The sequence below is a fragment of the Lichenostomus cassidix genome, chromosome 1 (genome assembly GCF_008360975.1).
Source record: "Lichenostomus cassidix isolate B80296 chromosome 1, HeHo_3.0, whole genome shotgun sequence".
NCBI lineage: Eukaryota > Metazoa > Chordata > Aves > Passeriformes > Meliphagidae > Lichenostomus > Lichenostomus cassidix.
The window spans coordinates 80,797,944-80,942,122 of record NC_139479.1 but is presented as its reverse complement, the minus strand read 5'-3'; the positions used below and the strand labels follow the sequence as shown (position 1 = coordinate 80,942,122).

The 144,179-nt window shown below is 43.1% G+C and overlaps 2 protein-coding genes across 4 annotated transcripts; one reads left to right on the top strand and one right to left on the bottom strand.

The window, feature by feature from the left end:
- The first annotated feature begins 12,312 nt into the window (after nucleotides 1-12,312).
- Nucleotides 12,313-14,331, top strand: FAM181B (family with sequence similarity 181 member B). Its single transcript, XM_085065450.1, has one exon. It carries the CDS (start codon nucleotides 12,444-12,446, stop codon nucleotides 13,488-13,490), a length of 1,047 nt encoding a protein of 348 aa, XP_084921576.1. The 5' UTR covers nucleotides 12,313-12,443; the 3' UTR covers nucleotides 13,491-14,331.
- A 10,248-nt stretch (nucleotides 14,332-24,579) lies between these two features.
- Nucleotides 24,580-142,504, bottom strand: ME3 (malic enzyme 3). Of its 3 annotated transcripts, none has more exons than XM_085065633.1 (14): nucleotides 142,130-142,504; nucleotides 78,114-78,247; nucleotides 76,359-76,508; nucleotides 58,389-58,464; nucleotides 54,502-54,663; nucleotides 51,433-51,536; nucleotides 40,076-40,185; nucleotides 29,820-29,917; nucleotides 28,711-28,824; nucleotides 27,964-28,069; nucleotides 27,259-27,401; nucleotides 26,201-26,374; nucleotides 25,665-25,763; nucleotides 24,580-24,863 (listed from the first exon to the last, which is right to left on the bottom strand). In XM_085065633.1, exons 1-14 carry the CDS (start codon nucleotides 142,313-142,315, stop codon nucleotides 24,702-24,704), a joined length of 1,818 nt encoding a protein of 605 aa, XP_084921759.1. In that variant the 5' UTR covers nucleotides 142,316-142,504; the 3' UTR covers nucleotides 24,580-24,701. The 3 variants fall into 3 exon arrangements, with proteins under 3 accessions (XP_084921759.1, XP_084921762.1, XP_084921766.1); XM_085065636.1 differs by lacking the exon at nucleotides 142,130-142,504 and adding an exon at nucleotides 141,456-141,575; XM_085065640.1 differs by lacking the exons at nucleotides 51,433-51,536; nucleotides 54,502-54,663; nucleotides 58,389-58,464.
- Nucleotides 142,505-144,179: the final 1,675 nt, after the last annotated feature.

The following is a 144,179-nucleotide window of genomic DNA, read 5'->3' as shown; positions in this document are numbered from 1 at the left end:
TCCCTGCTCACTGCAGGGCAGTTGGACCACATGGCCTTTTTAATGGTCTCTTCCAACCCAAACTATTTGATGATTCTGTGATTTTGTGATGCCATGTCCTTGCTGGAGATGTCAGTCTTTGCTGATGGATAGGAGATGGAAAGGATGGAAGTAAAAGTGGGCAGCAGTTTCATCTGTCATGTTAAATACCAAAGCAGCACTGGGAGCAGATACCTGAACCCAGGGCTTCACCCATGCAGGTGCCTTTGGCACGAAGTTACTGGACCTCTTCGGCTCTCTGTCCCAATGGATCCTCAATTTTTGGACACCACTGTGAGGGGTGCAAGTCAACTTCTTCTGTACTGTGTTCTTAAATTAGCATTTTTCTGTGGTTTAACCTCAGCCAGCAGCTCAGCCCCACACAGCCATGCACTCATTCCCCCCACCCCTTCAGCAGCACGGGGAAGAGAACAGGAAGGGTGGAAGTGAGAAAAGCCACGGGCTGAGATAAAGACAATTTAATAGGTGAAGAAAAAGCTGCACATGCAAGCAGAGCAAAAGAAGGAATTCATTCCCCACTTCCTATTGGCCGGCAAGTGTGCAGCCATTCCCAGAGGAAAGCAAATAGTGATGACTTGGAAACTTCCTTAAACAGAGCCATCACTCTGAACATCCCAGGCAGCCCCTGTGGCCCCAGGTGCCCAACTTTGACTAATGTTACAGAGACATAACCATCCCCTCCTTGGCAAGCAACTGTGGACCAAGGCCAGCAGGATCAATGGGGGCAAAGATAAGGGCAAGCCAGATATCAGATACCAGTCAGTATGGCTGGAAACCATTTCCCAGGGCTACCAACACAGATGTATCTTCCATGTGCTCAGAAAGGGATCTGTGTAGCCCAGACACTTTAAAAAAGGCTACATTTTTTTCTTGGTGATAGGAAGAGTGCCTCGACAGACAGCTCTCGATGATGGTGCCTGACCCAGAGCATCCTCCCAAAGCTGCTTCTGGTCTCAGTGCCCTAAAGCATGACACCTTGTTGGGTTATTGCTGGACCTTCCTACACAGCCCTTCATGTCATGGAGCAAATCATGGATGCTGGGCATCAGACTGTGAGGCTCATCTCTCATCTCCATCACAGCTGATTACTGGCGTGTATTCTGCAGCTGGGAAACACAGAAAGGAATTAAACCCATCATTTAGTGAAAAGTTAAGGGGGTGGTTTAGGTATTGACAATGAAGTCTTCTTTTCATGGCCCTTGTTTGTTGCTGTTGAGCAGCTAGCAGAGTAATGAATGCATCAGTTCTCAGTGGCAAGAATGTTTTGATTTCATCACATATATAGAGTTCTCAAAAGTCACCCAGATTGGTCAGTCAGAAGCCTTCCTCCAGGCTTGATTGGCCAGGCCTGCACTGCCCAAGTTCTGGGACACTGTTCCAACAACATCCAAACTTTATCTTTATTTATAAAACACAAGAAAATTTCTCATGGGAAAAACCTGTGCTAACCACACTTGTTAACCACAGCAGTGCTTGATCTAGTTCCTTCCTAAAGTATCAGGTGGGAAGAGACGTCTATGTGGAAGATCAAAAAATGCTGTCACAGAAACACAAAAAACAGAATTGTGAGGAAGAAAGCTCAAACCCCTTCCATCTCTATCTGCAGCAAGCAAGGTGGTGAGTTCAACTGGGTACCAGTTTGGTGGCTGCTGTTCTGGTGCTGGACCATTTGACACAGCAATAATCTATTGTTTGCAAAGATGACATAAATTAAATTCCATGGAAAAAAATTTAAACAGGATTTCTGGTGCCAGCAGCTCCTCTTATCGCTCTGTAGCCTGTTCACATTCCCTGGTAGATAATCACCATGACTAACATTTATCTGACACAGCCAATTTTGCCACCAAAATCTGTTTTCTGACCTTAGCTGACTATTCACACACATGACAGCTCCCCCCACCATAGCATAAATGATAACAAAGCTCTCCTAGGAAATAGATGGGTTTTGTGGGCATGGCAAAATCAAAATAAGATGTAATGAGTGCTCCAGAGAGCTGGAAGGAGGGGCTGGGCTCCTTTTATTTCTTTAACCTAGTGGTAGTTTCCTTCATCTGACTTGTTTATTTTCCTGTTGTAAGTTCAGATACAGAAGACTTGTGCAGTTAGATGGCCATGCTGGAGAATGAGCTGCCTGCCATACTCTTCATGCCAACTTGACTTCTGGGCTTCCTTCCTATGTGCTTTTCTGTATTTCCAAGAGGTCTGTAAGGTAGGAAAAGCTGATACAAGAAGCTGGCAATGCAGTGAAGGGCCCTGGAGATTTTATCAGAGTTCAAGTGAACCTGTCAAGACTGAAAAAGGACAGGTTTATCTTTTAGGTCTCTTAGGCCATGTCTTAGCTCTGCAGTGGTCCAGACCTACTGGTCCCCACCTGAAGATCAGAGATGAAGGCTCCAGGCTGCAGAGATAGCTCAAAGATGGTATCTTGCACAAAAAATATCACCAGATGTACTCCAAACAGGTCTAAAAATAACTTCCTCTGGGCAAAATTGAGTAGACAGGGTTTATATTTCCATACCTTCATGTCTGGCTCTTTGTGAGTGTGTCAGGCTCAGAACTGGCTTGAGTCATTGGCAAAAATGCCCACCTTGTCTGTGTCTGAGGATGTAGTCTGAATCCTCTCATCCCTCAAGGTTTTCCAGTGGATTCTCTTCTTCCTCTTTGTGATGCCACCAGAAGACTGAATTTTGGCAGTATTGGTGAGTCTCCCCACCCAAGCTGAATGGCTGCTCCTTATTCCCATTCAGATCATTCTTAAAAGTCCCTTTCATAGGCCCACAAGAAATAATCAAAAGTTTTTTGGAAGATAATGCCTTTCCACACTTTCATTTTCCTGGGCCTCCAGCCATATGAACAAGGTTTATCACATCTGGCAACTATTTGTTGTAGCAGCTGTACATTCTTGTCATGAGGCTAATTATGGATATTAGATATATTAGTAGACTTGCTAAGCCCAGGAACAGGAATAAGAGGGATTAGATGACTTGGAGATTTTGGAGAAAGAGATGCTCTGTGTTTTTTGCCTTTCCAGCTTTGGTCCCAATCTAGTTTAAACCTTCAATGAACAAAAGCAGTTACTGGATGGGAGCTTCCCTTCTCAAAAAGGAGCATGGTGACCTCTGAGTTTCTAAAACACATTTTCAGGGTATTTTGGGCAACTGCCTGCACTGGTTTGACACTTGTAGCTCCAATGGATGTTGGTACAAGTTGGCAGGTGCCCTGAGTTCTTCAGATCTGGTTGAGATTAATTTGATTAGGTTGATTATGGGGCCCTTTCCAAGGTCAGCAAGAAAACAAGGTCAGTAGCATCACTGCAATAGGGCAGAGAAGTTAATCTGGAGCTGCCTGTTTCTCCCCATGAATAAGAGATTAGGAGTGAGACCATGTAGGGTCCTCTCTGACAACCACAATCAATGGCTTTTGGGTATTTCTTGTTTGGTTGTCAGTGTCTGTTTTTGGCAATCTGCTGGGCAGTGTGGTGTGGTCCTTATGAGGTCCTTGCTGATCACATCACGGCTGTGGGGATGGCTGTGGAGGGTGGGCAGCAAACAAACCCTCCATCCAACCAACCCTCTCCCAGCTGGAGAGCTGGGAAAGGAGAGCCTTAACACAGGAAAAGGGCAAAGCTGGAACCTGGGGATGGAGGCCCAAGCCATGGAGCATGGTGCTGCCAGAGCCCATCCCAGATGGACTCCACAGCCCCCAGCACGCCTGGCGGTCTGGACACGCCAAGCAGGAGCAGCACGTTCCCACCGCCGGGCGCGCCGCGATATGACGGCGTGCCAAAGGATCTTTAGGAGCTGAGGGGGGAATATCCTGGCATAGAATTTAAAATGTGCTCTAACCTTTTCTGCAAACTGAAAGCAAGAAAAATGCTCATAAAACTAGTCTTTGTGCACAGAAAGAAGTCCGTTTTTATACTGTTGCTAAGTTCCTTATTGTTTTCTGGCTGTTTTTTGTGTTTCTGTGGCAGCCTTTTCTGTGGGCCTCTTTCAGTGACTTAGCTATATTGGCCTGCAGATAATTAGATCAGTGCTATCATTTTCACTGTCCTTTTTCCTCTGGAGCTATTTGCATGATAATGGCAGTTTGTGCGACTCTCTCCCTCCGTCTCCCTCTCTCTTTTAACCAGACACCATTTCTAAACATGAAATAATTCAGGGAACAATCTGTGAGTGGCTCTGTTAAGAAAAGACTGAAAACATCTGGTTAAAAAAACATTTCTGGTAACCAAGAATCCGACGTTTATGTTAGCTATAGCTTTAAAAAAAAAGTCTTTTCTTAAAAGCATTTTTAGTCTATACTTTAGTCTATATACAGTATTGGCTGCATGCAAAGCTGCTAGCCATGGTATACTCTGGGTATATATGTGTACACATTGGTTTATTACACATTTATCGAGGCAATTTATAGACAAATAAAATATTAGGATCAAAACTCTTAACTGATCCTATGACAGGTACCATTTAAAAGGCAGCTGTGCCCCACAAACTGATTTTGAACCCCTCCTGCTGCGAACAAAATCTTTCATTCCACAAGATATGCCAAATCTAGGCATGAGGGCAAACCCATTGAAACACAGAGCTTGGCCTGTGTGACTGTCACTGGTGGTGTGTGATTTAGGGTCTGGGGCTTCCCATGGGGGAACATATCATGGCCAGGGTTGGGCCAAGGAAGCTCTTTGTGCAGGAGCAGAGTCTCCTGCCATGCCCAGGTCCTGCAGACCAGAGGCCATCTCAGCCTCCAGGCTGTGCCACTGAGAAGATTATTTTTGCTGTAAGAAAAGGGTCTTGGGACCAATTCCTGCTCCTGATGAGATTAAACTCCCTGCAGACATACCTCAGCAAGGGAGAAAACAAATAGTGAAAAAAAGGAAAGAGTTAGTAAAATTGGTATCTGAAATTCAGATGAAATTAATTTAGGATTTTGATTTCCCTACAGCAGCTCAGGCAAGGAACATCACCTGTCCTACACTTGATAATTTTGCACATGGATCATGATGTCACCCTGGCAAAAGCATATTCCTGGTCTGACTCTGGATCTTGGAGGGCTCCTCAGAGCAACCCAGTGCTGCAGTGGATGGGTGGCAAATCTGGGAATAGAAAATTGTATTTGCCTGTTCAGTTAAGCTTATTAAAAATGGCTTGAAATTTCCTTATAGGCAATTAAAATTTCCACAATTTTATTTCTTTTTATGAGAAAAAGATTCTTTTAAAAAACCCAGGGTTTAACCAGTTTAACTTTATTTTAATTAATTAATTAATTTTATTTAAATACTGCTACATGTTGCTGAACAATATTTTTACGGATGAACCTGTGCTACAAATATCTCATAACAACTGTAACACACCAGAAGAAAATTCTCTTTAGGTAAATAACTGTGAGGACTGGGCTCTGTTGTTGTCTGCCTTGGGGCCATACATAGAAACATAGAATGGTTTCAGTTGGAAGAGACCTTAAAGATAATTTAATTCCAAACCTCTGCCACGTGCAGGGACACCTTCCATTAGACCAGACTGCTCAGGGCCTCATACAACCTGGCTTTGAACACTTCCAGGGTTGGGACATCCACAGCTTCTCTGGGCAATTTGTTCCAGAGCCTCACCACCCTCACAGTAAAGATTTTTTTTCTTATGTCTAATCCAAACCTACCCTCTTTCAGTTTAAAGCCATTCCCTCTTCTCCTGTCACTCCATGCCCTTGTGGAAAGTCCCTCTCCAGCTCCCTTGTAGCTACTTTAGGTACTGGAATGTGCAGTAAAGTCTCCCCAGAGCCTTCTCCTCTCCAGGCTGATCCATCAGCTGAGCTGCGCCAGGTTCATTTGAGAGATATAAAGGAATAAGAAGAGTTGTGACAGCACTGCTGTGGTCACAGGTACCTGAAAGTCACCTCCAAGTCAGCATGGCTAAAGCATCATTTGAGAGCTGCCCAGAGTGGGAGAGAGTGCTGATCCCAGGCCCTGGGAGAGCTGGAAAGACAAGCAGAGTTCAGCTCATGCCTACATGGAGAAAAGATGCCACAAATCATATGAAGATTTTGGCATGGGGTTTCCTGGCTCAGGAATATTGATTATTCACAAGCAGAGGGCAGAGATAGGGAATGGCTTACCAGAGCCATGGGAATTGCAGATGCTCAGCAATTCTGAAAATTAGATCCATTGACTGGAGTTATTTATCGCTTAATGAAATTCAGTGGAAATGGCTTCAATGGAAATTGGACCAGGTCCTTACTTCAGAGCATAAACAGTGAAAGAAAAGACTTCTTTCTGAAACACTGTTGCCCAGCTGTGTATGACCATGATCACACACCAGACAGCACCTGGCCCTGCTGTGCTCTCCCCTGTGATATGGATGGTGCATGGCCACACCTCTGAGGAACACCCAACACCTTTGGTCTCAGTGGCCATTCTGAGATACATGAAGGCTATTTTGCAGTATTTGCTAAATCCTCACTATTTGCATCAGGTAAGGTTTGAGGAGCTCTTGCTCCCCTCAAAGCTGTGCAGCTCCTTCTCAAAGCCATGCAGCACCTCCTCAAAGCCTGTCAGGAACCAGGAGATCAAACAAACTGGTTCCTGACAAGCAAAAAAACATTAGAGGGAATGTAGTTTGCAGCAAACAAGACAGTGCTTGACATGACTTGCTGTTTGATTGCATTTTGGGTTTTATTTCCACCCAGCAAATCTCCTCCAAGCAGCACCCTCCACTACTAGAGAAAATAAAGGAAGGGGTTTGATCCCAACTCCCGCACATTTACTTTCAGAAATGTCTCTGAGTGAAGATGAAACACTGAAAATTTCAAGGAATACACAAGAACTGAGGGGACAATAAAAAAGAAAAAAATATTCTCAATATTTTGAAAAGTGGTTTATTTTCTTATCATTTTTATGTATCTGTAAATGTTTTCTCAATGTATATGACTAGCAGTAGCCAAGTGCCGGATTATGAGCAGGACTTAATGAAACAAAATTACGATTTCAACCCCCAAAACTCTTCCCAGAAGATGCAAGGGGTATTTTTTGCATAGCTCTTGCAATGGTGACAGAGAGTCACCAGCACGAGAGGTGGCTTATCAACTTATCAAATGCACTATTTTTTTGGCAGACAAGTTCATGTTTTTGCAAATTTTGTGGGATTTTGATCTACTCCAGGTAATTTATAACCAAACTTTAAATAATTATGGACAATTTATGTGGAAGACTGATATATTTCAGCTAATTTCAGTATTCTTCTGAATGCTCCATGTTTTCAGAGAGTATGAAAAAATCTTTAAGTCACTGAAGGCAACTTCCGTGAAGAACTGAAAGCCTGCTGCCATCACCTTATACATTATATATAAGATATGAACAAAAATCGCAGTAGTATGAAGAAGATGATCGTTTCTCCAGTCAGGAAGTTTATGTAAAGAAAAAATAGCTACAATGTGAAATGTGAAAGCAACACGAAGTTTTTTAAGCTGGTGCTGAGGTTGCTTTTCAGATGACCTGCCCTAGGAATTAGATTTGGACATGGTCCCTTCCCCATTGCATGTTCTGATCTTCTTGTCCTTAAGCTTCCAGTCTACTTTCACACAGATAGATTCTCTTCACAATATTTAATGTATGAAGTACATAAAAGAGCTGTGGAACAGTATTTACAACTGTCCACATGAAGGAGAGTGAGATGACTCTAATGGAAGAGCTGATTCACTGCTCCAGGTTTACACTGAAATTTCCTCATTGAAATCAGAAATTACACTCTTCTTAAACCAAGAGTTGAGTCAGGCTCAGCTGAAAGATGGACTCTCATATTCATTTGGGAGATTAAATGTAGTCCCCCATGTGTGCCTATTTTTCAGCTGAGTCCTGCATACCTCACATGGGTAAAACAACCACTGCCTTATGAGCAACATGATCCCAGAACTCGGCACTGAAGGACGGGACTGCATAGCCCCCCCACAATTTTAGAAAATATTGGCAAACTGGAAATCAAGTATCTCCCTAATGACTTTAAAATGAACTCAGCCCCAGTGGAAACTTTGCCTAAATAAATTTGATGGGATGAGGGATCTACATACAAACTTTAAATCTACCTTAAGGGGACTAAATTTGGCTTAAGTGGAATATGCCTTTCATATTTTCTGATTTTATTGAGTATTTTATTGCAATTCTTCTTTCTTTGTAAGTGGGAAAGCAAATCAGTATGTTTTAAAATTGTTCACACTGTTGTGAGCATAAACTTCCTGAAGATTTTAGCCTGTTTGCAAGAGATTGAGTAAAATAAAGATTTTTTTTTTTTTAGGTCAACATTTTCTTCTGGCAGACTGAGCCTGAAGTGCACTTTATTTCCCTTTAATTTAACAGCTCCAGCAGCTTTTCCAGTTAAATCGACTGTTCATTATTGAGCCCATTTATGAAGGGCTGTGCAGTGCAGTTTAATGAATCCCTGGCACAAAGCTCCCTTTCAGTGTAGGGAAAGAATAGCAGCCTATTTAGGTCCTGTAGGGCTGTATGTCAAAGGCTGCCTATAATACTTGTCAGGGAAGGGCAGAAATTCCCACTGATATAAGAATGTGCAAGAAATCAACTTTCACAACCAACTCGCCGATTAAGACGCGATCAGGAAATGAGTCTGTAGGTTGGGAGCAGTGACACCTGTTTGGGCAGCCAGATTTTCCCATAACTTGATAACCATATGGGCCATACAACCAGGAAGGAAAAAAAAGTCCTCCCTCCCCTGTTGTAGAGATTTTCTTACTTTCACGCTGCCTTCCTGATGCCATGATGAAAGGAAAATGGGTGCTGGGAATTGTGAGGGCTGGGCTCCGTGCTTGATTTGGATTGCCTTCCCTAGGGGAAGGTTTTGCTAGTGATCATGGAATCATGGACCAGTTTGGGTTGGAAGGGACTGTAAAGATCATCTGGTTCCAACCTCCCTGCAGTGTGCAGGGCATCTTCAAGTAGACCAGGTTGCTCAAAGCCCCATCCAGCCTGGCCTTGAACACTTCCAGGGATGGGGAATCAGCCACCTCTCTGGGCAACCTGTGCCAGTGTTTCACCACTCTCATCATAAAACATTTCTTCCTTACATCAGCCTGAATCTACTTCCTTTTAGTGATGAGGCACAATGTGAAATGGTTCCTTCAGGCTGAATCCCAGTGGGATCCTGCCCCTGCATGGCAGAGGGTTTACCCTGGGGCTGGACACTGAGATGGGTGGCCCCATGAGCATCAGGAGGACAGAGAGAGTTTCTGCAACTAGCTCCAGTGAGGAGCTGCTTCACCTCAGTGCCGGCACTGTAATGTGGCCCTCGACCATGCAAGGCTTCCTTGCTTGTGGAAACTGCTCTCTCCTTTCTGTACTGCTTGATCTGCAAGGATAAAGAACTGTTCTTCTTGTAAAGGGCTTGATCATGTGGGCATGAGCTCAATCTATGGCCAGTGCAAAGCATTAGCGATCACAGCATATCCCTACTCCTTTTGATTCTCACGGTGACTGTGCTGTGGTTCCCTAAAAAAGCCAAGCTTGAAGCCAAGGGCATTGCTCTCAGAAGTCCTGGCTTAATCCACAGAGGTGGTTGAGATGCTGCTGTCTATAATGAGCAAGAAAATTAACAAAACCAGATAAATTTCCTACACAAAAGTTGGCAAGAAAACAGCAGTAGAACCCCTGGAGCCCCTTAGTGAGCACTGAGTGCTCTCCTGTGGGACGAAGGTTTGGTGTGGTGGAAGCAATTCTGCAGCCACTTCATTCACCTCAGTCTGATGTGGGGGAAGTGGAGAGAAAAGGACATCTGGTCCAAAATTTTGCCTGGAGTTGGGGCTATTTTGTGGGTCTAATCCCAGGGCTTCCTGCACATTAGACCCTGCTAGTGAGCTGAGGTGGACAGCTGGTCCTGAGAGTCACCCTGATAGGGCTGAGCATCAGCACCCTGCAAGAGCACAGGCAGAACACAAGCAGGCTCATATAGCTGCTGGAAAGAGAGATGTTTTGCAGGAATAACCAAACTGCTATTTCCTTGGAAAAAAATTAAGTTTCTTTACAAGTTGTTGACATCATGTGGCTTAGCAAATTTCCCTCCAGGCATTGCCCAACTTGGGGTAATCAGCTCTGCCTGAGAGAACACGGAGAATAAGCATGTTTAATGCAATTATGAAGGCTTTCTAAATCTCTAGATCTGGTTGAGAATATGTAAATTCGGCTGCTTAGCACAACTGAATGCAAACTTTCTTTTGCATGCCTGACAATTGTTTTAATACTCTCCAAGTTTTAGGAGGTAATAAAGTCTCCCGCTAAACCGTAGCTGAGCTCTCAAAGCTGTTTAATTGAATGAATTCAGCCTTACAGAAGAGAAGCTGGGGCTTTCAGCTCTTTTTTATCTGAGCCACCGGATATTTAGCCACTCTGCATATAATACCACCCAGACTCATTAACAAACCCTTTAGATAGGCTATGGAATATTGCTGCTACAATGCTGAAGTGGTACTAATGTGAGGACAACTTTGTTGCCACTCTATTTGAATAATTTCGTGTTGCTCAGGGAAGAAAGTCCCAGACTGTCCATACGTCCAGTGGATGGTAGTGACCCCTGTTTTCTAGACCCCTGTGCAGTTTGAAGTGGCCTCACAGTGGACGCAAAATTATCTAGTGGAGCAGACAGGGGATATATATATGTTGTTCTTTACATTACCCCATCAATAAGGGAGCTTGGAGCAGGCTGCAAAGCTTGACAGGACTTGACACGGCCTGAGGGCAACAGCTTGGGTCGCTAATCCCTGTCAGTTGTATTTGAGTTAAGTAGTTTAAATCACCTTCCATGTAGACATACTCATTCTGACATGGAGACATACATAAACTTACCGCAGCCCTCTGCCTACTAGGTTTTTTTTTTGCTTCAGTTACACAGTTGCACTCGGAGCAAGTCTCCAAATAAGGGACTCTGGGAGACTCCAGCTGAGCAAGTTTTGCAAAGGAGACCCGGGCCAGATGTGCCAGCACCAGAGCCAAGGCTGTGCCTGGGACCACGAGGCTGTGCCTGCTGCTGGGACCCTGCTGAGACTGGCTGACATGCTGGTGAGAGATCAAGAAAAACAGCATATTTGTTTTGTAGAGCATATTGAGCCTTCTTTTCCTCTCGTGAAATATGTGTGTTTTTCTCTTTTCTCCTTGCAATACTTGCTTTGCATTCAACAAGTGTTTCAAACCACAGTGAGGTGAATTTGGCTGGTTTTTCCATTTCACCCCTAATTACAGTCCTAGGAGTCTGCTTCACCTTACCTCTAGAGAGTTGTGCTTTCTGGTTTTTTTTTTCTTCCTATACAAAACTCCTGCATTTCTAATGAATTGATGCAGACGACGAATACCCACTTTATTTCATTCAAAATTGATCTTCACTCAAATTTGGGCATATAGAATCACTGAACATAAATATGGTGTTGGGTTGAGCGTTGTTCTGCATCAGTGTAAGAGTTTTCTGAAGGAAAATTAAAATACCTTTTCCCCACAGAAAAGACAAGATAGTTCCTTCAGGGGCTGTTACCAGTACTTTAAGTAGCCACTTCACTAATTTTTCTTCCTTCTGTAGGGAAGATTTATACCGCTGCTTCACTAAATCCATGCAAGACCATAAGCAAAGTGGTCTAGTGGAAGGTGTCCCTGCCCACTGTAGGGGAATTGGAATAGATGATCTTCAAAGTTCCTTCCAATTCAAACTATTCCATGATTCTGTGACTTAACACACCCCAGTAATTTGAAATCTCTCCTGGATCACATCTCTGGATTTCCTTAGGACTTGACTAGGAAGAGCGAATGTGCTATGCAATGTGAATAGCAATGAGCTTGGAAAAAAGCATCCTTTACAAATCAATTTAAGTGTGTGTATCCTGGCGGCTGTCAGAGCAGGAGCATCTCCCCGTGCCCCTGCACCCAGAGCCGTGCAAACGCCGGGCCTGACCCCACACACAGGAACATGTTTTCTGCCAGCAGAGCAGCCGCAGGAGGGAGGACAAGACTGATGGGGTCTGCAGGATGCTGTGCACGTGCTCCGAGGTGACTGTGCGTGTTTGGTCGGAGGATGCCTGTGTTACCTGGTCCCGAGGTACTGTCCCGGAGTGCGTGCGTACACCTGTCCCAAGGGGTGTGTATCTGTCCCAGGGGGTGTGTGTCCAAGTCCCGGGGGTGATGCTCGTCCCGCCCCGCCGCTGCCGATGTTCCCGCCGGGTCGGTGGGTGGGTGGGTGCAGCCAGCCCGGCCCCCGGGCTCCCGGCAGGGAGGCGGGGAGGGCCGGGGCCAGCCCCGCTCTGATCCCTCCTCCTCCTCCTTCCCCGCCCGCCGCCTTTTCCCTGCTGCCGCCGCCGTCACCGCCGCCCGCCCGGCGCATCCCACCGGAGCCCGTCGGAACTCGGGGCGGCGGCGTTCACCGCCGGCCATGGCCGTGCCCGCCGCGCTGCTCAGCCCCCACCACCTCCTGTCCTTCTGCTTCCCCGCCGCCGGCGGGCTCCTGGGCTATGCCGACCTGGAGAAGGGCTACGAGGGCGGCGGTGGCGGCGATGCGGGGGACTTTCGAGAAGCCACCCGGGACCTGCTGAGCTTCATCGACTCGGCTTCCAGCAACATCAAGCTGGCGCTGGACCGGCCGGTGAAGTCTCGGCGGAAGGTGAACCATCGGAAGTACCTGCAGAAGCAGATCAAGCGCTGCACCGGCATCATCGCCGCCGCCCCGCCGCCGCCGCCTCCCGCCGCCTGCCCGCCCGCCGCCTGCCCCGCCCGGCCCCCTCCTCGCCGGGAGCCCGCGCAGGCGGCCGGCAGCAGCCTCCAGAGCAAGAGCCTGGCCGCCCTCTTCGGCTCCCTGCAGCGGGGCCGGGGCGCGGCGAGCGGCGCCGAGGCGAAGGCGGGCGGCGGCGGCGCGGGCGGCGGGGAGAGGGCGGCGGGCGGCCCGCGGAAGGTGCCGCTGCGAGACCGCAACCTGCCGCCCTCCTTCTTCACGGAGCCGGCCTTGCCCGGCCCCGCCGCCCGCGGGCCGCCCGCCAAGGAGCCGGAGAAGGGCGGCGGGGGCGCGGAGGCGACCGAGTTCTTCGAGCTGCTGTGCCCCGACTACGGCGCGCTGCTGCCCGAGCACTCCGCCCCGACCGACGCTTTCGGCGGCCGCCTGCCCGCCGAGCTGGGGCTGGAGCACGGGCTGTACGAGCTGCCGCTGCCCGCCGGGCCGCACCCGCTGCTGGGCGGGCTGCTGTACCCCGAGGCGCCCTGGAGCCCGGCCGCGCCCTGCAGCCCGCCCCGGAAGGCGCCGCCCGAGCCGCTGCGCCCGCTGTACCCCGGCGGCGCCGAGCCCGTGCCCGGCGGCGGCAGCGAGGAGCCCGGCGGGCACCTGCCCGCGGGCTTCGCCCCCTTCTTCCCCGAGTGCCCGCTGCCCCCGCCGCAGCCGCCCTACGACTACGGCGGCGGGTACCACCGCGGGGGCTACCCCGGGCTGTAGGGCGGCCGGGGCTCGGGGCCGCCGGCACGGCGAGGCGGGGAGCGGAGCCCGGAGCCCGGAGCCCGGAGCGCTCCGCGGGGGCGGGCGGACGCTGGGGCGGCGCGGGGGCCGCACGGGGCTCCGCGCACCCCGCTGCGTGTGAGAGCCCCGCAGCCGAGCCCGCGGGCCCCGCAGGATTCACCCGTGTGCACTGCCAGCCTCCTCCTCCTGCGGTTTGGGCGACGCTGCAAATAAAATGTGAAACTTTGGGTTTCTTCAGGTGTTTCTGTAGCGGCCGGTGCCCCCCCTTCATCCTCCTTCCTTAGGGGCCAGGGCTTGGCTGGCTGTAGGCAGACGCCTTGCTGTACCTGTAGGCGACGTGGGGAACAGGCGCTGCGCTCCTTCGAGGCCGCGGGGACCACTCGTCAATGATTTCAGTCTAAACCTAAAGCTCATGTCAGCACTTGACAGTTAAACATTTTTCCCAGGCTCACGTTTGTCACAAGTGCTGGCAGGTGTTCAGCTGAGGACACAAAGGCAAGAAAGTGAAGCAAAGTTAAAAATGCTGCTACCAAACTGGAGAGTCCTGACATTTTAACAGCATCTTGCAGGATCTTGCAAACGGCAATTTACAGCAATTCCTAAGTTAATTGAAGGTGTAAGTTCGGGACAAAAATGTACTGTAGCCACTGTGGCCATCTGATTCCTACAGACTGTTGGATTTCTTCCAGGAATGTGTCAAAGCTCAGAAAGCAATGCGGCTCAGTCTCATTGTGTACAGGAGATTATTTGATAATCATTTAAGTTATGTAAAAGAGTCTATGATAGGTCCTATAAAAATAAAGCAACACAATAGATCCGAGATCTGTGGTTGTTACTGCTGTTGAGACGCGGCGTTCAGGGGGCTTTCACTGTGCCTCCATCCTCTGTAATGGTTTCTTGGCAGGAGTTAAGACAGGCAGTGGGTTTTGTCTGTTCTAAATCTTTTGAAATGCTGTATTTTATCCACAGCGAGCCGTGCTTGTTTTGCCTTCATTTGTACCGGCTGTTTCTGTAACTTAGTAGAAAGAAAGGAGCAATAATACGCTACAAAATCAAGGGATGAAAATTGTTACAGTTATGAAAACAGATCAAAATACTCGGAGGTTTCCTATTGAGATGCAAGTTTTCAAAGGCAATCCCGCAGTCTGGCTCCCTGCCAGCCCCAAGTGGATTGTTTGTTTTTGAAACAGGATCCACATATGGATCAGCGTGGGGCTTTACCCTTGGTGGTGACCAATCCTTGTGCCTTCTGTCTTTTAGAAGATAATGTGAGAGGTAAAGCAATTTTCTTCATTCTTCAACCCAGATTTAACTTTTAAGAGGTTTGGGGTCAACGTGTTGGGAAGTGTGGAGAGGTGAAGCAAAATCTTTTGGAAATAAACTGAGATGATTTGTTTTGGCAAATGTTTTAATTTTACTTTTAAAAGCAAGAGCTGTAACTGCTGCCGCCTTTTTCCTCCCCAAAAGCTGCCCAACATCTCCACAAGCTACATGGAAAGGAACCACCATGGATGAACGTCCACAACACTCCAGCGTCTGATAGGTGAGTGCTGTTGAGGAAATGCACTTTTCAAGAACAATTTTGCAGCAGTTTATTTCACTCAGCTTCTCAAGAGCGTGTATGAGGATCAATGGGCAGCCTGTCCAGCCAAGGTAGCTACAAATTGGGTTAATCCTGCTCTGCTGCTGGTTTTGATGATGGGACAATGTCCTGCTCTGTCCTGCCTTCTTCACTTTGGCAAACCTCCCAGTCTGCATTCGTGAGCTGCACACTGCCAGCTCCCAGCAGAGCTTGCATCTAACTGCATCTGGGACTACCTAGGCAAGGCCAGCTGGGGGATTATTTCAGGTGGAGATGCACTGTATTATTTGTTTGTTTGTTTAGCTCCTTCTTGAAGCATGTGAATTTGCAGCACATTTTGGCAAATTCTCAGAATATTTCAGCTTGATGGTGCTGTGCTAATAATCTCGGTGCCCAGTTTTCTCACCTGAGCTGTGCACCCGAGATTTGTGCTTTCAGGCCAGGCAAATGATGGGAGAGCTGATAATGCAGTGGTCTCTGCTAAGGAGCAAACCCACTTTTTTTAGCATTTTTTTATCTCATGAGCTCAGTAGACAAATATGTGTTAAATGGGCATCTAATCCTGAAGACCTTATAGCCTATCCTGTCATCTGTCTCACAGGTGTCAGTGAGATTTTGCTCAGAAAAAGTAAAAAAGAGGTTTTTCAGGAATTGATTCTGGCATAGACATTGCAAACCTGAATGGTCTGATTGCCTACACACCTCACCCTCTTATTCCAGGTAGCCATGAAGGGCCACAAATCTGATCTGCCAGGGGTATTCATTCATTCGGTGCTCTGCTGCCTTGTAGATGCTGACCTGTGGTGCTCAGAAGCTGAGCATCACTAGCCTTCTTGGGTTAGATCTTGTCTGAAACTGGTGGGAGAAGCAGCTCTGTGGTGCCAGCAGAGCTGGGCTGGCCCAAGGCTGGGGTGGCAGCCCATTCCCAATGCTGCCAGGTTGGGAGGGTTCTTCATGGGCTTGCAAGTTTGGGGCAGGCTCCAGGAATCAGCAGCTGCAGATACCTCTTCAGCTTAGCCTCTGTCCTACAATAGTCCCTTAAATGGGATGTTCAGTTTATAGGAGCTTGCACTGAAAGAAATAAAAGAAATCTAGCATCAGTGTTCTTTTAAAGTATGGCTACATTGCTGCCCGAGGATGTATTTTTGTTTGAGCAGTACCTGGCATGAGAAGTCTGATAAGCCTGGAGAGGAGCTAACAACAGCTTTTCCCACAATGCAGACCAAACAAAGGACTTCTGTGTAACTCCTGAGGAGTGCTGGAGCCCCTCTCCATGCTGTGGAGGCGGTGAGGGCACCCGAGCAGCCCAGGGCTTGCCATCTAGTGAGGCTGCATCTTTGATCTCCTTTGTGCATGTGTGGGCTCTTTTTGTTGGGTTGTTTCCCCCAGCTTGAATAGTGCAGGCACTGAAAACATCACCTAACAGTCTCACTCTGAAACACCCTTGGGAAATTGTTTTCTCCTCTGAAACACTGAAGATCATCATCTTAAGCATCTGCAAGAATAAAGGCTTTTGTAATTGAGAAAGATATTTTGGGGTTTTTTTATGCACTTTTATAAGAAGTCTGTCCCTAAGAACTAAAGCTGATTCTTTTTAGCTTTTCTGTCTTAAAGAAGTGTGCCCCTTTGAAAGGAAATGGGTTCTGTTTGGTTGGATCGAGGTCAGACTACCAAATTATTTCATTTTACAAAGCCTGCACTGAGTTCCTCAGATACATTAAACTCCGTTTTGTAGCTGGTGTATTTTACACATATTGCCTGATGTTACTGGAGATTTTGATGAGGAAGCATACATGTGTTAATAATTTTTCATATATAGTTAAAGATTATAAGGGGGGTTGACAAGAACCCTTGCTTCTTTATTTGAGGGAATCTTACCTTTCCTTAATGGTGATTTACTGACAAATAAGTAACAGTTTACCATGAATAATTACTACTCAGTATTTTGTGAATTAAATGGTCTATTGAAGTCACAAAATTCTATTCCAAAACAGAAAGCAGGAAGATTCCTTTTTTTAAAGTGTTTTGAAACAAGCTCATTAACTATTTCATGACCTGAGCTTGGGAATGCTCTAATACAGCCTGGCCATTGATGATGAGTTATCTTCACTGAGCTTCCCTAGTTGATCAAACAGTGTTAGTAAAAAAGGTACAAAAGTTTATTGTAAACATTTTTTTTTCTGACTTTTAAAATAAACTGCTTTTGGCAACGGAGCAAAAACTGAAGGTCGTTCTGCACTTATTGGCAACAGGAGGAAAAAGGTGGTGGAGCAATTTTGTAGAGATGTGCAAGAAATTCAGATGAGAATGTGAGGATTCAAGCCTACAAACCTGACTATATGAAGTGAGAGCTGGCAATGCTTTTAGGATAGCTTTATGTCAGCCAAAGAGGCTGGTGAACACTTGCTTAAAATCCAATAGTGTTTGTAACACATCTACATAAACAACTAAAAATAGAGTGTATTATAATGAGCACCCTCTCCCCAGTTCCATGTGGGTAAAGATTGGCAGGAGATTGCTGAAAGGTGATGTTATGAAAGATGAAGGTGTTTTATAATATTTTTCAATACCTCACTGTAACCCTGATTATCATCTCCCTTGCTGGTAGAGAACCACTTCACCAGCCTGCAGGTTTTTAGCCTGTTATGATTTTTGCCCCCCTCCATATGAAATGTAAATTTACTGTCAAAGCCTTATTTTTTAGGGTTGTTATGGTTGTAGTCCACTAACTCACAGCTGTCCAGAGATCACAGAGTCAACATGACTGCACTGCTGTCACTGGAAAGTATTTTTAATTGCTTGAATTGACCAGTGTGGGATTTGAAGGACTTGAGGGATAGGCAGCATTTCCCAAATGATTCTTCATCTCTCCTCTGAAATGGGGGAATCATATCTCATTAATACAATGTGTCACGCCCCAGGGGCACCTAAAACTGCACAATTTACCCTGTGCTCCCTCCAGGTATTTCCCAACATCCACAGTGCACATTTCATGTGTTAGGATGTCTCCTGGTGGGCATTTTAGACTACTTCAGCCTCAGCAGCTGATTGTAATTCAGTCTGTGGACTCTGCTGAACAACTTCTGGCAAATCCTGCCACGCCAGAGGCAGAGGTGACTGTCTCCATTTCCTACCCTGTCTCTTTGCAGCAGATGCCATCCCTTAGCTATGTCCTGCAGGGAATTGTACCTGTGCCTCTGTTACTACAACCTGTGATCTGTGCCCAAGGGCAGCTTCTGGAGTGAAGTGGGCTAAGCCTGTTTGGCTTAGCCTGGGAATGGCTGGAGCTCAGCTCAGCTGTTTCAGCCACAGATAAGTGAAGAAAATCTGTCAGACTGGGAAAGGGTTAAACCTGAGACACTGGCTGATACCAGGATCCCTTTACTGGTAGCTGTAAATGGGGAATACAGACCATTCTCTGTTGGAGAAGCTGGGCATAATTGTTACTAATTTTATTTTTGTTCAGCTTCATAAAATGTAGAGGTCGACTGTTTCAACCCTCTGTACCTCCACAGTGGTGAAAGCTCAGTGAATGACTTTTAATTTGATGTTGCCACAATACTCTTCAAACAGAAGAATCCTGCCCGAGAACCTGCTGGACCAAGGATGGTGGCACAGGAGAGGTGGCTGCCTGGATTTTATCTCTTTTTTCTTAATTGCAGAATGTGATACAGGCTCTTCTGTACCACAAGGTAAAGGAGAAATAAGTCTCTTATAGGGACAGGTCCCCATGACTCATTTCAATGCTGTAGCAGACATGACCCTTTCTGTCTCCCAAACCTCATAGGGAAGAGCTTGAGCTTGTGCTGAGTGTGCTCAGGACTCTGGGTTCAGGTGGACACAACACTCCCAGGTGGCATTGAGAGCTATCCTGGACCCTCCCCTAGTATGACATCCTTGTTTCCTTCCCTTCCCATTTCTCTTTGATGTGTTCAGCTCCTAAGCTAGCCAGAATGTTTCTTTGGGTATTAAGGCTGAGCACCCTGAAAGGTGATCGAGGTTCATAGCCAGTGAGATCTCTGTAATCTCAGTGATTTTGCAGACCAGTCTGAAGGAGTTACAGATTAAAATAACATTTATTCCTCTGACTGCTGACTGTGTGAATACAGCCTGGGCTACTATGAGTTGAGCTGGACACTGGCAGATCTCATTTCAGTAATACCAGCCAGTGTTACAGTTGTGTGATCAAATCTCCTCCCATTCCAGCAGTCTCTTCCCTGTCAGTGGTTCATCAGCTAGATTTGTTAGGTCTGGAGTAAACAGCTCAGTTATTCTCAAGATACAGAAAGCAGAGCTCAGAGGGGTAAAATTGGGTATGAAGTTTAAATGAAGAGAAATTCCATCCTTCTACCACCATTTTTCATCAGTAGGTAACTAATAAGGAATTTTTTGCATAGAAACGCCTCACTGTAGAACTGGGCTTCAAAGAACAGCTATAATTGCTTCTGTGCACTCCAATAATTGAATATAAATCAATTACTGCCATTTTAGGTATTTGAACAGCTCGTTCTATGAAGAAAAAAACCTTTCTTTCCTGTTTAATAGCCAGACCTTTAGCTTCTTTGTTTATTCACATATCTGGGACAAATGATTCAAACTCAGTCATTAATTAGGGATTTTATCAAGATTTTCCTTTCAGGACGGAAAGGTCAGCACACCCTTGAAGCACCAGTTAAACAAATGTCTCCCATTTGCACATGAAGTCAGGGCTTGTGAGGAAGAAGCCTCAGAACATGACTTAAAGGGTAGAGGCTTAATTTGGGTGGCTACTTGTAAGAACATGCCTGGTGTTCCTAATACAAATGTGATGGCCAGACATCCTGACTTTTTTCCAACAGTCTGTGATCAATACTTTTTATGGCTTAGATGACCCTTCATGCCTAGAGCCAGCTGACAGAACACCAGGCACAGGGGCTGAAGTAAAAAGTCAGGCCAGAGGAGGATGGCCCTGACTTCAATATAATTTATTTTTATTGTATTGTTCAGAACCGCTGGGGTTGTCAGAGCCACACTCTGGTTCCTGGATGCTGCTGGAGTTGAGCCAGTGCTACAGCCTGTGGCAACTCCGAGCAATGTGCTGCCTTGGCCAAGAGATGGGCCTTGCCAGGGGAGGAAGAACATGTTTTACTACAGGACAAATGCTACCTGGCTAATCCAGACCAACTGGAATTATAAATAAGATGAAATTTTGTTAAATGAGAGACATGAGTAATGAGGCAAAGAGAAGTGAAAGGTTTTTCCCCGGCAGAGGTAAATCAGATATCAGGCAATTACCAGTCTTAGCATCATGTTTGGATGACACAACAATGCTTTCTGAGGTTGAAATGGTTATTAATATTGCCACGTTATTACCTGTATCGATATATTTTTCTTGTGTTTATGCTATTTTTATCACTGGTTTCAAATCGCCTCATTTTTTAAAGGAAGAAAAAAAGAACAATTTAAGAATAGAGCCTTTTCCTGCTGCTGAGAGAAGAACTGGAAGCAGAGAAATCCAAAACGAGCTGCTAGAAATATCCTTGCTTTAAATTAGAAAACAAAACACAGACAGCAGCTAAAAGTCCCACAATATTCAACTTGAGTTTTTCCAACACCAATTTAGTCTTTTCTAGTAGTTCATGTTCCTTGTAGGGCAGGCGCCCAGCAACTCCAATTCCAGTAAGTATTCCCTCCGCGGGAGATTTTTCTTGTACAAGACTGGACAAGAAAAGAATATTCACCGCCACGGCTGAAGTCGCCGGTAAAATGTGAGGTATCACCGACAGGACCTTCTCCGCTGGGGGAAAGCTGCGGATAGAAGTCCTCTGCAGCCCTCAAGTGGTTCCCTTTGGATCCTACACGGTGGGAACACTCGGGTTTTGGCACGGCACTCGGGCATAGCCGTCGCCCCCAGAAAGGCTCCCATCCAGCTTGCTGTGCTCCCCCGAGCCTTCCCTTCCCTTTACCCCATCTGCTCGGGGAGCGTGTGCTGTCTTCGGCAGCTTTTCACCTTCGGGGCGAGCGAAAGCACAGCCCGCGTTTTAGATGGAGGAGCAAGGGAGATCCTCACCCTTGGAGAAGCCAGAGGCGGCTGCTGGGACAAGTGGCTGTCCCCGGCAGCGTGTGCTCCCTCGCAGGTCCGTACGAGTGGCAGGGCGGCAGGGCACCCGAGGGCAGGAGCGTGCAGGCTGTCACACCGCGGGCTTGGCTCTCCGTGGCGGGCTGCTTCTGGAAGGCAATGATGGGCAAGAGCCCCTGGCTCCAGCTGTCCCCGACAGCCCAGGGGCCGTGGGTAAAGCTGCCCCAGAGCCGCTGGCCATGGGTGCCAGCTGGAAGGGGCTGTGCTGCCTGCCGGGGGCCGAGGGCAGGAAGGGGGACAGCTCAAATGACAATGCTGCCTTGCCTCCCCGTGTGAGGAGGCAGCTGGGAAGGAGACAGGAAGCCCTGTAGGAACTCAGACACGAGAGCAGAGCTGTGGAAATCTCGATGGAGGCAGAGAGGAACTGTTCTGGGAGTCTCTTCCCAGTACTAAAAGCCCCTTCTCACCAGTCCCAAGGACTCGGCACTGCCCTCTTGCAGCCATCCGGCTGTGAGCAGAGGAGGGCACCCTGAGTGTTTCTGGGGTGAAATCACATGGCTTAGGAAACAACACAGCTGCTTCCAGCTGGAGAGTTTTGCAATGTATTTGTTTTCAGGAGCTGGAAAAGGAAGATGTATTACCAACCCTGACCCTCTCCCACAGGTTTTTCTATAGAATGAAGCCAATGTGTGGAGTATCACAGTTAAATAATTCCCTGAATGGCCTCTCCTGTTTGCAAAGAAGCCCAGGTGGAGCCTCTATCCTGCTCCAAGCAGCTTTTTATCTTAGCTCAGCAGGCTCTCTTCTTCCTGAGCTGCTCACTGCCCTGCCTCTGTAGCCTGACATCACTCCCTGCGTGTTCTCTTGGCCAAGGACAGAGAGGTCTTGGGGCTTTAGGGAAAGACAAGCCTCTTGTTTTGGAGGTAAACCCATCTTTGTGGCAGGCAGAAGAGGAGCACCAATGGTGGGACCACTTCTTCTCACACCAGATCACTTTCTTTCTTGCACTGTCACCCAACAAGAATTCCCCTAAGGAGCCTACCCCAGGGAGACTTTTTTCACGGACTAGATCCTGTTGTCTTCTTGTTTCCAGGACTGGGCTCTACATAGCACCTAGAAGAGCTGCTGGGAAATGGCCTTTTCAGACTCCCAAAGGTCAGGTGGAAAGAAAAGAAGGGAGAAGCAATATGGAGGAAGAGCTTGAGAACAAGTAATGTGAGCGCCGGCTCCTGGGAATGCCATTGTGTGCAGGTTTTGCTTTACCTATTAATCTGCCTTTCATTTCAGCCCAGGGAATTTCTTACTTTTACCCACTGATCCTCTTTCCCTGCCACTGCCAGGCAGCGAGCAAGCTGTTTTACAGTCTTTAACCAAACAGAGATGGGAAAAGTGGTCTGAGCTGAGGTCATGGCATGGGGAGAGGCCACAGGCTCTGGGGATCACTCCATGTGTGTCTGAGCTTGCTCAGCATCCTGGGCTGTTCCTGGATTCCAATGAGAAATGGCTCAGACACTTACAGGAAAAAGGGTCAAGGTATGGAAGGCACCTTCAGAGATCTCCCCAAAAGCCATTTGCTTCTCCAGGGAATCTGAGGGGTGAAGGTAACCAGGTCCCTGGAGTATCATTGCTTCCAAAGAGCATGCAGGGGCTGCTGGCTCTCTGTCCTTGTCTCAACAAGGCATGATAGATACCAGGCAAATCCAGAGGATAAAAAGAGGCTCTTGCTGTGGCAAGGGCATAGCTTGGTCCTTCTGTTGGAGTCACCATGTGCCGGGTCAAGATGAGGTGGACCAGAACCAGTATTCGGAAGGAAAAACTGCTTCTGCAAGTCTGATTTCTGGAACAGTGGTAGAATTATGACTTTCAAGCTATCTGTCATGAAGTGTTTTGTCTTTGACTTCATAGGTGGAGGCATAAAGCCTTTCTTGCCGGCAGAGTTTGAAGAGCAAGACTGTCAGGTGACTGTCATGAGAACCCACTGTGCACTCCCTGATGCTCCCAGGCTGTTCAGGAAAATGTTCTCACTTCTGAGTTTCACCCAGAAAAGACAGTCTCTTTTTTTATTTTTCCTTCTTTTTTTCATTCTTGCCAAATACTTGAGATGTCAAGTCCAGAAGCTTAACACACAGAAAGGTGAAGCCTTTAGCTAAGCAATGGGGAAGTATACGGGAAGGAGAAGGAAGAAATGAAAAGAAGTTTTATAGACACCTTTCTGAAACAAAAAAAATGGAATTGCCACCCTGCTACCTTCATTCTCAAAAGCAGAATTCTTTCCAGAAACCATGAAAAAGGCAAGGGAGCCTCAGTTTCAAACTCTCTTGCCCAGGAAATGTGAGTATTTGTCAGTGTCTCTCTCTGAACCTGAAATTTGAAAGCCTTCTCTTTCCTTCCTTAGTGTAGGTGAGAAGCCCTATCTACGCAGGGAGAATGAAAAGTAGTGGTATTACAAGCACATGGACACTGGAGAGACTGTGGCACATCATCCAAGGGATGAGGTGCATTTCCTGGTGCTAAAAGCCACTAAAAGGTACTAAATAGAAACTGGTAACCAGCCTCGGCCCTGCTCCGTGTGAGCAGAAAAAACTGGGAAGGAAGAGCTGCCAGCAATCCCTCTGTTCTTTCCCAGTTCTGATCAGGAACACCCATCCTGCTGGGATAATATTCAGTGAGGCATGACAATGTCACAAGGCTGGGGGAGGCCTCTGTGGAACTCTGTGACACAGACAGACTCCCAGGGGGACCCTTGGCTGGTGGCAGTGCTTCCTTAGCAGTGCCCATCAGGAGTTGCACCGACTTGATGGCTGTATGTGGTTTTGGGGGTATCCTGGTCTACAGCTCCACTATCCCCTGTGTGTCCCTTCACTCTTGTTCCCTTGAAGGGCCACCTGAATTGAGGAGGGTAGGGGGTCTGTTGTCCCCATGGGGTTGAGGAAGGTTTCAGTGTTTGTTTCCATGGGGTGTGGCAGATGGCAGTGCCAGGCTGTGTGACCCATGGACCAGTTTGGGTTGGTTCAGACTCCCCAAACATCAGGGACTTTGGAAGCAGAAAAGGGTAGTGCTTTTTCTGCTTTGGAAGCAGAAAGAGGAGTGTGCAGTTCTCCCAGAGCAATGCCCACACTTCCTGTAGCATCCACAGAGCCACAGGCAACATGGGGCTGTCGTGTGAGGCATGGTAATGTGGATTTGAGCTTCCTGTGGGCACTCCCAGCAGGAATGGGATTCTGTGCTTCTGAGGTGGCCCAGGTAGCTCACCCCAAGGCAGCTGAGCTGAGAACAGGCAGTATGTTAAGCAGTCAGCAATGGGCAGTGCTGACGGACTGGGATGGGCTGCAGCCAGTCTGTCTCTCTCCTTGGAGTGTTGCCTGCCCACCCTGGGCTTCATTTTATTCCCTACTAACATGCTTCCCCAGACAAAAGTCAGTGGCAAGTTATAAACACCTTGGATTCGTTTACTTTTATCATTCTGCAAGCCTGGAGGTGCATTTATATCAGCAATGACATGAGCCACAGGAACTGGTGACAAAAATGAGAGAACAGTTCTCACAAAACATTATACATTTTGTGTTTGCATGGCTGCAGGGGGCCACCTGTAATCGTCAAGAACAAATGAATCATAGTCAGCACTATACATGAGCTGTTTCACAAAGGTTTCCTTGTCTGCTGGCTCAGGGTACCAAGAAGCGAGGTCGTGCTTGTAGGCCCAGTCAACAATCTGCAAAAAGATAAGCAAAATGAGCTGCTGAAACAATGCTGGCACGTTATGAAGTTGGAACCAACTACAGTTTGGCCCTGGCTGTATTTTCCCTCTTTCCTCCTCTCAGAATTGTGCCATTTTTAAATTTCTTCTCTTCATGAGTCAGCTGCACTTCACCCTCACTTGGATGAGGGAATGCAAGCTGCCTGCAACCAGTGGCTGGTAAGAAATGCACTACCCTGGCAGAATGGTTGGGGTCTGCAGCTGAAGAAGGAGAGCAGCCCTTTGGCCACCTCTGCTCACACCCTCAGCTATGCTCTGCATCTCTCAGTAACTCTGAGCTGGCCAAGGAGACTCTCAGGGGGTGTCTCTAAATTACAGATCTGATGTATACAGGGCACCAAACCCATAATTAGACAAGCCCACATCTGGAATAGTATTTATGTACTTAGGTTCCTACTAAATACAGGAGGAGAAGTTCCAAAATAGCAATTTGGAACCTAAAATCTTTTGGCAACTTGAGTCATGTTTGAATTTGACTCTAAACCTCACTTTTTGAAGTGCTGAAGACTCACAGCTTCAAGCAATAAAGCAGAGCTTTGTGAGCTGTGAGGCACCCAGAATCAGAATGTATTTTTCACATTTGGATTTTAATGATGGAAGAAATCAAAGCAGCAATTCTGGCCAGAAAAATTCCTGAGAATCATTGTTTTAGACTTTGGAATAAATTGAACTAAAAAAATACAAAGCAAAAATGATGCCAGAGCAATTCCTGCTCTCCCTACAATGAAAAGTGGAAATACAAGTGGAAATACTCACTTTCACAGCAATTTTGAGAGACACATCTCTGATGGTATCCAAGGGGGGATAGAGTCTTCCTTCTGCAAGATTCTGTTCCGTCACCTCGGCAGCAATAGCCTAGAAAGAAGAGAATGGTAGCTTTTAGGGATGGTCTCAAGCACATACCACATTCTCTAGAATTTCATGGCATGTGGCTGAAACCTCAGGAGCATCGGGGCTGGGATTAGTCCTGAGTGGGAACCCATGACATGTCCAAACACATGTGTGTACACATTTCATTACAGACTTCAGGTTGGAGCCAGAGCGGGGGAGGTGCTGAGCTAGGGCAGCAGTTGTAGAGAAGAAGGAGAACCCTGTCATGGCTCCTGCACCACTGTAGATGTAATGGAAGTGTGAGCTTTCCCTGAGCCAGGAGAAGGCTGCAGCTTTTTGCTGAGGATGAGCCATTTCCCCTCCACACATTGTCTGGGCCAGGTTCTTTAAAACACCTTAAGTAGATACATGTACCTCTTATCAGCTTTTTTACAATATTAGTTAAATTATCAGTTGGAAACCTCTGCTGTGATGAGGAAGATTTCATCAGAGATGTGCCGGACCCCGCAGGCAATGACCCCCAGTGCCACTCCTGGGAAGACGTAGGCATTGTTTCCTTGGCCAGGGAAGAAGGTCTGTCCATTGGGCAGCGTTACCTTTGGGAATGGACTCCCACTTGCAAATATTCCCCGGCCCTGATCAAAGAGAGAGAAAGAAGCACTCAGATTTGGAAGACAAGTCTTAGATTTCTGCTGCTCACCATGATCTGTGCTCAGGGAGCACTGGTGACCAAGTGGACAAATCTCAGTCAGCAGAGGCACTTCCACCAGAGCCACCTCCAGCTGACACACTGGGACAACCCAGCCCCCAGTGCCATGGTCAGGGCTATGGAAAGGGCCACCAAGCACTGAGTGTGTTTGTACTGCAAGTGCTCTGATCTTGCTGAGGAGTCTTTCTACCTCTCTATCAGCCATCTATGGGGTGTGAAGAGAGACTCGTGGGATAAAGGTCTGGGGCTGTGTGATTGCTCTGGCCACACAGGTGGTGGAGAGGGCAAAGGAAAGAGTGAGACAAAGGCTCCTCTCTCATGCCAAGTCAATCCACATGACTGTAGTTCTTCAGTGACATTGGGTCTAAGCTGGGTGATGAAAGAGTTACATAAACAACTAGGCTGGCAAAACACAGGGGACAGAAACCAGGGGGACAGAAAACAGGGATCTCAGACAGCTGTGGGTGAAGGAGGCAAGCACTTTCTTTAGAAGATCACAAAATAATTCAGGCTGGTAGGGACCCAAATTCTTGCTCACAGCAAGGTCAGCTATAAAATCAGAACAGGCTGCTCAGGGCTTTGCCCAGTCTGGTCTTGAAAACTTGCGGGGACAGAGACTGCAGGAGCAATCCTGGCCCTGCCCCCCGCTCCACCTCCTGACCCTCCTCACAGTGTGACAGTTTTTCTTTATGACCAGCTTGAATGTCTCTTATTTCAGCCTCTGCAGGCTGCCCCTTGTCTGCCCAGCATGCTGCACTGAGGTGCCCTGGGTGCAGCCCGGCCCAGGGTTCCCGCTGTGAGCCGCGGTACCTGGGTGAGGCGGTAGCACTGCTCCGCCGTGCACTCCGCTTTGCTCGTGGGGTTGCTCAGGGCAAACACGATGGGCCTCTCGTTGAAGGCTGCCATGTCCTTCAGCAGCTTCTCAGTGAAAGCTCCTGCGACAGCCGCCACACCTGGAACAACAACGGCGCAGTGAGGCTGCTTTCCCACTGTCTGACTGCAGCGCACTGGGCTGGTCCCTCTGGGATTGGTAAATAACTGTGGGAGGGAACAGGCTTCCTCTGGGGAGCTGCAGCTGGCAATGTTACATTCTGATATGAGGGTGAGGTTAAAAGCCTGTCTCAAAATAAAGCCCTCTGCTTTTCGGGCAGAGTGAGCACCAGCGTTTTGTCCTGACTCCCAAAGACCTGCCTGAGGCGCCTGTTGTCATCCTCATCCTACCCAGCCTGACAGGGCCACGTTTGTTGCTTGAGAGCCCCAGATCCTGCCTCTCCCAGCACCTCCCTTTACAGCCTTGTCTGGAAGAGCTCCAAGAGGTCCAAAAGTGAGGAAGCCTGTGCCCCACAGTTGAAGAAAAAAGGATATGGAGAATTCAAACAATAAAATGGGGGGGAAAAAAAGCTCATTTTGTTTTGACTAGGAAAACAAAAGGAGATTCTAGAAGAAAGACAGAAAGAAATTCAATTCCCCTAAGAACTGAATTGACATGAACAGGTCATATTAAGTGAACTCCACCTATAACTGCTGTAGGCTTCACTTTCTCCACAACCTCTTCCAGTGTGTCCACACTGGGGTGGTCCTGGGCAAACACTTCCTTTTCATGGTTCAGGTGGCTCCTGCCCTGTGAGGAAAAAGGAGGAGTCAAACTTCGGTCTGTTGGCAAAAGCTGGACACATAACATAGTAACTCATCTTCTTCAGTTCATTTAATCTCTGGCCCTCTACCCTCTACCCTCCTGATGCAGGACCTTAGCATCAGCCAGTCAGGCATCGAGCTGTTGGTGTAATGTCCCACTGGGCTAGTCTCTGCTCCTCTCACCCACCAAAATACCTTCACTGTGTGGAGGAAGGGCCTGGCTGCCATTCACTTGTACACAAAGCACAGCTCTGAGGAGGGACAAGGGCAGAGGCCCTGGGGACACAGGGAGTGCAGAATGGAGCTGGGCCAGGCTGGGTCACCAAGCAGGGCACGATGTTGCCATATGACATGCAAGACTTCCAGCACTGCTTGAGGCCATGGCCAGCAGTTATCCTTCCACTTTAGAAGCCCAAAGCATTGCCTCTAGGGTAGCCAGTGCTGCTGGCACACTGTTGTCACCATGAGATCTAGTCCTCTGAAAGCAGGAGCAATAACGCTGACACCAATAAAACTGCAGCCTTTACTTCAGGGCTGAGCAGGGGTCCAAGGTATCTGCCTGCTCTGGCCTCTCTATGGGGCAGTGGATGGCAGGGGAGTGGAGCTCAGCTCTGGAGACAAATTCACCTTCACAATCAGTCCCTTGGAGTCCACCATCCAAATTTTTTTGATGGCATCCTCTCGTGAAACTCCTTCCTTTTCCATGGCCATGAGGATGAGATGAGCTATGCCCATTGCAGCCTGGAACAGAGTAAATAAACACTTCATTGGGATATCATTATCTTTTGGGGGAAGATTTGAAATGAGAGATGGGTTGGGTCATCTCCCAACACTGCACAAAGGAGGAAGACTTTCTGCTCCAGGGTTGTACACTACCAAGACATGGGACTGAGTTTAGCTCTGTAGGTGCTGCCATAAATGAAAACCCTCACAATCATTCAGCAGAGCAGATTGCAGGTGAGGCTGAAGAAGCAGAGGTGATACCTTGACAAGCAGAGGCTCTCTCCATAATTTAAACCAACTGCTGCAGGGCAGGAAAAGAGGGAGACACTTAAAAAATGCTCGTGGCAATGCCAGGACAGAGGAACTCAAAGCTGAGTGGGACTGCTGGATAGGAAATACAGCCATGAGGAATGTCTTCTCCCATTCCTGCCTGGGAAAGCAGCCCTGGACATGCTGTGTGTCTGTGGTGCTACAGCTGTGCCTGGCCCTCCTGCCCAGATGGGGACTAACAAGGCAGGAAGGGCTCTGTGCCACAGAGATGGGGACCAGCATAGACATGTCTGCCAGCAGGGGTGGAGAGAGAGCAATCTTTGTCTCAGTGAGGGACAGACAAATAGACCTTCCCAAAGTCTCACAGGTGGGAGAGAGCTGAGACAGGTCCTGGACCAACACCTTTAGTCCATGGACCAGGCTTTGGAGGTGTTTTCTTCCTGCTCTCTCTTTGAGCAAGGTGCCATACAGGTGACCTGACTTCTGCCATGGGGCACTATGACTGACTCCAGAAAGCAAAGTTGTGTTCTTAAAGTTCTTTAAGTCTGAAGTCCTTTGGACTCTGCTGCTAAAGAAGTTCTGGTTTACCCTAGGCACCAACCCTGAGTACTCAAACCAGCCTCCTTTATAGTCCTGCAGCATCCTCATGAAGCCAAGCCTTGCAGGAAGTTTTATGGTTGACTTTTCTCTCTCTTAATTTGAAGATGGAGCATATTAAAGTACAAGCTCAGGAATATTCCTACCTCTCCGGCTCCCTGGAAAACAAACTTCTGGTCAGAGAGCTTGTTCTTTGTGATCCTTAAGGCTGCAAAGATGCCAGCGACTGCAACAGATGCTGTGCCTGAAAGAGAGAAACACCATGAGATGAACATGCTGGCAAATGGATTGTCTACCCTGCAGATACACTGTCAGAAACTTTCTGGTAGGAACTGTTCTCTTAGATTCTGTCGCTAAAGGATCAGAGTGCCTTCCCTGTGCTGAAATGTTAACATTCAAATTTGCTGGCAAGGCTGGAGAACACAATTTTTCCTCCATGTAGAGTCAAAGGGACGCCAAATTCTAGAATGTCAGAAGAAGTTTATACCTAACTCCCAAGAGTTTAAGATGCAGGTGACTCTAAGGTCCCATAAGACCTCTGTAGCAGAGCAGTGGTCTGAACTTGGGTCCCCTTGTCACAAAATCCTCTGTGATCATGGAATTACCATCCCCTTCTCCTATTTACCTTCACAGCCCAACATCACCATTTTTTTACTCCAATAACACCATGATACCCTGACTCACAGCCATCACTTTGCTGCTGAACATTAAGGAGTCACAGAGAACAGGAGCTGGTCCCAGATTAGCGAGGAATAATGCAGCAAAATGGAGCAGAGTTCTGCTGTTACAGCCACCGTGATATCTACAGCTTTCCATCTGTTAAGGGGGGCAAATTTCCGACTGAATAACCTGCCTTTACTCCACATAACTCACACATAAATCACAGGCAGCATTCATCAGATGTCCTGTCCCAGGGGAAGGAATATGGTGGAAAGAAATCAAATAAGGCACAAGCTAATAAGGATTCAGGCACTGGCAGAATCTCTGCTCACCTGGGCAAGCTGGATGCAAGCATTAAAGGGGACCTGGGAGACAAGGAGGAAGTTTGGTCACAGAATATGTAAAGTTGGAGGGGACCCATAAGGATCATAAAGTCCATTTATTTTATTCCTTAGCATTTGAAAGAATATCAGTTTGGTTATGCCTCTGTTTTGATCTGTTCCCAGCTCTAGTGCTGGTCTCTCCATTCTCATCTTTACAAGCTTTGGGAGAAATCAGGAATTCCACAAGTAACAAGTCTTGTAGGGGTGGTCATGGTTGAGGCAGGCAATGACCAGTTTTAAGCTAATACACCCTATTTCACCAAATTTCCAGCATTTCCTATTTTCCTGCCCCTGTAATCAGCCAGCGCTTCAGGGTTACAGGTAGCCAGTGCTTCACTGAGGTCCCCTGCAGGTTCCTTAGGGCCTGCGTGCTGCAAGGCATCAGGAACAGCCTGGCTGAGAAACAGCAGCTCCTGAACAGAGATGACCATGAGCAGTGTCACCAGCAGATGGAGCTGCCTCATCTCCCAATGACCCAGAAAACAAAATTGGCTTTACCTGCTTCTTTACTTTGGTGCAAAAGCCACAGGCAAGCTAGCAATCTGCTGGTGTATCACTGGGGAATGATTCACTCTCTTATCATTTTCTAGCAAGCAGAAAACCTACTGGGAGCACAAATACTCTGCCAAAGAAGTAATTTTATTGACAGGACTTGTTTAGGAAACCTGTATAAACTACTCTGACAAAGAAAATCGTCATTGGCCAGACCAGAAGTATTTGTCAGTACAATCTGCTCACCAACATTTTGTCATTATAACTCAGATGACTTTAGTTCTCAAAAAACTAATAATTAGCTTCTCTTCAGAGTGATTCTGGTTTAGCAGCAGTTACAGTGGCGACACTCCTGCAGCAAACATGATGTCCACACTGGCACACCAGTACAGAATGGCAGCATCACTTCACAGAACCACAGAATGGTCTGGGTTGGAAGAGATTTGAAAGACCATCTAGTTACAACTCCCCTGACATGAGCAGGGACACCTTCCACTAGATCAGGTTGTTCCAAGTCCCATCCAACCTGGCTTTGCACACTTCTAGGGATGAGGCATCCACAACTTCATGAGAGCACTGCAAGCATTCATGCCTTAAACACAAAATAGACTAGACTGATGGTTGATTGCTTTGTAAGCTTCTTTCTTGCAATGAAGCACTTGAGACACTTGCTTCAGCATCGAGGATGCTGAAGAATTCCCTTCATTAGCTCACAAGAGTTTGTAGCATTACATTTCCAGATCATTTGAATTCAGTCAGTTTAAAAGGGTTCAGTCAGTTTAAAAGTCTGAGCTGCAAAGAAATAGGAACAGACCAGAGTCCCCCAGCTGTCAGCAATGCCAAGTTTGTGACATGCAGTAGAGAATGAACATCTATGTGTACACTCACATATGTTCACACTCTACTCCAAGGCTTACTTTGCACAGAAATCCCCAAATCTCTGTGTGGTTTGCAGTGGGGAACTGATCAGAGTTAAAAAACCAAAAGTGAAGCCATTACAGTGTGATGGTCACAGTCAGTGCTGTGTCAGATCACAGCATTAGCAGTGATAGATGCCTGGAAAGTACTGAAGAGAAATGTAACTGGAGAAGTATCTTGTTTCTCTTGGTCCTGACCCAGGCAAAACTGCTTTATTGTGATTGTCAAGAAGTCTGATGGGACAAATGCTGGTATCTGCAAACCCATTTAAAAGTGGGAAATGCTCTTAAGAGATTCAACAGAGGGACTCAAGGTACTTTATAAGGATGTCCCTAGCAGGAATTTGACTCGTGGGGTGTATGGAAAGAAAGGGGACATGGATTCAGTCTGCAGAGCAGAGACCTGAGGGACTGGGTGTGCCATTACTCATCCCCTGCACTTGTACTGCAGCTCTGACTAACAGCAGGGCTCTGTTCAGCTCTGCCACTCCTAATCCTCCTCTCTCTTTCCAATGTGTTTCTAATCCCTCCACGTCTCCCAAACTGCATCTCACCCCCATTACTCAAGTAATAAAGTTACTGTACCTTGGCCTTAGCTCAATATTTTTCTTTGGTAATTACAATTTCTGAGCATGAAACAACAGAGCATCTCTGTGAAGAGTTCACAGCTGGTTCATGTAATGAACTGGCTAATCATTGTGCTTCAGTTCTAAAAGAATCACAAAGTCAGACTCGGGCAGGGAACTCCTTGCCATGGCAAGAAAACACCAGCCATCCTTCAACACCTTGGTCTATCTGTTTTTCAAAGAGACTGAGTGCTGCTGTTGTGGATAACTGCTTCCCCAAGTAATTAGCAAGAGCCGGTTTGGCTGGTCTGTATCTGAGGTGAGATATGCAGGGGTACAGAGAGAAGAAAGGAAAGTGCTTGCAAATCATCCTCTCTATCCAAGACTCAAAGTGAGTGCTAAACATGATATCACAAAATAGCAAGCAGACCTCGGGACCTCTCTGGGAAGTCCACAGCAACAGAACCAGTCCAAAAAAGAGGCATTTAAACCTAAGGTACACGTACACTCAGGAACATGGCCATTCCACAGGAATTAATCTCTGACACCTGGGAACATTCAGAGCATTGTAAAACATTAAGGAAAACTCCGTGGGGTTGATGTTCCACTTGTACTATTGCAAGTGAGAACAAGCCCCGGTAGATGTCAGTGGAGGTACACTGCAACATAACCCGAGGAAAGGATCTGCTTCACAGCATGGGATGGGAAAAGCTGCAGCAGAGAGGCTCCCATTCCCAGGGATCTGACCCTTCCTCTGAGAGTGAGAGCGGGCAGAGGGTGAGCAGCTTTGCATATGGAGTTATGGGCAGCATTGCTGAGTCACCAGGGAAATGCTGCCCAGTGCCAAGGCCAAGGCTGTGCTGTGGGTGACAGCAGCAGAGGCTAAGTAGGGGACATAGGGGAAAGTGTGCACCATGTGGCTGCTTTGGGGCAGGAGTCCTGTCATGCTGATGGCTGGCACTGCACTGTCACCTGTCCCAGAGAGCTGACTGAGCTGAGCCAAGCATCACCACCATGCTGAATCCTTCCAACAGCAGCAGCAATGGGAATGTGCAGCCACACCATTGCCTGTTTCTTCACACAACACCTGTGTGGGTGATTCCCCCTTCTCCACAGTACAGTGGTGGAAAAGATGACCAAATTCAGCCTGATCTTTTATTTTTTACTTTTGACCTGCCTGCTTACACTTCACCCTGTCAAAGCCATGCCAATATGAGGGCCCAGGGAACAGCAAACTCTAGTTTAACAGCTCCAGCAAAGGGCAGCCAAGGAAATATATCTCAATTTATGGATGAGGAGGAAGCCTAGGGCTTTTCCAAATTCTGGTTTGCATTAACTCCCTGCAGCAGTTCCGCCCATTACTGGAAAGCAGAGTGGAGCTTGTCTAGATCCACTCCAAATGCATAATCAAAAATCAAACACAACAAAGCTGGAGCAAAAAACTGCCAAAGTGTTTGCAGCTCAAGGTCTTCCCCTCCATGGCTACAAGTGAGGGTTACCCTTCCAGACAGCTTAACACAGAGGTGACCTGTGCTGCTCTTCACTGCAAGGAAGGAGCTGGCAGTGGCATCCAGCGAATGAGAAAAACCGCAAACAAGAAAAGCAGGAGAGGAAAGGGAAACAAATGTCACAATTCCCAAAAATGACAGAAGATATGGGCCTGATCTTTAGAGTGCTGCCCTGATAAGCCCAAGAAACTGAGGCCCATTTACAGCCTGGAGTCCACACTGTTCTGACCTGTCTTGTGAAGCAGTCAGTGTGTGAATTCAACACAAACCCAGGAGGTGGCCCTTACACAGTTAATGCAGCAGCACCCTTTTCTGCGGTGGGGCACAGCAGGTCCAGAGGGACTGATAATGGTGAACCTCTACAGGACTAAGAACACCTCCACAACTATCTCCAGGCTGGGTAAATCCCTAGGCAAAGCACACTGCTCAGGAGCTGCTTGGCAGGACATTGCCTGCTTTGTTACACAGCACAGCATCATCCCGCACTCCCTTCCTATGGTGCTTCCCCCTCCTTAGCTTCCTGTGGTAATTACCGATGCATTTTCCATGCCAGCTGAAACAACAAAGTAAGATACTGTACCATTTTAATCTGCTGAAATTAGTTACTGCTGAGCCAAGAACTCACTTCGCCTGCTTCTCACAGCACATGGAAACGTGCCTGTGAAACAGGCCTCGTTTGCACATGATTGATTTCTAACTTGCCCAAGTGTTTGAAGCTGCTTGGAGCTGTGGCACTGGAGTTAGCCTGTTCCCAGCCTCAGCTGAGATCTGGGGCACTGTTGCTTCAGGCCAGGCACTGCTTCCTGAAGTGTCTTGGGAAGGTTATGGAAAGGTTATCTGCTAGGATAACGAGAAAAGGTGGTTGGTGGGTCAAGGGATATTTTGAGGCTCATCAGTAGTCACACATCCTACAACCAAGGGGAATCATTGCTCCAATGGCTGGGAAAAGACTCAGAAGGGTTCTGTTAAAAGGGAGATCCTGAGCATTGCCTGCCGACTACTTTAGATAACAGACTTCATGCTTTTGTGCACTGTTCTCTTTGCCCTGCCTGTATGTGTGAAAAACTTCTGAATTACATGATCTGACACAATTAATTAAACAATATATCAAAGATTTCTTAATTTTTCTGCAATTCTGACCAAACTTGCAGAACAACTTCTGCTGTTCAGTACTAAGTAAGCATCACAGGAGGCAGCTAAGTTGGTCAAGTATGATTTGCTTTGGGAGATCCATACTGTTCTCATTCACCTTCTTGTTTCTAGGTGAACTTCCAGAAGAATTGCTTTGTAATTCCCAGATACTGAGGTTAGGCCAGCTGGGCTAAAATTCCCTGTATTTTTCTTTTTGCCTTTCTTGAAGATAGGTGTGACATTTGTCTTCTTTTTTTCATGAATTAGTAATCTCCTCAGTTACCATAACCTTTCAAAAAGTGACTTTGTAATGAGGTTGGCCACATACCTCAGATGAATTCTTAGATGCATCTCATCAGGTCTCTTGGACTTTGTCTGTTGAATAATCCCTGATAAATAAGCAGAAGTCTATAGATATCCTGTAATTTTGCATGCCTAAAGTTCTCATCATGGAGCTAGAACTCTGTGTGCTTTCCTTGATCTGCATGAGCCCTTTGAAGTAATCTCCCAAAACATCCTTGTAGCCAAACTGGAGAGGTACAGACGGAACAAGTGGACAATCAAATGAGTGAAAAACTCAAAGGTTTGCAATCAGTGGTACAAAGAGGCCAGTACTATTTAAGTTTTCATAAAGATCTGGACTATAAAACAGAGTGCACTCCCATAAAATTCATGGATGATTACAAATTTGGGATAGTGATTGATACAGTGGTGGTAAGACAGTCATTCAGAGGGATCTCAGCAGGCTGGAGAAATGAGCTCAGGGAAACCTCATGAGGGTCAGCAAAGGCTAATGCAGAGTCCTGCAGCTTTGCAGATGAAAATTTTGGTGTTGCGGTGGGCAGCAAGTGGAAGGCGAGCCAGCAATAAGCCTTTGTGCCACATAAGGCCAACAGCCTGCTAGACTGTGTCAACAGAAGTCTAGGCAGTAGATCAAATAAAGTGAAAATTTTTTTCTATTTCAGCACTTTCGAGGTCATCCCTAAACTAGCATGTCCCATTTGGGGCTTTCAGCACAATGACAAACTGGAGCAAGTCCAGAGGAGGGGCACAAATATCACCAGGGTATACAAAGAGGGCTGAGGAGCCTGGGTTTGAAAGGGCTGGAAAAGACTAAGAGGGCATCTAATTTCTGTTTACAAGCACTGGTTGGAGTGCTTGTAAAGAGGCCAGATTCTTCTCAGAGGTGAACAACAAAAAGATGAGGCACAGTGAACAAAAGCTGCATCTAGCAAAATTCCAATTAGATATTAAGGAAAAAGGTGCATAAGGAAGATGAGAAAAACTTTGCAACAGGTAGCACAAAGAAATTGTGGAGACCCATCCTTGTAGATATTGCAAAGTATTTGGCTGGACAAGGCTCTGAGCAACCTGAACTAATATAAAACTTGGATCTAAGTTTGAAATCACCCTTTATTTGAGTGAGGGCTGGATGACATCCAGGGGTCCCTTCCAAACTAATGTCTTCAATGGCTTTCTGTAATATCTTGAATGAAGGAATCCAGAGATTCCTGCTTCAAGGATTCACCAGACTTGACAACTTTGTAAGACTTTTAAGTTGTCTACATTCTCTTTATCACCATGAAAAATTAAGTGGAGCAAAGTTACAGCAGGAAGAGCAGGAGCTACAGCATTCTCACATCCCTCCAATTTCTTAAGTGCTTCAGAGCCTGCCCTGGTACTTTACAGGGTAAAAAGAAGAAGTGACAATCAATTTTCTCCCTCAGAGCTGTAATTGAAGCTGTTGCCCCTTGCATGAACCCAGACAGAGCTGGGAAAGGACTGATGTCACCACTCCCTTAGAGGAAGGAGAAGCACTCCCTCAATGGGAGCTCCCACGCGCGGGCACTGTGAGCCAGCTCCTGCCTGGATCCCAGGCTAATGGCTTTCAGAACGAGCAGTGGGCACTGAGAGCCAGCTCCTGTGAGCTCCCAGCATAATGGCTTTCAGAATAAGCAACCACCTCGTCCCAGTTTGTGGTACCTGGCAGGCATCCCGCTCAGCATCAGCAGGCTGGCTCCAACTGGAAGGGGTCTGAGTCACTTTCATCCTCTGGGGTTAGGATGGATTTGGAAATACATTAATTTGTGGGACAAAAAAGACAAAAACAAACAAACTCAAAACCCCCGGGATTAATACTTTAATCTGGTTTTTGTTTTGTGTAGGCCCTGGGGCAGCACGAGGGAGGCCTAAAGGAGCTTAAGGGAAGCAATTGATACCTTTTTCCCTCATCTCCTCTGTGTGTGTGTGTGTGTGTGTGTGTTTAGGCACACTGCATCCAGAGTCCCATATAACCAATGGGTTAAAATTAGTATAGCTCAGGCCTGATCTAACTTGCACTGCTTGTGCCTAAGATATGTTTTTAATGCAACATACTTAAAACATTGCCAGCTCAGAAGCTGGAATAATTCAGGCTTCAGGAGGTCTGTTCCTGCCTCACTTGAGTAAAATTAATCATGCCTGCTTAAACAAGGCTTTGTATAATTTTCATCAGTCATTTAAACACCACTTGCATTGAACTTTAACATGTTTTTAAGTAGGTGAGTCATGAAACACCAGCATACTAGAAAAGAGAGACTCTAAGGTAAACCCAAAGAACAGGAGAGTGTAAAGTGAGAAAATGCCACTTCCTACATTTTTCATATCATCTGAGGATACAGAGGGATATATTAGGGTGAGTAAATCAGACCACTCATTCCAAATTCGACTCCATTATCTCTGACATGACTCCAAGACAGAGTTAACTGAGTAGATCCACGTTACTTCAGCAGTCCAAAGGTCCTCAAAACTAATTTCTGACTACAAGCCTAGCTTGGATTTCCCTTTTGTTTCTGACAGCTTCATAAAAAAGCCTAAAACAGTGGCTTGCTTCCTTCGATTCATTGCTTGTTGTGCAAAAGATCAGCAGGATTTCTTTACTCATCTACTACTGAGAAACTACTGCCAACAAAATACTTTATTTGAGAATGCAAAAATGTTTTATTACAAAGAGGTAAAATCCTACTGTTTCAATAGGCAGGACTCAAAAGAATTTTCTGGGGACTTGACATCTCCCATGCACTGTGACATGCATCTAACTGGGGATAAGGTCCATTTTATGACAATACTGTTTTACAGCATCCTCCTGGATGTGGTTTGCTCCTCTAGCAGTCATTACCAGGAACTGTCTGAGGCATTCAGCTGTGACCTATGGCCAAAAGAAAACTATAAAAAATAATCTCCTGCTTCCCACTCAGAATCTTCAATCTAGCTTTAATAGTCTCCTTTTCTTCTCTCTATTATGAAAGAAACCTTTCCAATTCACCAAGAAACCTTTGCCATTCACTCTAGTTCTGTCATGAAAACCTACATCTAGGCCCCTGATGTGTGATTTGCCACATCACCTGGCCTCTTTTTGACTGCTGAGTCCCCTTCCACTCTCAGAGAGAGCATCTAATCCAAAAGAAATCTTTACAACATTGGCTTCTTATTATGGGCTTCATCTGTCCATCTTCAGAAAAGTCTGAGTGCTTGGTTCCTCCATTCAATACTTCAATTCAAAAATGTATCTCCTGGGTTTTCTTTTTCCACGCTTCTCTCTCCACTGAAAGTTTTTTGGGGTGGCAAGAACACCTGATGAGTTATCTTGTACAGGAGTATCCATCTGCCCTTCCCTGAAATGCCTTTAGCTTCTCTGCTTCTAAACCCTCTCCAAAAAATGTCTTTGAGCAGGTCCATGCATCCCATGACACCAATCATACTTCCCCAAACCAGGATGTTACTCCTTGTGTCAGATAGGAAGAAGCTGCTACACACATTGCCAAATATTGTTAGATAAGCAGCAGATGCAGAAATAGCACTGGAAAGTCTGCTCACAAAAGAACCATCATTGTGTGAAAAATAACACTGATGTTTCTTTCAGTCTCTTTCAAGTACAAGTGAGGATAAGCCCAACTGGCTGCAAATAATTAAATCAAACATTGGAAATTTCTGCATGTTTCAAGCAGGACTAGACAAAAGAAGAGATGAAGGAACTCAGAGGAGAACTGGTTGATTGTAGACGCTTGGGAAGATCCTGTGCCTGTCAAATGGGCAAACAGCCCTTCCAATTGTTTAAAGTAAAGTCAGCATCAGACTGGGATGCAGATTGCTTCCCTCTGGGCATTGAGCAATCCTGCTGACTGCTGACCCTCTCAGGGCCTGGAACACATGCAGGTTTTAAGCCCAGCTTTGCTGCTGTCACTTCTCTTTGACACTGGAAGAGTTATGTTAACCATGCTAGGGGAGAACAGATCTGTTCTCAGATTACTGCAGAGCTAGCATCCACGGAGAGAAAAGAAGTTCGTTTACCTTTATTTTTGTGCGTTTAGTAAAGAGTGTAACAATAGAGGGAAAATGCCTGGATCAGCTAATGACCACCTGGCTCATGGAAATGGAAAGCCTTGCATAACTGTTAAAACGTCATCATTGTTTTAGCTAAATTATAGAAAATTATTGGAACTCTCTAAGTTACCTGGATAATCTAAAGCACATGATCTGTTTTCTCCCTTGAACATTTCTACTATGAACATCTAAATTCCTAAAAACAATGGACACTCACTTTTCAATTCAGATGGCTGTCTTTTTTTTGTATATTTTAATGCTTATGTGTAAACTCTAAAATTTTTCAGACATCTGGCTACTGTATAATAAATAGTCGTGTGATATTAACCACCTCTTCTAATGACAAGGTGAAAGTTAAATTTTATTTTTCTAGCAGTACTTACCTTGAATATCATCATTGAATGTACAGTATCTATTGCGGTATTTATCGAGGAGCCGAAAAGCATTAGCATTGGCAAAATCTTCAAACTGGATCAGACAATTCATGCCATACCTGCAAGTTAAAGGGCAATTTAAAATGGATACATATATTTACATCACACAGGACAAGATTTGCACCTTTTACCAAGACAATGTAGCTAGGGACTCTAGTGCAGAAATAAAATACCATCAGAGAAATGCAGCACAGTAACAGCAAATAGGATCACATCCATCCCAAGGTCCACATATACAGAAATGTGGAGTCACCAGGAATAAATTGTATTTATAATTCAAATGGGTTCTTCATAGTATACTTATATACCTATATATATATATATATCTTTGGACTTTTGATATGAGGAATTTTCAGTGGTATATTTGCAGAGGAGCTTCTCAAAGAAAAGGAGATTCTCTTTCTATTGCAACTGCCCCAAAGTAATAAAGCAAATCTGACTGCAAAGGGGACACCACCAAGGGCCCACTTCAAATGTAGGTGGCCAAGAGATGAGAAAAAATCTGCTTGTAGGAACCCATGGTGTGAATGTTTCACAGTGGGACGGAGCGGTTCATGGTGTGATTTCACAGCCACACTTCTGTGCTTTGGGAACGTTTCTCTCCACTGAGTTGTGTAGCAGGAAACCAACAAGCAATGACAGCTAGTGACCTGTAGAGTGAAAAGGCAGGAGATAATTGCAAACTTTCCATAATTGTCCAGTAATTTCAAGCAATTTCAAGGGCAAATATGACCAGAGTATAAACTGGGTAATATTCAGACTGCTCCATATCTATACATATTCAGCAGTTTGTATGACTCTAGGCTGCATTAAAGCTTCGTAAATAAGATCTAAAAGGGCCATAAGTACTCATTTCTCACACATCAATGTGATAGGGCAGTGAGAGAAGCTTAGGGAATGAGCAATGCAACTACCAGCAACCTCTGGGCTGCAGGCAGGTGAAGGGGCTATAAATAGCAGCACTTTGTTAGAGGTAGCATCACCTTACATGTCTCCTATTCAGACTTTCCTCCCTTGCACTGAAATCTGAGGCAGAACACCCCTGCTTTAGCCTAGAAATTGATACTGGATAAAACATGCTTCATTTGAGAACTGTGGCTCCTGTTGTGAAAAGGTCTTTTCATGGCACTCACAGTGTGGGTAGTCAGGCTCTCCTAGAAGGGCCTTGAATTTTTTATTATTATTATTTTCCACTTCAAGTATATCTGTCAGTAAGAAGACAATGATAAGCACATGCATTGTGCTCCTTTGTTTTTCCGTCATGAGAAATTCTTGTTTGATAAATCCCCTGGTCTCAAAAAGGGACAAGGGCTGGCTCTAACACTTGTATCCCATTTTCTGTGTTTCGTTTTAGAAAAGGACCACAATGGGGACAGAGGGGTAATGGTTTTAAACTAAGATGGTAAATTCAAACTACATATAAAGAAAAAGTTTTTATAACGAGAGTGGTTAAAGACTGATGCAGGTTGCCCACAGAGGTGATGGATACCCCATCCCTGGTAACATTCAGTGTAGGGGTAGATGGGGCTTTGACCAACCTGCTCTGGTTAAAGACTGGTTTACTAATGGATGTTCCTCTTATTCATCATTTGAATGTGTAAGGAAAACATGGCTAAGAGGGAGATGACACAGCATCCAGAACATCTGCTAATATCGCACAGCAAATAATTAGCCAATCTTTATGCAACTTCTGTTGCTATAGGAACTATTTCTCTAACACTATTCTTATTTATTGGTGTCACCAAGGAGGTAACATTACTGACTTGCTTAACAAAATCAATGATCTCAGCCAGTGTTAATGTACGTGTGAGCAGCTCTGTGAATTCTTTCCTCACTTCACATTTGTGGTCTGTAGCATGGGACAGTGCACAAGTTACTTCTATTTTTGTCTTTGATCCCTGTTTATTAAGCAGAGCACAAGAGAAGTATGGTGGCCCATAAACACTTCCTTTCTCTTTCTGCACCTCAGTATGACAGGACAGTGCTGCAATGCAAGCTCTTCTCAATAAGGTATTTTTTTAAGTCTGTTTTCTTTCCCCTGCAATATGTCCACCGAGCTTTTTAAAGTGTGAACTCAATTTTTGAGCTTATGTGAGCCTTTGCATAATGTGAGAAGTAAAGTTTTCAATAGTAAAGACCACAAATTGGTCATGGTAAGACCTGATGACTGGGTGCTTTGAATGAAAGAACCAAGTATTTCAGACTCACAGTTAAAGATGGGAATCTCAGATGATGATCTTAGTCCTCCAGGGCTACTCACCTTACTGAGGTTTTGAGAGAAATTTGAAGAACTTGTGCTACTCTAAATCACTGAAATTAAACAGTTAGGCAGCTGATTTACTGAGTTGTCATAGAAATCCTCCAGTTAATCTCACTGCTTTTTCCTGCGATACTTTGGCCACTGTGTGCAATACTCTATCAATCATAGGGTGATCAGAGCAGGCTAAGGATAAACCTAGCAAGGAGTTTGAGCAAAGCATGTGCAGTAAGATCCTTGTAAGCATCAACATGATGCATCAGTTGCACTCTGCCTCCCCCACTGCACAGAACAGCATAGCTTCTTGATATCTGTGTAATTCCTTTCATCCCAAAGGAATTCAGAGCACTGTACAAAGAATGTTTGGGTAGCATCCAAAAGTAAAATATAGTCATCTTGGGACTGGAGCACAGAAGTCTTTTAACGTGCAACAATGCTAAGAAAAAGAACAGGTCAGGTAAGAAGGTGGAGAATACTACTTCTCCACCAAGGGAAAGGGAAAGAGTGTCCTGAGAAGGGGAAAGGGTGTCCTGAGAGCTGCTCTGTGTACTGGAATTCAGCCAATAAAATGTAGTGCAGAATGGATTTCTTCCACTAATTTTACACATCTAAAAGTTGATTGTGTATCTCAGACCACAGACAGAAAGGGCACATCCAACAGCAACTTCTTTGAACTAGTCTAAGTGGAAAATGGAAGTAGCTATCTCTGGAGATGCTTCTTTCTTCACTCTCTGTGAAGACATACTTTAGGACGATCAACTTTAATTTAGATATTTAACTTTAGACACCTAAATTAGGAGAGATAATCTAGTATTATATAATAATCACAATCAGGAAGATCTGGTTGGGAAGATCTTAAATAAATGTCATGCACTGGCTTATCACCCTTCCACTGCAATGCTATGCTTCCCTTCAACGTTTGCAATTTCTTTGCTGACCTCTGCAGAAGTTGCCCTGCTCCATCCCTTGTGTACAGTATCCAAGTGGTCCCCTGTCAGCAAAACTAGAAATACTTGAGGATGAAGTAAATTATACTGGCCAGTCTTCACCCATCATGATGTTTTTAAAATGAAAACTGGATTTTGACAAAACTGATTTTGCAAAATTGTGATTCATTGGAAACATTGTATTTCCCACTAAGAACCCAAAATTAATTAATTCCTTCAGAAGAAACATTTTTAATGAGGTCTGCTTTTGTTGAACCAGGTAAGAAATTTTGCTGTTTAACCTGTGACATCTGATATGAATGCAGTCCCAGTAGGTACTCATATATGTGCTGTCTATAGGTGCAGGATGCCTTTTAGCAGAAAACCTGATTGTAAAGTGAGGATTTGAACAAAGATCTCTGAAGACCCCCTCAGAGACATTTAAATATTCTTAAATTTGCAGCTAGAATTGGTGCTGGTCCTGCAGAGAGATCTTGCAAACTGTTGTGATAGGAGGAGACTCCTGAGGTCAGTCTGCTTGGCTTGTTGTCAGTTCTCATAGATTCCTCCACCGATCCATGTGACTCATCTCCTAACTTTCAGCTGAGAGCCTGAAGGAGATTTGGAAGCCAAGATCAGCAGGTCACATCAGGACTGAATGTTTTCCAGTTCAGGAAAGGCATAGCCAGCTAAGGTTGGCTCTCTCCAGCAATCTCATCCTGACTGTCAATGACTCATCTTCTCTAGGGCATTCTATCATCTCCTCGGCATCTGGGAAATGAGTAGTTAAACAGCCAGGATCTGACTGCCTTCATCTAAAAGAAAAGCTCAAATGTAGACTATCAGGGTTTCACTCTGACAAGGTACATTGAAACATAGCAAGTGCCACTATCCAGTGTAGTTTCTTCCATTCCCCAGTTCTTTCTCTCCTTTTCAAAACAGGAGGATTGTACTTTTTGAATGATTTTGTGTTCAAAGTGTTCCCATTCCTTTTGGGCACACTGCAGTGTGCATTTCATGGGATCTCTGCAGTTCCATGTGTCCTTGTGGAACTGGAGCTTTCCCCTCAGCATGAGTCATTCTTACATTTGTAGGCTGTCAAAAAGGATGCTTGGACAGAGGTGTTTTTGAAACAATTCAGACATGCTGAAACTTGTAACTGGTTACACTAAAAGAGTCATTATTTAATACTGTCACCATGTCTCCTGTTGGCTGCCAGACCACCATCTGGGGATTCTGTTCTCTGCCACCTCTGGAATTAATTTACCCATTTTGTAGAATTGGAAACAAAAAGATATACTTTGTTGGTTCTTTCTTGTCCAAAAAAATTCACTGGTCTTCTGTGGCAAAGATTACATTGCTGTCTCATGAGTTTGCTTATTTTGTGGTTTTGTGCCATAAATAATTATGACCCAAATTCTGGCTCTGATACCTTGTACAAATCTTCTTATGAAAATAGCCTTACTGGGAAATGCTTTAAGAATGGTCCCATGCACTCATTTTAGTCCAATCTCCAGCCTTTGCAGAGCAAATCTTGTACAAACAGTACTTTCAATGAAACAATATACTATTGATTAAAATAATAGTACAGTCACCCTAATGAAGGATGACTCTAGGAGGTAAACACATATAATATTACAAGTATACAAGTCTATTGTAAAAATTATCACCTGAAAATCTTTATTAAGAAGTGATCCAATTTCCTGGGAAACACACAAACATAGGATTCATGCTTTGTTTATTGCTGTGCTGTTGTTCTAGTACTGTTACTATTGACCTGGACCTACACAGAACCCCTGGGATGTGCTAAGAGGAAGGATGCTGTTAGCAAATTCTGGATCCCCTGCAGAGGATGATACACATTTCTCTTGGATGACCACTTGGCACAAGTGGTGGAAGAGAGCATAAATCCCAGAAAAGAAGGCAGATGCTTTCCTGATGACATTGCTTTTAGCTCCTTTCTTCAAGAGACTTCTCAGTTGCCTAAATAATCTCATAATGCAACCTTTTTCTTTCATCCTCATTTGTATGTACCTCTTTGAGTTCATCCAGACTCATTATAAGCCATGAGGTCAGAGAGGAAAAAATTCATGAGGCAGCAGTTATCATTTAAGAAGCATCTGACCAAAACTTCCCAAGTCAGTACTTTAAGGGTGGCCTGAGGACCTGTGCAATGCCTTTGATGACCAGGATCAAAAAGGCATGTTTTTTTGACAATGAGGAGGGAGTAGAATACTTTCCTACATGTATGAAAAAAATGTATTTGCAAGATCCAGTTCCTTTACGGAAAGAATCACAAGAAGGAAGTTCCAGTCTTTGTCTGAATTTAAGATTTTATAGCACTGCTTTGAGCTATTCATGACGCAAGGAATTTGCTTTGAGGAGCTCCAATTCCTTTTCATAGTCTTAGATAAAGCCAGGCAGAGAAGAAACAAATTGTCCTTGCCTGTGTCATCATCTTATTGATGCTTGAAACATCAGCAACCAAAATTCTGATTTCCAATAAAACTAAATTTTCTGTAAAGAAGCCCATCATCAGAAAAATATCATGCTTGGCAAGTGATAGGCATCTAGGACTGGAAAAACAAAGTCCACTCAAGCAAGTAAAACAACACTAGAACCTGAGTCTGTCTGGTGTCCTGAGGCCAATCTTACCATTAAATTGTTAGTATGATACTTGGCAGACTTCTGGTCAGACCAGCAGTACTCTGCCATACAATTCCTGGCCACAGGCTAGTGGAGAAGGACTTGCAGGTATTGCTGGATGGAGAACTGAACATGAGCCAACAGTGTGCTCTCCCAGCCCAGAACGCAACTGTGTGGGCAGCAGGGAGAGGGAGGGGATTCTGTCCCTCATGAGACCCATCTTGGATCCAGCATCCATCTCTGGGGCCTCCAACACAAGAAGGATGTGGATGTGTTGGAGCAGGTCCAGAGGAGGCCATGAAGATGATCAGAGGGCTGGAGAACCTCTCCTGTTGAAGACAGGCTGAGGGAGCTGGGGTTGTTCAGCCTGGAGAAGAGAAGGCTCCAGGGAGACCTTAGAGCCAATACAAAATTAGGAACTCTGGGTCCTGGGTTTAGAAATCCCATGCTAGGGAGCTGCATCACAAACCCAACAGGACCTGCTGCCTGCCTCACCATCATCCTAGGCTACAGACAATTCTTAACATTGGTTAGGAGTCTCACTGGGTTTCTGTCAACATAAGCATAGCTACCACACTCTGAGGCACAGAGCCTGCTGTGGATTCAATGACTGCTGCATCAATAAAAGTGACCTTTGAAGCACACAGATATCAGGAGATCCCAGAATTGTACATTTTTGGAAACTGGGGGATATGCTAAGGATTGCTATTCTCAGTCATATGCCTGGGCATCTGCTATGAGCTACGGTTAGAAACAGGATAAGGGGCAAGATGAAATTAAGACTGATTACAAAGTTCTTGGGAAAAAACTCCCTTGAAAGTTCATAGTCAACTTTCATTATATTCTTTACAGAAGGAAAAAACTCCAAACAACCATTTTGCACATCCTATCTTATGACTTCCAAGCAGTAAGACCAGCACTAATGGCTGCTATGGCCATTCTAGTGCTAGTGTTTTTATGCAAAATGACATCATTCTGCTAGCAGTTGGTTTGATGAAGGGCTGCAGCTGGAGCTACAAGGCTTCTCAGGAGCAGAGCATAAGCAGCAGATGGAACCATATTAGTGCTGACCCTCAGGTGTAGCCTTGAGCTGCCCTCTGGCACACAACCAGGAACAGAGCCTCACCCTGTGCCTTCTGCACAAAAAGAGCTTCTCCAGCTGCATCTTTCTGAATCTGCTGTGGTAAATCTGGCACAGGTGGAAAAGCTCAGACAGAAAGCCTAGAGCAGAGGGCTTTGTGACATCTGTAACTGTGTTACACCAAAGAATTTGAACTCAAGGTAATAAAAGCTAAAGTGATCCTTAGCAGCACATCTGGAGCTCAATCATTCCTCAGCAGCAGAAAATCAAGCTAATGAAACCTAAATATTGTTCCTTGACTTAAAATATCATCCAGTGTCTTAACGCAGATTACAAATGCTGGCTGATGATCTTATCCCACATCAAGCTGGGATATTGCACAGCTGGGGTGGCTCTTCCCATTGCCTTCACTTCTCCCTCATGAATGGTGTCAGAGTCCCTCTGGCCATGGTAACTGGGGCAGATGGGCAAGGAGAATATCCACCTTGTATTCCCATGAGGGCTGGAGCTGTTCTACATGACCAGCCCTGCCAGGGCACTAGTGATGGTGTGCAGGACTCCTAACACACACAGGTGCTGGGGAGTGACTTTGGGTGTTAGCAGTGTATGCAAGGGCTTTTTGAAGCCTATCAATGCCTAGAAACCTAAGTCTTATCTTTCAGGATCAATTAGTCAAGTTAACTAGAGCATGTGAAGAAATAACATGCAGGGACCTGTACTGGTGATTTTGTTTCTGAAAGGTGCTGGTGGATTTGTGATCCATGACCCTGCTGAAACACAGGTGGTTTCTTTTCAAAAAGGTTCTGATTGTTGGAGAGCCTGACTCGGTAATTTTGTGGGTAAAAGCACTGGGAAGGCATTAGGCAAAGAGAAATCAGGTATGGAACAAACACAAGGAAAAATAAACTCAGCAGAGGTACTGTCTTTCTTTTCCCACTTGAGAAATGGAACACTCGATTTCCTGATGCCTTCTGTGCTCTGCCTTATGGCCCAGGCTGACAGAAAGCTCATTCCCCTGGTCACTCTGTTAATAAGCACTGATGGGAAAGGAAAGGGGAGTGAAGTTGTGACAGGTTAATGAGGCTTCTGCGACACGGTTTGCTGGCGTGGGGAACTGCACCTTGTAGAGTCTCAGGCTGCAAGTTCCACATCTGCCAGCCAGTGACTGAGGCTAGAGCTCAAAATGGAGGCTGGAGTTCTGGACAGGCCATCCATTGGTATGTCTGGCCCATTGGAGCCACCAAGCTGTGTTGTAGCTTCATGATGAAAGTTACAGAAGGAGTAATTTGATCAGATAGTCAAGCCCCAGAAATTCAGAGGTTAATTAATATTAATATCAATATAAGTATTAATAATAATAATAAATTATTATTATTATTATTGCAATCATTCTTGGATGCTTTAGGTGAATGCTTATTTCACACTTAAGAAGTGTACCAGGTTAAGACTGACTTGTCCTTTGCCACAGTAACTGAGCAGAGGGAAAACGGAAGCAGTGCATTTTCCCATGTGAAGCATATTGCTGCTCACTGTGAGAAAACAGCAATTTCTCAGGCTGCTTCATTGAGACACAGGTAGGCTCAATGTGCCAAGTTTTGCATGTACTTGCTGGCCAAGAGGAGCAAAAGGCATAGCTTAGAGCTGTTGTTAAAGAGCTTAGTCATTTCACATGTTTTAGGTGGAAGAGTAATGAACGGCGGTTTAGGCAGCAGGAAAACACAGGAATTTATCCAGCTGTTTCAAAAACAGGTTTGCTTTCTAAAGTTGCCCAGGGTGCCCACACTTTATTTCAGAATATTGCAACTGCTAACTCTGAAGCCTCTAGTGCACTCCTCGTTTCATTACTAGGTGGATATTATGAGACCAGAAGCACTTTCTACTGACTGAATGAGTCTCCACCAACAGAAATTTGACATCTGTTTGATATTATTATTCCATTAGAAGATTAAATCTTCACTCCCCTGGCTTTTTTGTGGGCTCTGACACATTCCACTTTAGTGATAAATGTCTCTTGAGCCAGCAGTGATTTGACAGGGTGGGAGGTACTCCTGCAGAGGAACTGGCAAATGGTTTCCATGACAAGCTAAAGGACCCTCAGAAAGTAGACAGAATTTCTGCATGAATATCAAGATTAAAAGGAAACCCTCAAATTGCAAGGAATTTGTGGCAACCCTAAGGTTCCTCCCCAGACTGAATTTGCACATGACATTACAGACTTGCATAAGACATTGCAGCAGCTCATACTCACAGGTTGCCTCATAAGTGGAAGCAGGCTACAATAAAGCAGCATGTTCTTGACCTTCTGAACAATTTCTGCTTCCTTTTGTAATGGAAGTGAGAGCTCCTACTGGGTTGAATCCAATCATTTCAGTGGAAATTTGAGACCGAATGAACCTGTTTTGTATGAGTTTGCCAAACCCAGGCTGATAGCAGGATTATTCACCAGCCCAGAGAGCACAAGGATCACACCCCAACAATGCTTTAGAGTATACTGGTGGTCAGGATGATAATACAGGGTAATGGATCTCCAAGTATTTTACAGATGTGAATGGAGAAGTGAAAAGCAGAATTTCCCAGCCCCACTTTGCTAAGAACTTTCGGGGGGCTTACTGTGTTCAAGGAATTCATCCTGGTTAAGGGAAATAGAAAAGCTGGGACAGGGGCCCCAGGAACTTGATTACCAGTACTTGGATGAAAGCATTAGACATGACTTCATTGCCTCTCAAGATAAGAGTTCATTGTTTCAATGGTCTTCCTTCAACATGGAGATTAGCTAATGCAAGCTAAACACAGGAAAATAACAGCCAATCCTTCCTCTCCAACAGCAAGCACAGAAAAGGCATATTGTCTTTAGTGGGTGCAATGAGCTTTGCATTTAACACCACAAGTGTAAATCAGAGCCAAATTTATGATGGCTGAGACCATCATCTGCATTCTCATTCTATTGTTCCCATTCTATCAACGCCAACACTGCAACACGCCCCCGGTCTTCTGGCCAGAAGAAAGCAGGATAAGGTTTCCCTGAAGGATTAATTAGTGACTACAATCAAAATAAACAAAACCCCCACAAACCACCCTGATGACTGTTAAATCTTTTCTGCTAGTCTCTTGTGATTTCCTAGTTGTATTTTACCAGTTTTCTAGCCTCTAAGAATTTCTTCCCACAGATAATGCACGAAGCATCTAACATAATACTACAATGTAATCAAGTGACATTTCAGTCAAGCTTCTTTATCAAATATAATGAAGGTTGAGCTGTGACTGAATGGTCCTCTGCATTTCTGCCCCTATTTCCTCCACCCACAGCCAGCTGGGCAGTCACACTGTGCAAACACATCCTTCTCAGTGGATGGGTAAGTGCTGTCATCAGACACTGGTCATGGTGCCTCCTACCTCCCGGGAGACAGAGGGAAGTGCGAGTTAATGACACATGTACCACCCACTCCCTCCCATTTGTGCAGGAACACACACACACAGCTGGCTGGAGACACGGACAGAGGGAGGATCAAACATAGCTCCTTCACTGGGAAGAAAAGACAGGCAGCAGCTTGGCAATCAGGCAGAGAGTGCAGCTCTCTGCTGCTCCTTATCAGTATCATCTGTGCCTTTAGGAAAGGCAAAAAAAAAAGCTGCTTAGGAGCTGGGAGTTTTCCAAATATGAGTCTTTTTTTCCTTAACAATTGTCCTCACTTTCCTTCTTATGATAATTTCTCCAGATAGTCATGGAGACTTTAAAATGTTTTCTTTTATTTTTCAGACAGAGGTGCACAGGGCTGAGGTTCTGCTCTTCCCATATTAAACTCCCTGGTACATCAGAGACCCTCTATCCCAGTTAGTGAGTAAGAGATATGCAGTCTGTTCCACTGTTAAAAGGACAATGCTTATAATCCTGGCCTTCTCACTCCACAGAGTTAAATGCCAGCAGGGAAGTTCCTGCTTTTGACAAAGCCATAGAGAGGCAGTCTGCAGACTCTACACCGTGTGAAGTAACATGCCATTTCCATTTAGATGATTTCCTTCACAATGGTGAGAGCTAGAAACTTCCTTTATAAAGTGTAAACAAACCGAAGTTTAGGTTCTGATTATGCTGAATGAGGCTCATAAATGCATGACAGAGGCCAGACACAGCCCACAGGACATATATTTGCCACCTCTGGCCTATGCGGATAGGAAATGCTTATAAATAGTCAGTCCCACTTCAGTTCTTGGGAGACAAATATTTTTGACACGGAGTGCTCAAGCACAAAGAGTCATTTGCAGACCACCCAGGAGACTTGCATTGAAATGACCTTCCTTTGCTTGGATGATCAATTATACTGATGTTTATTTCAGGAGTTGCAACATTTGTTCTTAAATGGAAGCAGCCCAGAGGAGCCACGTATATAACCCCACTTACTTGTTGGTAACTGCCTGCATAAACTCATCAATCAGTTCGTCGTACTGTTTCCCACGAACCCTCTTGTGTTTCAGTCCAATATACAGTGGATCACTCAGGAGAGCCTAGGACACAAAGCAATTCTGTTGACAACTTCTCTTCCGTGGATGGACGGAGATTTACATCCCAGCCTACCAAAAAAGTTTGTCTGATGTGGTCATATTAATTTAACTTACTATGCAGTGAAGGCCAGCTCACACGTCTTTTCCCAAGCAGAAAGGGTTTCCATAGGCTATCTTTCAGCACAAATAAAATCAGAGGGATGTAACAGTTCTTGGCTGCCATAGGAAATGGAGCTCTGCATCCCCAGAACATCTCTACCAAAGGCTCTCTGCCAAGGTGCCTCACTCCTGGTGAATAAAACTAATCTTGTGTGGGGAGTGTTCACTGTGCATTCAGTTCTTAATTTTGCACTGAGGGAAGGACAGCTGTTGACCATAAACAGTGCTTTGTGCAATGAAGATTGCCTGATGTAACTTGAAATGATGTGGCATTTAGGCCTTTTAGATGACAGCACAGAGTTGACCAGCATCAGTGATCAAATGCCAAAAAGCTCTCAAGATCTGCACCTGCCTAGCACTCACTTCAGTTATCTGGCGTGTGTAAAGTCAAGGTATTTTCATCCAACAGATTAATTAATATTTTGATTCCCAACAGGAACATAAAACCAGGCCATTCCTCCAACCAATCCAGCAGGTGTTGAGTCAGGATCCATAAGCCACCTAAAAAGGACTGGGTCAGCATGAAAATAGCATATATTTTGGGGAAAAGTACAGGACAAACACTGGCAGGTGAGAGGTGGACTAACACCTCTGTGAGTCACTGTAAAGGAAGTTTACTTCCCTTCCAATTTCAGGAACTGAACCATCCACATGAGGGGGGGATGAGCCATCTCAAAGCCTATTGTCCTGCAGCCATATGGCCCTAAATATTGGCAGGTATGCTAATATCAGATCTGTTTTTACAGCCACAGCTGTTTTCTCTTAGAAGGAAAGATGAAAGAGGTTTTCCTCTGAGTTTGATTCATTTGGGCTCTTCAGGACTGCAAAACAGAAAGGAGACCCATTTGAATTACTTCACTGATTGCTCCTACAGCACTGTGTGCTCTGCAGCCTGTTCATGGAGTACAAAATTCTGCCACAGACAAGCTGAGAAATGCCAAGCTCTGAGAAAAGATTGATTTGCTGAAAGTGTACATGAAGTATTATGGCCTGTCAGAAAGACAAGCTGGCAACTGATGCTAAAAATATAACATGACTGCTGTATTTACTGCATTTTATATGAGGTTCATGTGTTAGCAACACAGTCACCCTTAGCTCACCAGCTTTTATTAGGCAGAGATGATAATAAACCTCATCTCAATGGGCAGAGATGAACTGGATGAATGCCTATAAGAGGTACCTTATTTATGCACTGATTAATGAGTTTACTTGTGGGGAGGGATGCTCCTAGGTTGTGCTTAGGGTTCATTTAATCTGGGTTTATGCACATGAGAAAGCTATTAAATAAATAAGCAAACAAATTGTTTATATTGTGAGGAAATACACTGTTCATATTGCTGGAAAACAGCAGCTTCTCTTTCTCAATCCTTGATGTGGAAATGGCCTTCACAGAGAGGTTCCTGGACACATAAATTACATCTAATCTTGGGCAGAAAACAAGGGTCAAAGACTGATTCTGTAAGTCCCTTTTTCTGATGCCATCTAACCCTTGGAGAGGCCTAAAAATCATTGGTGCCACTTTGGATTTTAGTGTCCCCTGTCTGCTGAGACAGAAACAGATGGAGATGCATGATCAGAAGCTTGCCATGGGAAGGGAAGCACTTTCACCCGGGTCCCTCTGGGGGAAACTCCAGCTTGGAGGCTCAAAGCACTGGTGGTGTGCAGATCAGCATGGAGAAGGAAGAGGTGAAGGACACAAAGTCAAGTACAATGCTCTGTTGACTGGAAACTGCAAGAAGTGAGAGACTGAGAAGTGAGGCTCCTGCTTTAGCCTCAGTGGGTGCAAACTCAAAGCTCTCCCTTTTCAGGCAAGACCATGAATCAGGCTGAGATGAGCACACCCTATATTCCACAAGTCCATGACAGGCTGCTGTGCAAAAGGGGTAACATAATCCTGGGACCAGAGACCAAAGAGGTAATTGAGACTCTCAGATGTCATCTATGGGCACTGATTTTGCATTCTTTCATTCTTTTCAAGTGCCCAGGGTGGGAGACTTGGGGCAGGACTCAAAAAGGTGCAGAAAATCTAGCTGTCCAATGAGCATCAGCATGTCCTGAAAATGTCAGCATTAATTTATCTTTATACACTGCTCTAATACCCCAGATTTGTTATTTCCCTCAAGAAATGTGTGTTTGCTTTACTTGGGGTCATGTGAAGCACAAGTACATTTTACAAAAATGGACAAACCCAGGCCATCACAAACAGCTATAGGATATTAATTTTAAAAAGACATCCTCACAGATGTCCATTCTGGCATTGCTAAAATATTTCACTTTGGCCTTTCTGAGCCAGAGTCATAAGGCAAAAATCTGCAAACAGATGGAGTCCTCTTGCCTGGTTATCATGTGCAGTAACATGTGCAATCTAACAAAACAGTGATATTAATCATTCCCAAACCACTCACCAGGGATTCTCCATTTCTGGAATACAGTCATCTCTACATAGACACGAATATCTGCCTATTTACTCACAATTACCAGAGGAAGAATAATTCTGGGACTTCCTGTATGAAACCTGTCAACTTACCTTGCCATGCTGAAAGGTGGAGCTGAGCAGTCAGCTCCAACTCTGAGTCTCCTCACCAGGGGACTGTGAGTCTATTTAACATTTGTTTCAGTCCCCTGTAAGAACAAAACATTCTCATGCATCAAACAGGAATTAAACCTTCCCGCTTTCCTGCAGTGCTGGTCTAGCCATCATCTCATCTTGGATGTCTCCAGCTTTGTCTCCACATTTAGGGAACTGGCCTCAGTTAAGCATAAATCTTGATTTCTCTCCCCATGTCAGATTTATGAAAAATTGTCTTACCTCATTGTCTGTGCCAACATCCAGCAGGACAGGGAGACATTGTTGTGGGTGAACTCCACCACAGGCTGTGTACAAAGCAAGCTTTCCAACTGGGATACCCATGCCGTAACTTCCTAGATCTCCTAAACCAAGAATCCTCTCTCCATCTGTCACCACGATAGCCTAGGAGGATCAAAAGAGATTGTTATATGGGGTTGCCAAGGCTCTAGAAGCAAAACCAGCTCCACTGTTTCCACACTGATGCCACTTTCCAGCTGCATTGTGCAACAGATATTTGCTCCTTCTCCATGACACCATGTTAGCTAGCTGTTAAAAACAGAGGGCTGCTCATTTTTGGGGGCAGAGAAAGTGTGGTTGACAGACAGCAGCTCACAGTGTGGGACAATAGCAGCTCTGCCAGAAAATACTTCAGTTCACTGTAGCAGAGCCCAACCAGCATGGCTTTTTGTGCATCCCTAACTGTACTACAAGAAGCAACCCAAATGAGATCCGGCCTTGATTTTTTCATTTCTTTCTCTAGAAGAAAAAAGTGTGTTTAGGAACTTCATCTGTGGAAGAAACAAATTTCAGTGTCCTTTCTTATTCAACATAAACTATGCACATATTTGAACATTTTCCTATTTGCTTTTCCTTCTGAGTCAATGTGAAGTGTTAGCAATGAGAATGTCTCCTTTTGGGTGGGCTCCATCTGGTTTTGGGTGTGCGCTCACTTTGTTACCACACCCAGAGGATGCAATTGGGATTAAAAGGCAGTAAAGGGAATAGGGAAAGCAGTGAGCATATGCACTGCTACAGGTTTATCCTGAAATTATATATATATACATAATTAACTCCTGACAAGGAGTTAATGTTCAAAATATGCAGAGAATATTAAAAAAAAAGTTCTAATGAATCAAGATATTTCTCTGGAGCACTGATCACCTTTCATCCAAACAAATAAGTGTTCTCAGGCAAACCTAAATACCTCTCAACAGCTCTCAGATATTCATCAGAAAGAAAAGTTCTTCAGCCTGAGATTTGCTGCAGCACTCTATAGTTACCAAAGCTCCTCAAGACAACACTGAAAAATGAATCAGAACAGAAAATACAGCATGGGATATTGCTTTTTATAACAGACAGGGGAAACCGGATTAATGTTTGTTTGTGACTCTTTGGATTTGAAAAACACCCCAAAAAAGAGCACAGTTTCTGTGAGCACCTGATACACAAGCACATTAAAGTAATGTTTTTATTCACTCATGTTCATATGATCAGAACTCAAAAAACAGGACACTAATCTCTGGCTGAGCAGGACAGACCCTTCTACCTGAAGGTAGAAAGTTACTGGTTTAACAATTAGGAACCTGTTTTCTACTTCCATCTGTGATAAAAATTTTCTTGATGGCTCTAGTGAAATCAGTGTATAAAGGCTGGGTGTGCAGTTTACGCCAGCCAACTAGATGGTTTCTAAACTTATTTGACACCTGATGGGGAGAGACAGAAACCTCCAGAGTGCATCTGCTCTCTGCAGCAGCTGTTTTGGGAACAGATGAATGGGTTATTTCTCTTTGAAAAGCTCAGTTCCCTCTTCATTGGCACTGCAGAAGTACTCACAATATGAGACTAGGCACCAAGTCCCCTGGCAGCTGGTATTAACTGAGATGACACTGGACCGTAGGCTGTATCCAGTTAACCCGTCCAGGTTTGCAGCAGGGCCTTAGTAGGAGGCATGTGGCCCAGCAGAGCAATTCAGAGCACTATGCTGATCTCCAAGCTGCCAAGGCAATGCAGAGAGGCAAGTTCTGCTTCTGGCATTTCCAGTTCTCTGCACTGACTGCACAAGCTCAGCATCTACAGGATGAACTTATACTCTGCCTTGAGTGCACCAACAAAAAACCCTCCATGGGAAGGATCTTGAACAGCCCTGTACAGCAGTAATCCTGATGGGAATTTAAGATCCTGAGTACACTTCTAGGGCAAGCATCCTACAGAAGGAGGGCGGGAATGCAGGGCGGGGAGGCAGGATGGAAAGCCAGGGCAGTAGCTTGCACAGCAGCACACTTGTCTCAGAATAAAATACATGTTCCTACACCATCCTCACTTTGAGGTGGCTTGAATTCATAGCTGCCAGGATGACACTCATCTTGTATGATTCTTTGCATTCCTTTTGCTTTAGCTGGGCCATCGTGAAGAAAGGAGTACAAGACTAAGGAACCAGAGAGAAAATTGGCAAGGGAAGGTGCTGCTGAGGACAGCAAGCATTTAATCCAATATTTCTTCATGTCAGGATTCATTAGCCATCCTGGAAGAGACACAAAAGCCCCACATTCCCACATAAGTATGCTGAGAAATGTTTTCTTCTCACTTATTCTGCTTCTGGTACTATGATTCTTTCGGGGCAGCCCAACTTTGACAGGAGGGTTGAAGGTGCGGCTCATTAGAGCTTGGCTGAGGATTTGCTAATCTAAGCAGAGCACCAGCACCCTTCCAGGCAGAGGATCCAGGGTTTGGCCCAGATTTCCCATTTCTACAGTAAACACTGTTGCCACAAGGCTCTAATGAGCCAAATCTAATGAGCAAAATGTGGGCAGCATCTCAAGGTATTTCTCCACTGTCTTTAGTGGTTGGTGTTCAAAGGTGGGGATGTTCAGCCTTTAAAAAAACAAATGTGTCCCTCCAGGGACTTAGGTGCAGTCCAGGTGCCTCCCTACTTATCTCAAAATCTTGAGTGTTCCAGTGCCTACTAGTTCAGGCATGGAGAATTGTGTGCACAAAGACACAGAGAACCCTGTGGTCCATGACAGCGATACTGCTAAAATGAGCTGCCTTTGTAGTCTGGCAAACCTGGAAAGTAGATAGTCTGAATCTCTTTCATGGACCATTGCCCTTCCTATGGTCTGTTTTGGGTACCAGAGGGGCTGTTTCAACAACAGTCTCTAATCTTTCTGTGCCAGTTTCCCCATCTGCAAAAACATATCTATTAGCCATAATGAGTTCTGCTCACAGTCCTGAGTCAGAAACAAATGGAAATACTGAGTTTTTTGGACAGAGCAGGGACAAAATACCTAGCCTGCCTCTCTTCTCCATGGTTCCAAACATAAGTTTATATGAATGTGATCACTTTTTCTGAAAACATGTTCAATTTCCTATTTTTTTTTCCCTTAGAATGGAAAACGCTTGTAAGATTTTCTCAGCTGCCAAACCTTTGTTCCTGGAAGAAGCAGATGACTGATAGGGGACCAAAACTCTGTCTATAGCCGTGGAAATTCCCAGGAACATGTACTTTTAGACTGACAGAAGAAGGTGAGGTGACTGACAAGACCTGTCTTAAGTGTTGACTTTATTTCATGCCAGGGACTTGCCCAGCCCCAAGCTCTAGTGAAAAACACTTCACAAGAACACTTTTTGGGTGGGGCATCAGTAATTTCAGCTGCTGGATATCAAACATGATTTGCAGCATTGCCAGTGTTCTTGATGCTGCATGACTCATTGGATTTGGGAAGGAGTCCTACAAGCATGTTGGTTACATAGATATTAAAGAGCTTTTGTACAAGTTAGCCACACAATTCTTCAAAAGATATTTCCTACTTTTCCACTAGAGCCCCTATTCTGTACAAATTTATTATCATGCACTTTTTTTTAGTGACCAAGATCCTGCTACGTCTGAAAAAGTTGCTCTTGATGTATACATACATGACAGAGTCCCAGAAGTCCCACTTTGACTGGAAATTGAAGCTGAAAAATAAGCTGAAATTTTCAGTCCAGCCTGCAAATTCTCTGAGGAAGTTTCCGGAAACATTCTTTGCTTGTCCTTTTAAATAGCCAATTCTGTAAATGATGCCACTAAATATCCAGTTTTGCACCAAACTCCCTGTGATTTCCTAGTCCACAGAAGACATGCCACATACCTTAATATTTTCTTCAGGCCAAGAGTTTAGCATTGTTGCAATATGGCCTTTGTCATGGATGGTGATAAACAATCCCCTAAGAGAGGAAAAGAAAAGGAAAGAAAGAAAGCAGAAAAATAAGCCTTGTAATAAAACTAGTAAGTCCAAGATAAAAGGAAACAGGTGAACTTGAAAATGCAGGGAAATGAACTGCTGAGAACAAAAGCAAGCAACTCACTGATACAAAAATAAGACCTCAAGGGACTGCTAATAGCAACGTAAATTCTCATTTTCAAACCAAAAGGCTCAAGATCCTTAATGGTAACTTCACTTAGCAGCCGTTGGGGTTGCACATTTAGCACCTGTGAAACATCTTTGCTTTGGGGAGCAAACTCTGCCTTAGAGCAAAAGAGTTTTCTACTTAAAGCAATTTTGATAAACTCAGTGGAGGCTGATGGTTTTACCGTAAGCCTTGTCACACATCTTTTCTTGAGGAGCTTATAGCTCCTGGCTATCCAAATACTGAAAGCATGATCCTTCTCACACAGCTACCAGTGTTAATGATGGGGATGGCTACTCCAGAGCTAGATATTTTGGGTCCCCTCTCTAGTCCACAGAACTCCAGTTGGATCCAACTGGATCAATATTTGCCATGGCATTTGCTTTGATCAAACCAAACCTGCCCTTGTAACAGTGGGGTTTTTTTCCCAGGAATATGTGATTGCAGTTTTTGACATTCACCAAATGAAAATAAAGGAAAATTATGAGAAGATTAGAAAGAAACAGAAGATTAAATGCTTGGATGTAACTTCAGTATGAAGTGATTATGTGGACAATAACATAGCTGATTGCACTGAGGTTAATCACTTCTCAATGCAAAGGTCTTCAGGGTTTAAACAAAAGTGCCTTCTTTTTAAATAACATTAGGAGCTGAAAGACATCCTTTTTGAAACATGTTTTAGATTTGTGGCTTATTTTTTTTGCCTCTCTGCTGTTGTTACCAAAATTAGTATTCTTAGCAGGGATTCTTTCAATACTCAGGACAGTATTATTTACATTGACTGATCTCTGCTCTGATACTTTGGGATTTTGTTGAAGTTCCTTTTAGGCTGCACTAACCCCACAAGAAGCAACCTCCTCTATACCTGTCTCAGGGAAAATGGCTTACGTTACTCAGAGTGCTGTCTAATCAGCACAATTCAAGGGCTCTAACTCGAGGACTCCCCTTGGCAGGAGGAGGCACCCATTCTTCTTGCCTTGTTATCTGCTCACAAAAGCAGGAGTCATGCCAGTGATTAGTAACAGTTGGAAAAACGGAGAGATGCGTTTTTGTTGCTCACATCTCCAAACTATTGCTCAGCCCCAGAAAGTCCAGATCCGGTCATGGTTTGGGCTTCTAATGTGAAATATTAGGGAGAAGAAACTTGAAAATAACCTCCATTGTAAGGCTGCCTGAGTGATGGATAATCAAACGTAATTGGGCTACTCACTCTGGCAAGGGCTTATCTCACATGACTCTTCTAGGGGACAGATATCTTCCCACAGTCAACTGTGGGATTCCTAATGAAAATGCCCTTTACTTCGAAAAGAAGAAAAATAAAAGTGCTGACTTAAACACTGATCAAGTCACAATCACACAGACAGATCAGAAAGGCAAAAAAGGAAAATAACGGTTCATTTATTCAGTGTAATTCTTTAACACTGTGCCAATAACCAATGAACTAATCACATACACATGGCTTGCCTCAAAGACAGTATTCACAGATGTCAATCTTCATAAAAAAGGAGTACTGTGCTGCAGCCATCTATATTTACAAAGTAGTTATTAACTGGGAATTGAAAGCACAAATCAGTAATATCACTGCAGATATTTCAGGTTGTGACATGCTTTTAGGAAGAATGCTATTGTTTTAAGGTAACATTTTCCATACATAATAAAGACACCTCTTAAGTGTCTAGCCATGTGCCTCATACATTCACATCTCTTCAGCACTGAAGGGAGTCCACCAGCTATTTAACCCTCAAAAGACATCCTGTGCTCTCAGCAGAAGCTGAAACCCAACTGTCTACCCACTGCTGGTCCTGTGGCTTGATGGAACCGAGAGTTGTTTCCTATAAAAGTGGAGAGAGAGGTCAGCTACCCACTGCCCCCTGACTCTGGCTCTTGTATCAGGAGGGCACCAGGCTGGTTTTCAATCCCAGCTTGGAATTTGACAGTAGAGAGAGTTCAGCTTGGGTCTTCCAAAATCTGATGCCTGCTCTCACTGTGCTCCTTGGGAGTAGGACTTCCACAGCTGTCATTGGGTTGGCTTGGCTTAGATAGCAAAATTGGTGGCTAAGAACCAAGCATGGAGAGACAGCCCTCCCAGAAATTGTGTTTCCTTCCTTTATATTATGTATTTGATGCTAATTACTCCTTTATTCCTGGCAAAATCAGATGGTTTATTTTAGACTAACAAATAACACCCTATTGAAAACACCAGGTTTGCAAGAGAAACCATCAGGAGGAGCAGAAATGGTGATCCATGTGGGGTAAGTGACCTCTCTCAGTGACAACAACCACATCAGGAAGTGGGCATGGATCTAAGCAAGCCTCATATTTCACTAATGCTGAATCTGAGAGCCAAGGGCCCAGTTTCAATAAAACACCTAAATTTCCAATGCCTTTAGGCACCCAGCTGAAGCAAGTTTCTGAACCTGGTTGAGGCTCTGTGGTCTCCCACTGGGATGTTCAAGCATTCAGAAGGGGATCCTGGTAGTAGTGAGCTGCAAGTCCCTTTGCAGATGGAGTACACAATGACCAACTCTGACAAGCAGTTGAGTGAATTCATGGTGTTTTTAAGATGCAAAGGGAAACAGACACATCAGACTTTTGAGTCAGGGGTCACAGATATGTCCTCATTTTGTATGACCCCCAGGAGAGTGGTGCTCTCCCTCCTGACAACAACTTACCCACAGAGATGAGCTGGCCAATAACAGCCAAAATACATGCCCAAAATTGGCAGAGGGTTTATCTGTCCAAAAATCCCTTCTGCAAGACAGGCAGAAGGAACAGACAAGCTCCACAAACTGAACTCAGCAAAAGCTTTCTTGCTGAGTGAACAGGGCAAAGTACCCAGCAGGTTTCTCCAAAGGACACAAAAACTCTTTACGGTGAGGGTGGTGAGGCACTTGAACATGTTGCCCAGAGAAGCTGTGGATGCACCTTCCCTGGAGGTATTCAAGGCCAAGTTGGATGGCCTTGAGCAAGGTGGTCCAGTGGAAGGTGTCCCTGCCCATGGCAAGGGGGTGGACTACATAATCTCTCATTCTTTCCAACCCAAACCATTCTATGATTCCATGATTACAGGAGAGGCAACAGGAGCAAAAGCTTATTTGTGCCTTTGGGAACAGCAAGGTAGAGCTCTGAATACTAAGAGGAACAGGCTGGTCTAGATGCACCAGTAGTACATAAGAAATTTCCAAGTGGCAACAAAATGAATTAACTTGATTTTTCTGTGCAAAAGACGCAGCCCAAGCATTCTGAAGGAGAAATGAAACCTCAGCAACCTTTATCATCTTTATTCTGCCTTTATCATCGTGTCTGCTCCAACTCCCTTGGGATTACAGTTGATAAATTGCTTCAGAGAAACAAAAAGAAATGAGGCAGTTTCCATTTAATCTCCTTGGGACTTGATAACAAGGATTTAATTAAAATGTAAAGCTAAAAATGCAAGTAATTTCGATCAAGTCACGTAACACGGGCATTGTGTGGGGCAGAGACACAATGTTTTTCCAGACCAGAAAACTCACCTGTGCCCGGGAACCTGCCATTCTACATGGGTTCACTCATGCATGGGGACAAAAATACAAGAATTAGAGTTTAGTAAAAATTAACTGCCTCAGCAATTTCAATCCAGAATTTAGATGCTGTACCATTATTTCTGGTTAAATAGTAACCTTCAGAGAGCTGTTAGCTTTGCAGGGGTAATTAAAAGCAGGGAGTGCTTCAACCTGCATTCATTAGGGATTTCAGAGCTGCAGTTTCATATTCAGTCCATTAACGTCACAGGTTTCACTGCAGCTGCCTTTAGTTAAAGTGGAAATCAGACTAGTTTTTACTGTGCCATTGAGCACATCTGTAAGAGTCCAGGAGAGTTACAGCTTCTTAATTTGTCACTGAAGCAGTATTTCTGTCTGGATGTCACCAAGTCCAGTCGAGCTGCCTGAACTGGACTGCAGGACCCAGCAAATTGCAGGTCACTGCAGAATCCATCAAAGGGCTTTAGTATGTTCACCCACACTAAACAAGATCTTTCTCATCCCTAAATCAGGGACATTATTTTTCTTTTCCGGTTTTGTCCTAACTGAGTTCATGGAAGTACTCCAGGAATTATTAAGCTACACAGTGCAACCTGTGAGACCCAGAAAGAATCCTCCTCTGGTCCCCAGTACTGGTTAGGTCTTGGCCATCCTGATGGCATTTTGAAAGTCCCAAAATGAAGACAATCCCTTAACTGCAAGACACATTTTAGAAAAAGTTCAGAGACAAGGAAAACATGGCACACTTGATGCCCAGAGGAAGTGGTACCAGATACTGGTGATGGCTTTTTGGAATAACATTTATATTTTTTACAAGGACATGTAGTGATAGGACAAGGAATAATGGCCGTTTCAAACTGAAAGAGGGCAGGTTGAGATTAGATATTAGGAAGAAATTCTTTCCTGTGAGGGTGGTGAAGCACAGGTTGCCCAGAGATCTGGGGACTTGCCATCCCTAGAAGTGTTCAAGGCCAGGTTGGATGGGGCTTTGAGCAATCTGATGTAGTAGAAGGTGTCCCTGCCCATGGCAGGGGGGGTGGAACTAAATCATCTTTAAGGTCCCTTCTAACCCAAACCATTCTGTGATTTTATGAATCTTTTAGACATTTGGGAAGGAATTAGATTTAACCTGTCTCAGCTATTAGAAAACAGAAATATCCATTAATCCTTTAATTCAATAAATGGTTGCTTCTTTAAAAAGGCTTTCTGACAGTCCTGGTTAGCAATGCTGACTTGTGAGCTATTTCCCATTAGAAAAAACAGTGGAGCCAGCAGTGCTATCTCTAAAGCACTATTGTTTATTTACAGAGAATGTTCATTCCCCAAAGCACAGAGGGGAGGGAAAAACATTATGCAATCTTTCCTCACAGCTCTAAATCTCTCCTCACTTCCCTCCTACCCAAAAGTCTCTCTCCCTCTCCTAATGGCTTTTCCTTGGCAATTACCAATGCTCCTGGGGCTATGTTTGCAACTCCCCTGGTGTCTGCTTCCACTCTTGTCCTGTGCTGTGGGTTTGAGCAGCACTCCTGTGACTTCAGTTACCTGTTTGCATCTGTAAAATTAATGGCCTTTTTACATTTTTCATATATGAGCCAAAGTCAGCAACTATACCCACCAGCATTCACATCACACTGGTCAAAAGCCACAAAAGAGCAGAATAAATGATGGCACTGGATCACTGATATGTACCCTAGCATGAAGAAAAAGGACACCACTCCCTGTTTCACATGAATTTCCCCTGCTAGCTACGACAGGAAATGATTGTATACTTATGATCTGTGAAGGAAAAGAGACACTGTCAGAAGGACCTCAAAAGCTCCTAAGCTGACAGGAGCTGAAAAACACAAACCCTCCTACTCAACTATTACAGCTTCATCCTTCTTCTCCTTGCTCATTCCTCTAAAAGGATTTCTCTCTGAAGAATAAGATACTTTCTCAGTAAGGGAGGAATGTATTTGCACAATGTTATCCAATATTTACTGACACTGCAGTGGTCAGGCTAGCTCAGAGTTTGGTATATAGCAGGAAGAACACAAAAACCCTCAACTGCAAGTTCCACATGCTTTCTGCACAGAGAATCAGTCCATTAACCCCGTTTATTAGATCTCAGAAAAGAGCCCATTCTTTAATGGGCTACCAGGCTTTGCCTTATAAAATTACTTGTTCCTGAGAACACGAACTGATGGAGGGAAGCAGATTAAATGGTAGCTAAGGTCCCTAATTCTCCAGCTACTTCTCATTCAGCCAAGGGTCCTTCCAAGGAGTCCTTACAAGTCTCCTTGTACTTGTGGTGTCATACCAGTGTTCAGTGAATTGCAAGACTAAAGGTAACAAAACTCAGGCTTTGTTTAATTTTCTTTGCACTTCTTAACTTCTAGTCTGGGTGCTATGAGGAGAACTTGCTCCACAAGTGAGGAGATTATAAAAACTGTGTAAGTTAACATTAAGAAAATGCACATGTTCCCAATACAATATCAGACAAGAAGGCATCATGGGTAAGTAATTTTTATCTGGGTAGGAATGGCTCATTCCCGGAATACTAATAAAGGTTAAGTGTCTCCACTTACAACCTGAAGGTGATAGAATTCTACACACACAAAAGTCCTTGAGTGTGTTTACTTAATTTGGCCTGGACTTCCCTTAGAATACATAGGAAGTCCATGGGAAATCATTGCTTAAAAAAGTAACAAACAAAAGAGATGAGTTAGATCTCTGCCAGCATCCCAGTCTGCACCAGGCTGCCGTTGAATAGCCATGAAAAAGTTGTGAGACAGCAGCCAAAAACCTACAGTGAGTTATAAGGTTGGACAGAAAACGGCTCTGACAGGCATGGCACAAGCTGACTTCTGCAGTGATCACAGCCATTGCCTTACACAAAGGCATGACGCTCTCAGAAAACCTGGAGCAAGACTGTCTCAGAGTAACACTGAAATCCACATGTCAGAATTATTTTCACACTCGGGAAACGAAAAACCAAGCTGGCTTGTCACGGTGGAAGGATGCTGACGGCTGCTGCACGCTGCTCTGTGCTCTTGGCAGTCTGGCTGAATTATGCCCCAAGCCCAGATGACTGGTAGGTATTTTGGCTGCCCAAGGCTGCAAAAGGGATACACGCGAGGGAGGGATCAGCTGATGGACTTGGCTTTTGTCGCCTACTAACCACAGAAAACTCTCACTGCTGTGCCAGAGGAACAGGCTGGAGGACTCACTCTGGATTTAAGGCCTAGTCTGTGCTAGAGATGAAATAAAATGTGTTACAGTAAAGGCCTACATTTGGTTTTATTTATTTTCACTTTCAAAACTCATATACAAAATTGACAGGTTGAGCAATATGAGCCTTTAGGGACACTTCCACCAGCTGCACCCCCACTGTTGACTTTTTTTGGTTCTCGTCTCTGCCAGAACAGGACAAAAGGCTTCAGAATAACAAAATAAACTTTGAAATTGCTTGGCTGTTTTAGGGAGCTTGAGATTACAAATGTCTGGGGGCTACAGACTTTGGAGAGAAAGTATGTGCCAGCATGCACTGATTTGTCTAAATACAGTACAATTAATCATCAGATTGGACAAAATCTCTGTGATGATTCATCAGCTATTTTTTTTCAGATTTGTTTATAATAAAAGACAAGAAATTTTCATTGTTTTAGATAATTTTCTTAGTAAATTGTAGGATGCTGAACAGTACCCTGAGGTAATAATGAAAAAATAATAGAAACCAAGCACAATCAACTATTAATGAAATCTACATAAATATTTATAAGGCAATATATCTATAATTTAAGTACAATAAGAGATTTACTTTCAAATGATCTGCAACATAAATAGTTTCATTACTACTATAAATGTCCTTAATACTGTCACTATATTTTAGGTAGGAAAACCAAAATTCAGTGTGAAAGCTATAAGATGCAGGTTCCAATGTACAATAATGAAAGATTCACTGTCCACACAATGCCCCTAAACCCACGTTGGGAAATCTCCATGATCCCAAGGGATGGAAGGCTGCTAAGCTGTAGGAAACTGCCAAAGATCAGGAACAGTGAGATTTGAATGAGTACATATGAGTGCAAGCTGTAGCCCTCCCTGTGCTTTGGCATAGTCCAACCCCTGCCACAGGAAGGAAGGTTCGGATTAGAGCCTAAAGGAAAGCTGTTGGATCCATCTCCTAGGCTGCCAAACTATTAACACCCACCACTATTTTTAGCACAATTTTTTTTCCAGGAAAAGGGCAATTACACTGTGTCCTCTCTTACCTGCTAGCTCATTTAAGCAAATTTATTTGAAAGGCAAAGGTCTCAAAGACATTTGTTCCCACACCCTTTTATGAAAATAACTGTTGAGATTAAAAAAAAAAAAGATAAAGGGGTTCATGTCCTCATCACTCTGGGGAAGGGAACATAGACCTTACTCTGACAATTATTCTGACAGCTGCCCAAAGCCACCGTTTGCAGCTGCACACAACATGCACTGCTTCCCACCTAGAACCTACTAAGCCCTCACTAGCCCAGCCCTAGCAAAGCCTTAGAGCTTTCCTGGGCTGCAGGACTAAGCAGAAGGCAGGGAAAAGGAGGAAAAAAGGTGACGGTAGAGGAAACCAAATGAAAAAACAGAATGGTTAGGGGGCAGGATCAAAAAGGCACAGATAGGAAACCAGAGGGGACAGCAAGCAGAGCACTGAAAGCTGTGCTCACTGCTCCCTGAGGAAGAGGTGAGGGAAGGGGAGTAGCACAAGCTGGTATGGGTGGCTATGGTGAAGCACAGGTGGATTTGGAAAATGGATGAAGGGGATGCGGAAAGGAACATAAGGTTTCACAAATATGAAATATTAGGGGACGGTGGACAGAAACCAGGAGGAATCCTGGATTTATTGGTTCTGCTAGTCAGGAATAAGCTTAAAGAATAAATATCTTTTCTTCCTCTCCAGGGGGAAGGTGATGGAGAAAGACCAGTTCAGTACCTATTATTATTGGTCATTATGCAGCACCGTGAAAATGCAGAGGGTTGGAATCAGGTCCCCAGTGGATCTCTGCTATCCACATTCTAGGATTAAGGGAGGACGCAAGCAGACCCTTGTTGCTCTTGGCTTGTCATGAGCTGCTTTTCCCTGTTGTATTCTCAGGACTGGATTCTCTGGTTGAACCAGAAAACTGCCAAGTCATAGCATAATTCAGGGATTAAATTGTCCTTGTATTTTACAACTTGACAACCCAAAATTCCCCAGTGTCCTTTTCAGCAGTGGAGTTCCAATGTAGTTTAGAAGGACCTCTGAGAAGGTCTGTCTGTATAAAGACTGAGCTGCTGGAGCCAAGGACTGGGTAAGAGCCAAGCAGGTCAGAAATATGGGGCTTGACTCTGGCTTTATCCTAGCACCCCGAGCTCCCTTGTTGCTAATGTGCACGAGGGAGGGGGAAAAACCAGACTGCCTTCTGTCACCCACAAGTAAATTTACAGATGCAGATGGGTAAACACCAGGCATTGAGGTGAGACATAAGTTACCACCATCCAGAGATTCCACCAACCAGCAAGTGGGGGCATTCCCGAAATTCAGTAACCTTTGCTATGTTTAAGCTCATCACGCTTAAGGCCCTTGACATCCTTGGTTCAAAAACAATTTTAAGTGTAGGAAAATCTGACTCAGCCCTGATTTTCCTCTGTGTTTTGGAGGTTCAGCCCTACACCTGACTGTGTGCTGGATCCTGGAAGTCTGTCAATGATTGGAAGATTACAGGATTACAAAGATAAACATGCTGAGATGGTTGATCAGTGCTGTTGCACGCTTGATTTTGACCAAGGAGCCCTTATCTGCTTTCACTGCTAAGCACACAATGCATTCTGTTTTAATTGATAGTGCAAAGGTTAAGGTGGGATCAAAAACCCCTGGGAAGTTAAAGTAAGTCCTACCCTGATTATATTTCCTTCCTGCACTGTGCAAATTCTACCAGGACCCACACCTTCCCTTTTAAAATGCACTGTGTGGAGCCCCAAAAATGAACACAGAATTAGGACAAAGTTTGAAAAAGAAAAGAAAGATTATTTTGACAATATCAGAGAAATCAGCTTCCAGATAAATTAAATATAACTTGGTATACTTTTAGTGAATCCACCTAATAAAAAACCCCACTAACTTTTGCCATAAATTGCAGCAAATACAGAAAATAGCAGCAGCTTTTACATAAATTCTTCCATAATCAGGTCACAGAATCATAGGCTCACAGAACTGTTTGGTCTGAAGGGGACCTTGAAGATAATCTGTCATGTCCCTGCCATGGGCCGGGGACACCTTCCCCTAAACCAGGTTGCTCAGGACCCCATCCAATCTAGCCTTGAACACTTCCAGGGATGGGGTATCCACAGCTTCTCTGGGCAACCTGTGCCAGTGCCTCATCACCCTCACAGTCAAAAACTTCTTATATCTAATCTAAACCTCCCCCCTTTCAGTTTAAATCCACTGCTCCTTATCCTATCACTATGTGCCCTTGTGCAAGCCCCTCTCCAGCTTTAGGTACTGGAAGGTGCTGGAAGGTGTCTCTGGAGCCTTCTGTTCTCCAGGCTGAAAATCCCCAGCTGTCTCAGCCTCTCTTCACAGGACAGGTGCTCCAGCCCTCTGAGCATCTTTGTGGCCATTTCTGAACTCTCTTCAAGAGGTCCATGTCCTTCTTGTATTGGGTACTCCAGAGCTGGACACAGCACTGCTGGTGGGGTCTCACCATAGCAGACAGAGGGAGAATACCTCTCTTGCCCTGCTGGCCACACTGCTTTGAATGCAACCCAGGACATGGCTGGCTTTCTGGGCACAATTCATGGCTGCTCCACAGCCCAATGGATACTGCTGTCCAAGGTTTTCATGACAGTCAGCACCATTTCCCCTCAAATTTACATCCTGGTATTCATTATTCTAAATAATTCATCTCCCTCCTCCCTGTCTTTGGCATTTTTTGTTTGAGGTGGGGTTGTTTCTTGTGGCAGCAGCACAGATTTATGGCAGATCAAAGGCGAACACATTCTCTTGTATTTCCTTCACCAGGTCAACCTCTTTCTTTTGGACAACTCCACCTCTTCCTTCAAGCTTCTCCTGCTAAATCAGGGAATTTCAACAGACTTAAATCTAAATCACCTTTGACAGCAGCGGAAAGCCTGACCTTCATAAATTAACATGAGATTTGCTGTTAAGTTCTGTGGGCCTGACATTTTACCTCATGCCCACAGAAGTTCCTCATGGCTGTTAGAGCCACTGCACACATAGTTTTCTTAGGAAATGTGAGGAAAAGAGAGAGAGAGAGAAGACTGGAGATATGGAATAAGGAGCATTGACTGTTTTTCTAATGAAAAAACTGGAGCTAAGTCCTTTTTCCCTTCCTTTTTCACTCACTGCAAGGTAGTAAGTGTGGTACAGCCTCATAACACCAACAGTGTCCATCCCATTCCCCAGCCTCCATGGAACCTCAGATTAGGACCGACACATGAGCTCTTCCCTCTGTATGCCCACAAGCCAGCCTGTGCTTGTCTCCCCATTCTGAAAAACTCTTCACTGAAGGGGAAACAGAGAAGGGACAAGGACAGGGGTAGAGCATGCTGAAAAGAGTCACCTGAAGCAAGTGGGGAGAGAAGGAGCAGTGGGAACCCCTGAACTACTCTGCCAGCTCTTGGAAGTTCCAAACAGGCTGAGCCATTTTCAGCAGCCTTGGGCTCCCTCTGCATAAACACTTTCTCCTCACCTACTCCAGCCATGGTCTTCTCCTCCTCATTCAATAATGCTGTCCCATAGCAAGGACTGTCTCCCACCTATGCCTCCTGCCAACCTCTTCAGGGCTTCCTGACCACACACAGTCTCTGTGAGGCTTTCCACAGACATTCCCTCCCCTTCAGTCTGCTACAGGACCAGTCTTTGGTCACTTGTGGTGATGTAACCTAAGCACGTTGATAAACACATTCCTCTTCTCATACACTGACTTCAGCTGCCTCCGGAAGAAGGCTGAATCAGACTGGTAGCATCTACAGAAGTTATGACAAACCAACGTTTTTACAAGAAGTTGAGATTGTCTAAAGGGGTTTCAAAACAAATTTTCAGGACAATCATACAAACCCTAGTCTTCTCACTCACTTCCAGTCTCCAATGTTTTATAAAAGAGAGAGTGCAGAGAATTCTGTGGTTAGGGACAAGTCTATGGGATTTACACTTTTGTTCTAATTCTGTTCAATTTGGTCTTAAAGTGTCTAGAAATGGCAGGTAACTTTCCCTCCTTCTGCTCAGATGGCACAACACCACAAAAAAAAGCCATTCAGCAGAGACAGACTTGCTGACAAGACAATTCTGTTGATTGACTGATGTTTCATTTACTCATTTTTCATCAGAGACACAGACCATTATTCTGTCAGACTTAATTTTCACACCATCTGCATCCTGTTAGCTTTCTCCAGGTTCAGCTTAATCCCAACATGTTTTGCATTGTTCTGCAAGCAGTCCTCAAGCATATTTATGTTTGTAGGGGAAAAAAAGTGAACTTAGGCAAGTTTTTTCTGTCCTCATAACGTTTCTCCAGTGGTGATACACCAACCTTTTCCAGTCCTGCTCTCAAGGGATATCAAAAGCTTTGGTGGAGCAGCTGACAACTTTATACTTTCAAATAACAGTATGATTATGAATTAACCAGTGACTTGAGAGACTGTGGTCTTATGCCACTGTAATAAACTATCCTTCATCATCACAGAAAAAATAAAACCCTGACTCCATGCCCTAAGTTTCCTCCTTGCTTTCTCTTTATGAAAAAAATACAGTATCTTTCAAAGATACTGTCACAATTAAAAGAGATCCTCAAAACATACCTTTTAAATAGCATTGCACATGTTCAGTCCTGTGCTGTATAAGGACCCCCAAGATATTCATTAAGTACATTTTGCATTGAAAAGAGCAGAAAAAGGGAAAAAATATTAAAATATTACTATTCACTTTTTTGGTAGGAGATCTGTATCCTTACTCTAAAGCAAAAACTCTCAGCCACAATCTGAAAGCTTACAGGGGTGATAGAAGCATTTCTTGATGAAATGGTGACTCTATCAACAGATAGAGCGGGATCAAAGAACAAAGATTCCTCCTTCCTTCCCTATTTAGTGTCTCAAAGTTGAAAGCCCTGCTCTGTTGCATATCATTCTTTCCTTCTACCAAATTTCTGATGAGGATAAGGGATCCCTGGGCTTTGAAAAGCAAACACTTCCGAGGTCCATGTTCCTTGGTAGCTAGGATAGCCTGTCCTTTGCTTGAAGCTAGCTGTGCTCTCACTGCTGCTGAACATAAGCAAACCTGCCCTCCCCATGCCTTGAGCAGCTTGCTCCTGCTTCAGCATATCAGCACAACTCCTGTCCAGGTGGCAGTGAACTGGCCATTTGGATTACTGCCAGCCTGTCCCAAAATGGACTTTGATCTGCCCAGATTTATCCTTGAACCATCATTACATGGCAGCATGGACAGCTGTGCAGGCACAGGGCCGGTGGGAGGGAAGGGTGAAGGGATGCCAGGGGTGGATTGCAGCAGACAGACTGCAAAGCTGTGCACATGCAGACAGAGGATCTAAAGCTGTACAACTCTGCATGAAATCTCCTTTAAGTCTGGGCCACCCTTGATCATCATAGATATGTTCCTGCAAAAGATATATTCTTTATATGAAACAAGTCTTGTCACCTTGGGACTCTATTTCCAGTCACATCCTTTGGCTTTGACAATGTGCATACATCTGGGTCCTCTCACAACCATTACAGACCTTGTGAGTCAAAGAGAGCAACAGATTTTCACAACAAAACTACAACAAGACACAAAACAAGAAGGAGCACAACCTGAGAAGTCCCCAAGAAGTGAGCTTGTTTGCCTGTCCTAGTCCTGTACTCCTCCTGTTACTGGCCACAGCTGCAGACAGGACCTGTGCTTAGGAAGATTTCTCTTTGGACATGTTACTCTTCTTTTGTGCTTATTTAATGTGGTTTGATCACTGAAGAGAGATTTTGACAGGCTCTTTAATCATTACTGTGAATGAGGTGCTGTTGCTTAGTACTTCAACCTGTACTTACAAATGACATAATTATTTGTATTTTTTATTTAAAAAATTCAAAATACAAAATGAAACTGTACTTTAGCCTGAAGGTTGTAATGCTCATTACATGGCTTTAAATAAACAAATATTAACTCACCAGGGAGCTGGCTGGATAATAAGATAGGAAAAATGTATTCAACACAGACACCTTCCAGCAAAAGCTTGAGAGCTCTCAGGCAACAGTGCCTGGATGTAATTTTTATTAATTTTATGGTTCCACCTCTATTTCAGTCATTCGAAACCTCTGAGGCTTAATCACATAGGAAGAAGTCTGAGGTCAGTGGAAAAAAAATATCCTGCCTGAAGAATTTAAAGCAACTAGTGACAAGAAAGGCAGTAGGAGTTTGGGGAAGGCAGAGAACCTGCTGGGGCATCAGGAGCTATGCCTGGCCCACCAGAAGAAGTGGAGAGACTGTGGGCATCATAGATAAGCATGAGAAGAGCTGAATGCTTGCAAGCGTTTTTGTTCCTAGTAGCTCTTTTATACTGTTAAATATAGAGAGCCTGTGCTTTTAGGTTGCTGGCTTTTAGGTTGCTTCTTCCCTTTTTGAAAGAAAAGAACACAAGGTGTCTGATTCCATTTGAAGCAGACAAACCTGCTAGCAGGGAGTATGCTGGAGCCCTGACCTGGAAGAGGAACTCTGGCCACTGGCCCCATAAAAGTGCGAGTTAGAGGTTTACCCTTTAAGGGTTCATATATAAAGACTAAGAAAAGGAAAAGAGTCACTGAGTCCTGCAATTGCAACAGCATCTGACAAACAAAATCTGCAGCATGAAAACACCGATAAATGTATTCTGGTAAATGATTCTGAGAGAAGCCCTGCTGGACATCATAGGACTGTTTTCAGATGCTGTTGTATGAAAGCTGCTTTGTAAACAAGTTACCTGCACTTTAATCTTTCCAGGCTCAACCTTCAAATATAAAGCCAAGCACTAATGGGGATGAGGAAGACCTCAAGATGGGGAAGAAACTAATTGTGCTCAAAGGTTGCTGCTGCTGTGGCCACAGATAGACTGCATCATATTGTTTAGCCTTCCCTCTGCACCATAAGCTATGCTATATGGGCACATCTATCCATGCTGGAGCACTGTGTGGGGTTTTAAAACTGAGATATGTCATGTCTCCTGCCTGGTTAACAACATTAAATGTGACAGTTTGGATGAAAAGGTAATTACTACAGCAAACATTCAGATCAGCTCTCTGTTGCCCAAAGAGCAGCCTGGGAGGTGCAGCACTCTGGAGGAGAAGTTTAGAAACACTGATTCTCTGGAGTGAATGACCCTTAGCCAAGAGGACACAGCTCACAGCAGGACACAGAGCAAAGAGAAATGCTAAGCACAGCTCTAGAGTGGCATGTACCATATCTGGTGTGGTAGTTGTCTCAAAGAAAAGATTCACAGGCAGAAAGACAAAATGAATTACAGTGACCAGACCCCTCAGGTAATGCCAATAAAGGTGAGGGCCAGCTCGGATGTATTAGCAGAATTAACTGACTGCTCTGACCTCTTGAACGCTGCTAGTTCTCTGTGGCAAAGCAGTGGTCACTCTTCTGTGGTCTTCTTGAAGCCAGACACTCCAGATAGGACACTCCAGGCAGGACACTCCAGAGAAGGAACACCAGGGCAGAGTAGCACAAACTACAGACAAGAAAACCACCAGACTGAACACAATCCCAAGTCTTCTACCATGAAAAGGCTACTGTAGAGAGGGTGATGTTGGCAAAAAACTGGTTATAGACTAGGTGAAAAACTTCATATGAGAGTAAGGTACTGGAATGGGCTATGTAGGGTAACTACATTGCAGATTTAAAATAAAATATGATTAGTTAGTGAACAGGATTAAATGTTGAGGCTTCCTGTGATGGCAGAGCAAAACTGAAGGGCTTGGACATCCTCTCCAGTTACAGGTGCTTGTTTTTCCTAAAGCACCAGAGAAATATATGAGTGCTATTTTGTTTTAAAAACCTTCCAATGCAAAAAAAAAAATAGGTTAGAAGAATCAGCTTTTTGGACTGCCAGTTCAGCTTAGGATAACAGGATGCGAAGAGCTAAAAATTCAGTTTTAGATCTTAATTACTGAGATCCCCAAATCTGCTGGTCCCAATGATTTTAGCAGAAGTATTGACATCCTGACTTGAAGTATGTATCTTTGCAGGCCAGCTCCTAATGTACATAATATACTCCAGGAAAAATTACATACTCCAAGACAGTAAGGGTCAGATTGAGAAAAAAAGCACATATGAACGCTTCCCATTTTAATCTCATCCTTTTACATGATATAACAGCTCTCTTCTTTCCCAATGAAAACATTCTTCTGCTATAACAAACTTGATTACAACCAAATCTGAAGCTAGGCTGAAATTCATTCTGCATCTTCAGGGAAACAAACTCTCCACCAAAGGAAATCCAGTGTACCAAGGACATGGTCATTTGCTCTTTCCTGAAGGAGCCATAGGCTGGAATCCAGATCAGACCCAGCCCAAATTCAGCAGCAAAACTGTCAGACTGTGAGAACAGACATTCCTATCACATGGGTAAAATAATGGGGATTTAAAACATGAGAAAGACATGAGTTACAGGAAGGGGAATTCTCCAACAGCAACAAATGCAGAAAGAGTTCATTATGTGGAAAGATATTCCTGCTTTCCTGAAGATAACAATGGATGGAAAATAAAAGAAGCAAAGCTCCCAAATATTGTTTTAACTTATTGCAAGGTAAAGGCAGCCAGGAGGCAAAGACACAGTGGCTGTACAGCAGGAATTGCTGCATGAATATTGATTAGCTGAGAGCCAGCACTTGCTGCATTAATATTGATTAGCTGAGAACCAGCAGCATGCCTAACAGTGCTCACAGCTCAACACCTGGAGACACAGTCTGGGCTCTCTTATCTCTGCTACCTTTCATTCATGCCCAGAAGAAGTAAGTGTCCTCTCCCTGTACAAAGTGCAGATCCTTCTATGCTTTCCTCATACACACTGAGGAGGAGGAGGAGGAGGGGATGTGATCAAGGCTTGACTAGATGAATGACTTCACCACAGCCCAGCAGATCCACAAGATGCACATCAGGGCACAGAACACAATTACCTGGGATAGAAACATGCCAAAAAGCAATCCTGGGGAGCAGCTCATGTGAAGAAATACAGTGGCTTTATTAGGAATTTTCATGACAAGCAGGAAGCAAGCATGTTTGCCAAGATAATCTTCTACCTAATATGTTATTAATTATCTGTCTACACAGCCCTTACATCTTCGAGGTGTGCCTCAGGGACCCCCGGTGACCTAGACTCAGTTTGTACAACTTGCCTCAGTTGCCCCACCCGTAACACCACTCTCAGCTGAAACTACAGTCAAACCCATGCTTGTGAAATGCTTTGAAAATGGTATTATTACACTCCTTTACTTTGCATATTTATATAGCAGAAGCTAAAATGTTCATCTGACTACTGGTCCATTTGAAGGACAAAAAAAAAAGCCCTAAAAGCTTGCAAAGAAAACTGAACCTTACAATTGAATTTTCAGGCTAGGACTAAAATGTACTTCAGAAAGCTAACAAGGGATTTATCTAAGCATTAATCATTAAAAAGAATTATGCAGAATAGGGCTTTCCTATTCTGGTACAGAGTGTTTAATGTTGCATGAATTTACACAGTGACTGTTCTGAGTAGAGAGGGAGTCACTGATGCAGAGCATCATCTATGAAAATGATTCTATTGGGGTAGTTTGTGGAAGTGCATACAAAAGTTCAAAATCAGCACAGTGTATCCAAACCCCAACAATTACTCAAACAACATTGTACAGGGCACTCAGTGCTCCTGAGACAGCAGATGGGAAGGGGTGCAGCTGTAAGTTCAGAGAGCTGTTTGGGGACTGTACAGTACTGTTTGAGAACAAAACCACTCTGTTCCCTGTTTATAGGAAGAAGTCAGAACTAGTCTCGACTCCCCAACTCATCATCAAATGTACACACATGAAGCTGCTTGCTGGTCCATGTTTTGATGAGGGATTGAGTTTTAGATGTTTTGGGCCACCCACATAAAGATGGTGTTGATACAAAAGAAACATTCACATGAAATTGAAAAAAGGGGCAAACACAATCTCTTCACTCACCGTGGTCTCCTGAAAGCCAAACCATACTGCTGACAAGCCAGGCCAACTGTTGGAGTATAAACTATGGGCATGAATTTCTCGATATCAGAGGTCAGCACTCGGTAAAAAAGCTTCTCATTCCTGTCTTGCAAAGTCATAAGAACAATATACCTTTAAAACAAAATAAAATAATTATGTATCAGTATTTACAGTTGTCCACAGTCTCACAAAAAGCCGTTGTTGGCTCACTCAGCATGCACTCAGTTCTCCCAAGCCCTGACACTCTTTTGTGCTACATCATGAACAGATACTTGGAGCAAAATTTCCCAGAGGGCCTGGCCAGCTCCACCATCCTCAGTGACAGCTCACAAAGACTCAATAGGGTTGGCCATGACACCCATGCACAAACTTTGAATTTTGGAATTTGCTTCAAAAGGCATCATATTTGGCTATCAATGTATAATTTTCAAGATCAACATGGGTATTTCTGACACAGAAAAGGCAATGCAATTGGTCTACAGGGTAAGAGTCTTGTTGCCTCAGTCCCCAGAACAATGGCAGCTGAGAAACATGGAGATGCAAACCCTACTGTCCATCACAGTGGAAATCAAAGACCATCTTCCATCAATAACCCTGAGGAGCAAAACTGGATGCAATGAAAGCTCAGGAACACAAAGATTAGTCAATATACACTATTGCTTCTGTTTTCTTTTTATTTTTTCCTACACACTGGTGTCGCTGTTGAGCCGCTAGCAGAGAAGAAGACCCGGATTCTCAGCATGGCATAGAAAAGAGAGCTTTATTATTTTGATCCCAACTTATATAGACTTTTCAGAGGTCACCCAGATTGGTCAGTCAGAAACCTCCCCCTAGGCCTGATTGGCCAGGCCTGAACTGTCCAAATCTCGAGACATTGTTTTAATAACATCCAAACTTTATCTTTGTTTATAAAACACAGGAGAAAGTTCTCATGGGAAAGACCTGTGCTAGCCACACACTGGCAGTTTTTTCTGCTCTTCCATCCAGTATTTTAGTGAGGGCATTGATGAGCACACAGACAAGGCACATGCAGTGCATGTGTTCACTCAACCTTCAATGCTCTGCGTTTTTTCCTGTACCCAAAGTATACCAGAACTTTCCAGTAATGTAGTGGCAGAAAAAAGTAACATCAGTGGATCTGTTGGAGCAGGTCTAGAGGAGGGTCATGAAGATGCTCAGAGGGCTGGAGAACCTCTCCTATGAAGACAGGCTGAGAGAGCTGGGGTTGTCAGCCTGGACAAGGGAAGGTTCTGGGGACATCTTCTAGCAACTTCCAGTACCTAAAGGGGGCCTAAATAAAAGCTGGAGAAGGACTTTTTACCAGGGCATGTATTGATAAGACAAGGGAGAGCGGCTTCAAACAGAAAGAGGTTTAAATTAGATATTGGGAAGAAATTTTTGAGTATGAGCATGGTGAAGCACTGGCACAGGTAGCCCTGAGAAGCTGTGGATGCCCCAGTCCTGAAAGTGTTCAAGACCAGGTTGGATGGGGCTTTGAGCAATCTGGTTGAGTGGAAGGTGTCCCTGCCCATGGCAAGGGGTTTGGAACTAGATGATCTTTAAGGTCCATTTAAACCCAAACTACTCTATGATTCTGCTGCTGGAGAGTATGGACAGCTGGAAAAAAGTGACTTAGAGAGAAACGTGTACATTGAAGCAGAATCTGCAGTTTTTCCTTGAGGCTTTAAAGAACTGAAAAGTAAAGAAGGGAGAGGAAATAATATGTTTTTGACATACTTGTCGAGATCGCTTGATTTGTTTTCAAAGTTTTTCATCACACGAAGGACTTGAACGTCTTGGCTCAGGAAGCAAGGAGGAAGGAGGCCATGAATTCCCAGCTGCAGCCTTTCTTCAAGTGTAAAAGCCATGCCCTGGGAAGAAAAAAGGAAGACACATTCAAATGGCACGATATGCACTATCAACTAGGATATCCAAGAAGAAAGCAAGCAACAGCATGCAGCCCCTGTGGGCCTGGAGGCAGTCCTGCCTTGCAGGGAGTGTGGGGCTCAGACCACCCAGATCCTGCAGCTTCTGCATTAGCAGTCCCAACAGCAGTAGGGCTTTAATGACTCACACTCTTTTGCCATCTGAGTTTGGTTTATTTCTATAATGTTTTTGACTTTAGAGGACACATATTTTTAGTGTTTCTTTCACTTCATACTCTTTTTATATTACTTCACTAGCTTATGCCTACAAATTTCCATGGCTTTCCTGGAAGCCCAGCAATCATACTCCTTTACAAATCACATAACATGTTTAAAATCATAGAATCTTTTAGATTGGAAAAGACTTTGAAGATCATCAAGTCCAACCATTAAACCAGCACTGCCAAGTCCAGCACTAAATTATGTCCATAAACACCACATCTACGTGGCTTTTAAATACCTCCAGGTATAGTGACTCTACCACTTCCCTGGGCAGCCTGTTCCAATGCATGATAACACTTTACATGAAGAAATTTTTCCTAATATCCAATACAAACCTTTCTTGGTGCAACTTGAGACTGCTCCCTCTCATTCTATCTATCACTTTTTACCTGGGAGGAGAGACTGACCCCCACCTGGCTACAAGCTCCTTTCAGGTGGTTGTAGAGAGCAACAAGGTCCCCCCTGAGCCTCCTTTTCTCCAGGATAAACACCCCCAGCTTCCTGAGCAGCTCCTCATCAGACTTCTGCTCCAGACCCTTCCGCAGCTCTGTTGCCCTTCTCTGGACATGCTCCAGCACCTCAATATCCTTCTTGCAGAAACAGAACACAGGGTTTGAGATGTGGCCTCACCAGTGCTGAATACAGGGGGATAATGACTGCCCTGGTCCTGCTGGCCACACTGTTGCTGATCCAGGCCAGGATGCCATTGGCCTTGCAGGACCCAGCACTTCACTTTGTTGAACCTCATACAATTTGCCTTGGCCCATCAGTCCAGCCAATACAGATCCCTCTGCAGACCCTTCCTACCCTCCAGCAGATCAACACTTCCACCCAACTTCATGTCACCTGCAAACTTAATGAAAGGTCTCTTCACTCCCTTATCTCAATCATCAATAAAGATGTTAAACAAGACTGGCCCCACCACTGAGCCCTGGGGGACACCACAGGTGACCAGCCAGCAACTGGATGTAACTCCATTCACCACCACTGGGCTCAGCCATCCAGACAGCTTTTTACCCAGTGAACAGTGCAGCTGCCCAAGCCATGAGCAGCCAGTTTCTCCACGAGAACGCAGTGCGAAACAGTGTCAAAGGCTTTCCTGAAGTCCAGGTAGACAACATCCACAGCTTTTCATTCATCCACTAACTGGGTCATTCTGTCATAGAAGGAGATCAAGTTGGTCAAGCAGGGGCTGCTTTTCACAAACATGTGCTGCCTGGACCTGATCCCCTGGTTGTCCTGCACATGTCGCATGATTGCTCTCAAGATGACCTAGTCCATGTCCTTGCCCAGCACCAAGCTCATGCTGACAGGTCTGTAGCTCTCTGGATCATCCTCACAGCCCTTCTTGTAGATGGGCTTCACATTTGCTAACCTCCAGATAGCAAAGATTTCTATCTGGATACTGCACAGTATACCCACCTCATCTACTTCAGCTGCCTTCCAGTTTACCACCAGACACAGTTTATTAATGGTGTATTAGCCATGCAGAAGACAAACAGGCCATGTAGAATGCTTTCTCAGGGCTAACCCTTTGTTTTAAATACAAGTAGCACACAGAGTGCCACAAGTATTTTTAAGTAACCGACACTGCCCCACAGCTGGAGCTCAAGGGCTAGATTTTGTAGGATGACCCTGCTCTTCCAGGACAAGTTCACACTTCCTAGGCAGAAGCCTGAGCATGTCTTGTGCCCGTGCATGCAGGGGTTGATGCTCCAGACCACCAGCAGTGCCCTGTGCTGGATTCAACCCGATGAACAGCAATGGCAAATGCATTCTGCAGTCTGTGAAGAAGATTATAACAGTCCTTAATTAATGGTATTTCTGCTATGCTGATAGCAGATTAGACAGAGGGATGGAAGAAAACATTTTCAGGGGTGTTTAAGGAGCTTAAATCCTAATGAAAACTTCACCCATAACTAACCAACTGGTTGTATCTTGATGAGCAGCTGGCAGTAAAATAGTCAAAGTCTGTAATTATTGAACTACATCTACTCAAGCACACAGACACATGTTGGCAAAATATTAATGAGAAGCTTTAAGGCTGCATAGCTGTTAAACTGTTATTTTCATTGATTTAACATATCGCTATGACAAATAACTGTTATTATCATTGCAAGACAAAAACTGAGGCTGTATCTTGATGAACCTGGCTTTGGCAGCCTTCCCTCCCCTCCTGTTGCTTGTTCCCATCCCTGTGCCATCCCAGTGGTTGTGCCAGTACAAGCATGTATGCAGTCATATGGTTAATCAGCAAGAGGAAGTACCTGGCTTAAAAATAACCCGGTCACTCGATCTCAGAGGAGCTCCCCTGGCTGATGATGCCCCATAGATGGCTCTACAGGCATTGGCAAACCTGGGCACAGCCACTGGGGACATACACTGGGAATGAACTGCTGGAAGAGCCATTCACTTTTAAGTGGCAAAAATGTTTGTCAGACTATCAGCAGTGCCAAGGAACCTGTGCCGGAATAGAGGGAAGGGCTGAAACTAATTTTCCTGTTTCCCAGATCCATGCTTTGTATAGTGTGACACTTGTTTCATTAGTAAAATGTGCATTAGCAAAAATTAAAAGGAAAAAAAAAAGGTCTTCATATATTTTAGAAAAGTTATTCAGCCTCCAGGATAGCTGAAAACAATTTTTATCTCACAAGCATTTTTATAGGGGTTTTTTTCTGCTGTGTATCTGGATAGAGCCAAGTATTTTCAAAAATCTTTGCTGTAAGAGCACAGCAGAGAGATACTGTTCCTCTTCCAGCCAGCAGATGAGGAATCACCAGTTGCCTGGGAGGCAGGAGGTGAGGATTCTGCTGCCAGAAACAGCATTGAGGTCTTCATAGTCATTGCTGAATGCTGTACCCAGGACATGGCTGTTGCTGCTGAAATGCGTGATGATTCTGACCCAAATTTCCTTCCTGGACATGAGAAACCTTCCCCCAAATAAGTTTCATAACAAAACATTCCCAGCAGATAAAGTTTGAGTTTTTATAAGTCATCATTTTTTATTTAAAAGAAGCAACATGTTCTCATCAGAAAACTTTCAATCACCTGCATTCTCCAGGCTGGAGACATCTGAAATACTAGACTAAGATCAGCACTGGACATCAGCTCTGTGTCAGTATATGGATTTACATTTCCAATATGGTATCACAGCAGGGAAAATACAGCTACTGGGAATGTCAAAGTTTATCTACAAGGAATGGGCAAAACAGAATACAATTTCAAACCATTTACTTCCTGTGACCTTTGAATATGGAGGACAGATAATAGGAGACAAATATTTGGCAGTAAATACGCAATTTGCTTGTCTAGAAAGAGTCACATCACAGGCTGGCTGATCAGGGTGTCAGACCTGATCCGTGCTCATACCCTAGAACAGAAATTAAGCTCAGTGAACACAGTAAACCAGCAGTGGTTTTTCTTCTGAAAGGGACAGAAAAGGCAGAAACACAGTATCCTATGCATTTCTGCATCCAACCACTGGAAATCTTCTTGTGGTAACTTTTCAATAGGAAATAAAATCCTTTTAGTGATTTTCCACACAATAAAATAGTGAAAAGTTTTAATGTTTCACCAAATGATCAACATCCAATACAAGAAAAAATTTCTGTATTTCACCTCATTTCTATTAAAAATAATAACACAATGCCTTACTGAAGTAACAGCCTGAATGGCCACTATAGTAATCCACTCTTGTTTTCTGGTGGGCTGGGCTCTGCCTGAATGACATCTCCAACCATCCCACGAGACCATGAGCAGCTCAAACTATTTAAACACAACCACAGTTGTGCTGTTAACAGTCCAAGAGCAAGAATGGCAATAGTGACACCCAGCATCTCTAACTCACTGCAGTTCTGCATTTATTGCAGCTCTGTATTTATCTAAATGAGCTATATCAGTATAAGCCTCTTCACACTCTAGCAATCACAAACATGTGTGATGAGGAACTTGCTGCTTTCACAACCAGTTAAATCTCCAAAACACTTTTCAGTACAGAGCTGGTCCATCATCCAGTGCCTCTGTGGAACAGCTGGGAGCAGAACAGAAATTACCAGCTCTAACATTAAGGCTTCTTTCTGAAGTTTCTGTGAAGCTCTAGGAGTAGGACCCCATGGTGAAGTGGTTATATTCACTGAAACAGCACAGCGTGAAATGAATCTGGAAACACATTCTGCCCCAGATCAAAAGCTCACATTCACTGAGGTATTGCTATGTCTAAGATTAAAGCTTTTAGACTTGGATTATTTTTTAAAGACTGCCTGAAAGCCATATTGTACCACTCTTTTCCTGGTCTTGAAAGGTCTAACGATTAGACGATGAGCCACAACCTTGCAGAGCTAAAGCCAGGTGCTCCAATTCAATTTTAAATGTGTTGGAAATGAGTTGGCATGGAGAGGGCAGATGCTATGTCACTAACCAAAAACAAAGGCAAAAATATCAGCTGCCGACAAGGCTTCACACTACATGGGGGCTAAGTGAGGGGTTTTGTTCTGAAAAAGGCTTACTGCAAAGAACTCAAATGCTTCTGTTTTCTTATCACTGACAGCACCAAGTCTGTTATGTGGCAGGTCCCTCTTTGCAGTTCAATCCCATAAAAGCCACATATTTCAGAAACTGAAGGATGAAGCCAATTCACAGATAATAATTAGTTTTATCACTGCCTGCACTTTCCAGCAGTGAGAAGTAGGTGTTTCACTCACGGCTGGATACAAGCAGGACGGTTGCTAGCATGGCTTGGGTTTAGAATTTACTCATTATAGATCAGACTTTTGTAGGTGGGAACAAAGACACAAATGATAGTTCCTATGGTATCAGAAAACTGTTTTTAAGGTAGTGGGTGCCTCATCAAGGGCTGAATTATGCTTTACCTAGTGTACAACATCCAGAGTGCAGTGTGGCTCAGATAATCTCCGGCTCATGAGCATGTTTTTGGAGCAAAGCCTTGGCTTGCTGCATCTATCCATATCCCTGTGCTCTAGAGAGCAATGAGCAACCACAGCACAGGCAGGGCTGTGGGACTTCTTGGATGGCCAGACCAAGGGGTTTATGCAGTTTGTACAGTCCCAGGCCATTGCCCTATGTGATGCTGGGACTCCAGCTGCAGTTCTCAGGACACTTTTGGGACCACATCCCTCATCCATGCAAGTGAAAGCTAGTCTGGCAGTCTCTGAGCTGAGTAAACAAGTGAACATCTCCTTTGGCAACAGTCCCTGGAACTGGGAAGTTCCTAGTCTGATGAGCACAGTGCTGGAAGGGCACATGGGGGGAAATACTGACACACAGGGATCACCACTGCAGGCTGTAAGAGCAGGTGCAGTTAATCTACTTTTCCTTTATAATCAATATGTTAACAGCCAGGATAGGGAAAACCTAAGAGTCATGGAACTCAATAAGCTTATTCTATACAGATTTTTCCTGCAATGTGTTTTCCATAGATATTTACACCTATCCAGTTTTATGGACTATCTGCACACGAAAATTCCTCCCTTAAGGGGTCAGCACCAGAAGCTAAACTAATCTGCACTGAGACTGTACACGGGCTGGGGAGCAGAGAGCAACAGCAGAAAACAGCCATTTTCTACACTGAGAAAGATTTTTCTATAAAGATCAGATCCTACTGTGACCTCCTTGACTCCAACTGACTTGATAAGCTTCTTCAAGTGCTCTTTTTCAGCTACCCAAGCTTCTCTTCCTAGTGTGGATGGACTGACAGGCAGTGCATTCCACCCTGGAAAAGCTGTATTGAAAATATTATTTGCATAACATGAGTGAAGGAGGGACATCAGAGGGGCAATCCTTTAATTTCTCATTTTAAATGTCTTGTGGCTTCATATTACCTTTAATTTGTATGTGTTTGTGCTCTTAAACTTGGGGAAAACCCAAACCTGTGATGCTTTGGGGTATGGGGAAGACATCTCCGAAACCTGGAAAGAAGAATCCTCATCCTGCCTTCTCAGCAGTTATTGCTGGACAAACCTTTTGTTGACTGTGATTTACAGACTCTTCTCACAGTGTCCATTTCTCTTTCTGAGTTCACAGTCACTGGTTGAAAAATCCCTCACTCTCAGCCATCCCCTTTGTTACAAAATGATATAATAGTGGATTTCTAATCCTTTCATATTGTTCTTCCTTCCTCTCCCACAGAGCCTGGGAACACTATTAAAAACTCCAAGACAAAGATAATTAAGCAACTCAACTTTGTGTTTGTTTTAGTTCCTGGGGAGCCATCTTTAATGAGGTCCTCTAATTCAATTACAACATAAGTTGTTCCTATTATTAATGAGGTTTTACCAGTAACTCTTTTGTTTTGTGCAAGTAACTTTTTTTCACTGGATTACATTTCTATTATTCTTCTCAGTGACTTTTGATTTACACCACCCTAAGACTGAGCAGAACTGGAACATGACAAAGTCCCTGTGCCAGAGGGACCTGATCCTGCAGTTTCTCTCACAGAAGTAAATGCTTTCCTGCTGAGGACATTCCTGATGGGTCTGTGATAGGCAAGATGTGACAGGGTCCCAGGCAAGAAGCAACAAAGCCATGCTGTTCCCACATGTTACAGGAGGTTTTCTTCAATAAATAAAACTAGTAAGACAAATTTCTTCAGGGATTTATTCATTAATCCATAGGAAGATCTGCAGTGTTTAGTGTTCAAGCCCTGCACTGTGATTTCAGACTGCGGGGGTACAGCTCTATACCAAAGTTAGTAGAGAACTCATTTTGATTTCCTGCAGTTTGTCAGCCTCCAGGGCAGCAATTTGTTCTCCACATGAAAAAAAAAAAAAAATCTGTATGCTAGAGCCCTTATGTGTTTTTTCTGCAAACAAGATTCTGTTGCATTGAGAAAAGCATATTTTTAAAAGATTAACTAGACAAATTTCCCCAAAGAACAGCTTGTTTGGCACACTTGCTTCCTCCTAACAAAGTTCTAGCCAAGCTAATGGGAATATTTCTTTGGCTCTATGGAGAGACAGGTAAGTCTGACATTTCTTTTGATTTTGACTAGATTCACAAATGTGTTTACATGCATGATGTGTCTAAATACAAGCTTCAGTGAATTTTGGTAAAGCAGAAGAGTAAAATCACTTCATGGAGAACGAGACTGCCATATACAGAAAAATGAGGTGTCATGGGGAAAAAAAGACCCAGAAAATTTCTCAGAAATCCTGAGAAATTGTTAGGAGCAATAGGGCAGCACAGGATCCCAAATGGCGCGGGACACATGGTGCATGTGTACATGCAAACAACAGAGTAAACGACCATTCCTGCCTGGATCAGCCCAAATCATGAAGCACTTGCTCTTTCCCTCCTCATTTGCAGAAAAATATTGAAGACAAGGGTGGCCTGATGGAGTAAGCAGTAATGAGGACATCAGGTTTTGGGCTGCCACCAAGCACATGGGCAGAATCCTGAGGCAAACCTAAAATTCCCAGCCCCCTATCGAAAGTATCCTGTGTGATCCTGGCACACAGATTCTGGTGGATTTGCCCTCCTAACTCCAAAGCAAATGAAGACTCCCCTACTTTATTTGCAGTCTCCCTAAGTAATTTTACATCAGTTTTACACCTACGACTGTCACACCTTTTTATGCCAATTAGTCAGTGAAATGAGCCAGTCCAGGACAGAAATGGGAAGCTCATAGTCCACATGCCTATGTCTCAGCTAAGATACTTATTTCTTCTCATGAGGAAAGGGGGCAGGGTAAAATCAGTTTCTGCAGGCAGTTTGCCAAGCACTAACCCCAGTACTTCTGCCACAGTGTGGCAGTTACTGTGATGTTGGAGACACGTTTTTCTCCCAGAAATAATGTTGCCACTAGACAGGAAGAATTCAGCATAAATGACAATGCTTGCATTCCTAAGACTATGAAAACCAGCCTTCATCATCAATTTGAAAGAGCAAGTATGTCTGAGAGGAAAGATCAAGGCAATTCTAAGGCTTAAATGTGATCCAAAACATTAAGAAAATGCATTTTTAAAAGCCAGTTTTACAATGCCTGGAAACTTCTCCCACTGTAAATGCAGCTGATCATGTGAAGTGTGGTTGCATTCAATTTGTGTCTGGTGCTATTGAGAGCACTAACTTCCTTCTGAGGTCCCAGTAAATGACATAAAACGAGGTTTGTGCTCTTACTGCTTGCACGCAAACTGCACCATGCTGTGGGTCTGGAGGGTGGGAGCCTCTTTGCAATTTGTATCTCGTTAGCTACTGCCACCCCAGCAAATGGGGCTGCTCCAAATGCAGGCTGGAGCTGGATTACAGTTCATGGATGATTGCTGATGCTGTATTTGGTTAAACACCGCTGAAAAGCACTGCCTAGGCCATACAATTAGCTGTTTCACAAGAAAATCGTTTGGATGGAAGCTGTAGCTGAATGAAACCAAGAGTAGTTTTGTCACTGACTTGACCAGAGATCTTTTCTCCACTGTACCATTCCTATGTCCTTGTCACTGTCCTCCTTCACATGCTGCTTCTACCAAAGCTCTGTAGAAAGCAACCATAGCAGCAGCTTCTTGAGCAGTACCAGATGTTCTTTGTGCACCCTTGTCTAATCCAGAACAAGCAGGCTTGGCTCCTGAGCCACAATTTTGATAGCTGTGCAAGGAGATCTAACATATGTCAGCTTCAGAGCATTTGAGATGTTTACAAAGCATTCAGATACCCTCCCAGATAAAGGATTTTAGCAAAAGGCAATGTTTTCTTTTAAAAATTAGGAACACAAGAAATAGACAAGGCTCTAACTTAGAAATCTACCGTCTTAGTAAAACAAATGCACTAGAAAAAACACTCTGAGCTCTCATTTAATGATACAACCTCCACTTGAAGGCAACTAAACATGCAAGTAAACATAGAGCATCCCTAAGGAAATCTATGTGAGCCTCCATTTCCTATCTGAGTAATTTGTATAACTTTTGCTTTCCCTTTGCTGATTCTGTAGCCCTGCATGGCAAGGTCATTGGTGGACTTCAACCCAGGCAGCTTATGGTGGGGCTCAACAGAGAAACTGTCCCCCAGTGCAGTGCCCATTGGCACTGGAACACACCAGAGGCATTCAGCAATCTCATGAGTGTCCTTCACTTCCCTTCAGAGATCTTTATGCAGTCCTCATTTGGCAGCTCACCTCAGAGTTAGCTTGCTCTGTGTCATGGTGATATTTTTCTTCCCACTTCTCAGCCTTCCACAGACTCAACCCTCCAGTGGTTTTGTCTCTCAAGGCATTAAGCAAGTTGCTTCCCTCTACTCCAGCATTTCTATGGCTGCATTTCACAAAAGCCCTTTTGAACACTGACAGGTAGCTAAATCTAAAGCTGTATACATGCACATATGCAAACACATGTGTCTATGTATATATGTATATATATACACATATACACATATACACAAACATTTAGCTGCAAAGCATGTCTCTTTCCAATCCAGCATCCAGCCAGTCCTAAAATGATCTCCGTGCTGACCTCAGGGGCTGTCATTTTGCCAAGCACATGCTTTTCCTACACACGTGTGGATCAGCCATCCAACTGTCCAAACTACTTTTGGCACCACCAGGAGAGTAGCTGGCCTACCATGACTCTCCTCTGACTCCTCCCCTTGTCCTCCTTGTCTGAAACTTTACTTCAAAATTTTTATTCCTTTTAATGCAGAGAGGAAAAAGGAAGATGCACGAAGTGCTCACATACATGCAGTCTGACCCTCTGTGTCTGCAGCTCTCATCACCTTTGTGTGCACTCTCCCTGCTATCTTTGTTTGCTGCCAACTTGAACTGAGCTGTTGCTAAATTCTACGCAGTTGAATGCTCAGCACTCGGCACACTTGGCCCCGACACTGAAGCATCTGGGCTGCAATTTCTACAAAAACACAATAGAAAATGACACATCCTTTCTATCAAACTTCCCCTTCAGGACCTCTAAATATTCTTCCAATTATATAGTCCTTTTATTTTCCACTTTCTTAGCTCCTCAAAATTTCAGTTCTATTGTTTCCATATGGTGTGAGTAGACTATGTCCAAATACTCCAGGTGACAAAATACCACTAATTTCATACAAGGGCTTTAATTTTTATCACTTTTTCAAGACTGAGCTTAACGACTTCAAATTTCAAAAGCATATGCTGCATTGTAAAGATATTTTCACTAAACTATAAATCAAATACCTGTTACAGTTTCTGAGATTTTTTAAAAAAAAAGTTCAAAAATTAAATTCCCATCCTCCTCTTCCAACTGTTTTTAATCAAGGACAGTATGAAATAAGTTATCCAAGATCAGAATGAAAAAAAAAGAAAGCACAATTACTCCAAGATGCAATTTGAAGATTAAAACCCTTTTGATTCCTTGAGCTGTTTGACAAACATTTCTGGTGGACAGCAATTGCAGTAAGATGTTATGAAATATTTATGTCAGTTTGTAACATGCGTGACCACATGTTGGTCAAGACAGCTGAACTGTTCATTATTGCTGGGAAGCTGTAAATCACCCCTCTGGCAAACCTTCACATGAGTTTCGAAATAAATTGGTTTGTTCATGATCCCATTAGATGCTATGGCTTAAAATGCAAATAATATTATTCTTGGCATGGCTGCTGCCTGTCCACCTCAGCACAATTACTGCAGCCTGTCCTAGCTTACACATACATTGTCCGAGGCCAACACAGCAGTTTCCTTCCTCCAGCAGAACATCTATTCCTCTGTACCCAAAACAATTTGGCTAAATGACACAAAGATGAAGCGTGACTGCAGTAAGCATAACAGATAGTCCAGGCTTCTTGGAAACACAAGTGTTATCCCAAAATAATTTAATATATGGATGATGAGGTGAAGGCAATGGCTAAAGCATTGATTTCATGCATGCACCTCTGTCAGGAGACACCAATCAAACCTTCAAACCTGCTATTCAAAGTGGGGTTTTGATTTAATAATACCTGCCTTGCTAAAAAGGGATGTTGCAGTGTGGGGACCATTGGAGGCAGAGCCACAGTCTGCAAATACTGGGAATGCTGACATGATTTTCACTCATGACCTGCCATGAAAGGCCTGTATGCAGGGCATATCTTTGGGAATAGAGCCTCCAAACTCAGGTTTGAGTCCAAGGTTTTGATTCTCCTCTGCCTGGCACCACAGTATTCAGCAACATCAGAGTAAATGAAATGTAAAATTATTTTTATCTTCTCAGTGTTTGAAATAAAGGAAGGCCTGGATAATCAGAGCTGAAAAGTTAGATGGATACCTTATATTGAACTTTAAAAATATAAAGGGCACTTATAGGAAGGATGGGGACAGACTTTTTAGTAGGGCCTGTTGTGACAGGACAAGGGTTAGTGGTTTTAAACTGAAAGAGGGTAGGTTTAGATTGGACATAAGGAAAACTTTTATTTGGAATAACATTAATATTTTTTTACAAGGGCATGTAGTGATGGGACAAGGAGGAATGGCTTCAAAATGAAAGAGGACAGGTTTTGATTAGATACTAGGAAGAAATTATTTCCAGTGAGGGTGGTAAGACACTGTAAGAGGGTGCCCAGAGGAGCTGTGGATGCCCCAGCCCTGAAAATGTTCAAAGTCACCTTGGATGGGGCTTTGAGCAACCTGGTCTGGTGGGTGACATCCTAGCCCATGACAGGGGCTTGGAACCCCCTGAAAATGATCTTTAAGGTCCCATACAACCCAATCCAAGAGTCTATGTTCTGGGGAAAACAAGGCTACAATTCACTATCAGTATGATTTTGGCAGCTGTCTATGGCTATATGGAGTTTTATCATATACAGCACTATCCTCCTGGGCCTGAAACTCAGATATATGAAGTTATCACATTATCTATAAAATCTGAGTGAGGAAGCACTCCTTAAGCTGTAAGTTAGCATTATGCTTAGCATTGAACAAAACCTTAAAAGTCACACTCTGCTTTGTTATTCCTCACAATAAAAGCATGGTTGTCAGAGTATGTGTCCATATGGCATGTCTTTTGTGCATTTACAAAAGCTTTGTCTTCTGTCCCATCAGTACACAGAAGTGCTGACTTTTCCAGGTCAGTCATTAACCAACATCACTTACTTTCTGGCAGAGTGTCTGACTTGCTGCCACACAGCAGCATCCTTTCCAAACCCAGGAGAAGAAGCTTGGCAGATCTGACTGACTAAAGGATGCCCTCAGAGGGAAGTCCTGAAGCTGAGTGGCACCCAAGGAAGCTACTGAAAGTTATTTAAGAATGTGCATACAACTTCATCAGCAGCCTCTTCAGTCAATAAGAGCCACAGACTGGAAAAAAGCCCATGAGCCTGAGAGATGGAATCCCAGTCCTGATACCTTGTTGGCAAACAGAGAGGATTTTTTGGTGCAGCTCTCTAATAGTATGCAATGGTCAGGAGAAAGCCAGTGGGATAGTTCAGCCCCCACAGCAGGGTCATGAGCTGCCCCAGGAGCTGATTTGGTCCCTCCAGAGCTCAAGAGGATTCTCTGAGTGAATCACTTGGGCATGAGCACTTCCAAGCTCAATTGTACTTTGATTCCTAGAGCAGTTTCTACTGTTTTATTACAACAGAGATGTAGCTTGCTTATTTTGTCCTCTCTTTCTTTTCTGATTTTCTTCCACAGAAAATGCACAGAAGTTACGTGGCAGAGGTGACAACAAATGCCAGATTATCTCGTGGCAGTTGCTATTTCCAGGATGTATCACTCAGACCTTTCAAGAATGTCAGTGAACATTTTGTTTGGGCTGCAGTACTGACACACTGTCATCGTATTTCCTCTGATGACTTCCTGAAGCAAGGTTTTTGTTTTTGCTAGCCGATAGTAGATGTGTGCATGCCAGAAGCTGAGGAAATGAATACCATTAGTGCCAAACCTGCAGGATGAACCTGATTGCTGCTTCAGCACACAATAAAAAAAAACTTGCACTAGAAGTTGATGATTTTCAAAGTTATTAGTAATTGTTATTAGTACTTTCATGATAGCATTCTGTGTACAAATAATGTCAGTAGTAAAGAAAGAAGATCCCTCAGCCAGTTCTTAAGACATTTATTGCTCTAGGCTGTGTTCGGCAGCTTGGTGCACACTGATTTAAAGAAGACAAAATCACTCCAGCTGGCACAGAGTGGTGACCTGCTCCTCTTTGGGTAGTGGTTGTTGTGAGTCCACCAGCCTTCTGTTCAAGTGTACACACTGTTTCCCAGCCAATGCTAAACCTTGAGTCTTTCTTTTTAAAGAAATCAATCTTTAAAGTTGCTTCCAACCCAACCCATACTAAGATTCAGTGGACCGATCCCTTGGATACAGATTGAATTTTGACTTAGAGCTTGACCTCTGAACCACTGCAACGTCTGGTGTGCTGAGACAGGGCAGATACCACATCCCAAGGTAAGCTGTGTGCAAGCTTCATACATGTCAAAGATATCTAGCTCTGGAAGAAGCTTTCAGAGATTGTCAAGAAGATCCTGGGTGTGACCTTCTGGAAACAGCCATAAGCCTTTTCCTTCAGCAACAGTATCCCTAACAATTCAAAACAACCTTTTATTCCTAAAGCCCTGTCAGCTCAACTCTTCAAAAACACAAAGCACAGCAGAGAGCCTAACCACAGATGGAGTCTGGACTCCCCAAAGGAAGGAGGGTGGCGTCTCCATGTCTGAGTCCCAGGATGACAATCAGTGATATAAAGTCTAAAGATGAGCAGTTGCTTGTCCAAAGACAAAAGCACCGAGTTAATCATTCTGGTAAATAAACTGTAAAAATTAAATCTTTAAAACCAATTCAGAAGTTTGTCTGAAAGCTATCTCTTCTGCCCAAGGCTTGTAGATTTGTTCTGAGCCTAATGCAGGCCTTCACTCAGCAGCAGGTTAGGATGGAAATTATGAAGCTGACATTTAGGCCTGGAAAAATTAAACCTTATATGTACTGAAATGGACAGCAAAGTGGACTAAAGTTCCTTTGTTCCTTAGCCAGAGAGTTTGGCTTAGCACTCAGCTTAGCCCTTCTTTCCAGCTGAAGAGAAATTGGACTCCAGTGGTAAAACCCTGGTTCCACAGCAACACTCACGTTGAATCCAGAGCAGATCAGATCAGATAAGTCCTTGGAATTTGTTTGCTAGACAAAAACATTAATGCCAACAATGACAATTACTCCATTATTATTAAAAAAATAAAACCTCCTTTAAGTGAAAGTTGAAACAATGGCAAGACATACCAAGGTTTAATTGTACTAAACCTGCAAGGTCCTGGGAGGAGCAGGGAGTCGGACTCAGTGATCCTTATGGGTCACTCCCAACTAGAGATATGATATGATTCTATATTAGAGACTTATGGTTTTTAAAATAAATGTAACTTTTGTAGCAAAAGAAAGGTTGCATTATTAAGCTACATTTCTAGGAAGAAAAATGTAGAATGCTTTTTAATTTATGTAGAATCAACAGAGTCAAAATCCAATATCAGGTACTGGATGGAACAAATGCCAATGAAGTGCACTCTTTCAAAAGTAAATCTTTTAATTTCTGCTACTCTGAAATGCCCTCAACTTAGTGTCTTTGGATTGGAATTTAGATACCAGGTACAATATTTTCTGTCCATTTGGACTAGCAACAGAGTTGGAAAACCAACTCATATTTGACACAGGAGAACTGCTTTTTCTTCTCCATTCTTTTACAAAAAAAAAAAGAGTCAAAATAAAAATGAAATGAAAATAAAATTTTCATTTTCTTAATGAAAACAGAACCATATTTTCCAGGAGTATTTAGGTACTTGTAGATCCATAAATATATCTACTGGGATTATCAGAGATATATTAATAAAATATGTCTCTAATTTGCATTGTGTTCAGATTCCAGAGATTTAATATAGCTCTGCCTAAATACTTCCACAATTCTGACTGAAAAGATAAGAAACAATATATTCTCTATTGGCTGTACTTATTTATTTTATAAATGAGCTTTTCTCATAACATTATTCTGAGAGGCAGAGTACACATACACATGCACACAAAAAAAAAAACCATAAAAATTTATTTAAAAAAGAACTCTAATTTCTAGCCAAATAGCCCTAATATAAAATCAGAGTAAAAGCATCTGGGAAAGGACAAAAGAATCCATATGAATGGATCTAGACAAGCTATCTGGCTGTTCAACTAAAAACAATGTCTTGGGGCTGTCTTCTGATAACAAGAACTTGCTTACAGACAAACACGTGCATAACCATTGCCAGCCAAGGAGAAAGAACTTTAAGGAAAATAAAGAAAAAATACAAATTCAGGTTTCCTGCTTGTTACAGGTCAGACCTCAGCGAGCCAGTACTTCCCTCCAGATCATTTATTCCAGCTGGATGCTGGTTTTGCACCACAATGCTGTAACCAGTGAGTTCCTTCCACTACAGAGGTTCACTTTATTGAGGGGTTTTGTGAGTTTTTCTAGATGTACAGTCTGTGGGACAATCAAGTTCCTCACATTCTGATTTTGACACCTCCTCTGCAATTTCCAAGGCTCAGAACATTCCAGCTTATTAAAAGGATGTGCACATGCATGGCATTGATCATTTTGCTAATGAGTCCAGAATCAGTAAGAGGTTGGCATCCCTAACAAAAGCGCTAAAGGTAAAATGGCATTTTGGGAAAGCCTCTACCAGTTGATTTCTTCTACTTAACCAAAACCAAAAAGAAAAAAAAGTTAAAAGTGAATACACAACACATTTTTCACATGGAGCCGTGTAAATGTGTCTTTTCTATTGATTTTTTTGTTTGCTTGTTTAGAGGAAGAGAAAATAATGATGTGCAGGTATTAAACTGTACCGAGGAGACAACAAACATATTCTGTTAGAGTGGTTTTGTCAGCAAGCACTTGATTACTTGGAGCTTTCTTTAGAGACTGGAGCAGAGCCAGGTGGTGACTAGTGGTGGCACTGAAAGAAGAGGAACACGGTGGAAGTCAGTCACCAGAAGAGACCTTTTTTGCTTGTGCTTTGCCAAGTTGCCTGACAACGTGGCTGATGGAAACAGCTCCTTTTCATGAGCTACAATGTGATTCTTTCAGGCTCTTTCTTAGCTCAGCCTTATTGTTGGCCCTGTACACAGCCCAGTGTGTGGAGTTCTGCAATGAAGTCACCATAGAAATGACATGGTGAGCATGTACTGACCTCCCAACTGTGTTTCCTGGTCCTGAAATAAATTTGAGCTCAGTTATTACGGCGCCTCTGATTTAATAATTGGCTTTTGGGAGACACTCAAATGCTTCAAATGGAATCTTTTCTTAGGGTCAAATCCTGTCCCTATTGTAGCCTACGGGAATTTTGCCACTGGACTTTAATGAGACAACAATTCGGCCATTAATCCATGAAAATTTGCTACTCTAGTTCACACTGCCCTCCCATTTAGGACCCTGTTGTTCAATTCACTCTGAACCAGCTTGTTTTCACTTTCAAGATAATTGTGCAGACTAAAGAGTAATTCAAACAACAAATTCAGCAAGAGCAGGCATTAGCTGCATTAACTGTATGGCTGCTGGCTGGACACTGCTAAACTCCACTGCAGAACCTTCCCAAACCTGCAAACAGTCACTAAGTCACTGAAAAGTCATTTCTCAAAAAGACAATAAAAGCACCACAAACAAGGAATTTTGGTGGTGCACAGCCTGGCAACATGAATGTCTATCACCTTCAAGAGCAGGAGCTGATTCTTTAGGTCAGGAAACACCAAAGATCAAATTCTCTCTAGCTGTATATCAGGACTCACATTAATGGAAGTGTACCTTAGGGCAGACCTTCCAAACTGCCTCTTGCATATTCTAGCTGACTGCTAGAAGCTTCTGTCTATTTTAACATATTTAATTTTTGTAGTCTTGTTTGAGTTGTAGGTCTCTGATAATCTTCAAGCAAGATACAAATGCTATTTCAGAAATGTCTGTATGGTGCTGCTCAGCAGATGAGCACTTGTGTTCCTAACCACTCTTCACAGACATGCTTAGAAGCAATTAATGGACTCCTGGGGCTCACAGATTAATCACCAGTGGTACAGAAAATACAGCAGATTTTCAGAGGTGACCAAGATCACAGTAACTCCCACTAATTTTAAGTCTGTTAGATAAATTTTCCTACCTTGGCAATTTCTCACTGCTCTTGTTCACATTTAATTCTAAGTTATACTCCTGGACTTCATTCCAATGACATTTTGCAGCACCTAGAGAAATACCTTTATCAGTACAATGGCAGATTTCACTGTGTGAAAGAGGGTTAAATAAAAGAATATCCAGTTTTCCATGTCTCTGGTTAATAAAACATAGCACTTCTCTCCTGTTGCCTCTCATCGATCCTGTTTAAGTGGTCTGGCACGCTCTGAAATGCACAAGGGCTCTATTATGTACAGGCAGTAGGTACAGCAGGTTTCACTGGACTGTAACTGATTTGTTTCAGATGAAGGGATGCTGTTAACCACCATTGTGAATATAATTGCTTAGTTGATTTCCACATTCTTGTCATTGTTGGCCTGGCTACTGCAAGAACAAGCTGGTGAGGAATTCCCTAATGCTGGTTAAAAAAAAGGAAAAAACAAAAAGGAAGTCTTCAGGTCAAACCAGGAGTTCATGCAGACATGCCCACACCAGAGGCAACACAAATACACCTTTTCACCACTTCACTGCTTTTCCTTTGCTCCTTCTTTAGACCAGAACCAACTCCAGGAGGAGAGATTCTCCAGGTGAAGAGGAAAAGGGACCTTTGCATATGGTCAAAATACTGAGGTGCCACCTCTGAGTGAGCACTAGGATGAACAAATCTGATTCCTTCTGTGACATGTGGCAGGAAGCTCAGAAGCCTTTAGCAGACTTTCAGTGCTGGCTGTTGCTCACAGTCTGTTCTCACACAAAGCACAACCCTGCTCCTGATATTCCCTATGTAGCATGTCCTGTGCTATTAAGTTTGTGGGAAAGCCCCCAGATTTCAACTGAGACCAGAGCTGGGTGCTTCCACCACAGCATAAAGGAAAGCCACAGTTGGTTTATCACACAGGGTCTTAGTGGTCATGGATTTGGTTCCATCCCCTTTCCCAGGCTCAGAACGGTGTTTCCACTGTGGAGCCTGATGGCACCTGCAGCCTCCAACAAAGACTGATGCTTGCCTGTGCCAAACATTTTACATACATGGGGTACACGGGTTCTGGTCTAAAGGTTGTTGAGCAGCATAGCACTAGGAATGGGTATATTACAGGGAAGGTATTTGCAAAGGTATTACTGGAGAAGTCTGGTAGTCCATGGGTACTGGGTATCCAGGTGACCTTAATGTTTCTCTACTGTTGGTTCCCACTACATTTCTAGTCTAGATTCTTTGGATTTTTTTTTAACTTTGTCTCTCCAATGAAAGACACACCTGCACATCCTTCTGCCTCTGATTTACTCTTTTCAAAACACAAGAAATGAAGGCCTTCTGTTTTTACAGAGGCTTTTGGACATGTTTGTTTCCTCCATTTGACATGTAATGTCAAGTGCACACATAATTCTTCATAGACTGGGAGTCCTGGGCTTGCTTTCTTACCTTTTCACTTATCTCCTTTGTCATTATTATTTAAATATGGGATATACCATATTATTAATTTCTCAGTAAAACTCTTTAGTAAACAGGATGGAAACACTACCATTTATACCATTTTGAACATTTTACTTGGTTTAAGTAATTAACCAACATAAATTCTCCTTATGAAAAAACCAAACCAAACCAAACCACAAAACACTGTGGTGAGACACAGCCCTTTATAGAAACAACCTGGCAGCATTTAGTATTGATAACTATGCTTGCAAGCATTGCTTACTAGCAGCACAGCCACATAAGCTCAATGCACTCCAGGTACCAGGAGGGGACTGTGACTTGCAGGTCGACTGAAAGAACAGCAGCCTATTTCTTTTCAATAAATGCAAAGGTGTTGTTCTGGACTATGAGCAAACCCTCAAAAACATTCATATTAGAATAGCCCTTGTCATGCATCACACACAGCCTTAGGGTCCAAAGCACACTGTAAAAAAAGATACAGGAGATCAAAACATAGCAATGAAAATAGGTGGGCTCTGTCCCAAAGAGACAACTGGTACAGCAGAGGAGCAGTTCTGATTAGCATGATGAGCTTCATCCTCAGCACAAGCCTCGCAGTACTCAGCACGCCCGCTGCCAAGGCACTAAGTCAGCTCAAAAATATTTGTTATGCTAAAGTAATCCTCTGGGCAAGTCGTTTTAGTGCAGGATGACATTCGTCTCGGAGGTAAAACACAAAGGATCTTTGGCTGAATTCTTATTGTGAGTGACACGAAGAAAAACCCCTCGCCATAGGACACCGATTTATTGCCTATGGCCCCATTGAAATGTCTGCATAGAAAATCAGGCTACTCCCATCGAGCTGCACGACACCCAGCTGGGCATGCCGTGCAAATGAGGAGCTCACAGTGCCAGCTTTGGCAGTCACCAGGCCTGCTGAGGACAGACATAGCTAAGCAGGACAATCCTCCTATAGCATAACACAGTCAAGGGATGCTTCCTTGGAAGGACAATACTGAACAGACCCTATGGATCTATACAGCAGAGTGGAAAAGAAAGCACGTTGTTCTTTGTAAAAGCAAGAAAGACCGAGGAAGAGATGCTCCAGATTTCTGTCTTGCTTCACGTAATTGGGATGCATTACCAGCTGCAGGAGGTATGTAACCAGCATAAATTACTGCATCATTAGCTACCTAACAGGCAACTGTTGCTCTCAGAATTAATTGGGTGAGCCAGGAAGGGCAGAATAAAAGTAGACAATGACTCTGAATGAGATGTTTTCCTTCTAATACCATTCAGCAGCAGCATAAGACCACCCCTGTCTGAAGGCTGTAAGGAAAAGTTTTGGGATGGCACTACAGCAATGGGTACAGATGGCTCCTATTAATTTTCCATCATCAGGGACCTGTATTGAGTCCTATTACATTCTTCCACATATTTTGTGAATACATCACTGATCCTACAAATATGACATGTGGTAAATAATAAGTTAAAAGATTAACTCATTTTGCCAATAGCTCACTTCCCATATACATTTCACTGTGAACACAAAGGCATTTCAGCTTTCTGGCACTGCTGCCATGCAAAGTTCACAAGTTGAATTTTGTGGTCTGTGTCTGAAATGTGCAAAATGACTTTTCAGTTTTACTGCATCAAAGGGAATTTTCTCCAGACTGCAGAAGTGCAGTCAAATGTGGATGTTGAGTTTCAGCCTTGCGGGAAGGGCTGAGAAGCACACGCAAAGCATGCTCCTGCCAGCACAGCCCTTCAGGGAGGTCACAGGCAAAAGGTTTACAGCACTTTCCCTAAAACAGGAAAGGAATTAAGTCATTGTTTCTCTACTGGACAAAAAGTTAAAGAAAGACTCAAAGGCCAGGCTCAGTGGTAAGCAGATGGAACCCACCAAATACTTTGTAAACTCCCTTCTCTGCTTGGACTACCATGGCACCTTTGGGAGACATCTCTGCTAGTGAGACCCAGAACAGTGATTGTGGAGGTTGTACCAACAGAGCAAAATCCTGCCCAAACAGACTATAATGGATAGGAAGTCCAGCTTCCAGGTCCAGGCACACAGCAGAGCACAAATGTGTACCTGCAAGACAAGCAATGATTTTGAGAGATGTGGTGCTTAGGGACATGGTTTAGTGATGGACTTGGCAGCGCTGTGTTAATAGCTGGGCTTGATCTTAAAGGTCTATTCCCACCTAAACAATTCTATGATTCTGTATCAGTAGCTGAACTTGGCCAGGTAGTAATTTTTTTAAAAAGCTGGTTGAATGTTTCAGCTTTGGTGATGCTCAAAGGACATTCTTTCTAATCTGGGGAAATGAGAGAAAGAAAGGACTATAAGGGAATGACAGAGGCTCATGTTGCAGACTGCTTTGAATCAGGAGTCAACATTTGACAATAAATAAAAGAAGGCATGCAATGAGAATCACCTGTGAACTGCTCTGACTGCAAATACTGGTGTGATTCATTACAGAGAAGTGAAGAAAGAATAGCAGCACACAGAAAAGCCTGAAACAAAGTGAAAATGCTTCAGGTTAATTCAGATACAGAATTCTAAAAGCCTAGATGAAATGATAGCTGTATGATATTTCAGTATAAGAAAGACTATGCACTGGAGATCTTATGCAAAAAGAAGCTGGAAACATGCAAATATACTAAGTACAACGTTTAGAGAGACAATGAAAGTGCCTGCTTACATTGGGATGGTGGCTGCTGCAGTGAACCAAAAAGGTAAGGAATGAAATACCAAGTTCACCATCCTAGGTACGGAGGGATGAGCTGGTAGCTACATAGCCTTAGGAAAGGTCAGATAAGATTGTATCTGAACTAAGCTAAATTGTAGCTCGGAGACAAAGGACTGCAGTTTGGAAAGAGATTTGCATGTGGAGAAATATAGGATGTATATCAAGCATGGATGATAGTAGTCGCACTTGTAGTTATGATTAAGGTCTCTCGAACATCAAGGGAAAAAAAAGGGACAAATGGCAGGACACCTTCCCCCAGGAAGTCCTCCAGTGAAAAGAAATAAAAAAAGAACAGAGATGTCATGAACTTTGCTGAAGTTGGCAGAGAGTGGGATAGAAAGAAGGGTATAAAATACTGTCTTTGAGGGTTTTTTCCATAAGACAAGGAGATCTTGTCACTTGAAATGTTTCTCTCAGTAGAAATATGCAGTGTGTACCACATAGTTATTTAGGCCGCAGAGAAACGCTGCATTTGAACTTTTATTAAAGAAGCCGAAACTTCCATATCACTAGGGGCTGGTCCACTAACTTCCCATTCCTGGTGTCACACCTGTTCCCTTTGGGGAAAAAAAAAAAAATAACAAAGTGATGCAAAGGATTTATGATTTTCTTAAAGCACAGCTCAGCTGTAAATAGGAGACAGGGAGAAAATTGCATGAAAAGACAGCAAAATCTCAGAAAAGGTGAAGCACACAAAATGGAATGAAAATAATCTGTGAGTGCACGATTCCTGTCTCATGAAAATAGGTTGAGCATCTTCATGCAAAAAGCTTATATCAGCCTTAAAACAGCCATAAGGTACGAAGTCTTGCACTCCTTAGAAATTAAAACCTAGCCTTCAAAAACCTTGCTGAGGAATCCGCCCTGTCCAAAAGCTCCAGCTCTCTACATCCACCTCTACATAGAGCCTATGAAGGAGGCAACACCAGCAGCAGCAGCAATAGTGGGCTACCCCTGGGGGATCTGGAGGAAAGTCTTAAGCTAAGCCAGCAACCTCCTGCAGCCAATATCAGAGTAGAAGGCAGCTGTCAAGATGGAAGATTCCCCACATATCTGTGTCCTTCTCTCTTTCTCTTTTGATTCCTTCTGAATCCTGAGCAGCTCATCAGGGCAATTCTCCGATCCAGAGCCAAAACAATTTGAATGCTTATACCACAGCAGTTATTGAATATTTCCCCCAATAGAATGCACCTCTGTTTATAGTGCCCTTGACTAATGCAGGCCCTTCCCAATTCTGAACCTATAGGGCTGCATATTTTAACAGTGTATTCATTTTGTATTAAAAAAGCATCCCTTAACTGTAGCCAGATGTCCACTGAACTCTGCAAAAAAGCACTTTCTACCAGTGCCACTTGGTTTACTCTTACAGCTGTTGCGTAGCTCAGGAATTAGTAGAATGTAAAACGTTTTATGAATTCCCTCTGCTCTCATTCAGTGTTAATATATTCAACATGTTTTTCTAAAACCACATGCACGTTTTTCCCATTTCTTCTAATTTACTTGCATAACTTAACTCCCAAGGCTGACCTGGAAAATTCACAGAAATTGGAGACAAACCCCATCCACCTATATAAAAGCTTGGTCCATTTCTTGTTCTAGGGAGGATCGTTTCCAAAGGGTGAAATCTGACCTGACTGAAGTTAGGGGCAAAACTTTGAGGGGCTTCATTAAAAGCAAGTTTGGCTCAAAACTACCCCCAGGACTCTTCCCTCACCCCTGTTATTTATGGTTATGATAAACCATCCACTTTATATGAACATGTTTGAGTCAGTGTTCAGAACTTTAAAGCTCCTTGGACTGTGCTCAAGCCTATATACACCATAATAGCATCACAGAATTATTAGCATCTCAGTTTGTTATTTTCCTAGACATTTCTTTTCTGTCTGAGACTGAACTTTCCATCTTATTTTCCCCCTTTTAATCTCAAGAAGCAAGAACTGGTGTCAAATTTGCCAAATAAATCCCAAATCAGCTTGGTCTTATTTTTTTGGAAATGAGCAAGGGAAAAATGACAAACTGTAATTACCATCTTACTCTCTATTGTGCAAAGCCCAAATTGCTTCATATTCAGCATAAATAGAAATTTTGTTCTCTAAAATAAATTCTGAGCTGATTTCAATTTTCTCCTCGGTTAAAAAGATGGTTGATTGTGGCATGGAAAGAGGGAGAAAGCAAGTACCCAGAGTTGCCTATGTGGTGCAGACTTAACAAGTAAGGTTGTGAAAATCAATGAGCAGTAATTTGCTGCTTTGGATTACTGGATTTCCATCATTCTGATTTCAAGCCATGCTCACAGTGCCAACATAAATCCACAGAGAGCAGCAGCCTCTGCACATCTTGTGCTTCCAGCTGAACTTGCTGCTTTAATGGAAGTGAATTCCTGTGTACACTGTTCCCCAGCTGAATGCTTCAAGGGGCAAATCCAGCTCCTCTCTCCTTGCCAATATCCTGCTAACACAGCCCACATAATGACACTGCATGTTGGCACAGGGTAGGAAATACATCTGGAGGAGAATCTATGTGCAATTTTGTAGGTCATGAGCAATTTTTTTTTGCCAAAAGCTTCTTGTCCCTAATAGTTCTTCTGGGGTGGGGAAAGGGAATGTATGATTATTGATCTGCCTGAAGAAGTTACATTCCCCATCAAGTGGCCTGGGGAGAGTTTTCATTTCCTTCCCACTCAGTCAAGCTTCCATGAGAATGTCCCACTTACAATACACCCTTTGGGTCTAAGGTCTGCTCAGGAGCAAAGTTACTGTCTTTTAGTCACAGAATCAGAAAAAAAAAAAGCTGAAGGGAGTTGAAGGGGGCATGAAAGGGTCCTTTGGCTCATTCTTCCACCATACGGCAAGATGAGCTTTTCCTACACCTCTGTAGACAGACCTTTTCTTTAGTCTTAAAAATGTCCCATGCTGGAAGTTCCACATCACCCATTCAGCTCACTCCAGAAAGCTGTCCTGTTGTCCAGGCCTCACTTGCAGGAAGCTCACTACTTCCCATCATGTCTCCCACAGCCACAAAAGCCAATTTATCCCTCTGTGTTACTGCCCCACTTCAGATATTTGAATTCCACTGTCATGTCACCCTCACTCCTTTATGGAATGTACCTCCAGCTTCAGACCAAGGGGTCACATCTCTTTGGAAGTGCTGTGTGCCAGATGGGGTGTAACACCCAGCTCAACAGCACAGGCCAAAGGGAGGAGAAGGTTCACTTAACACATCATGCAAAGAACACCCCAATCTATACATGCTCATATATAGCATGTTTAAAAAACTAATGTTTTTTTTTTCTCCACAACAGTATGAGATTGTTGTCTTGTGTTTGGTTTGACATCCGCCTATCCTCCCAACCCCCCCCTTCGGACTCTTTCCTGCAGATGTGCTCTCTGGCTGGATTTCTCCCCTCCTCTTGTGTTTGCACTGTTGATTATTGCGAATCAACCTCACATATGTATGCTTTTGCACATAATTCCTACACTTTGTGCAAATCATTTTGAATTCTAGTTCTGCCCTCAGATGTGCCCACAGACACTCCATGGCTTGTTGTCATCAGCAAATGTAAATACCGTAATTGCATTGCTCCAAAACCACTGCTAACTCAAACCCTACAATATGCAGAAAGTAGTAAAAAGCACTGAAAACAGAGCCCTCTTTTGTATCACTGCTGGCATCTAAATTTCTAACAGCCAGCCTAAAGGGATGATTTCGTAGTTTCTGTGCTCTGCCATGGCAAAGCTCATGGGCCATGATGGAAGGTTCTTCTGGTTTCAGTAAACTCAGGAAGTGGGAATCGCTGCCCCCAGTGCCAACAGCATTCCCATGATGTCAAGTAGCAGCTGATAAAAGCAGACTGCTCAGGTGTCCTGAGCCCACGAGAACTTGGAGGGAGCAGTGAGTACAGTGAACAGACAAGTAACATTAGCACAGAGTCATTTTACTGTATTGTTTCTTTATCATTTACTATATTGTTTCTATCGAAACCACACAAAGCACAAGCTGTTCAGGTGAACAAAAAGTAAGTATTGCAGCTGCCACTACCAGAAATGTTCACTACACCTCACATTTCAGGAGAAAACTCCTAGACTGGATGCTTCAAAGAGCAGCAGGTTCCCAACAGAATGCATTACTTGGCAGCTACATCCAGAGAACCTCTGCACTGCACTTCTCAGGGGAACCACACAGGACTGGAAAGGCAAAATGTAACAAGCCATTTGTTTAATTTGTGGCCCACGGTTGTTATAAAAGTATTAACAGTCAGGTGGGAAAATGTCTCCAAAATGCAGGCTATGTACATTTTTCTCTGTTTTGTCCTTCTCCTCTCTTGTTTTTCTCCTCTCCTTCATGTTCCTTTAAGCTTAGGCATAGTTGTTACTACATCATAGTGATGAGAATTCTCAAATTATCATTTCTTCACACTACATCACAGCCGAGTGCACAGCATCCAGGCAGCTCACTGCTGTCTGGCATTACTGTCCATCTCCAGACATTGCTCTCAGCTGTGGCTGCAATCAGCTGGGACAGCTCAGGGCTGCAGGCAGAAGTGGCTGCTAGCTCACATCTGGAGCCAGCTGATGGCTGCTTCAGTCAGCTAAAGGACTTGGTTCCCATTGCAGACTTCCAGCAGTGCCACCCACAGCCCATGACTTTTACAGTTCCCCTGCAAATCCTCTGCACTGAAACAGAAAGAGATCCAGCGGTCTTGATACCAGCTTCTCTTTGCACTAAGAAAAAAATTTCTTATCTGCTTTACCTGCCCAGTACACAGGCCTTTTATGATCCTGCATCAGCCAACCTACAGACCAAATACTCAACACAGTATCATTGCATTCATGACTTGCATTGAGGGAGTGAAAACAAAAAATTCCCCATTCCATAACGTACAGCCAGGGAGGATAAACAACATAATTTAGCCTCAGAAGATCTCCTCTTCCAGACTTGGACAACAATCTAGTGGCAGTCAAGGAAAACTTGCAATAAGCAAGAAGGCGTCTCCTGCCTCCCTATGGGAGCAGAATAAGTAAGAATGTTAAGCTGTGCTTTGCCATTTCTCCCAGCCTCTCCAAAGGCCAAACTGAAAAGGGAATAGGAAACAAACAACTTGGTGAAGTGATCCTGCTGCAGTACATCTGTCTTTTCAAAAGCTTGAGTCAGCAGGCTGTGGAGGCTGGAGCATTTGGCTGGGAAGTACATTAACCCCTGGGAAGAGTGCAGCAGCAGCACCAGCTCCCCTCCACTGCAGCACCTTGCTGCACTAGCAAAGTTCAGTGTCTGTGTTTCTGAAAAGCTGGACTATGCAGTGGGGGAACACAAGGGATGGAGGGAGGGCAGGAGGTGCAGGCAAGATGCAGAGCAGCCACAGTGGAACAGCAGTGGTGTCAGACCCAAGCAACCTGTCCAGGAGAGCAGGCTGTGACAACAGCCAGCACCAGCTGCTTGAAAAAGTGGGAAATTATTTGCAAAGATGGCAAGTGGGCATCTGCTTTGCATCCAGTGGGTTTCCATTTGAAGGTCTGGGCTTTTGCCTGAACAGTCTATCTGCACCTCCATTGAACATTGGCTGCGATGTTCATGCACTCAGTTTAAGAGGCTTTGAAAGTAGAAAATAAAGACCTGTATTTTTATTGTGATTCAGTAATGCTCCAAACTTTCGTGTTAGTTCAGTAAATAACAGGAAAATCCAGGGAACTATACCAAGTCTCTTAAATGTCAACCTTTCTGTGTCTCACTTGAAAAACCAGGTGATGCTTTTCACTTCATTGCTTCTTTCCACTTCTCCCTCCATCTCAGAGGGGCTACTGCTGCCTCTTTGGCATCCATCTCAAGCACAGCACAGACCCATCATGCTGGTCTTACTGCCCCAGCTCCATCCCTCCAACATGCATGCAGAGCTCTGCCCTAGGCTATGGCTCAGGCAGAGACTAGTGTACTTCTGCCTGGAGTCAGGGTTTCCAACCCAGTACCTTTACAATCTCATCTTGGGTAACTGTAAATACTATATTAAATGTTAGCTTCAACAATGTCTGGAGTTTGATGGGTTTTATAAGCAATTTTCTTCTTCTTGTAACTATACTATTGAAACTGTGGCATGCTGGGAAGAAAGAAAAAAAAAAGAGGGCAGCCTCAAAAATGTTTAGAAATCTCATGTTATGGTGAAGCACAAAATTATTTTTATTTCACCAAAGCAAGGTATATGGGCTAAAACATTTGAATACTTTAGATTTCTGAGCACAGGAGTAGGAAGAAATTAGCAAACAACTCAGGTACCTACTAAACAAAGAACAGAAACGGGTCAGGGCAGGTCAAACAGCTAAACCCAGCTTTTCAGGCCAAACTGATCTGAATTCAAACCAATGATGTCCAATTCTGTAATTTACAGCTTAGTAGCATCTCCCTGTGGAATGTCAAAATAGCAACTCAATGCATAGTCCAGTGCTTTCACATTTCCCTAATGGAGCTATTCACATGCTGAACAAAGCCTGAAAGAAGCCAGGCTAGGAGGAAAAAAGTATGAATCTCACTAAATATTCAGTATTTAAAATGCAGGTCAGAGAATACAATTGAGTTTAATTAGAAAACTCAAATGGAACCCTGCATGTTAATGCACTTGCTCACTGCTTGGGTTCATTTCAAAGTGTTCCCATTTGATTGTCCTTGGAGACATTTGTGTTTGTGTCTAACAAAGAAGATAAAAAATGACAGGAAATGTTTGTTCTGGGTGTATCTGTGTAAATCTGCTTGCAGCAAAGATGTTATTGCAGCCCTCCACTACAGCACTGAGTTCATGAGATAGGAATGGTTGGACGCTCAGAGCTGCGTGAACCTTCTCCCCTGGAAAACCCTTTACTAAACTGTATCCGTACAAAATGTAGTTTCCAGGGCACTGGGGTTTGACTTTTAGAACTCTGGAAAATTTTGTCAAGAATTAGAGCACTGACACAGATCTGTATCCCAGCCTGCTGAAAGCAGGTTTTCAGTGCCTGGTGGCCAATTCCCAGCAGTAGCGTGCAGGGATGCTGCTTAAATGCACAGATGCAATGATGATGTATTTAGAAAACAAAACTTCACATGCTTTTATTTAGGGTTATAAATAAAATTGCTTCTTGAAATCACTCAATGTGTTAATAAACCCTGGGTGTGTGAAACACACTCCCCACTGAAGCCCATCAACTGTTCCTGTTTGTGTTACTCTAATATGATTATAGTGAAACAAGTTGGGTAGCATTCTTCTACATAAACTTTTCAAACCCTTTTAAGTTTAGCCCTTTACTGTCTGTTTCTCAAAAGTCATCATATAATATAAACCAACAATTTTTATTGCTAGATTTAGTAAATTTCATAGAACCAAAAATGTGTTGTGCTTATGTTTCCTTCAGTTTATGGCTTTTGTGGAAAAAAAAATAGTGTACAAGTTACAGCAGAATCAAACACTATGAAATATATTCAATAAACAGTTTAGACTATTTCAGGCCAGGACTGTCCTGAAGGAAGCTACTAGGGGGTTGGTTATTCCCAGTATCCTTATGAAGGATTGCCCTCCTTCCTTGACTCTAAAGACATTATATAAAGTACAAATATGTACAAGAAAAAAAGAAAATTTAATAGTGACTGGAGATACAGAGTATTTGCAACAGACCTGAACAAACAGCCCAACTGAAATGGTCCAAAAAGTCTGAATGTTTTCAGACTACTCCTATCTTTCTGTTGTGTGTGCAGTCCAAAACTTTCAATGCTGAACTAGGGCACTGGTTCTCAAATTTTCCTCACAGATCTCCTTCAGTGAGGCCTGTGCTAAATAGAAGATATCACATATGTTTGCATGGTGCAGCAAGGGATGGAGGGCTGGAGTCACAGTGAAGGCACACAATGAAGTGAATTGGAATAAAACCAGATTATGAACAGAAGATTAACCTGTGTAGATGCTTGTTTTTCAGCTGAATTAAACGCAACTAATGGCAAGTGGCAGCAAACAGATGCATGTAAACCAAGGTTGTTAGCACCAAATGTAAGATGCAAATCATATTTTTTAAGAAATATTCAAACCCACTTTAAAGCATTATCCACAGATATAGACAAAAGATAACCAAACCAAAACAAAACCTAATCACAATAACATAATGAGGTGAAGATCTGGAGGAATACCCTCTTCTGTTCTTTAGGCCTATCTCAGGCTCAAGAATAAATGCAAAGCTGGAATGGCGACATGGGATTGTCCTGCGTTGTGTGACAGCAACTTGTGGCTAATGTGTGTACTACGGAAAGTCTTATTTTGTGTTGTTTCAGCTGGGAATATGCTGACTGAAGTGGCTGCTTGTGGAAATAACTGAATGTCCAGTTCATGCACTTGGTCAAGAGTGCTGGGCGGGGTTCATGCTCTCTGGTGTGACCCAGGTTCATGGGGCAGGGCCAAGGAGTCCATCCACAGTCCAGTGCTCACCACTGTCCCTCCCACTACCTGCCCGTTGTGGAACCAGCCATGGGGACCTTTCTGAGTCTTAATCTCAGAGGACATATTATCCTAGACAAGGTCTGCTGCTGCTGAAAGCTGTCCCATGAGGGGCATTACCCCTCCACACAGACTGAGTGCACTCAAGACCAGTCTCAACATAAGAGCCAGCAGCTCTCTTCCAGCAGCTGCAAATGGGACTTGACAAAGCCACAACTCCCCATCCCACCTTCTTGTTCTTTTTCTCTCTTGCAGTCAGCAACCAATCCCATGCCCAGTTCAGACTGTAGTCAGTTCAGACTGGAGTCAGTTCAGACTGTAGCATCTCCCCAGTCACCCTCATTTGATGAGCATACACTGCTCTTCAGAGAAGCAAACTGAAACATGGGAGAACTGTTAACCCCCTAATTTGAGTCAAACCTGACCCAAATAAAACCAGAACCTGCTTTTAAATCCCTCACCTCCTAATTTGTGACTGGCTTGAACATGCCTATATGCTTGAATTCTGTCTAATGAGAGATGTTCCCTTTCCTGCCCTCAGTGAAATACCCTTGATTTCACTCTCCAGCAGTGCAACAGGAATTTGAGGGCTGCATTTTTCTTTCCCAAAGGGGAGACAAAAGCTACCAAGCATCTCTACTCCTTTGAACCTTGCAGACAAACAGAAAAAAAAAATCTCATTACTTGGGACATATTTTACCTCCTGCAAAGGGTGAAACAGGCCAAGTGCAGAGATAGTTAAAAAACTAAACCCAGCCACCCTTCCTCCATCCTTGCAAGCTCACTGGAGCCTAAAGCATTTCCAGAGATCTCCCACTGTGGGGAGCTACAGACCACAGTGCCCTCGAATCACCCAGAGAGAAATAAAGTTAAGGGACTTTAATACAGCAGGTAGGAACTGGATGTCAGGGTTTCCTTCTGGAGAATGTGTAATAATTGCTGTGGTACACAAAGAGTCAAAGAGAGGAGTACCCACATGCCAGAACCAAGCCGGTCCCCTGAGCAAAAGGCTGGCAGGTCCCCTTTTGCATGTCCCCATCTAAACTGCAGGTAGCTGATGCCCTGAAGGAATGTGAGCTTTTCCCTCCTTCAGAAATGCTCCTGGCTCTTTGTGTGCTGCTCCTGACTGAGGAATTCCCTTCCCAACCCCCAGCAGGAGATCACTTTAGGCATGTGCACAGACAGACAGCCTGCTATGCCAGCCAAAATAGGCTTTCTTAAATCCTGCACATTGACATCAGGTCATGAGCTGATGTCTACGAAAATTAGTGGAAAAACTCATAGCGGTAAACAAATGGCCCCATTTCACCTAGTAGAGAGCAATGAGAAAAATCAAATAACCGTCAGATGAACACTTGGATGAAGTGAGGCAAATTATTACAAAGATTTCAACATGAGCTAAACGCAGAACTGAGAGCTGAAATCTGACACAAGCTTTTGTGTCCCAGCAAAAAGCCTCACACGGAAAGGAGTGACAGTTCAACACAGAAAGCCATTGCGAAGTGGCAGCCTGTCAGCCATAAGCAGACAAGAAGATGCTGCTCCTTAAGATGGCTGCAGGGCTGCCTTGTATTTTAAGATTTAGCTGGAATACTTACTCACCTACAAGACTCTCGGGTGCACCGAGACACTGACCTCTCAAAAGGTCAAATTCTTAATAAGCATCAGAGTGAAGAAAGCACAAGAAACAGCCTGCTTCTCAAATTCCAGGCAGGACAAATCCACCCCATCAGCTGTGGAGCAGTGTCTGATGATGCCAAATTCAGCCCTGCTTGGGGCTGGATTTCAGCTGCCAGGCTGAATCTGATCCAAGCAGTTAAAAGACAGTTGTTTTGGTTCATCCCTCACACACTCCCAAACTACTACTATTTTTCCACCTTTTAGTCTACTCATACAAAAATAAAGACCTAGTACAAAGAACACAGGCCAGACAAATGAAAGTTGCACCATTTGAAACTGCTAATGAGAGAGGCCTCCCTTTCTGGCAGAGAGACTGAATCAAGTTCACTTACAGGGCTGTTTAAATTGGTTTGTTTAGATTCAGAGCAGAGGCCACAAAAACATTCACAGATACAGCAGTGAAGGCATTATGATCACCATGGTTTATCAAGCTGAACAGGAAAGTACTTTTCTGCAGCAGGTTATGGAGGTATAAGATCCTTCTTCCCTGTATTTTCACCGTATCTGCTGTATTTTCACACCCATAACAGGGGGTAACTTCTTAAAAGCTCAAGACCTGATGATTCAGCAGAAGCATTGCCAATATGCAACACACATAAAATGAGGCTAAATTTCTATCAGTTCCTCCTTTCCATCTGCCTTGTGGCCTCTTCTGACTCCTGCCTACTCCCTGTGCTGTAGACCCTCTCATCTACCTCTCTCTGTGCATCTGATTTTGATAGATTATCTCGAGGCATCAACATCATGTACTTTTAGGAGCTTCAGATTGTACAAATGAAAGAAAAATGGCCCAACAGCAAAGCTGCAATGAAATGTTTGCTTGTTACTTCAGAGAGGGTGGACACCTTCAAGAAAAGAGGTTCATTTGAAAAACTTGCAGAGTCTGGTGGACCACAGTACTGCAGCAGTGCAACACCAGTGCAAAGCCTCCCTCACCCACTGTGGGCTTAGAGTTTTATTGAGTAGGTATAGCCTAAAACAGGATAGCTGCATTCCTGGCAATAACTGAGGAGCTTTTTTTGGGAAAAGTTGATGAAAAGAGACAACGAGCGCCCATTTTAAATCTCTGGGCAGTGCTGCCCGTGTTTATAACATGCTGCAGCAATTCCTTGTTTTTGCTCTCTTCCTCTTCTTTCACAGCTCTGTGTTGAGTTGCCCTGCCTTTATCAGACTCACAGAAGATGCAGTAAGTATTTATACGCAGGACAGCCCCAAAGGCAGACAACACTTGTGTGGAAGCACACACTGATTTCCCATTAACTTCAGCAGAACTGAAATCATGCCGACATGAGGCTGCCGTTTGTCTCACTCTGGTTCTAACTAGTGTAAGTAGTTTTCCTCCCAGAATTGTATACAGGCACATGCACAGCTGCTGAAGTGGATGCTGGTAGGAAATACATTTACTGTGAAACTCTCCGACAGTTAGGAAAATGGTTGCCTAATATTAGTTTTTCTCTCAATGGCAACAGACATTTTACCAACATATATACCTAAGCTGTAAATGAAAAACAGAATTAGAAGATAGAGATATACCACCTTCAGATCTTCTGGCATTAAAGCAGTTAAATTTTCAATGTTTCATACATTGGAACCCTCGTATATATGAAATGTACATAGTCAAAGTGGATGAAAAGCAAAGTGACAACAAATCACAGACAAGACACAGTACAGGCAGCAGCATTCTAGATTTTAAGGTCCCTGCAAGAACTGCCTTTCTGGAGATTTTGAATGCAACTCTGATGTAAATTTAACATTTGCAGTACATGTTGAGCATCTGTATTTTCAGCTTGAAAAGGAAACAAACCTTGGAACATAATCTTCTTATGCCTTAAGGAGAGCACCCTCAGGTGCAACAAAGCACCTGGAAGCACAGGATTCTGTAATAGCAAAACCCTCCAAATAACACAAAGCAAGAGTGGGCAGGTGGGGGGAGTAATTTAGCAAAGCATTCAGTGCCAAATCTGGCATATATATTAGTTTATTTTGTGTGAAGCATTAAATGCTTGCAGCAAGCTCCAGATGGCAAATCCAATGAGATACATGTACATTTAAACACCCTGGGATTTCTGAATGCTGCAAACAGAGAAAATCAGTTTGAAGTCAGAAAAGATATGGCATCTGAGGATCCCAGGATAGTGTTAGTCACACAAGGCCAGGGAAGCAGAGAGAAGTCCAGTCTAGAAGCAGCATGAGGGATCAGTGTTCTCCCAGACAGAAAAGAAAAACATTTTCAACATACATTTAAATAAGTCCTAAAGCAGAATTACTACTGAAAAGCACAAAACAAGAAGCCTAAAAGGACTGAGAAAGGAGGAAACACCATCCCATCTACAGAAGGCCAAACCTCACCCTGAGCCACCACAGGGTCTACAAGGTCGAGTCAGCTCTTTGGCAGGGCAGCCTCAGGTGGCTGGAAGAGGAGGCAGTTGTAGTGAGCCAAGACACTGCTACTGAAAAGGAATGGCATTGGCTAAATACTCCCTAGAAGGACATTTTCTTGTTTTCTTTTGTAGATGCTCTAAGTAGTACAATTGTAGCCTACGATCATCTTTATGAAGATAAAAGTCAAACATAACTCTTTGAGTTATGGCTGGTCCTAAAACAACTTCCCAGTGATCTGACAGCTGTGGGGAAGTTTTGGGAGTAGCAAAGTGAAGTGACAAATTGTCTCAGAAATAAGCTAACTGGTTCTCTAACGTTGGAGATACTCTTTACACCTTCCTCAAAGCACTGATTTAGGGACTGGTGGAACAACAGACAAATTTCTTCAGGTCTCTTTAGTGGGTGAGAATCCACTGCCCGAAGGCAAAGAGCAGGAGTGTAAATCAGCCGCTGACCCTGAAAAGACTGTCTCATTCCAGAAATTAATATGGTTAAACTAAATGTCCTGGGAAGAAATAAGTTATTTGAAAGAGACAGTATAAAACAGATAGTTTGGTCATTAGGGACTTTGGGTTGGTTTTTGAAGTTATTAACTGGGCATCTTGCAAAAATATGCATTTCTGTGACCACACCTGCAACGGTAGTGTGTTATTGAGTCTAAAAGTTGGTACATGCTTCAGAGACCTAAGTCTACCCGAGAGTCTTTATTTGTATCTTAATTACAGATGCATTGCCCTGGGACAAGACAAACATTTCTTTGCCCATTGTGACCAACCTTCACAGCCTGATGGTTACAAAATATCATTTTTTTGCAATGTTCATGGTCTTCAAACACAAGCATTTGCAATTATTGCATTATCTAGATCAACACTTTAATACATAAATTAAAATTACATAGTTAAGCTCACAATCTTGCCTAGCAGCATTTCCTGTTCAGTGATTCGGATCAGCGTGGGCTGATCCTTATTGGAATGCCTGAAACCTTGAATTGTATTGCACGTGAACACAACAGGATTTTATGTTCATGGCAGTGATTTAATGTCCACTCCCCTTTAATGAAGTAAGTCTTTTAACTGATCCACAGAGAAGAAGTTAACAGCTTTAATACTTTGGCTTACAGGAGCCCCTTTACTCATCAGCATAAACCCCAATACTTCTACAAAAAATCTCATAGCAAATAAATGTAAGCAGCAGTTGGTCTGGTTTGGAAATGAGTGCTGCTCTCCTTCTGGCAACAGTTTAAGGGCACAGTTTTTCCTTGAAATAGTGAGCCTAGTTCTCATTAAAAATCTGATCTTGATACCACTTATCAGCAACACCTGGAGCAACTCTACTGGTGTTAATAACATAACAATGGGGTAAAATCAGGCTCAGTGAAAAGAAGGACTAGGGACCACAGGCAATAAAAGTTTTGTGTCTATTTCTATCAGATCCAAGTTTGCCCTGCCTGATCTGACTCTCGTGTATTCATGAGAAACAAGTATGTACCATGCAGCAGAGGTACCAAGTAAAGCTGAAAAAGCACCCACTGGAATATTTTTGTCTGCTTTTAATCTTACCATCTTTTATTTACTCAGTGAATGCTTTTCTCCCCCAATACAGACAAACTCAAAAATTACTTTCCTCTTTTCTTTTTATTCTGGCAAGTCTGTGACATCCTTCAGAAGACTGTGAACAATCTGGGGGCTATACCATATACCTACATGAAAGAGCAGGAATTTACTGTCCTCACATTCCAATCTAAATGAACCCAGAGCCACTCTGCTCTGGAAACAAAGCAGCAGGCCACTTCGGCAGTGACTAATGGGGCCACAGTTTTCTTAAGGGGAACTATGTTATTACTGGCCAGTTTTCTAGCAGAAGCAAGTAAACCCGAGTCTCTCCAGAACCCTTTGCTTAGGTCCAATTTGCATCTTACAAAAATCCCCCAAGCAATACTCAAGAATTTGAAAATTATGACTAATTCTGGGATCTTGTGCTGAAGCACTTTCTGTCTGACTTTTAGATTCCAGGAGAAGACATAACTTTATCAGTATCTGGAGATGGCCAGGGCTTCAGAAACAAAATGAAACCAGAAAGACTGAAACAAATCAAATTAAAATCATCAATTTTGGACCTGAAAAGTTAAGGAAGGCACTAAGAAATGCAGATCGAACTTGTGACGTTTCCAAGTCACTCCTTTAACTCCTGGGGGGTTTCTTTCAAAAGATAACTCATGAAAATTATATTCTACTTTTCATACATGCTGGGAAAACTAAAGTTGTCTTTGTCAATCCTTTGTGTGCCACTCACAATTTTGGAAACCAAATAATCCGAATGTGGTCAACTGTTCCTTATACGAAGCCCTGCTCCATTCTGGGGACTTTTGGCATCCCTTTTGCAGGGCATTTATGAATGAGATGAGAAGGACAGATCTCAGCACAGGTTCTTCTGGGACTGCACTGGCAACTCCATTCACCCCAAGCCTTTGTTTCTTATCTTTAATTACAGATATAGCCATGACAGGATCTTCCCTCTTCTATCACAATTGCTTCACCTCCTAAAAAGCCTTTGGCAAGGGCTGCATCAAAAACTTATCAAAATCCATACAGAAAGTATCAACCAAACCATGTTATCTGTGTATTTGTTGATCCCTTCAGAGATGTACAAAACAAGGTGTTTACAATAGTTCTTAAAGAAGCCTATGGATTTTTCCTCAGCAGACTCGATTGTCCAAGCATCTACTCATTTTATCCCCTATTGAAGTCTCTGCTAATTTGCTGATGTTGCAGCCTGTAGCTCCCCACATTCCCTCAGAATCCTTTGAAGTTGGACATCCATCATCCACCTTGAGGTCTTCACATACTGAGGAAGTTTTAAGCAGTGATACATTTTACTACAAACAATACAGGTACTTCATGTGTGAATTCCCTTAAACTCTCAGGTGAACACCACCATCTTTATTATCTACTGCACCACAACTTCCTTCACAGTAGCCTCAATATTGGACATTCTCTCATGAATTTAGCCAAAAGTAATCTGTCTGTCTCACCTGTTTCTTCCCCAGTGAACAACAATGCAGAAAATTAATTTGGCTTCTCTGCAATGGGGTGTCCATCATCTCCAGCTGCTCAGTTTTAAACTATGATCATATAGTGATCCTACTAAAGTGACCTCATCTGGTCAGCTTTTTGCTTTTGAGGGTTTGAAGAATTAATACTGTTTTTTTGAGTCCTTTAGCTAACTGCTCCTTCTTTTAGCTTTATATTTTTGTATCTTTATATCTCCTTATGGAGATTAGGATCCTTTTCCTTCTAATCCATTGGATGTATTTTGAGCTTTTTAAAAACTGTCTTCCCACCATTTCATAACCTAATTTATTTTGCTGTTGAGCCTGTATCTGCTCCCTTTGACAATTTTCTAAGCCCTTATTAGAGGGTGATATGTACTTATGATTCTGGTGGGGTATCGTTCAGCAACTCCATATCTCCTCTAAGTGTTTAATTCTCTAAAAATCCCTTTTTAACATGCTTTTATAAATCTTTTACATACACACAGGCTTAATCTTATAGAGCTGAGCACAAGTGTGGTGGATATTTAGCCTTTTTATTCCACAGGGATAGTAAATGTAATAGATGTTGCAGTCACTGGTATGAGCTGCACTAAAAATGCAAAATTTTCAGCCAGATCTGGCACCTTACTTAGTGTGCAATCAAGGGTTTGTTTTCCTTTTTTTGTTCTGCACCTTGATTAGCTGCTGCAGGAAACAAAAACTGACACTGTCTGCCCATTTCACCTCTGGGCAAATCTTAGACAAGATGTGAGGCAACAGCTATGGTGGTAACCGGATTTTCCACATACAAGCGTATTTTCTGCCCCTATGACCACTGTGTATGCAGTCAGAGTCCTGGTTCTGGTAGAAGAGACAATAGTTAGGATCTAATGTTATTCTCTCCTTATTGGACATGAAATTTCTACCCAGGTTGCACAGAATTCCTAACAATTCCTGCTACCAAACACAATCACTTTTTTTACTAATCTCAAGCGCTAAAAATTCATGTCCAGATTTGAAACTTATTGTGAATTAAATCTTTCCAGATGGCAGGTGACACTCACACACACTAAACACACAGTTACACACTCTCTCACAGTCACTCACACACACACACGGGTGACACCAAAACATTGGAAGTACAGTTGTTCTGGTCTCTCATTTCCAAAAGAAACCTTAGACAGGTTTTTCTGATGGCCTTTAAAGAAATCTTTAAAAAAAAATAATAGCAAAAAAAGAGAAAGAGTATGAAAAATCATTGCAAAGTATGGATTATTTTTTGTGTGGAACTGTTATTTGTAAGGATTTTATGTCAGTGCCTGTGAGAGATGAGATGAGATTGAGATGAGATGAGATGAGTTGAGATGAGATGAGATGAGATGAGATGAGATGAGATGGCAGCAGCTATCTGTCTGCCTGGCTTTCACATAGACACAGCCGATGCTATTCTCAGAATTATTTTTCCACATCCCTAAAGCACTGTACTGAGCACATGGACTCTCATCTTGAGCAATGGCACAGATATTTCTAGTGGAAAACAAGTCAAGCCCTGGCTTCAAGTTTTAAATGAGCCAGAGACTTTTGTGCAGGAAAACAAGTTGTCCAAGTACTTCTCGCCAGCCAAGAGTGCATTTAAGTAACCTGTGAAGGCCTGCCTGGCAACAGCAATGTCCTTGCTCTTCTCTGCTTCAGAGATGCTGTATAGATGTACAGGCTTTTTTTTGAGAGCTCTATGCTGAGGAATAGGGAAGAAGAAATAAAACAACAGTTCTCTTGGCACAGATTAAAAAAAAATACACCTTCTGCCAAAAGTTGTAGTTTAATTTTGGTCTCACTTGAAAAATAATCTTTAAAGAACATTAAAATTCTACATTTTGGGTCCCTTAGGCAGCAGTAAATTATCAATTAATGTCAAACTGAATAAAAAGAAACAAACTGATTTGTTTTCAATAGCTTGAAATTAATAGCTAAAAATTAAAGTCTTCAATCCCTTAAGCTTCTGGCTTTAATCAGAAGGACAGTGCTACTCTTTTTGTTGTCCTGGTCAGTAGTGGAGGCAAAACTCCAAGGACAAAATTTACTGAAGTACAATCTCCCTCAGTAACATGAGTGTCACACAGTCACAGACAAATTTAGCTAGAAAGGGACCTTCAGAGATGATCTAGTGCTACCCCTGCACAGAGCAGGTCAGCTTGTTCAGGATCATGTCTTCTTACTGGTTTGTAAAAACCAGTTGGGTTTGACAGAGCAAAGAGAACAATGTGACTGGAGCACAACACTGACCTCATGATTTAGAATTTAGAAACTTTTCAGAATAAAAGAGATGAAATCAGTAGAAAAATGAACATGTTTTGGATACCCATAGTAAACCAGGTTTTATTGTGTGGGGTTTTGTTTGTTTGTTTGTTTTAAACAAAATGACCAAGAACCGAGACAAACAAAATATTTCTTTTTGCCCAGGCTTGGCATGCTGTGCAAGGTGACCTGAACAAGGCATGCCAGAGTGTCTCATCCTGCTGAAGTTCTCACTGACAGTCACTGATGGAGCATCTGCATCCTTGTTCATCTGCCTGAAGGAACCAAAGCCAAGTGCCTCTTGGTCTTTAACTGCTGCCTCTCCCATTCCCTGCTCCTCTCATGTGGCAGAGAACAGCAAAACAGTGTTTCTCACTATTTGAATTAACCTAATTAGCACAGTGAGATCTCAGGCCACACATGTTGTACAGACCTAAACAATATAATTACAGGAATACTTTCATGTTAAGAATGTTTCTGTTTGCATATTTCCTTTTTTTCTCATTTTTCCTCAGATGAATTACTGAAAAACTCATCTGATTGTGTTCACTGAGTGCCTGTAGGAGCCTTGGAGGAGGTTGGCTTTTGTTATTCAAACCTTATTTCCTCCTCTTGTGTTCTGTCTTTCTAAAAGAAAATAACTCAGTTCTCTCCTCCTTCCACATTTTAAACTCCTTTTTCATTATTCTAGCTTCTTAAGTTTGAGCTATTAAAAGAAAAGCCCCTGCAATATGGTAATAGGAGGAAGAACGAAAAACAGAAGGTAGGCTTTTATTGTATTTAGCGAAAAAAAGTAAAACTTCTTAAAAAAGGCTGAACTAAAACCAAGAGAGTTTTAATATTTCATTTTTATTAGAAGCTGGAAAACCTCTAACAAAAGCCTTCAGCAAAAAATTTTGAAAGACACTTTTGTAAGGGAAAAAGTTTTTAATGGCAAGTAAATGAAGCCCCAAAGTAAGCTCTCATCTTAGAACTTTGGGGAGAGACCTTTCAGTAGGGCCAGTAGTGACAGAGATAATAGTTTTATATTAAAAGAGGGTAAGTTCAGACTACTTATAAGAACAAATTTTTTTGTAATGAGGGTGGAACTGGAACAGGTTGCCCGGAGAGGTGCTAGATGCCCCATCCCCAGAAATATTCAAGGCCAGGCTGGACAGGGCTGTGAGCAACCCTGATCATGGCAGGGGGCTTGGACTAGATGAACTTTAAAGGTCCCTTCCAACCCAAAATATTCTCTATTTTTATATGTTCCTATTCACAAAACATTGGGTTGACCCCTTGTCAAGGGGGGTCAACTCTCAGCCCTACTGAACAAGTTGACTAATAATTTTCAGCTGATTCAACTTCTAATTAGACTTCAGGACAAAACAGCTCACTACCCTGCACTCTACTGCAAATCAACAGAGACCTGCTAAAAGAATTCCAGGTCAAATTCCCTGGATGCAAGTGAGGTGAATTATGACAACCATAACACAGGCTCCAATAACAGTCTGAAACAAAAAAAGCAAAACACCCCAAACAGAAAACCCAACCACAGGGCTGAACAAATAGCCAGGACAGATGAAACTGCACAGACCCACAGGGCTTCCTGCAGAAGTAACTTGGAAGTAGATGCCAGAAGAGCTGCTTAGGTACCTGGGGCACAAAAGTTGACAAAGCTACAAATGATGTAGTCAGGAAAGAATTTTAGAGCTAAAGTTGAGAGGAGCTCTAGCAGAGTTGCACCCCTCCACAGAGATGAGCCCTCCTGGCCATGCCAGTGCTCCCAGGCCTCTTTAAGGACACACTGTCATTCTGAGGCCAATACAGAAGGCTGAGTCCATAGCTGTTCTGAGTCCCCTCTTCCCCTCAGGTTATCCTCGTGTCATCTCCAGCACTGTAGCAACTGTAGCGCCTCCCAACAGTTTTGAAGAAAGCAACAGGGATTTCCATCTCCATATTTCTCCAAGCAGCAACATTTTTCTTTGGTTCTTGGTTTCAGACTTACTTTCTTTCACATTCTCTGCAGAGCTGAAGCCCAGTGTGAGATCCCCAGCACAGCTCAGGGATACCCCTCAGGGAATCAGTTGGGTGCCCAGTAAGATAAAGCAGATGGGACTCAAAGCATAAATGAGTTTTAGGGTCTGCTCCTGCAGCTCCACAGGGCATCCACAGAGAGTTTCCACTGAGGCTGCAGTGGTGAACCTGCTGGTTTTGCATTTATTCCCTTTCAAGCTAATAATGAACCATCAGAGCCTGCTGAGCAGCAGATGACTTCAAAATATGTGGAAACTTCAAGCCCAACCTGTGACAACATAGGTATTTATTTTAAATTAAAGCCAGGCTCAGAGCAAATTATTACATAAAATGGGCAAGGACTGTTTCCTTAAGAAAATGTATACCTGACAGTTGTTTATTTTGGTTTGTTTTTAAAGAAAATCAACACAAAAAAACTGTTGTAAAGACCGTTAAGGCTTATCCCTACAGCTTTACCACCATAGTGGTGTTTACCCTTTCACAGAGCAATTTGTATTGAAATTCTATCCTACTGATTCATTAAATATGCTTTGAGGCTGTAGAATATGTTCTTATGTGCTGCACTTGAAGTTACAGTTTCAGATTATGGTAGTAATTTTTGTATCAGAGCTGCATTTTAGACATTGCTTTAGTATTCTTATTCTCTTATGAAAAGAGAAAAAATACTTTATATAAATGCACATTTCAAATTAATTTTTTAGCTCTACTCCAACACACGAGGGCTTGTAAAAATCAAGCCTCCATATTTTTTTTGAATTTTGCACACATTCTTCATGAGAATTTTAGCAGCTGGCTGAGAACCAACTACTTTAAAAAAGATGTTATCATTTTTGATAATAATCTTTCATGGTGTTTATTATTATTCATTGTTTGTTATTTTTTAACCTTGGTGAACTCAAAACTAATCTGATTCAAATGGAATTCACATTTCCTGACTCTTAGTATTATTCTCTTCCCTGCACACACTGGAAAAAAACCCCAAAAAACCAATGTTGAGATTGAGGAGGTCATGAACATCTGAGCTTAATAATATACTGTATCAAGCAGAAAACTTGAAAGTAAAGAAGAGAATCCACTCGGTATATGTAGTCCTAGTAACTGGTCCCTAAGACTGAGAAATTGAATTAGACTAGTATATGTTGTCCTACTTCAGAGCCTTCATCCCACCACCTCAAGGCCTTCATTCCATCAGCACCTCAGGCTCTGAGATTCTTTAGAAGTCTCTCTTGAAAAGTTGCTGGAAATCATATTTCTCCTGGAGTTACAAAGAAATCTGTGACTATTCCCAGTCTCTTCCAGGAGAAGGGCAAGAAGACATCAACAATGCTACGAAACTGCAGGTTCAAAATAAATGAAGTATTTCTTTATACAACTCAGTCTTCTTAATCAACTCATTAGCTTGGAGGTTACTTCTTTGAATATGCAGTTTAAATGCATTTAATGAACAGAAGGAAAAAAATTTTGAAGGCTATTTAATGCAATTATTTAAGTTTGTAGGTCCCTGAGACAGATACTACAGGTGGCAGGAAACACTGCTGCTGCTTGCTTGCCTTTCCCTATTTTTCCCTAAGCATTCTGCTGGCCACTGTAAGAACAGGACATTGGCATAAACAGTCTGGTCTAATTAAAGCCAAATAGACACATCCAAGGATTGAAATTATTAAACTACCTGAAATCCAGGAAAAGATAGGATACAAACAGCCATTTGCTTGGCAGAATACAAGGAACCCCAACATTCATTCAAGTTTGTCATGGCTTTTTTTCATACTGTTTCTTGCTGTGGGGTTCTCCACACACATCTTTAGTGATGCTCCAAGTCCAACTCATTGCAGAGCCAAGGTGTGTACCTGGGGATCTTACCACACAGTTTGTGCAGAAAACAAAATTCTGCAACTACCAAGTAGTGGCTTGTAACAAGATCCCATAAAAAGGCAAAAGTATGTTCTAATAGTTTATAAAGCACTGAAAACAGCATTAGGAACAACTCCAGTAGCTGCACATTGTGGAATTGATTCTTAACACCAACACAAGATTGCACTTTCTGAACAGTAAACTTCACACTGAGGTGGTTATAATTCATGGCTGAACTGGATTTCCTCATGACAGAGAACTCAGAATGAAGTAGTGGAACCTCTGAGATTTCTTCACTCTTACATTTTTCCTTTCCAAACTGTGGAACAGGGGAAAACAAATCAGAGGGTGGGTGGAGGGAGAACAGAATAGAGTCAGCTTGACCAGCCAAACCCTGCTCACAGAGCCAAGTATCATCCAGCATCAGTTATTGGCCAAAAAGCCCTACACTGACTATAGGGCTTCTGCAATTGAGGTTCATGTAGTTAGAGCCTCAACAGCCAGGCATAAATGCTGAAATAAACCCTAACACTGTATAGGTAGTGCTACACAAATAGCAACCCTGACGCACTGAAACATATCTGAATGGCTTTAGATGAACAGGCTGTAAAGAAAAAAATGCAAGTGTTTTGTAGTTTGAAACTCTTTGGATGTAACACCACTGTTAATGCAAGGGTATCCAGAAGGAAATTTTATTCTATAGAGAGCAAGAGTAAAAAGAAGCTATATCATCCATAGTTTTTGTTTGGTTTTTTTTTCTATATGTACACACACAGAGAACTCCTAAACGTACCAAGGTGTTTCTCAAACTTCTGCTTGTGGGGCAGCTCTCTGGCCGTGAAAGGCTTTCACAGGAAAGAGGCTAATTATGATCTGTCACTGCAAAGACCAGCAAGGCACAAACATCCTTACATAAACCCCATCACACACTCTCTATTACTAACATGTTTATATGTATCCAGCTGGCAGTACTTAGAGGATGTATGCAGGCTTCCATACAAAAAGGATGTCTTGCAAGTGTGTGAAGTCAGAAACTAAGACGTAGTGCTTCTTGAAAAATGCTAAATATACTTAAAATCCAAATGCCTTTCTGAAGTGCTGAAGCATGGCACAGAAAAAGTGTGTGTTGTTCAGCTAGATCCCATCCCTGTGCCAGATCTGTCTGAAATACCACACTAACACCTGACAATGCTTCAGAACTGAGTCTTGCTCAGCATAACGACAGCAGGCTTTTCTTCCTATTTAATGAATACAAGATCTGTCTGCAAAAAACACTCCCAAAATGTTTTGCCTTTCTCTACAGAAACACAACCTCTATTTGTAGAAAGTAGACTTGACAACACTCTGCAAATGAGAAGAACCCCTTCAAGGCTCACAGGTGCAGCAGACCCTTCCAAAAGCCAAATGCCCACACAGATGGGTTTGTACCACAACACAGACGAGGGTCCTTGGAGGGTCTGTGAACTGCTATGGTGGCAAGGCTTTTTGTTCAAGGCATAAGCACTGGCTGTTGGGTAGAATGCATGTCACAAGGCTCTGAAGACAATTGCTGCAGCAATTTAAGGTCTTTTAGTCTCTGATGGTCCAGTTTGGCTGCTTAGCCCTGCTGAAGTTGATTGCCTCAGTAGTAAGATGAGTAGGAGTCTAGTATGTCCACATAAAGCATGAAGCAACAAGCTTGAACCACTGATGAAAGGTCAGTTGTGAAGTACAACAGACATAAATTTTCAAACTCCCATTGAACTTGGCTCTTTAAATCCAGAGCAAATTACCCGACTACTGAACACCATTCACCCCTTGACTGACAACATTTTTGGAAGGATGATGAACCAGTATTTGAAACACAAGTCATTACTTACTCTGGGGTTGATGAAGTGCTAATTTTTGGAGGTCCATTAGACTACTTGCCTTGTATTTGGGACATCTTCCACACAGGTATCTCTATGAGAAGCCTTTTATATCTACCTTCCAATCCTACCAACCTTACAGGTGTTGCAGTTAGGAGAGCATTTCCTTCAACCTTGGCCAAAAACCCCCAAGAATACTGGCGATCACCAGAAGCTGTGAGGCCTTAAGCAACCCTGTTCCAGAAAACAGATCTTATAAATGGACTCTAGTTCTTCATTACTCTCTAAAACAGCCACCCAATTCAGAGAAGCAACAAGCAAGATACCATGAACTCTTAGTGCAAATCAGCTAAGAACCAAGAGTTAAAAGACATTATTAGAGAATTAAATATTTTAAATAATAACATTTGAAAACTGAAAAGATCAATTCTCCTATGTAAGGTTATCTGCATTTGCTTTTTCAGCTTTCATACTAATTATCATAATGAAAAACTAGTCCAAGAGAAAAGTACCATCCGAGGGCAATGAAAAGCTTTTCAATTAGAAATGCCAGGCAAATGCATTAACCATTCTGCAGTAACCATAAGCTTTGCCGTTCTCAGTTTGAGAATTATGAGCTCCTGGAATATGTCAATCACTGCCATTTAGCTTGGCTATGCAATACAAGTCCAGGATACAAAAGTAATGGACAAGCTTTCAGGGTCACAAATTCTTCTTCAAATACTGGAAATTTTTGTTTACTCTAGGCCACTTAACCAAGCTATAATTTGTGGGTTTAATGCTGCATGATTCACCAACATTGAGGAAGCCCACAAGAAATATAATTTTCAAATAATTTCTTAAAAATGTGGGTGGAAAAATCCCTGTTTGCTGCACAAGAGGTCTTTGACTCTGCTGCGGACTAGTGTAAAAATCCACAAGCAGCAGTCATACAGACCACTCTGGATTCACACTGAAAAGGTGCAGGAAGAGAGGACTAGGCAAGCAGAACTGCACTGACAGACACTCAAAGGTGTCAGTGTCCTTTTCCATATTCTAAGCTTTTAGCCACAACTTTGTAAGTCTTACTAAGGCAAGATGACGTCTCTCTCTCCCTTTCTCTCACACACACACATTTCATAATTTGCATATTTTATCCCAAAGCCCATACACAGAAATAACATTTCAACTGAGGTACATCATCAAGAACAATAAGGCAACGTGGAGTGCTTTGCCTATTTTGCATTTTAATACCAGAATTAGATACAGATTCTGCTTCAAAAAGAAATTCTACTTATATCCAGAAGTTCTTCATTTGGGGATTCATACATCAGTCTCTAAGTACAAAGAATGGAACAAAAGAAATGAAAACCTGGGGTCATCACTGATGTGGAAAGAAAAAGAAGCCCTACAAGCCAAACCAAACAAACACAACACTCACCTCTCCCCAAATAAAACAACAGCATCAATGAAAAGTCTCCATAGCTGAAAAAAAATGAAAGACTGTAAACCCTAGTTCATATTTGGAGATTTAAAGAAAACCGGTAATAAAAACTAAATTGTACTATTGTTAATATCAAAAGTAGAATTGCACTTGCATAACAAATTATATTAAAAACAAGTGTAGGAGATTAATTAAATACATAGCAGCTGCTGTATATTGAAAGCTGGCATTAGCAGTACTGCATTTTACCTGCAAACCCATGATGTTTCCCAATAACAGTAGATGCAAAACCTCTGCAGCACTCAGTCCTATTTATAAGACCATTGATTCCTGGACTGGCCATTTGGGAGTTACAATGGGTCACAGAGCAGACACAGTTTTAAAGACCCACTGTTATGAAGGTTTTAGCAGTGTGTATGCAGACCTTGCAGCTGGCCTCAGTTGCAAAGAATGGTTTTGTGTATGTTTAATTTCTTAGTACAGATACTGCCTACATCTGATGTATGTCATTTGGGGTTTCTAGAGTTTTTACATCATCAGGAATGCAGTACAACACACACTGAAAGCAGACCCATTCACAGAAAGTGTTGACTGACATGTTCCCATGAGACTGGGATGAACTTGAGCTACAAAGCCTGCATTAAGAAACTGTTATCAGATTATAAAAGCAAACATTTAATTCTGTCATTGAAACTAGCTCAGATGACAAAGTGGCTCAAAGTGATTTTATACAAGCATCAGGATGTCCTGATCAATTAGTAGTCCAAAGAAGTCTGCTAGCGATCATAACACAATTGAGAGCTGGCAGATTACCTGGAAGTTGAGAAGGATAATAGATCAGATTTGATTTTGATTGTAGAGGTGAAGCTAGAACCTTTCTGGATATCACACAGAGAAACCTCCAACCACTTTCAAAAAGCTGATGCCACCATCTCCCCAAGAGCTTACTTGCAATACCTACCCTTTAAAATAGCACACCATGATATCACCAAAATCTGATGTCTGATGAAGCACAGGGAAGACAAACAGGTATTTCTAAGGGAAAATCTTAATTTCAATTTTAAATCAGATCTTTTCCTGAAGTGTTTCTAGATGTATCAGAAGGCTCAGCAAACTGTAGGAAATTAATTACATGCTTACATCCAGTGAATGAATTTATTTGTGGCAAAAAGAATCCAGATTGAAAAAATGTTTTGTGCACTCTTCCCTTGGTATCTGACCAAGTTTCCAGAAGAATAGAAAATCTCGTAAATCTTAAACTTGACTGTAAATTGTCAGCACATGTTAAGTACTCAAAGGGCAAGAGAGAGGCATATGTATTCATTTTATCTTTGTTTTCTTGACACATATTGATAAAGTTAAAAAAAAATATTGTCTCCTTGACTTCAGGGTGGTACAAGATACCTGTATCTGTGCTAATGTATTCCAAACTCAGAGAGCTCCTTACACAGAATGAGGAGGCAAAGTGAACTGAACTGCAGTTCACTGCAGCTAAGTGGTATATAGCTGCAGTGGTATATAGGTATACTTTATACCTATAAAGTGCATTATGCAGACTTCACTCCCTTCCCCTCCCCACTGTACAGGGGCCTGGAGTTTTTTTTCAGTCATTTTGAAAGGATTATTTTTACTTAAAGATGCAGAAAAGTTGACTAACTGGGAACAAATATATTTCATACAAGATTTCAGAAATAGGAATACCACCTACTTCTACTATGCTTTTCAAAAAGCCAGGCTCAAGGCCTATTTCACCACTTGCCCATCCTGTTCACCCTCAAAAACCCTCCATGGGACATTATCAGGATGATAAGGCTGCTACCACTAAGATCCCAAGTACAGTCAGTGCTTTACAGTGCACTTGAGCATTTGCCTATCTCCTGTGGGGCAGCAGACCACAGGGAGGCTCAGATATGCCCTCTCATCCATTTTTCAGTTACCTGATGCCAACAGACAGGACCACACATGCTTCTTCCTGAAAAGTTTGGCACAAGAGTTTCGGTTTCATGACCAAGATGAAGCTGAGCTGCTTACCAAGAAAAATGGACAGACAGAACTAGGATCTGGGCTCCTCCAAGCTAGCCCAAATACAGTATAGAGGCAAGACAGGTAAGACATCAAATCACTTTTGTTATTGCTCTTCATTTTATTATCGGGCAGAGATTTTGTTTCTCATCTCCTTTTCTAGCACTCCTGATGATAAAAGCCCCCCAGTTATGTTAAAATTGTTTTCTGACACATCGTATTCAAAATAAGGTTGCATTAACAGCATGAAATGTTTCACACTTTTCTCAAAAGTGTTACAGATTCTCTACAGAAAGCAACTTCAGATTTGAAGTAATGCCTGCATTTCTATTAATGATCTACATCCAAAATTAATAAAAGAAGAGCTCTAAAAAAGACAGCTTGTGTAAGTCTCAAAGGTATTTTTCAAAGCTGTTAGTGCTTCACAGAAATGTTTTTAGTTGTAAAATACAGAGGTACAAAATATGGGTTAATACAAAGTAAATAAGCACATCATTTGTAGACCACAGAACATACAAACTGAAGCTGATGCTCACCTAACAAATTGGTTACATGACAAAACACACTCAGTCTCCTGATTTCATCACTGTTTGGCATAAGGATTTGCCTTTGAACATTCCTAAAAAGTCATCATATGCTGAGAGGTCTGTGGTTCTAGTGTGATGTAGATGCTGATGCTTTGCAGATGGCAGTAGCAATGCCTCTTCCTGTGTAACAATCAGAAGAGAATTTCAGAGAACAGTAAGAGTGAATCAGAACTCAGAATAAAGAGGCCAGATTCTGCCAAAAATCATGGTCTAGGCACATGATTGCTTATGGGGGAAAAAGGAGCAGTTTCAGACAAATTCAATGTAAAGTTCTACTTTGATGAGCATCCACACTATATTTAAGTTGTTCAAATCTTATACTGTTGGGAGTATTCCGTATCTATCACAATCTTACTGCTGACTAGAATGTCATGTTAAGTGCAGAGGGATGCTCCTGCAGTTGCACATTTTAAAGTCACTTCCTATTACATGCAAATGTACAGAATCTCTATTACATTATGCTGGCCTCAGTCAAACTTTCTGCATAAAAGTTGCCTTGATGCTTCTACAAATCTTTTTCTCCTGAGACAAAATAAAGCAGTTCTGCAAAGCTTGAATAACCTGAATAACTTCGAGACATTTAAAAAATAGTTTTTCCTAAAAGCCAACAACTGCTAAGCTATGTTTATGTTGGAACAGCATTGCTAAGACTCAGCAAGAAGCAAACATTCTGGGTTTATTTTTGTCCTCACTGAAAATCTATGCCTTGGAGTATTGTTTGCACAGACCTAGACATCCACATTCAAATTATTCACCAATTTTTCTACCACTGAATTTTTCTCATCAAATTTCAGAATCTGTGCATAATCCTGGACCTACTACATGGTCTAAGTCTTTCTACATGGATAAGGAGATGAGTCCCCTTCCTGACTGTAACCAGCTGTATCTAAGGATCTGCAGGATCAACCCCCCAACATTTACATGATGTTGCTGATCTGTTTTCTTTTCAAGAAATACACTGACTTTTAGCTTGCAAAGTGCCTGATATATAGAAGAGGGACCAAGTTTGCCATGACTATGGGTTTTATTCCTTTTATCATACTTTACAGGCAATCCTCACTATGATCTTTGTTACTGTTACACTTTGCTTTGTTTTCCCTAACTTTCCAAACCTAGGAACAAGAAAGTTGGGACATAGGATTTCTGAACCAAAATAACAAATGTTTCAGAATATGTTCTTTCACACCAAGACAAAGTGAACCAAAATTTAGTGTCTCACTATTTGGGGACAGTGGTTTAGAAAGGCTTGCTCTCCATGGCTTGGAGGCAGATCCTGGCTCCAAACCCCCTAATGTGTCTATTTTATGAGGCATACTTTAATCTTACCTCTCAGTTACTGCATAGTACATGGGAAAGACAGGTCAAACTCCTATACTAGTATTAGACAATCCAGGATCTGAACCCACTGCTAATATAAGGGTCTGTCATACTGCTTCAGGATTTTTCCTTCTATGCATCCACTACACTTCTGCTTTTCCTTTCTTAAAGAAAGAAAGTGATTCAGTAAAAAAATGCCATGTATCCTCAGCTGAGAATGAATTTATACATTCAAAAGTGACTTGTGTTTTACTTCTTAATTATTTAATAAAGCAAATGCCAGCTGGAGACATCATCATATCTGAAGTTCATCCTGCAAGTTCATTTTGGTTTTGCAGTTGATTTTCTTCTGCCTGGTACTCAATAATATAGGTGGATTATTGTTTTGTAGTTGTCCTTCCCTTCTCTGAATGCAGAGCAAAGTGCATCACCATTTGTTTACAACCCAGCTGTGCTCCTATAAAACCACTCCTCAGATAGGCGTTAGCCAGAAGACAGCTGGAGTCTTACAGCAGTGGGATATTAAATCAAAAACCTATGCCTTAGTTCAGCAAAGCACTTTCTTAAACAATATGAAGCCAGTAAGATTATAACTTCACTGCAAAGGGCTGTAAATAGTCATTTGCTTCCCATAAAATCCAATCTGCTTTGGATCTAATCCTAGACATTTGCTGGAAGGTGTAATTAAATAAAATGAGAGGAAAGCTAGGCCAATAATCTCTTGATTTCTAAGAAATCACTGGTTGTTACATCTGTCCCATCAGATACTTAAGCAGCAGTTACAGGGCGACCACACATCACACCCAGATCTCTGGCCCACTAGCTTTAAGTGTAAGTATTTACCCTATTTTGGTTGTCTCTTTGAATTATTATTTCAATTATGCAGACATGGTAATAACCTCAGGTTTACAGGTATTGGCATCTGTAACTTATACACACTGTGACTCCAAGTTTTGAGTTGTTACACAACAAACCCAGAAAATTTAAGTGACTAAATAAAAAAAAATTTAAGTGAGGTCTGGTAAACAGAATTAAAATAATCTCCTATTACAGCTGTGTGCACAGTAACAGTTTGTGCACAGCTTTTTGGAAATGTTTCACAAAATGTTTTTCATTTTATACAACAATGCATATCTGATGGCATGTATGGGATTCGGCAGTTGATACATGATGTGTGTTTCTAGCAGGCTGTGGTGGAGATAATTTTTGGCGCAGATAAGAGATGCTACAATAAGACAACTGAGGAAACAGTTTTGCTGCCTGAAAGGCGAGGAAATTCATTTGGAGAGACTCGTGTTCACTTACAAGTGTCCCATATTAACTTGGGCAAGCTAAATTCACCTCCCCACTGAAGTACTCCAAAACTAAATGTAAATTATGACAACATGATGCCCATAACTTCACGACCCTTTCTTGCATGCATATCAGTGATTCAGAAACTGCCCTCCATAACTGATAAGAAATGGGATGGAGTTCAAAAGTGTTTCATGTAATGCAGCAGTGTGTTAGGGCTCCAATAGCCTGAATGAATCTCATTAATGAAAAGCAGAAACTGAATGATGCATGCCTTGAAAAGTCTCAAGAATTGGGAACAAGAAATAAGCCACAAATATTTCTCCCAGTCACATTGTTTTCTTTTCCTTTTTTTCAAGTTTTGATACTCAAATTCAACAATTCCTACATTTCGCTACAATCTGGAAGCCACAGCTGGGGATTATGTATCTAACCACAGCCTCACTGGACTGAAAAAGTCATCTGTGACTCCATTTTAGGCTCAAGTTGGAGAAAATTCTACTTAAGTGATGCATTCTAGATAATTAAGATATTTCTTAATTTACAGAACAATAAATAAGTACCTTAACAACTTCTAGTATACTTTATCTTCACCTCTCATTTGTCAGGTGGATTAACAAACATGTATAGAGATGCTCTTCCTAAAGAATGAGCTTTGAGATCTGTTCTCTCATGTACAGGTATCTCAAGGCATTCCTCTATTTCTACCCAGATTTTCTGTTGGGGAAAAATCTAAGGGTTTTGGCTGTTGCCCTGTGATTTCTGAAAGTCCAGGAGCTGGCTCAGAGCTTCAGTCTCACATGAGAAGTTAGTCTGCAAGTGGAGAGTAAATCCAATGCATCCCAAATACAATCAGCCTCTGCATATGCACAGATTATATGTAAAAGAGATGCTGTATGCCTACAAATCCCAGATATATGGCCCATCTCATCCAGAATGGAGATGAGGAATATCTACAATGCACAAAGTTAGTCCAGATCACCATGCCCACCATAGATCTGGAAATTCACTTGCAGCTCCTCGGCCCAAGCCCTGAGCCTCACCTCTCCCAGCAGCATTCTTCTGCCTGGATAGCAAAATGCAATGCTGCCCCAAAGTAAAGGCTGAAGCCTCTTTTCAAGAGACATAAAGCACTACCCATAGTATAAAATTACCACAAATCTGAAAGGAAAGAGGCTCACAGGACTTCAAGCCAGTTTGGATTGGGCCCCACATCAGGGTTCACTGCAATCAACTCAGAGCTTGAGAAAAATTTTGCCACACTAGGAAAATTAAAACCAACTACGAACTGCCCAGGTGACTCTTTTATCAACAAGTTTATGCCTCCTACAAGCACACCTGATACAGTACTGCAGTTCAGAGATTACATTATGATGATGCCAATCAAAGACATTGAGAAGGACTCGAGAATGTTTCCAGCTGTTCACTGTGTCCTAGCAGATCTGTAGTCATGTTCACCACTGCTCTTTCCTGCTCCAACACTGTGCAACATTTAAGGTCCTGTGAGATGTTACAGTTATTATCTGACAAAAAACAAACCCCAAAAAGTTAAAAGCATCTACTTTACTGAATTTGTTATTTCTCAGGAAATACTAATTGAAAACTTGTTGCTCTATGTCACAAATTGCAGCACAAATATTATGATTCTGTAAGTCAAAGAAGATTAATATCCCTCTTTCCCTGCAGGAAATCCTAATAAATGCTACAAGGGTTTCCAGCTTTGCAGGAAGTGAAACTGCTGGACTCTCATACTCTTTTATATTTGGCTTCAGTGGGAAACTCATTTTGCAACTCCATCAAATACCAGTTACATTCCTACAAGGAAAACAGTCCAGCTGCCAGTCAATAGGACATTCGACCTTGCAGAGAAACCTGAAAGGCACCACAAAACAACAAGATCTAGTTACAGTTGCACTCTCGCTGCCAATTCCATTAAGGCTTATCTTTAAAATGTAATGAGCTCTTTAAAAGTGGCCAACACTAAACCCATTTTACAGCAGCAGCCAGAGTCTTGCTGCTGCTTTCCAGCACTTTCCCATCACTTCTTTTCAATTTATATGAGAAATTACTTTGTTATCTTATAAATCCAAATACAGTTAACATGCTAAATACAAAACAATTACTTGCCTCTGGGGAGTGTGGCCCAGTTTCAGCAAGCATGAGTCATGCATTCATTTTGCTTTCATAGACCCACCCCATTACCCTTGACCAGTGGACATTTGGGAGGTTACAGTTCAAAGGCACTTCTGTAAATTATGTTAAGCTACAAGAACTCTGCAGGGCAGCTTCAAGCTCTCCAAGGCATCAGACTTAATGCCCTCATTTTTCCTCCAGCAGCTCTTGTGAAGAAATCCAGCTCTTCTTGCCTTCATGCCAGAGGACAGCTTTTGGCTCTGGAAGGGCATCACTGAGTGGGTCACTCTGAAGCTCATGTGGAAGATGAATGAGTTTGAGCAGACAACACTAAAATAAAGAGTACTGACCAGCACTTTTGATTTTTGGGACACACAACCATGGGAATAGCTGGAGCCTTCATGTGATGCTCTATCAGTAGAAATTTATGTTATTGGTAATTTCAATTTTTGCTTTGAGACTTTGGCTTAAACAATCAGTAAGCACTATTTTTCACATATGCTTTCATTTTAATTACCATTTATTAAGAGAGAAAGATGATGGAATTTCATACTATACTACCTTTAATCTTACCATTTTGTAATGAAAATGACCTTGTAACTTGAATGGCGCAGCTGCTTATTTCTAAATTCAAAAATGGCTCAATGTAAAGTTGACTGAAGTCAACAGAAACTTTCACAATGACTTAAGCCTATGCTGCCCCTTAGAAACTGAAGAGCAGGCAGGCCTCTGTGCTAAACTCAGGCAGGCCTCTGTGCTGTTGCAAGCATTTTTTCCCCCTAGACATAAGCCAGTAAAAGCTGCTGGCATCAGCACATGGAGTGAAAGGCATGTCCCACATCTCCTTCAAATAAATACTGCTGCACATCACAACCTGGGCAAGTTACCAAACCTAAGAGGAATCTGCTGCACGTGTGCAATGAGCAACGAGTCACAGTGGTATGTGCACTGAAAATCCTCACAATTTGAGACTAAAAAAAAAAGCTTTTATTTTACTTTTACCTTTGAACAACTATTTCTGTGTTTGAATGGAATTTACTTGACAAGCTTGTGAGACACCAATGGCAGCCAATTCACTAGTGAGTATAAAGTAGAGGAAACTGCAGGACAAGCTTTTCTGCATTGAGACTAGCAATAAATTCCACTTGGAAAGTTTTCTGTAGAGGCACCTACCTGCACATCTATCATTGCTTTTCATGGCTTTCACACATCAAGCCAATGTATGTAGCAGGCACCAGAGGAAGGGTGAAGTTTTCAATTCTTCCCAATATCCTCATCATGTCAAATACTTTGAGATCCTCTCCCACAAACTGTGTCTCTCGCCCAGAAAACACCCAAATTGCTAAACTATACTGGTACAAGTGTTTTTCACACTTCTGCAACCATTGCACAACACTCTTCCCTAAAAGAGTAGTGTCTGCTGGAATTCAGACTTCATGCACACTGCACTACTGCAAATGACTTTCTCTTGCAGCAGTTTTTTTTGCTAGATTTTAAAGAGATTCTGTCAAAAAAAAAAAAATCCAAAACAATAGGAGATATATTTTTTAGATTTTTTTCTTACCCAGTAGTCAGATTTAGCACTTCAACAAATAATTTTTGTTACTTTTCTCATTTTATGGCTTGATCCAGAAACCTTCATACAGTATTAGGGGAAAGAAGGGTGGTGACTCTCCAATGATTGTGATCAAGAAACCTGATTTACAGAGGCAGTTGTTTTATCCCAGAAATTAGCTACAGACACAAATGACATGAAGACATCTAATTCCTTGTGAGGCTGGAAATGGCTGAAAGGGAGAAGTTTTTGGCTTGGGTGAGTGGTTTTGGGTTTTTTTGTTGTTTTTTTGGTTGTTTGTTTATTGGATGAACTAATCTAGCTGGGGATAAGAAAAACTGAGTTGCTAGAAGAAAGGCTATGAACATGAAAATCCCTGGACTTCCTTCTCCCCTTCCGCCCCCCCCAAATAATTTGGCACTATACAACAGATTATCTCTTGCTCCAGCCTCTGCCCTGCTTACATGCTTAGACCATCTTGACACAGAAACAATAATCTGGACACTTCAAAAAATGACAGGATTTGGCACTTCAATCCATTCTCTCCTTTGCAAATAACCACAGCCAAAATCACCCACCAATTTAACACCAAACCATTCAAATGAATATTAAACAGAATTAAATAGTTTCCATAATTAATTTAACTACTAGGCAGAGTGAGAAATCCATTAGTCAAGCCAAAGAGAAAACATTCAAGACATCTTGTCCAGGAGAACATAGCACTGGTTGTTTTTGAAATGACCATTTTCTTCCTATCTTTACAAACACAATGAAGTTTAACTACATGTTTTATGAGGCTGAACACAGCTAATCCATATGGACCTACTAGGAAACAGACTTACCACTTTTTAAGCTAAGCATACAGAACAGAATTCTCTAAGGTGTGGGGCCAATCTTTTATATATATATATATATATATACACACACCAGAGAAATTTACTGAAAATGAGTTTCAGTTCTATGGTTCCACATGTTGAAAAAGGTTACATGTGCAGCAGAGAGCTGCAAAGTGAAGTAGAAAATGTTGATATGGAGAAAACTTTTGCATTGGCCTTATTTTCTTTGTCAGAACCATAGTCTGCTCAGTTCCTGTCTAAGTTTTGTGTTTGGCAGCTGCAGAACTATAAAAAGCTTTGCCATTTAAAACATTTTTAGAAGAATGATATTGTATTAGGCTGACAATACAGAAGTCATTTATCAAAATGTCACATTGTCTGAAGAGACAGATAGCAAGTGTCACCCCTGGGCCTCAAAGAGGAGGTTAAAAAATTAAAAACATGCTCATCATCTCTACTAGGACACATTATAAACTGAAAGTAGTCAAGTTTGCTGTTGAGCTAAGCCTCCTATTGAAAGGGAGGGAATTACAGCAGTGTTTATTCTCCCCCAAGCACCGAGGCCTGTCTGACCTGCTCACAAGAGCTCTATAGCTAAGTCTGTACCAAAGAATTTATTTGGGTGAGTGCTACAATAGGCTGTTCAAGGTTTGGTAGCAGTGCTTTAATTCAGTGAGAAAAAGACAGAAAAATAAGAAACAGAGGAAAAGAAAGAGACAAAGAAAAACCCAAACCAACAAATAAACCTAAAAAAACCCATCAAAATCAGACCATCTATATAAGTGCACGTCATTTAATCAGAGAGAAGCACAGGCAAGGCTTCTCCCATGCAGGGCAGCATCCACCTTTCAGCTACAGCAGGCATGTGCATTGGCAGCTCCCCTATCAAACTCGAGGCCCAAACTCTGCAAGAGGCTCGGTGCTAGAAATGCCAGAGTGCTGCCTGCATGCGGGCACGTGGTGGCAGAGGCTCTCTATGAAGTGAAGAGTAACACACCTAAAGTAAAGGAGAGCTGTCAAAAGGTATGTTTGCACAGCATCTCCTACCAGCCAGGCAAGTGAGGTGGGGCAGGAAGGCAGATCAGCAAATTTTATAGCAAGTCAGAGAAAGAAAACTACCTCAACGCCCTGGAGGAGCCCTAATAACTGTCCCACCTTCAGCAAGAGATATCAAGAGAGCACAATTGTTCATTAAAGAACCACCCTTCTTTTCTCAGCTCTGAATCAAGGTCAGTAACAGCACCTAGTGTTCTTCTGGAGGTGGCTGCTGCAGAAACTAAAGAGGAATTCAATTTACATTCTCTTTATCCAAAACCAAGTCAATGGAATTAGCTCTAGGTCCAGTTTTGTTTAGCAAATGCCAGATCTAACACACCAAAACCAAAAACTCAGGTGTCAAAATCTGCCACATCTGTACTACAAAGCTGCCAGACGCATCTCCAGCAGGTACCTTACTGCATGTCCAATCCATCTGAAACCAAAACCGAGCCACAGACTATAGCTCTTCACTTAATCTTGTGAATCAGCACTGCCCTTCAGCACCTTCACTGGAATCATCACTAATTCTGAGGAGCACTAATGACTCACCTCAACGTAGAGCAGCACAAAGTCTCTAATATCAGTAACATCCTATGTTGTGCTACTTATGTGGGGCAAAGCCTGGAGTCTGAGAAAGTCAGTGGAGTACAGACTGTTTACTGCACACATAATATGCTCAGTCTCCCTGCCAACATCTACAGTGTCTCCAAAGTAACCAGCTAGTAGTTTACCCCACTTTTCACTAGATGCAAGGAATAGGAATGCTGAACAAGCTGTAATATATTCAGCATTAAATCCATTTTAACTGCAACAATATCAATTTTCATACTCTTCACTGAAGAGTTTGTGTTATTTAAGTGAAAATTTTATTCAAGTGCCAGAAAAGCTTAGTCCATCCTATGAAACCAGAGCTACATTCATTCTTGGCTCTGCCCCACCAAAACATGCCTGATGTAAGGATTAAGGCTTATCCAAAAGAAAGGGCATGATAAAAAGAAAGCAACATAAGTAGCTGCCAAACTGATGAATTTCCTCAACTTAAAGGCAATTTTGAAGGTATTTTTACAACGTTTTCAGAAAACAGAAAGAAGCATTTTGTTCCAATACCAATTTATTTTTATTAAAATCTTATACTGAGTGCAATCATAAACTCAGCACTTATAAAAGCTGCCCAACCAATTCTTCCAAGACCTCTCAATTGCATTTATAAGGACTAAAGGGAAAACAAGGACCAACACATTACAGGGTTAGTACAGCACAGAGGCAGGGTCTACATCAGCACCCCTTTCACCCTCATAGCAACAGACATCCTATGCACTTCCAAACTTTTCCATGGATGCTCTACTCCCAAAGCATTAGAAGTACCCCAAAGGAGAGAGTGACAGCAAGAGGTTGTTGTCAATTGGCAAGAGGTTATGCAAACAGACAGGAAGGCAGATGGCCTCCTGGATTGGCTAGGATAAGGGAGAGGAACTTGAATCCAAGCTGGCAGAGCAAAGGCACTTACAGAGGCTAATACCAGAAGTACCAACAGATTTAGTTTGGGCTCAGTCTGCTGACCACACCATAACAACAAGTTCTTTGGCACAAAAACATTAGGAAATGTCCATGCCAAAAGACAGTCTGGACTCAGAAAAATATATGATTGACACTAACACCAAGAAAACAAAAATGAAAGTTCACATGCCCGAATGATGGCCAAAACAAATCTAACTGAGCAGTCATGTTTCCAGAACACCATCACATTTGCCAAAGCATTTGGCCAAAGCTCACCTCCTCCAAGTTTGTTTCCATTGAAGTCAGGGGGGTACATACACTTTGGCTTGACTAATGAAGTACAAACACCAAAAGAGCCTCTGTGCTCTGAACACCATTGAAGGCTCATCCCAATGTACAATGCTCCAGCTCACTCACATTTCAACTCTAGAGCATTTAGAACCTGATTTAACAAAAAGCCTTCTCTCAGCTATAGTTTCACTTGGGTCTAAAGCTGTAGGGTTTGGCCATGGAAGTGTCTTGTTTGATACCCCTAGAAACACAATAGTACCATCAGATCAATTCATGTACCTGAGCATTCTGTCTCCAGTAGCAGCCACCAGCCTTAAAGAGTAAATAAACACAAGTTAATAGGGCACTCTTCCACTGCACTCTCCCATCCTTTCATTGTTTTCAGTTTGGGGACTTTCTAAAGCCAGGTGGGTTTTTTTGAGCATTTACTAACCCCAGTGTAATTTTTTTTTAAATACACTTGTCCAGTCTAAAATTTGTCCCCTAAAACTTGCTCAAATAGTTATGGGCTCCTGAAAAAATATGAGGGGAATCTCTAAACTCTGCCCACCTCTTACTCTGCAAACATGAACAGATGGCAAGTTAACAAATGCTGGAAGGCCCTGCGCATTGCTCAGTAGTTATGTGTCTACTCAGACCTAAAGCTAGCCAACTGAAAACTCCAGCTGCAAAAAAAAACTACAGTTGTAAGAACCCAACCTTGTGGATTTAGAGACTACTTTAAAAACAGAATCCTGCCTTGATTTGATCTTGCCAACTCCCGTTTCAGACACACTATTCCTGTGCTCATTGCTAATTTTGTTAATATCCGATCATTTTACAAATCCACCTAATTTTAGCCCTGTTTCATTTCACCTAATTTTAGCCCTGTTTTAGCCCAAGTGCAGCCGTGTGCAAGATCACACAATTTGTTTCTCAGCTGCAGTGGCAAATTACTGACACTGTTCAAAGAACCCTCAGTTAGCTCCATTCCAATCCCTGCAAAGCTGAAGGACAAACAACCTTTCTGCATTTTAATCATGTATAGAGCAGCACATTCCAAAACTGCTGCAGAAACCTGCTGCAATTCTTTAAGGTTTCATTCTTACAGATCCAGACCAGTAATTTTGTTTTGGTTTTTTTGTTTTTTTGTTTTTTTTTGTAATTCATTATGACATTCCATGAAAAACAATGGAGAGCATGCACATGCTTCAGAAGAGTAAAGAATATTATCCAAATGTACTCAGAGATCACAAATTTGGATCCATGCACTGCACTTGCAGGCAAGTTTAACGTATTATCTCAACCCGTCAAATATGGCAATATCCTGCCACTCTGAAAACAAACTGTGACCTCCAGTGCTGCATCCGTTTTGGATGGCAGATCTCCAAGCAGGCATGATTTATCTCAAAATTAGGACTTCCAGCAAAATGCAAGAAGTGTCATCAACCTTCCAGTCAGATGTCATGAACAAAGTTACAGTCAATTTTGGACAACAAGATTTTTGAGTCTCTTCAGGTGTGTGGTCAGATTGGGAATTGTCAAGCTCAGCCTGTGCTAAAATACAGAAAAGGCATATGAATTTGATGGAGTCCCTGGAAAAACTGGGAATTGTAAGAGGCACACCTGAGATGAGCAGAACTGCACAAATCTTAAGAACTGACAGCAGTGTCAGAGAGAACATGACATGGCCTTGACCACAACAACCACAAGGCAGCTTTAATAAACAAAGTAGTGGGTAAGGGATGCCCCATCTTTCTTCCCAGGGTCTGAGTGTCGAATTAGCCTTTCACAAGGCTGAGGCCTCACAGTAGAACAGACTTATTTCTCAACAAGTCCATCACTGCTGCTGCCCTGCTAACAAGCCACTTACTTACACATGGCCAAAGCATCTAAAAAAAATCAGCTTGGAATCCAGTTCCCACCGGATCCCCAAATCTTACCGGATCTTACCCGTTCTCCATGGTTATCTGACATTGTTAACATTTTTAGGTATTCCAATTTTGCAGTATTCAAAGTCTGAAAAAGAACTATTTCATGAGGCACTTCATAAAACCATGTGACAAGTTCTTCACCCTCCTGTTATTTCTGAGACTCTTCAGTCAACTAAGAACAACTGCTATTGCCTTTTAAAACTGTAAGTACCCCTCAGAAGCATGATGATGTTTTCCGAGTCGTGCCCTTGGATTAAACATGGATTGTCACACTTCGCAACATAAGGAAGAACAGTATTTGAATAGCACAGTAGTAAAAAATGTAGTATGTAGTACACAAAGACCAAAGGAAAGCAACAACTGCAAATTTATTAAATTCATAACTAGTTTTTGTATTTATTTTTCTTCTTCTCCTCAGGCAGCTTTGGAAAGCAGGGGAGCTCCTCAGAGGACAGCCTGCTTTTACTTTTACTAGTATTTAGGGTATTACAGAGGACCTGTCAGCAGCAGCTTTTGAGCCTGCTTCTTCTTCAAAGCACCTTCAACCTAGTAAGCAAGCAAAGACTTGGATCAATAACCTCAGACCATAAATCTGTCTGCAATTCTGCTGAAGTGACAGTATTCTTCATTGAATAAATACCACACACTTCACAGCTTTAGACTGACAGCTTAAACTTCATCCAAAAGCTATAAAACAGCTAGGGCATTGAATAAAGCAGCAAAACACTTGCTGCCCAAAGTCTCACTTCTGAAATTTTTTTTCAGAGGTTCTTGGAGAGATGTAAGGACTACTGCCTGCTGAGCAGCTTTCATTCAGTTGAAAATTTAGATTAAAGTGAGATCCACTGCAGAAAAACAGCAATGACCCCATACCCGCATTTAGTTACCAAAGGGGTAAACAGCAATTGCTGTGTGAGGAGAGTACAACAGCTGAAAACCTACCTAAATTAGGGATCCCTAATTTTGACCTGCACCATTGCAGCACAGTAGACCAGAGGGTCATCAATCACATGCTGACAACATATGAACTGTCTGCAATACACCATTTCAGCTGAGCACAGGTAATTCTTGAGAGGCTACAATGAACTGGTAAGAGCAACAGAGGAATGGAAGGCTGTTTAGAAAAGTCTAGAAAGAGGTCTTGAGTGTTTAGTAATGAGTGGTTACCTAGGTGCATCCACAAGCAGTTCTTATCTCTCACCACAGATGTTAGCCATCACTGTCCTCACTTGGATGCTCCGTAGATGATTATATCGGTGACTGTAAGGCCTGCACTAACTGAGGAACATAACAAAGAGCAAACACCCAGGCTAAAGACCAGCTGGGAAACTTCTCATGGCCAATTAAACATGGCACACCACAATACATTTTTCCTCTAACAGAAGCAGTTCTCTACCCTTCTTTCCACATGGACAAAAATTCCATTTATATGTCAAGAAAAATACTTTATTTCACTGGGAGGAGGGAAAACACTTAAGAAAAGCCTCAATTCTGAAAATTATAAAACAGGACATTAAAAATCTTCTGCATCAGCCAGATCTATTTAAAATATGTGATGGATTCAACTGTTTGTGTGTTATTATTGCATTGCACAGAGGAAAGGTCAAACCATTAATCTTTAAGTTCAAATCAATATATTCAAGAAAATGAGAAACATTAGTTATGTCACTCTTTGTAACTATCATGAAGGACCCATCAAAACCTCTTAATGCTGACAAATGACTGTTATTTATGATACAGTTGGCAGTCCCTCTTCTCTTCAGCCTTACAGACAGGCACTGTATAATGATTAAAACCACACTGCCTACAAATTTGTTGCATATTTAGTAATATAGAGTGTCATCACATGCCTTCGTCTTTTGGGATTCATCTCTATGGATGCTGAAATGGTACCAGAAGATGCAGACCAATGTACAGCATCCTACACAAAGTAAAAGTGTCATCCAAAGGGTCTCCAGTCTGGAAGATGGCACAGGAGGCTCAGGCACCAGACGACTGCACATCAAGCAGATGACAAATAGTCACAGCCTGATCAACTCTCAATACCATGTTTAATTCCTGCTCAATTTAGGTAATTAATGCATTTGCAGTTACTTCTAGTAATTTTGATACAAGATACTGGAACCCACCATTCTTGAATCTGACATATTTGATCCCAAAATTGGCATCCAGATTACATTTTTCCTTTCAAATTACAGAAAAAGAGAGAAAACTTACAGAGTTAACTTACAGAGTCTCATTTTACACACCTTGTAGACTTTGCTGAAAACTTTCTCCAAAAGCATTATTTTTTATTTTTATTATGATAATCTATTATTAATGTTTCTGCAGCAGTGAGAATAAAAACATCTTCAGCCTGGTGAGACGCTGCTTTGGTAGTGGAGCACACACTGCTATGGATATGCTATGGAAGGAAAACTCAAAACAAGAACAACCACACGTTTAACATGAAGGTGTAAATGACCCATTTCACTGCTACACGAGTAAAACTATATATATATCAATAACCCAGGTTGTTTATATATATAAATAACCCAGGTTTTAGTATTGGACTTTAGGAAGAAGCCATGCTTTCGCCATCCCAGTTTTTTTGGTGATTTCAGGCAAACAGCCTCAGTTCCCAGCCAAAGGCACTAGTGCCCTGTGCAGGCTCTCAGTGCCGCCGCGGCAGCAGGACAGCGCTCCGCGGGCAGGCAGGTGCCCGAATCCAGGGAGGCTGCAGCTCCGAGCCAGCAGCTAGCACAGCTCACAGCCCCGTGCTCCGCTCTGCTCAGCCCACGGCCGCTGCCCCTTCCCGGCATTTCTCCCTTCGGGTGACGGACACGGGTGACGCTGCCGCAGCCCCACCGAGCGGGACACCTGCATCCAGGCCCTTCCCCACGCCCGCCGCCCTCCCTGCGGCCGCCCCGCCGCAGGCACCCACCTTGTTGAGGTGCGGGTTCCTGGTGATGTCGTAGCCCCGCTTCTTGACGGCCAGGGCGCGGCCGGGCCCGGTGCCCCCCGGCTGGCAGCTGCGGGCCCGGCTGAGGCCGAGCAGGAGCGGCCCCGGGCCGGCCCGCACCACCCGCAGCAGGCGGCGGCCGCACCCCGCGCCGCTCACCGGCACCATCGCCGCTCCTGCGACACCGAGCCCGGCGGGGCTGGGCGGGCCCGGCCCAGGTGTGCCCTGCCCAGGTGTGCCTTGCCCAGGTGAGCCCGGCGCGGCGGCCCCGGCGAAGCGAAAGGAAACCCAGGAAGCAGATCCCGCCGCAACCCCGCGGCGGCCGCCCCTCGTCCGTTACCTGTCGCGGCTGAGCCGGCGGCGCGGCGCAGGGGGAGCCGGCCCGGGCCCGCCCCCGCCGGGGACAGCGGCACGCCCGCCCCGGAGCCGGCGCTGGGAGCGGGGCTGCCCGGCCGGGCATTGCGCTCCTCGCCCCTTGGGATCCGCATTGTCCCCGTGAGCCGCCACAAAGGGCATCGGCAGAGAGCAGCCTGGGCGCTGCAGCGGCTGGGGACCTTGGACAAGGACACGGGACACCAACGGGACACGGGGAAGGGCAGGGAGCAAAGCTGCTCAGAGGAGTTGGTAGTGCTTTAGGAGCATCTTCAAAGAACTTTTCAGTGCGGGAGTGAGCAGCTGTGGTTGGTTAGGTATTTCAAGCCACATAGAATCCATAAATTCTCGATGTAAAATGTATGTGCACCGTATATTGTATATGTAATATATATACTAATGTATGTAGTTATATAATGTATATAACCTCAATTTCTTTATATTGTAATTATGTATGTACTGAAGAAGGCAGGTCCCTGAACACTTCCCCCCCCTTTTTTTCCTCTTCAAATAAATGAGCTCTCTCATCCTTTAAAATGGTAAAAACATCACCACTGCCATCACCACTACCACTTCTCCTATTAAAAAAACCAGCGCTCTGATTCTTGCCACAAAAGAGCAGAAGGTTCATGTTCAATTCCATCTTCAGATCAACACTGCTCCTGTACCTGCATACCTGTCATGAAGTTCAGGTCTTCTTTGCTAGAGGGATGGTCTCCAGCTTCTCCAGCTTCTCCTTTCATTAGTGTTGTTGTTTGCAGCTGTATTTTTTAATATACTTTAATATATTTATGGATAAATGATACAGTCCATGCAGAAAGGATTAGACTGCAGAGCAGAAGATGACAGCTAGATGGACGTGGTTGTTTTACCTTGGCTTGCCTCTAGCACTCAATAGAATAGTCTAGACTGTTGCAGTTTGGTTCCACAATCTTATGATTTCTCCCCTAAAGAGTATGTGGCTTCATGTATTGCCCTCGGTGTGTTCAGGTTATTTACACTTCTGCTGTAAGCAATGATTATATTCAAATCTCATACTTGAGGACTGTGTCAACTTAAAAACTACTAGAACTGTGGGGGGAAATAAACTCCTGGAAGTGGGGTTGTTTGCCTGGTCTTTGGATCTTCTCCTGAAAAATTGGTCATAAATGTAGACACACTACTAAAGAGACCCATGTGGTGGAGAAAAGGAGTGTGTGCATCACCTGGTATGAGGCCAGGTTGTGATGAGGGAGATTCCTACTGCATAAAAGACACAAGAAGAAATATAAATATACCACTATTCTTTCTCTTTTTTTTTTTTTCTTTTTCATATCTAAAAACTGGAAAGTCTTGAGATTTTGATCTCCTGACCACTAGTTTGCATAAAAGCCAAGTCAATAGCATGCTGGTGTGCAAAACTTTCCTCATCCCATGAGCCAGTTGGTACACCAGCCACTGTGTCAGTACTCTGAGATCTTCATGGCCTCCTCTGGACTTGCTCCAACAGGTGCTCATCCTTCTTACACTGGGGACCTAGAACTAGATGCAGCACTCCGGGTGGGTTCTCATGAGAGTGGAGTGAAGGGGGAGAATCACCTCCCCGACCTGCTGGTCACACTGCTTCTGGTGCAGCAGAATGTAGGCAGGGAATGGAGAAATCGTTTGCCTGAGGCTACAC

Bases quoted from the DNA above. Each gene is read 5' to 3' on its own strand.
- FAM181B (XM_085065450.1), top strand. From the start codon at position 12,444: ATGGCCGTGCCCGCCGCGCTGCTCAGCCCCCACCACCTCCTGTCCTTC.
- ME3 (XM_085065633.1), bottom strand. From the start codon at position 142,315: ATGGTGCCGGTGAGCGGCGCGGGGTGCGGCCGCCGCCTGCTGCGGGTG. The intron at 29,918-40,075 runs GTAAGTACTGCT...TCTCTCTTTCAG, and splicing joins ATTCAATGATGATATTCAAG to GCACAGCATCTGTTGCAGTC. The intron at 24,864-25,664 runs GTGAGTATTTCC...ATCTTTTTGCAG, and splicing joins CTCTCAAAATTGCTGTGAAA to ATTGTTGACTGGGCCTACAA.